This window comes from Salvelinus namaycush, chromosome 25 (assembly GCF_016432855.1).
Source record: "Salvelinus namaycush isolate Seneca chromosome 25, SaNama_1.0, whole genome shotgun sequence".
Classification (NCBI taxonomy): domain Eukaryota; kingdom Metazoa; phylum Chordata; class Actinopteri; order Salmoniformes; family Salmonidae; genus Salvelinus; species Salvelinus namaycush.
Window position 1 is genome coordinate 31,369,267 of NC_052331.1, and position 121,689 is coordinate 31,490,955.

The 121,689-nt window shown below is 43.0% G+C and overlaps 2 protein-coding genes across 2 annotated transcripts; both read right to left on the reverse strand.

Moving 5' to 3' along the window:
* Positions 1-790: 790 nt before the first annotated feature.
* On the reverse strand, positions 791-57,469 carry LOC120020698 (phosphatidylinositol 3-kinase regulatory subunit gamma-like). The gene is made up of 16 exons (XM_038964409.1): positions 57,255-57,469; positions 45,124-45,900; positions 31,733-31,825; positions 20,053-20,127; positions 19,563-19,700; positions 18,906-19,125; positions 18,213-18,298; positions 17,785-17,884; positions 15,568-15,666; positions 14,980-15,160; positions 14,284-14,409; positions 13,659-13,801; positions 13,270-13,446; positions 9,048-9,119; positions 2,127-2,300; positions 791-1,386 (listed from the first exon to the last, which is right to left on the reverse strand). Exons 2-16 carry the CDS (start codon positions 45,440-45,442, stop codon positions 1,203-1,205), a joined length of 2,187 nt encoding a protein of 728 aa, XP_038820337.1. The 5' UTR covers positions 45,443-45,900; positions 57,255-57,469; the 3' UTR covers positions 791-1,202.
* A 3,592-nt stretch (positions 57,470-61,061) lies between these two features.
* On the reverse strand, positions 61,062-111,470 carry LOC120020481 (microtubule-associated serine/threonine-protein kinase 3-like). Its single transcript, XM_038964181.1, has 27 exons — positions 111,060-111,470; positions 108,590-108,678; positions 107,404-107,476; positions 105,024-105,044; positions 104,794-104,872; positions 89,864-90,021; positions 86,858-86,933; positions 83,481-83,690; positions 80,242-80,343; positions 79,819-79,951; positions 78,822-78,889; positions 78,461-78,546; positions 76,684-76,892; positions 76,203-76,341; positions 75,665-75,797; positions 74,965-75,130; positions 73,934-74,035; positions 72,766-72,888; positions 71,809-71,930; positions 70,317-70,498; positions 69,656-69,777; positions 69,230-69,421; positions 68,662-68,888; positions 68,103-68,225; positions 67,476-67,612; positions 66,984-67,171; positions 61,062-63,248 (listed from the first exon to the last, which is right to left on the reverse strand). Exons 1-27 carry the CDS (start codon positions 111,143-111,145, stop codon positions 62,440-62,442), a joined length of 4,155 nt encoding a protein of 1,384 aa, XP_038820109.1. The 5' UTR covers positions 111,146-111,470; the 3' UTR covers positions 61,062-62,439.
* Between the last annotated feature and the right edge of the window lie 10,219 nt (positions 111,471-121,689).

Consider the following 121,689-nt stretch of genomic DNA (forward strand, 5'->3'; position numbering starts at 1 on the left):
ACAACAGTCAAGCTCAAAGAGGAAGTACTGTGAGTAGTAGTAACGCTGTGACAAAAGCAAACGCTTGTGAGAAGAACATTGTACTAGACAGGCTTCCTAGAGACTAAGTACCGAGAGTTAAGATCCAATAGATTGATGCTCTGTATATTCATGTAGAAATAAAAACACCATGAATACTAACAGTAATACCATAGTCAATCATGGCTATAGGCTACAGTATAAAAGAAAGCACTAGAAGCAGAGTTGGGGTCAATTCCATTTGAATTCCACTCAATTCAGAAAGTATATTAAATTCCAATGTAAAATGTTCCTCATTGAAAAGCATTAAAGACCATTGGAATTGGAATTTCCGTGTACTTCCTGAAATGACTGGAATCTAAATGGAATTGAGCCCAATCCTGACTAGAACAGAAATGTAGAAACGAGCTTGGAGGGATTTCTCCACTAGCCATGATTAAACGGAAAAGGGAAACTTGAATCCCTTTAGAAACTGTATTCATCAATACACTATATATTTGATCTATTGTGAATATCATCTATATATTCACAATACACCAAATATATCACATCTCTTTTCATAAAGAATTTATATCTTACAACAAACTGGAGGAGAGCCCACGGCAGTTTCATGGAAATTGGACTTAAAAAACAATATATATATATATATATATATATATATATATATATATATATATATATATATATATATATATATTTCTAAAGCTGTAGTTTGCTCTCCCTCCCTCCCAGCACCAACCCACCCACCCCACAGTCCCCTTCTTTCCCAACACAGGCTTGTGGTCAATCAAGGCTCTCTATGGCACTTAAGCAAGCTTTTTATAGAATCTAACAGTTTGACCCTCCACCCCAGCCCTCCTTTTCAGCACCATGCATCTGAAAGCTGGCATCAACTTCCCTTCCCCCAAAAATCTATTCTACATCCAGTATCTTTACCCTCTAGCTTCCCGACTCTCTCCTTTCCTCTCTCACTCCCTCTCGCTCTTCTAACTATGGTCTGAAAGCTTATATCATAACTGTGTGCTTATGTTGTTTTTCGTCTACGAACACGTCTATGTTTTTTGTCTCATGTTTACTGTGGTTGGTACTGTAGTACGTAGTGTGCTTGATTTGCCATGCTTTAGAAGCTCTGGTCTCCATTGGGGGTCGTCATGCCACGCTGCCCCTCATCTGGGGTGCTGCTGCTAGGTCTGGGTGAGGACCGGGTAGGCCAGGGTTACATTCAACTGGTCGTTGTGTTGGACCAGGGACTCGTGCTTGTAGTGGAGCACCAGGTCCTTCAGGGAGCTGTAAAGGTTGTAGGGCTCGGCAAAGCCATAGCCTTTGTCCGTCTTGTAGATGACGCAGTGCTTGGCGTCGCCGTCCACACTGGGGGAGACAGAGCGATTACAGTTTTATGCAAACAAACAAAAGGTCAAATGTCACAAATGTTTCCTTAGTAATTAAAAACAAAAACAACATTTTAAGTTATACGTTAGGGTTGGTCTGAAGCCAAAAAAAGAAAGGAAATTCACAATCATCACAAGCCCCAACTTCACCCATGCGCTACTAAGGTTTTCCAGGGCACAGCTTTGACCTACTCCACACTGTAAAAAACATCCTGTTGTTTTTACGGTAACTTACTGGCAGCCAGTTACCTGTAAGTTACTGTAAAAAAGGTACAATATATTATGTAGAATTACAAAGCAACTGTAAAGTTTACAATGTACTGTTAAACCAAAGTTTCAATGGAATTTAAGGTAGAATACTGTACTTTTTTATTTATTTATTTTTTTACAATAACTTACGGGTAACTGGCTGACAATAAGTTACCGTAAAAACGACAGGATTGTTTTTACAGTGCAGTAGCTATGTGGGTCTCCCCTTTGTTGTCTACTGGTGTCCCCTTAAATCAATGGCACAGTGTACAATTGTCATTTGAGGGGATGCCAACAACATCTATTTAAAATTAGCAAGTAAGAATAGGGATATAGTATGTTTTAGTTTTAGTTACAACCACATACTATATTCCTACTTGCCAATTTTAAATAGATCAACCCATCAATGAATAATCTTAGCTCTTTCGACTGACACAAAAGGATATGTAACACATTGAAATAAACACTCACACTACAGAGCAGGCATAGGAGCCCTTCTGCGTCTGGCTCTCTCGGATGAGGAAGGTGCCGTCACACTTGTCCCTCAGCAGCTCCTCTGCCTGGGTGCGCTTGATGTCGCCCATGTACCAGGTGCCGTCGTCATGGTGGGGCGAGCCTTCGTCCTCCTCCACCAGCCAGTAGGAGCTGTAGGAGGGAGATAAAAAAGAAAACAGATTTAACCTTTATTTAATTAGGCAAGTTAGTTAAGAGCAAATTCTTATTTACAATTTTAAATTTTATTCCAAGTCTATATACAGTGTGTGCAAATGGCGTGAGGAGGTAGGCAATAAATAGACCATAGTAGCGAAGTAGTTACAATTTAGCAAATTAACACTGGAGTGATAGATGAGCAGATGAGGGTCAATGAGGGTCAATGAGTTCCTCTTGAATTTGCAGACGTGTTGCTGTGCGTTTTGTTGCTGTGCGTTTTGTTGCCAACTTTACTTTGCTAGCTGACAACTTTACGTTTTTTCTTTTTTTTTTTCTTTTTAATTACCGTTTATATTTTTAGTTTTTCCATCGCAACTTTTTTCCCTCATTCAACTTTTTCACTCCGGACGCTTTATCTGGACATGGTTCGTCAGCACCTTCAACAGCCGAAGCTAAGTAGTAACATTAACATGATGTCTTCTAATTGCAGTCGCTGTACTCATAATATACAGGAGAACGATCGCCTTACGGCGAGGATAGCTGCAAGCCCAGCTTCAGACACAATCGTTAGGCAAGGGTAATTTCAGTGTAGGAAAGGAAGAAACAGCGTCTGTGCCACCAGTAAGTACAGATAGTAACGTTAGTATAAACCCCCCCGCACAGTCCCCGCAGCCGGACAACTTTCTCATGGCTTCTGGAGGGAAATGCTGTTGGAATGCTCAACTGGTGTCGCTCATTCAGCCGACAGAAACTTTCAACCGGTTCTCCCCATTATGTAGCGAGTCGGAGTCTGAGGCCGAGTCTTCTCTTGTCTCTACTCCTCCCGTTACGGGGTCTGAGACGCCGAAGGCTCCAACCATTAGCTCTGACAAATTGAAAACCCTAGTCATTGGCGACTCCATTACCCGCAGTATTAGACTTAAAACGAATCACCCAGCGATCATACACTGTTTACCAGGGGGCAGGGCTACCGACGTTAAGGCTAATCTAAAGATGGTGCTGGCTAAAGCTAAATCTGGCGAGTATAGAGATATTGTTATCCACGTCGGCACCAACGATGTTAGGATGAAACAGTCAGAGGTCACCAAGTGCAACATAGCTTCAGCGTGTAAATCAGCTAGAAAGATGTCGGCATCGAGTAATTGTCTCTGGCCCCCTCCCAGTTAGGGGGAGTGACGAGCTCTACAGCAGAGTCTCAGCACTCAATCGCTGGTTGAAAACTGTTTTCTGCCCCTCCCAAAAGATAGAATTTGTAGATAATTGGCCCTCTTTCTGGGACTCACCCACAAACAGGACCAAGCCTGACCTGCTGAGGAGTGACGGACTCCATCCTAGCTGGAGGGGTGCTCTCATCTTATCTACCAACATAGATAGGGCTCTAACTCCTCTAGCTCCACAATGAAATAGGGTGCAGGCCAGGCAGCAGGCTGTTAGCCAACCTGCCAGCTTAGTGGAGTCTGCCAATAGCACAGTCAGTGTAGTCAGCTCAGCCATACCCATTGAGACTGTGTTTGTGCCTCGACCTAGGTTGGGCAAAACTAAACATGGCGGTGTTCGCCTTAGCAATCTTATTAGGATAAAGACCTCCTCCATTCCTGCCATTATTGAAAGAGATCGTGATACCTCACATCTCAAAATAGGGTTACTTAATGTTAGATCCCTCACTTCAAAGGCAGTCATAGTCAATGAACTAATCACTGATCATAATCTTGATGTGATTGGCCTGACTGAAACATGGCTTAAGCCTGATGAATTTACTGTGTTAAATGAGGCCTCACCTCCTGGTTACACTAGTGACCATATCCCCCGTGCATCCCGCAAAGGCGGAGGTGTTGCTAACATTTACGATAGCAAATTTCAATTTACAAAAAAAAAAATGACGTTTTCGTCTTTTGAGCTTCTAGTCATGAAATCTATGCAGCCTACTCAATCACTTTTTATAGCTACTGTTTACAGGCCTCCTGGGCCATATACAGCGTTCCTCTCTGAGTTCCCTGAATTCCTATCAGACCTTGTAGTCATAGCAGATCATATTCTAATTTTTGGTGATTTTAATATTCATATGGAGAAGTCCACAGACCCACTCCAAAAGTCTTTCGGAGCCATCATCGACTCAGTGGGTTTTGTCCAACATGTCTCTGGACCTACTCACTGCCACAGTCATACTCTGGACCTAGTTTTGTCCCATGGAATAAATGTTGTAGATCTTAATGTTTTTCCACATAATCCTGGACTATCGGACCACCATTTTATTACGTTTGCAATCGCAACAAATAATCTGCTCAGACCCCAACCAAGGAGCATCAAAAGTCGTGCTATAAATTCTCAGACAACACAAAAATTCCTTGATGCCCTTCCAGACTCCTTCTGCCTACCCAAGGACGTCAGAGGACAAAAATCAGTTAACCACTTAACTGAGGAACTCAATTTAACCTTGCGCAATACCCTAGATGCAGTTGCACCCCTAAAAACGAAAAACATTTGTCATAAGAAACTAGCTCCCTGGTATACAGAAAATACCCGAGCTTTGAAGCAAGCTTCCAGAAAATTGGAACGGAAATGGCGCCACACCAAACTGGAAGTCTTCCGACTAGCTTGGAAAGACAGTACCGTGCAGTACCGAAGAGCCCTCACTGCTGCTCGATCATCCTACTTTTCCAACTTAATCGAGGAAAATAAGAACAATCCAAAATTTCTTTTTGATACTGTTGCAAAGCTAACTAAAAAGCAGCATTCCCCAAGAGAGGATTGCTTTCACTTCAGCAGTAATAAATTCATGAACTTCTTTGAGGAAAAGATCATGACCATTAGAAAGCAAATTACGGACTCTTCTTTGAATCTGCGTATTCCTCCAGGGCTTAGCTGTCCTGGATCTGCACAGCTCTGCCAGGGCCTGGGATCGGGAGAGACACTTAAGTGTTTTAGTACTATATCTCTTGACACAATGATGAAAATAATCATGGCCTCTAAACCTTCAAGCTGCATACTGGATCCTATTCCTACTAAACTACTGAAAGAGCTGCTTCCTGTGCTTGGCCCTCCTATGTTGAACATAATAAACAGCTCTCTATCCACCGGATGTGTACCAAACTCACTAAAAGTGGCAGTAATAAAGCCTCTCTTGAAAAAGCCAAACCTTGACCCGGAAAATATAAAAAACTATCGGCCTATATCGAATCTTCCATTCCTCTCAAAAAATTTTGAAAAAGCTGTTGCGCAGCAACTCACTGCCTTCCTGAAGACAAACAATGTATACGAAATGCTTCAGTCTGGTTTTAGACCACATCATAGCACTGAGACTGCACTTGTGAAGCTGGTAAATGACCTTTTAATGGCGTCAGACCGAGGCTCTGCATCTGTCCTCGTGCTACTAGACCTTAGTGCTGCCTTTGACACCATCGATCACCACATTCTTTTGGAGAGACTGGAAACCCAAATTGGTCTACACGGACAAGTTCTGGCCTGGTTTAGATCTTATCTGTCGGAAAGATATCAGTTTGTCTCTGTGAATGGTTTGTCCTCTGACAAATCAACTGTACATTTCGGTGTTCCTCAAGGTTCCGTTTTAGGACCACTATTGTTTTCACTATATATTTTACCTCTTGGGGATGCTATTCGAAAACATAATGTTAACGTTCACTGCTATGCGGATGACACACAGCTGTACATTTCAATGAAACATGGTGAAGCCCCAAAATTGCCCTCGCTAGAAGCCTGTGTTTCAGACATAAGGAAGTGGATGGCTGAAAACGTTCTACTTTTAAACTCGGACAAAACAGAGATGCTTGTTCTAGGTCCCAAGAAACAAAGAGATCTTCTGTTAAATCTGACAATTCATCTTGATGGTTGTAAAGTCGTCTCAAATAAAACTGTGAAGGACCTCGGCGTTACTCTTGACCCTGATCTCTCTTTTGACGAACATATCAAGACTGTTTCAAGGACAGCTTTTTTCCATCTACGTAACATTGCAAAAATCAGAAATTTTCTGTCCAAAAATGATGCAGAAAAATTTATCCATGCATTTGTTACTTCTAGGTTAGACTACTGCAATGCTCTACTTTCCGGCTACCCGGATAAAGCACTTATTAAACTTCAGTTAGTGCTAAATACGGCTGCTAGAATCCTGACTAGAACCAAGAAATTTGATCATATTACTCCAGTGCTAGCTTCCCTACACTGGCTTCCTGTTAAGGCAAGGGCTGATTTCAAGGTTTTACTGTTAACCTATAAAGCGTTACATGGGCTTGCTCCTACCTATCTTTCCGAGTTGGTCCTGCCGTACATACCTATACGTACGCTACGGTCACAAGACGCAGGCCTCCTAATTGTCCCTAGAATTTCTAAGCAAACAGCGGGAGGCAGGGCTTTCTCCTATAGATCTCCATTTTTATGGAACAGTCTGCCTACCCATGTGAGAGACGCAGACTCGGTCTCAACCTTTAAGTCTTTACTGAAGACTTATCTCTTCAGTAGGTCATATGATTGAGTGTAGTCTGGCCCAGGAGTGTGAAGGTGAACGGAAAGGCTCTGGAGCAACGAACCGCCCTTGCTGTCTCTGCCTGGCCGGTTCCCCTCTCTCCACTGGGATTCTCTGCCTCTAACCCTATTACAGGGGCTGAGTCACTGGCTTACTGGTGCTCTTTCATGCCGTCCCTAGGAGGGGTGCGTCACTTGAGTGGGTTGAATTACTGACGTGATCTTCCTGTCTGGGTTGGCGCCCCCCCTTGGTTTGTGCTGTGGTGGAGATCTTTGTGGGCTATACTCGGCCTTGTCTCAGGATTGTAAGTTGGTGGTTGAAGATATCCCTCTAGTGGTGCGGGGGCTGTGCTTTGGCAAAGTGGGTGGGGTTATATCCTTCCTGTTTGGCCCTGTCCGGGGGTATCTTCGGATGGGGCCACAGTGTCTCCTGACCGCTCCTGTCTCAGCCTCCAGTATTTATGCTGCAGTAGTTTATGTGTCGGGGGGCTAGGGTCAGTTGGTTATACCTGGAGTACTTCTCCTGTCTTATCCAGTGTCCTGTGTGAATTTAAGTATGCTCTCTCTAATTCTCTCGTTCTCTCTTTCTTTCTCTCTCTGAGAACCTGAGCCCTAGGACCATACGTCAGGACTACCGGGCATGATGACTCCTTGCTGTCCCCAGTCCGCCTGGCCTTGCTGCTATTCCAGTTTCAACTGTTCTGCCTGCGGTTACGGAACACCTACCTGTCCCAGACCTGCTGTTTTCAACTCTTAATGATCGGCTATGAAAAGCCAACTGACATTTATTCCTGATTATTATTTGACCATGCTTGTCATTTATGAACATTTTGAAAATCTTGGCTCTCTCTAATTTTCTCCTTCTCTCTTTCTTTCTCTCGGAGGACCTGAGCCCTAGGACCATACGTCAGGACTACCGGGCATGATGACTCCTTGCTGTCCCCAGTCCGCCTGGCCTTGCTGCTATTCCAGTTTCAACTGTTCTGCCTGCGGTTATGGAACCGCCACCTGTCCCAGACCTGTTGTTTTTCAACTCTTAATGATCGGCTATGAAAAGCCAACTGAAAATTATTCATGATTATTATTTGACCATGCTTGTCACTTATGAACATTTTTGAACATCTTGGCATAGTTCTGTTATAATCTCCACCCGGCACAGCCAGAAGAGGACTGGCCACCCCTCATAGCCTGGTTCCTCTCTAGGTTTCTTCCTAGGTTTTGGCCTTTCTAGGGAGTTTTTCCTAGCCACCGTGCTTCTACACCTGCATTGCTTGCTGTTTGGGGTTTTAGGCTGGGTTTCTGTACAGCACTTCGAGATATTAGCTGATGTACGAAGGGCTATATAAAATAAACTTGATTGATTGATTGATTGATGATGATGTGCAAGTAGAGATACTGGTGTGCAAAACAGCAGAAAAGTAAATAAAAACAATATGGGGTTGAGGTAGGTAGATTGGGTTGGCTATTTACAGATGGACTATGTACAGCTGCAGCGATCGGCTAGCTGCTCAGATAGCTGATGTTTAAAGTTAGTGAGGGAAATATAAGTCTCCAGCTTCAGCGAGTTTTGCAATTCGTTCCAGTCACTGGCAGCAGAGAACTGGAAGGAAAAGCGGCCAAAGGAGGTGTTGGCCCAATGGGACTCCCAATCATGGCCGGATGTAATGCAGCCTGGATTCGAACCAGGGAATGCAGTGACGCCTCTTGCACTGAGATGCAGTGCCTTAGACCGCTGCGCCACTCGGGAGCCCAAAGATGGGGGGGTTAATGACTCATCGTCTTACTGGATGTCTTTCTAAATCCTTTATAACAGTTTTAGGTTTATTATTAGATGTATTTTGGTGCTGCAGACGTTTGGGGAGATGGTGCAGAGTTTAAAAGCCTTGGGCCTTTTAAAGAAAGACAACATGATCATTGTCAGTGGGCAGAATTGGTTGCAATGATGTAACTATGTAATTTTATAAAATGTATTTTTACAACCAGAATATGACATAAATTTGACGTCAATACAGAATACAAGGCAACAGTTTCAAATTCAACATTTACAGATGGTCAGATGTGTAAATGCCAGATGGGCTGGTTAATTTTTAGCCTTTTTAGGCCTGTCCAACAACTTTTTTGAAGCAAAATTATAATGGGGGTAAAATGGGCGGGTGTATTAGAAATGCAAGAGCCGATTTCTGGTTCCAGTCCGCTCCTGCCCATGTATGTAGCTCTTAACAAGCGATCTAATCACTTGCCAAACATTCCTTCTTCATCACTTACTCTTCTGCCTCGTTCTTTATGCCCAGCCATTCATTAATCTTCTTCTGCCTCGTCCCCTTCTGTGTCAACCACCTGCAAGACCAAAGAAAGAGAATTTGACTCCATTCCTCTTCAATTCAGTTCACAAAAATACTAATAGAAAATAATAAGAAGCATAACATAGCATTGTATAGCCTAGCATTGCATAGCCTAGCATTGTATAGCCTAGCATTGTATAGCTCCCCCAACCAACATGTCCAGGTGGGGAGCAATGGCTCTACATGGTTATCTTAGCTGGTACACATTTGGGTTGACCTTTTGGGCAAGATATGGAAAAACCAAGTGAATATAGTCAGGGTCTGTCTGTCTATGGGACCCAGTTGGGCCTACTACCAGGGTCGCACATGGGAAAACCCATGTGGACTATAACATGGGTCCCAAATGGGCCCTGAATAATTTTTCCCATTGGCAATCTGGTGTTAGTTTTTCAGGAATTATGATTGGGACCCAATCGGGTTAACCATTTAAGTCACACACAGGCAAACCCATAGGTCCCAAATGGGCCCTTTACCATTTACAAAGGGGTTAGCTGGTGTGAATATGGCCAGGGATTGTCTCTGGGACCCCGTTGGGCATAGCACCTGAGTCATGCATTAGAAAACCTGTCTATGGGCCTCCCGGGTGGCGCAGTGGTCTAGGGCACTGCATCGCAGTGCTAACTGCGCCACCAGAGTCTCTGGGTTCGCGCCCAGGCTCTGTCGCAGCCGGCCGCGACCGGGAGGTCCGTGGGGCGACGCACAATTGGGCTAGCGTCGTCCGGGTTAGGGTGGGTTTGGCCGGTAGGGATATCCTTGTCTCATCGCACTCCTGTGGCGGGCCGGGCGCAGTGCGCGCTAACCAAGGGGGCCAGGTGCACGGTGTTTCCTCCGACACATTGGTGCAGCTGGCTTCCGGGTTGGAGGCGCGCTGTGTTAAAGAAGCAGTGCGGCTTGGTTGGGTTGTGCTTCGGAGGACGCATGGCTTTCGACCTTCGTCTCTCCCGAGCCCGTACGGGAGTTGTAGCGATGAGACAAGATAGTAATTACTAGCGATTGGATACCACGAAAAATTGGGAATAGGGGATAAAAAAAAGAAGAAAAAAAAAGAAGAAAAAAAGAAAACCTGTCTATGGAGAAAACCCGTGGGTTACAGTGTGGGTCCAAAATGGGCCCTGAATACTTTTTTAATGCGCTGTAAAAATGCCAACTAATGAAATGCAGAGAAGCTAAAATAACAAAGTTGTGTCAACATTTTCATGTTCGTGCGGGTTTAATTGTGACGTATTATATCATGCTGGTGAAATTCCTCTCAACATAATGTTTGCCTGAAAAGCCATTAGCTAGTGCGTGCTGTCACATTTTCTTTAAAGACTCATGCACATTCAATATTTTGAGGAGCAAGGGCATATGACGGAATTTCAAATTCAGGCGCTAAACCAAAGACTGTACAGTAAACGTTGGGGTTCTAACTCCATGTCAAGGCAAGACAACGGGAGCTGGGAATCTACAAAGTGATTTGACCGGTAAGTGGAATGGACTATATGTGATGTTTTTTGTGTGGTTAGCTAGCTAATCAGTTTTGGTATTTTCTGATGTTGCCTGGCTGCAGACTTGTTATAACTAACGATAGCTAGCTAATGTTTGGCATTGTTTCTAGTAAGCTAGCTAACGCTATGTTTCTAACTCAAGACGAGCTGAAACAATGTGGCTAGCTAGCTCAAAAATCCTCCTTGTTGTCGAGGTAGCTATCTAGCCGCGTCATGAACATACTAGGCCTTGGTTTATTGTTGAGCTAGTTCCTGTCAGTGTTGCCAACTCCTCAGTAAGGAAAGTAGCTATTGGCTGTCCTAAAAGTCGCTAGAAGTCGCTAAATGACGTCATCACCTAATTTGCATAATTGGCCATGTGCATGTAATTGTGATGGACGCTGTAGGAGAGAGGAATAACGTCGTGGGAGAGACAAAAAGTGAGTAAAAAAACACCCTAAATATGTTTAGAGCTACAAATGAGCAAGCTGCAGAGAGCGGCACACAGTGAATAAGAACCAGATAGTTGAGGCCATACTCCTCCTTCAGGACTTTATGGACCCCATTGTTATTCCCCGTCATAACAGAGGCATTGTCAGTCCCTATCCCCAGGAGTTTCTCTTTTTTAAGACAACACCTCTCGAGGAAAGCCACAACAGCACGGTCTATAGATTTGGCATCTCCTCCCTCCAACTCAACAAGCCCCAGAAAAGTTGATACAATTGTCTGCTTGGTGTCACTAAAGTACCTTATCACAACCCCCAGGTACTTAGAAACACATCCATGGACTCATCGAGAAGGAGGCTGAAACGCTGGTCACCCACATCTGCGACCAACTTTTTCAGAAAGTATGGTGCTAGAACACCATTAATCATTTCTGTACACTTTGAAGTGGGTAGCAGCAGTGGAGTCTGAGAAAGCAGCTCTACATGCTTCTCCAATGTGATCACATGCCAGCATGGAACAGTGTTCAGTGATAGCTAATGTCATGGTGGCCTCAGACTATATTGCAGAGTCAATTTTTTAAACCATAAATTGCAACTTGTTTTGGGTGGAACTGTTATAAGGCTTTGCATTTTGAGTTTGATTTTGAGTTGTCATGTGTTTTTTTACATCACCAAGTTTGGCGTAGAAATCAGCCTTACAATACAGGCAGCATGCCCGTGTATCATCTCCAATAAACAGCTTCAACCAGCCTTTGAATTCAGGGTTTGATTCCCATTCCTTTCTGTATTTTTGAGTGTACAGTTTAAACTGAGACATGATGAGCTAGCCAGCTAGATGTTTAGCTTATGTCACAGAGGCACACACACAGTGGATAAGGTGAGTAAGTGACTGAGGCTGTGTGAGTCAAATGCAGTGATATATTTATGTGTAGTGATTTATTTTAGATAAAGAACATTTTACATTTACATCCCGCCCTGAATGTAAGCCAGGGCGGGATCAGCCAGCGGCGGCTTCCCGCATGCGCGATTCATTTGCAGTCTGGACGCGGAGGGGTGAACATCTCCTGCTCTGACTGCAGCTGGGAGGGACTGCTGCGCGAGGACTGGGCCGCCTGTGACTTCTTTGGAACGGGGATGGGGCCCACAGCAGCACCCGCTGCTCGTTGAGAAGAGCAAAAACGATACGTGCTTTCACGTCAGTCTCCAAAAGTCTCCAATAACACCAGAAAAAGTCGCTAGTCGATTTTTTGGGAAATGCGTTGCTAGAAGGGTCTGAATAGTTGCTAAATATAGTGACAAAGTCACTAAGTTGGCAACACTGGTTACTGTTAGCTAGCTCATTTTGCATGGGAGCCAACAAAAATGGCTTGCTTGCTGAACAAGCTTGCGTTAGTAGTAAAGAAACACTCATGACATGTTTGAACCACTGAGTTGACTATGTCGTTCTTTGTGAATGTACATTTCTCAGTAGCTAATTATACGGCCCTCGCTGTATTTATCGGCTGTTGGCTTACTCGGTACAAGTTTCAAGCCATGTTAATTGCTACCCAGACAAGTACAATCTGAATCAGAATGACGGCTGCCATTTGTCAGAATGCTGATGAATTGTTCAGGAATTGCTTGGCAAATGATTTGCGATTCACATGCTGCAATATGCTGGGAATGGATTATTTTGAAGGAATCAAGTATTTTTTTGAGTGGAATCAATTTAAGGACTCAAGTTTTGTTTGTGGAATTTGTAGTAAAATGAAACTGAAATTAGAAAGTTGGCCTCCTACACTAACTGAACTAAAATGAATACCATGTTAAATTATTGAGCTAGCTAAAATCGGCTTGTTAGAACAGACTGTCCAGAAAACTGATTCTGAATGGTCCAAAATATTAAAGAGTCTTTCAAATGAAAAACAAATAAGGTTACTGTAGCCCTATAAAAATTGTAAGGGGTCCACTTGGCTGCGTTTACACAAGCAGCCCGATTCTGATCTTGCCCAATTATTGGCAAAAGAGCTGATCTGATTGGTCAAAAGACAAATTAGTGGAAAAAAGAAACAGAATTGGACTGCCTGTGTAAATGTAGCCATAAGGACCCATGTTGTAGCCCATGTGGGTTTTTTCCATGTCTGTCCCAAAAGGTTAACCCAACTAGGTTCTAGCTAAGAGTCCTTGGATAAAGACCGAATATAAATGTAAGGGCTGGGATAGTATAGCATCGTACAGCATAGTGTTTTCTTACACCAGGTACTGGTCCCTGATCTTCCTTAGCTGCATGAGGTCTGGTTTCAGGCTGTTCATCCTCTTGTCGATCTCTCTGTTGTCGGTTGCCTGCTGTTTCAGGTCCTGCTCCAGCTTCCTCTTGCTGTCGTGGATCTCTGTCACCCGAGACTTCAGACGCTCCGAGTTGCTTTGGATCCTGAAGTGAGTGGGAAGAAAGCTCCATAACAGTTTTTGCTCTGGGGTTCATTTGTAGTGGTTTTGGTTTGGTTTGACTGTTCTTTACAATACATTGACTGAATGTTGTTTTAAAATTGGCTTAAAATACATGCTACATACATACATAGGTACTAGTTTGATACGGGCTGTGGTATAAATACCCATGTCACTATGAATAGGCAAAATGGTTACTTCTGGATCTCTTTGTCGTTGCCTTCACGTCGGAACTTCTCGATGGTCTCTTTGCTGTAGCGCTCCTGAGTCTCACACTGCTCTTCGAAGATCTTGATGGTCTCGTTGAAGGCCTCGATGGCTGTGCGCTTCATCTGGAGCTCCTGACAGAGACACAAACGGGATCAGCTCATAACAGGAGGCATGTGATTTTCCATCATGCCGTTTTCACCAGTTCCTTCACATCATTGGTTACAGAGGAAGGATACAAAAAAGACAAATACAAGACAAATCGTTTTGTGACAGAGCTTGAGACGGGTGGTCCAGAAGTCAGTAGTGTGGACTAATAGTCTCTATACAGTATAGTATGCCTACAGTATAGTAAAGCAATAAGGCCCGAGGGGGTGTGGTATATGGCCAATATATCACAGCTAAGGGCTGTTCTTAAGCACGATGCAATGCAGAGTGCCAGGATATAGCCCTTAGCTGTGGTATATTGCCAATATGCCACGAACCCCCGAGGTGCCTTATTGCTATTATAAACTGGTTACCAATGTAATTAGAGCACTAAAATAAATGTTTTGTCATATCCGCCAATCAGCATTCAGGGCTCGAACCACCCAGTTTATAATAAGCAATATAGGACCTGTGAGGTGCGTGTGTACTCCTCGTAGAGCACGTCGTACTCCCAGCTCTTCTCCTGGTACTGCTCGTGGTACACCTTCAACTGCTCGCCCACCGCCTCAGTGCTGTCCTCCTTCACCAGCTGCTCCTGAGGAGAAATGTTAGCCAGGGCCATATATTTAGAGAGTTGGAGCAACTTTTAAAACAGGACGTCATGTTAGCGCCTTTGAGCATTCCATTTATTAATTCATGACGAGGATCTTGAGCATAGCATTGTTAAAAATTCAGAAAATTCAGTGAACTGCTATTGGTCACCATTGCCCATGGGGATGTAGTGTCATGTAAATTGATCATAATGCAGAAACCTCAATATCCTAACTCTCTAAATATATGGTTCTCACGTCAGCCAACAGTCAGTGAGAATACTCACCAAGCAGCCACTCAGGATGGAGGACAGCAATACAAATTCAGCAGGAACTGTTTTCTCCATTTTGGCATCAAAAGTTCATGCATTCCAACTTGCATTCTAACTTAAATGCATTATGCTGGAACTTCAGGTGCCTAAATGGCAACCCCTCAGATATTTCACAAATATGACCATAGTATCAATTACAGGAGGGTTTTGTGTAGCCTCAAGAGAGGTGGGCCAGCAAAAATACTTTTTCATTTTCATGGACAATTGTATGTTGTTCAGTTGTTGTTCATGTAGTGTATGTACCTGCTGGAATTTGGATACAGGGTAGAGGAGCCGGGTGTCCAGCTTGGCGTTGTACTGGGCCAGGGACTCATGGCGGTAGTGGTTGATGAGCTCCACCACCGTGATAAAGGTGAGAGGCTCTGAGAAGCCATAGCGACCTTCCCGGTGGCAGACCTTGATCAGCTTGTTGTTTCCGCCTTTCCTGTGGAACGGTTGAGAAATCAGTCTTAAGTCCTTTAGAAAGTAGTTCTAGTTCTTTCCTTAACATTTTTTTTACTCTGCTCTTTTTCAAATGTGAACCCAAGACATTTGACATTTTTGGTAATTTAACAGATGCTCTTATCCAGAGCGAATTACAGTAATGAGTGCATACATTTTAATACTGGTCCCCCCGTGGGAATCAAACCCACAACCCTGGTGTTGCAAGCGCAATGCTCTACCAACTGAGCTACAAGGGTCCCAAGTATCGCAATAGCAAACATTCCACATTCAAAAAGGAGATAGAAAATGATACACAGAATCAAGTATTCACAGAGGTTCAGGAATGGTAATGTTAATGGTCCTGTTGACATAACATCTATATATAATCTACTGGGGGCAGCCTCTCACCTGAGGGTCAGTGTGTACTCTCCCTCCAGTTTGCTGGAGGCGTCGCGGACCATGAACGTCCCATCAGGAGTGTCTCTCATCTTCTCATTCACTTCCTCCCTGGGAACACAACAGCACAGTTAGAGGCAATTGGGAATTCATGACAGCACCACATCCTTCACAATACAACTTAAATCACTTGCACGCAATTATAATAGGCTGTTCAATGTGTGCAGAGTATCCTATACTACAATCCACAATAATGTTTACTATAATCCTGTTTTAATCCACCCAAAAATGTAGTACACTGTCACGGCCGTCAACAGAAGTAGACCAAAGTGCAGCGTAGTGAGCGTACATATTCCTTTATTTATATGACGCCGACAAAAACAATAAACAATCCAAAACAACCGTGAAGCTAAAGGGCTATGTGCCAAAAACAAAGTTAACCTCCCACCAAGACAGGTGGAAAAAGGGATACCTAAGTATGGTTCTCAATCAGAGACAACGATAGACAGCTGTCCCTGATTGAGAACCCTACCCGGCCAAAACATAGAAATACAAATTATAGAAGTAAAGAACATAGAATACCCACCCCAAATCACACCCTGACCAACCCAAATAGAGACATAAAAAGGATCTCTAAGGTCAGGGCGTGACAGTACCCCCCCCAAAGGTGCGGACTCCGGCCGCAAAACCTGAACCTATAGGGGAGGGTCTGGGTGGGCATCTATCCACGGTGGCGGCTCAGGTGCAGGACGCAGACCCCGCTCCACCACTGGCTCACCCCACTTTGGTGGCACCTCTGGTGCGGGGACCCTCGTCGCCGACCCCGGACTGGGGACCCTCGATGCGGGCTCTGGACTGGGGTGGATTCCTCGTAGCGGGCCCCGGACCGGGCACCGTCGCTGGTGGCTCCGGACCGGAGGCCGTTGCTGGGGGCTCCGGACCGTCGCTGGAGGCTCCGGACCGGAGGCCGTTGCTGGGGGCTCCGGACTGGAGGACGTCGCTGGAGGCTCCTGACTGGAGAACGTCGCTGGAGGCTCCGGACTGGAGGCCGTCGCTGGAGGCTCCGGACTGGAGGCCGTCGCTGGAGGCTCCGGACTGGAGAACGTCGCTGGAGGCTCCGGACTGGAGGCCTTCGTTGGAGGCTTCGTGCCATGACTCCTCACTGGAGGCTTCGTGCCATGACTCCTCACTGGAGGCTTCTTGCCATGACTCCTCACTGGAGGCTTCGTGCCATGGATCATCACTGGAGGCTTCGTGCCATGGATCATCACTAGAGGCTTCGTGCCATGGATCATCACTGGAGGCTTCGTGCCATGGATCATCACTGGAGGCTTCTTGCCATGGATCATCACTGGAGGCTTCGTGCCATGGATCATCACTGGAGTGAGGAGACGTATGGGCAGTCTGGTACGTGGATCTGCCACAGGGCTCACCAGGCTGGGGAGACATACAGGAGGCCTTGTCCTTGGCCGAGGCACCGGATACACTGGGCCGTGGAGGCGCACTGGAAGTCTCGAGCGCAGAGCTGGCACATCCCGTTCTGGCTGGATGCCCACTTTCACCCGGCAAATGCGGGACGCTGGCACAGAGCACACCGGCCTGTGAATGCTCACTCGAGACACTGTGCGCATCACCCCATAACACAGTGCCTGACCAGTCACATGCTCCCCACGGTAAGCACAGGGAGTTGGCTCAGGTCTAAACTCCGACTCCGCCAATCTCCCCGTGTGCCACCCCCCCAAAAGAATTGGGGAGCTGCCTCTCGGGCTTCCGTGACCGGGTCTTGTCCTCTGCCATTCTCTCCTCCCCGGTCCAACTCGTCCTCCAGGTTGGCGCACGCTGCTTGGTCTTCTTGTGGTGGGTAATTCTGTCACGCTCGCTATCCTCAAACTCCCTGTCATAAAACAACCAAGGCGCAGCGTGCATGTCGTTCCACATCTTTTAAATCGGAGTGAAAAACGTATCCAACAAACAGGTAAACAGCAAAGAACGTGACGCAACCGAGGTGCACACAAACACACACGGAAAAATAATAGAACTAAAGAACATAGAATACCCACCCCAAATCACACCCTAACCAACCCAAATAGACATAAAAAGGATCTGTAAGGTCATGGCGTGACATACACTGGATAAATAAGTACTATAACTATAGGCCTACTATTTTGTTGATGTATTAAATAATTTCATTGATTTAGAAATGCTATTGTTACATGAATGGCTCTTTACCTGGAGATTTCACCCCAGTACCACTCCGAATCACTCAGTATGCTGCTCTCAGTCATGGCTGGAGTTGTAGCTTTGACCTTTACTGGCATGGCTGGTAGAGCTACACATAAACAGAGACGCCCATTAGTTAGGAAAGGTTTTGACAAGCATCACAGTTGATTAATAGAATACATTTAATTCAAACATACAGATCCTGACACACGAAACATACAACTTTTTGCCGGGAACATTTCATCAGTCTGTACTAATCAGCACTAACTCATTCAATTACCAAACAAATGCAAACTACCAATGCAAAACAATTGCAAACAAGTTGAGCAAACAGTAAATACATTCTATTCTAAAAACAGTATTTCCATCCATTCTAGCTTCTATATTGATTTCTATGGAGCCCTCCATTTTGAAGCACTGCATCTATCCATCAATACCTGGGTGCGTGACTTCCTGTCCCATGGCCATCTCCATCAGAAGCCTCTCCAGTGCCAGTGCAGGGAACTCCTCCCCCACCTCCCACCTGTCAATCAACAACGGCAGGGAGTCAGACACATGGTCATAAGATGTTCAGTCAACGGCAGGTCATTCAAACACATGGTGCTGTGTAGGGAGAGGAAAAGCACTCGACTGCAATCTGTAGTAACAGCATTTGGCCTTATGGATTTCCTCTGGAGTCGCACGAGCTAGCGAGATCTAACGGTCACGTCCTTTCACTCACCCAGTGACGTTGGAGCTCTCTTGTCTGTCTCAAGAGGATATCGCTGGCTATGTGTTAACTCAGCAATCTGACACAAAATGGCTGCTGTTACAGTAGTTACCCAATACAATGTAAAGTGCTTTGAGACCTAGTGAAAAGCAACTAAAAATAAGCAATCTATTAAACTGCTTGCACACTGCACACAGCACCAAACGCTGATTGAAAATGCTGAATTGGACAACACCAACCAACACAGACGAGCGGCGTACACTGACCCAACCCTGTTTGTTGGTGTTTGTCTGGGTGATGTGAAAGTGACTTTATAACATTGTAAAAACAACCAACGTAAGAATGTTGAAGTGTGTTGGGCCTTGTTTACAGTATGCAACCTCCTTTATTCTTATGTTAGATATGGGATTCTCCTACTCACCCAGTGGCGGAGCTGGGCCGGATCAGCAGCGGCCCAAAAACCAGACCCAGGGTGTGAAGGTCCAGGCCATTAAGATGGGAGGTCTGGACCACCTTACCCAGGTGTGTGAGCAGGTAGTGCAGGGTGAGGTGGTGTTGCAGGGGCATGCTGGTGGCCCTCTCCAGGACCAGGCTCAGCTCCCTGCCTCCACTGCTGCTCGCCGCCACAGCCTTGGACCAGTCTGTGGGAGGACGGACACCACATGTGTTACGGCAGCCCGTTACGCACACACACCCGCAAGTGCACACACAAACAGGAACTCTCTCAACACACACACACACACACACACACACACCCTTCTCTTTCTCTCATATGCAGACAGGCATGCTGGCACGCACACCGTCCCGGACATCACCAGGGACCAGGGTAGCAATATAAGTTACAACATTTCTGGGATGCCTGTGACTAGCTCATCCCCAGCACTCCACACTGGGCCTATTCCCTCAGGCAGGAGGGGGGCACGTGATTGACTCGCCATACAATTTATCTGTTTGCTCGTTCGGCTTCATGCGATTCTGTTACTTGCTATTGCCTGGGTCTGTTTCGCCGGGGCTGGGGATGGGTTGGTGGGGGGCACTGGTTGCGCACAAGCAGGGGTGAGTGAAATGTGGCATGTACCCGCGGCGCCCTGCTGCAGCACAGCCTGCAGGTCTGGGTAAACACCGGGGGGGATGACGGGGGACGGCAGCTCCCGCAGGTAGCGGAGTAAACACTCCGACACGGCGCCCACGTCACTACCAGGCCCCGACTCCACCTCTGGGGAAAGAGGTGAGAGAGAGAAACAGTCAGCGGGTCTGACCAAATGGATTTAATTCAATCAGATTTGTCACATGGAAATTCCCAAGAAAGCATTGGGAGCATTTTGAATGCATTGCATGATATTCATACATTTATAGAGGATACTAGCAAGTTGTATCCAGTCAATACACTGGGTGAGAAAAGTATGAACATGCATTATTTATACAAGTAGTACAAAGAAAATGTTGTCACTGGAAATACCTCCACAAATGTAACAGTCAGTCAAAGCTCTTCATTTCAAGGATTAATGACACATCACTACTAATTCTAACAGAACAAATACAACTGAAGAGTGATAATAATAACTCGCCCTCTCTCTGGCTCTGTGTTGGGCCATCTGAGGCGGATGCGAGACGTGTCCTGTACAGTGTCTTGCAGTCCAGACCTGCAGACGAATCAAGATGATTTGAGACGTTAGCTCATCGTCCTTCCAAAAGAAACCCTCTACAGTATACATGACAGACAGGTCACATTAAATGTAAAGACCCTAGGGATGTGATTATGAATACACTCCAGGGAGCTAAGATGGAGGAAAGCGGAAGAGACACACCTGTGTGGAAGAAACGGTCGTTTCAGTTTGAGGAACTGTTTTAGTCTACATCCCAAATGGCACCCTACACTACTAAGTAATGCACTATGTAGGGAATAGGGTGTTGTTTGGTACACAGCTAGGTGATTATTGCTAACTTGGTATTACTCTTGGTCAAGACAAAAATAATTTATTTTGTAATGGATAAAATCTCAAATGATTGACTGTTAAATTAATCATCAGATACATTTTTTTATTTTTTATTTTACCCCCCTTTTCTCCCCAATTTTCGTGGTATCCAATCGCTAGTAATTACTATCTTGTCTCATCACTACAACTCCCGTACGGGCTCGGGAGAGACGAAGGTCGAAAGCCATGCGTCCTCCGAAGCACAACCCAACCAAGCCGCACTGCTTCTTAACACAGCGCGCCTCCAACCCGGAAGCCAGCCGCACCAATGTGTCATTAACCATTTTAACCATCTGAAGAATTAACAAATTAATAATTAACCCAACACCACATCCCACATACCACCCCCCTCCCAGTACTTCATGTTTTTTGTGTTCTTTAGGAGTTAAGTCTGCCAGAGACTTAAGTCAATTTCTATTTAGTTTTTTTGGTACATGTGAAATATGGAAATTAAATCAAATTCAATTTCATGAGTCACTTACATACAGTCCCTCCCTATTTATCTTGTCTAATTACATAAAACAGCTAAACACCATTAGTATGCAATTTCAATGCAATAGCATGATTACTGTGTTACTAGTGTAGGCCAACTACAGTGTTACAACCAGTGCCTAAAATAATGCTAATCACTATTGCTAATCGCTAACTAAATGCCACTTAGCTAAATAGCTACTAGCTAGGGCAAAGCAAATGTTAGCTCGAATACAGGTTGCTACTCATGATGTAGATCAGCATGTTTGTGCAACTGCATGTTCTGAATCAGATGGTCAATTCTAAAAATGTTGTCTAAATGTTATTCAAATATGATTAGGGTCCCCTGGGAAACACTTTCATAACTCCTACCTGGCTTTGTTGTCATGCTAAACACCAACCATAGGATTAGAATAATCATTCTATCTCTATGATTACAACAGTTCACTCAAATGTTTTGATATATATCGCAAGTCAAATCGAGATCATTGATTAAAAAATTGCCCATATCATGCAGCCCAACTAATAACCTGGTAACTTTACCAGTTTGTGCAAACATTTTGTGGCACAGAAAGGAAATTGTATATCTTCTTCAGGAGATAACACTTTAAAAGTAAGTAGGTAGGCTATATATCTTTAAAATAAATGTTTCTGCTGCTTGTAAATTGTATGTGGTGCTTCTAACTTTTCTACCAATGAAAAACAGTGATTTTTTTTTACTTAGAGCCCAGGTTACAACACAGGTATAAAACCAATGTCATGTGCATTGTTACCAAACCTTTCTGTAAGGGCACAGGAGCCATCAATAACAATCACCCAACACACAGCTGGGTGATTCTTGCTAACTTGGTATTACTCTTGGTAAAATTTGAAAAGACCCCAAATTTTTGGGGGGTAATGTATAAAATACCATCTCAAAATCAGATAATGGTTTTTTTTAAGACCACGCGCAAAATAAAATCTCATTACCATAATGCTTGTAAAGTTAGAAGAAAAAAAACATTGCACGGTGAAAATGTTAAATTGTTTTAATTGCCTAAAGATACAGGAGTTAATACAAAACATTTATTAAAATATGACATTTTGATTAAGTATATTGTCATTTTAGCCAGTTCTCATTACCGTAACACAATGAGAACTGTACTCAAGCAGCTCTGGATTTCTGTAGTTGCTCTTTATGCTTCTCCACTGTAGCTTTTGATGCAGTCCTCTTTCTTTCCTTATCTGCCAATCTTAATCACAAGACGTCTAGATTAAATCAGATGATGTTTATTAGACTACATTATTAAAACAACCCCTAAAATGAGCATTACACAAAAAAATGTAATTGGTTAGATGTTTTCATACCCAAATTACATTGGCACATTGGTTTCCTTACCCTGTAAGCAGTTGATGGACAAGATAGCAATCCATGCTTTGGTTTTGTTTAGCATTTATAGCACAAAACCAATGCAAGTGGATATCCCTTATAAGCAATTGTCACGCCCTGACCTTAGTTACGTTTTCTTTATTATTTAGGTTAGGTCAGGGTGTGACGAGGGTGGGTATGCTTGTTTTTGTATTGTCTAGGGGTTTTGGTATGTCTAGGTATATGTAGGTCTATGGTGGCCTGAATTGGTTCCCAATCAGAGGCAGCTGTTTATCGTTGTCTCTGATTGGGGATCATACACTGCTCAAAAAAATAAAGGGAACACTTAAACAACACAATGTAACTCCAAGTCAATCACACTTCTGTGAAATCAAACTGTCCACTTAGGAAGCAACACTGATTGACAATAAATGTCACATGCTGTTGTGCAAATGGAATAGACAACAGGTGGAAATTATAGGCAATTAGCAAGACACCCCCAATAAAGGAGTGGTTCTGCAGGTGGTGACCACAGACCACTTCTCAGTTCCTATGCTTCCTGGCTGATGTTTTGGTCACTTTTGAATGCTGGCGGTGCTTTCACTCTAGTGGTAGCATGAGACGGAGTCTACAACCCACACAAGTGGCTCAGGTAGTGCAGCTCATCCAGGATGGCACATCAATGCGAGCTGTGGCAAGAAGGTTTGCTGTGTCTGTCAGCGTAGTGTCCAGAGCATGGAGGCGATACCAGGAGACAGGCCAGTACATCAGGAGACGTGGAGGAGGCCGTAGGAGGGCAACAACCCAGCAGCAGGACCGCTACCTCCGACTTTGTGCAAGGAGAAGCACTGCCAGAGCCCTGCAAAATGACCTCCAGCAGGCCACAAATGTGCATGTGTCTGCTCAAACGGTCAGAAACAGACTCTCCATGAGGGTGGTATGAGGGCCCGACGTCCACAGGTGGGGGTTGTGCTTACAGCCCAACACCGTGCAGGACGTTTGGCATTTGCCAGAGAACACCAAGATTGGCAAATTCGCCACTGGCGCCCTGTGCTCTTCACAGATGAAAGCAGGTTCACACTGAGCACATGAGCACATGTGACAGACGTGACAGAGTCTGGAGACGCCGTGGAGAACGTTCTGCTGCCTGCAACATCCTCCAGCATGACCGGTTTGGCGGTGGGTCAGTCATGGTGTGGGGTGGCATTTCTTTGGGGGGCCGCACAGCCCTCCATGTGCTCGCCAGAGGTAGCCTGACTGCCGAGATGAGATCATCAGACCCCTTGTGAGACCATATGCTGGTGCGGTTGGCCCTGGGTTCCTCCTAATGCAAGACAATGCTAGACCTCATGTGGCTGGAGTGTGTCAGCAGTTCCTGCAAGAGGAAGGCATTGATGCTATGGACTGGCCCGCCCGTTCCCCAGACCTGAATCCAATTGAGCACATCTGGGACATCATGTCTCGCTCCATCCACCAACGCCACGTTGCACCACAGACTGTCCAGGAGTTGGCGGATGCTTTAGTCCAGGTCTGGGAGGAGATCCCTCAGGAGACCATCCGCCACCTCATCAGGAGCATGCCCAGGCGTTGTAGGGAGGTCATACAGGCACGTGGAGGCCACACACACTACTGAGCCTCATTTTGACTTGTTTTAAGGACATTACATCAAAGTTGGATCAGCCTGTAGTGTGGTTTTCCACTTTCATTTTGAGTGTGACTCCAAATCCAGACCTCCATGGGTTGATACATTTGATTTCCATTGATAGTTTTTGTGTGATTTTGTTGTCAGCACATTCAACTATGTAAAGAAAAAAGTATTTAATAAGAATATTTCATTCATTCAGATCTAGGATGTGTTATTTTAGTGTTCCCTTTATTTTTTTGAGTAGTGTATTTCGGTTGCCATTTTCCCTTTTGGTTTTGTGGGTTCTTGTCTATGTGTAGTTGCCTGTTCAGCACTCTTTGTATAGCTTCACAGTTCGTTTTGTTAGTTTTGTTCAGTGTTCATTCTTAGAATAAAGAGAATGTACGCATACCACGCTGCGCCTTGGTCTCCTCCCTACAACGGCTGTGACAGCAATTTCACGTTCCATGTCCAAATCGTCCAAAGCATCCCAAAGTGTAAAATGGATTGTACAGCTCAATAAAGTTACTTCAAGATGATTTGGAAACTAAATGCGAAAAATGCTAATATCAAGGATATTCACTTACATTAGTTTTGTGCTATAAATGCAAAAAAGTTGGAGACAGTGACCAGGTAAACAAAACCCAAGCATGGATTGCAGTCTTATCTCGTTCATAGACTGCTTACAGGGTAAGAAAACCAATATGTCAGTTGTGTGAACTACCCCTTTAAGTCCACATGCCAGGCCAGTGTAGCTACATCTATATGCATGGTGTTGAGGCATACAGCTGGCTCTACACAAATCACTGGCATGGGGTGTGTATTTATCTTGTGAAAAGCATGAGCTGGCATACACCCAAAACAGTTAGAGATGCTGACTAACGGTGAGTAAACTGTAGGTTATACAAATAAATAGTCTCACACTTTATATAAGCTCCCAGTAATGTATTGGGTAAACCACCAACATTTAGGCATCAATGTTCCCTCTAAGCTAGCCCGCCACGCAGATCCCCGGGAGAGAACTTCACTCAACTTTCTTGTACTGCATTCCTAGTCAATCGTCAAACATTTCTGTAAAAAAAACAATGATAAAGCCGTGTGTTCCAATTTAAAAAATAAAATAATATAGTCTCGGGCTGTTGCCAGTAGGTGCACCCAATTCAGCTGCCCTGCACGCCGGGTAGTCAAACTGACATTTTGAACCATTTCATTTGTCTGAAGGCATCAACTCTGCCTTTCTGGCATGCCCAGAGAGCAAATCATGTATACTATAGGCTTACCACTGGCCAATCGGATGGCTCATATGACCGTGTCTGCAGTAACGTAGCAGGCATAAAAGAAAGCTACAACAAAGTTTATACTGTAAGATGTCAAAACGTTTAAAACCAAAGCTAGTGAGAGACTGTCAACAAAAACAGCAAAAAGATGCTGTTTTTATAAGTGAGTTCATGTTTAAAAGTTCTTACTCAGCACTGTCAACAAGCCATAAAATACACATTCTTCCTATTTCCACTCAGCGCTACAACAAGCACTGCAGCAGTAATGAATGAGTAGGAAAGTGTCTATAGGCTTGCGTTGATGTTATTATCAGCGGCTTGGGTCTCTTTTAATATCAAGGAATATTTCACTTTCTCTGTTCATAGGAGTAACAACATGAATTTGATCATGAGGCAGAAATAATACGGTGCGACTCGAGTTTTGCCATCAGCTGGAAGACGGTGTCACCTTTTGTCCGCAGAGGAAAGGGAGAGCGGAGGGATCTTAAGAAGCGAACCCTCAGTCTGCTGCTCTCTCCGTCCGCTGAGAGTGACCATCAGATGCAGGCACCGCCAGTAAAATAAAAAGTAAATGATTTAAATGTACAGTACCAGTCAATAGTTTGGACACACCTACTCATTCAAGGGTTTTTCTTTATTTGTACTATTTTCTACATTGTAGAATAATAGTGAAGACATAAAATCTATGAAATAACACATAAGGAATCAAGTATTCACCAAAAAAGTGTGCAAAGCTGTCAAATCAAAGCGTGGCTACTTTGAAGAATCTCAAATATAAAATATATATATATATTTTTGGTTACTGCATGATTCCGTGTGTCATTTCATAGTTTTGATTATTCTACAATGTAGAAAACAGTACAAATAAAGAAAAACCCTTGAATGAGTAGGTGTGTCCAAACTTTTGACTGGTACTGTATGTAAATAAGGTATTTCGGGTTTTAAGTTTTAATACATTTGTAGAATGTGAAATGTCAGAATAATAGTAGAGAGAAAGATTTATTTCAGCTTTCATTTCTTTCATCACATTCCCAGTGGGTCAGAAGTTTACATACACTCAATTAGTATTTGGTAGCATTGCCTTTAAATTGTTTAACTTGGGTCAAACGTTTTGGGTAGCCTTCCACAAGCTTCCCACAATAAGTTGGGTGAATTTTGGCCCATTCCTCCTGACAGAGTTGGTGTAACTGAGTCAGGTTTGTAGGCCTCCTTGCTCGCACACGCTTTTTCAGTTCTGCCCACAAATCTTCTATAGGATTGAGGTCAGGGCTTTGTGATGGCCACTCCAATACCTTCACTTTGTTGTCCTTAAGCCATTTTGCCACAATTTTGGAAGTATGCTTGGGGTCATTGTCCATTTGGAAGACCCATTTGCGACCAAGCTTTAACTTCCTGACTGATGTCTTGAGATGTTGCTTCAATATATCCACATAATTTTCCACCCTCATGATGCCATCTATTTTGTGAAGTGCACCAGTCCCTCCTGCAGCAAAGCACCCCCACAATATGATGCTGCCACCCCTGTGCTTCACGGTTGGGATGGGGTTCTTCGGCTTGCAAGCCTCCCCTTTTTCCTCCAAACATAGCAATGGTCATTATGGCCAAACAGTTCTATTTTTGTTTCATCAGACCAGAGGACATTTCTCCAAAAAGTACAATCTTTGTTCCCATGTGCAGTTGCAAACCGTAGTCTGGCTTTTTTATGGCAGTTTTGGAGCAGTGGCTTCTTCCTTGCTGAGCGGCCTTTCAAGTTATGTCGATATATAGGACTCCACTTACTGTGGATATAGATACTTTTGTACCCGTTTCCTCCAGCATCTTCACAAGGTCCTTTGCTGTTGTTCTGGGAATGATTTGCACTTTTCGCACCAAAGTGCATTCATGTCTAGGAGACAGAACGTGTCTCCTTCCTGAGCGGTATGACGGCTGCGTGGTCCCATGGTGTTTATACTTGTGTACTATTGTTTGTACAGATAAACGTGGTACCTTCAGGCATTTGGAAATTGCTCCCAAGGATGAACCAGACTTGTGGAGGTCTACAATTGTTTTTCTGAGGTCTTGGCTGACTTCTTTTGATTATCCCATGATGTCAAGCAAAGAGGCACTGAGTTTGAAGGTAGGCCTTGAAATACATCCACAGGTACACCTCCAATTGACTCAAATGATGTCAATTAGCTTATCAGAAGCTTCTAAAGCCATGACATCATTTTCGGGAATTTTCCAAGCTGTTTAAAAGGCACAGTCAACTTAGTGTAAGATTTTTTAAAAGTTTAATGTGCCTTTAAAAAGCCTTTAGAATTATATAATGGTAAGGACCATTTTTTTTTTGCAGTGGTGGGATGTCAAAGGATTATGGAAGGGGGAGGGGTGGTGGTTCAGATTCTTTTCTTCAGGTTTTCAAAAAATATATAAAAAAATAATAGAAAACCACAATTGGATGTGCGAATATTGCATAAACCACATCAGACAATTTTTTAGGTCCCAAAATATTTTATAAAATAAATATTTTTTTGTGAAGTTATCCTTTAATTCAAGTGTGCATGCACCTAGCACTGTTGTTTGGTTAGCAGTGTATCTGTTGCTCACATAGTGTGATGGAGTTACATTTTACATGCATCAGAAACAGTTATCATTACCAAACTTGTAATTACCGTAAGACAACCATATGGCATGGTAATGAGTATTGGTCATTATGGTCATGAGAAGCCCTAAGCAAATTTAGCTGTGGCAGAAGCTACTATGACTCAATTCATGCTCTTTCTAATCTATTATACTGTAAATAGTTTATTCAATGTTTTTGCTCAAACATCAAGTATTATACAGTTGGGCCTCCCGAGTGGCGCAGTGGTCTAAAGAGAGATCCTGGTTCGAGTCCAGGCTCTGTCACATAAGACGGTGCACAATTGGCCCAGCGTCGTCCGGGTTAGGGGAGGGTTTGGCCGGAAGGGATGTCCCTGTCCGATCGCGCTCTATTGACTCCTGTGGCGGCCCAGGCGCATGCATGCTGACACGGTTGCCAGGTGTACGGTGTTTCCTCCGACACATTGGTGTGGCTGGCTTCCGGGTTAAGCGTGCATTGTGTCAAAAAGCAGTGCGGCTTGGTTGGGTCGTGCTTCGGAGGACGCATGGCTCTCCGAAAGACAAGGCTGATGAGACAAGACTGTAACTACCAATTGGATACCATGAAACTGTGGAGAAAAAGAGGTAAAAAAAATAAAAAAATATTTTTAAGTATTACACAGTTACAGTAATGATAATTTAAAAAAAAATGGGTCAATGGGGTGTACGAGGACTATTATCAAATTTAAACATAATAACAGAGAAAAGACTAGCTTACCTTGTAGCCATCTTTGATCTTCTCTTCTTAGTAATGCATTATGGGCCGATTGTTATTAATGAAAAACTGTACTTCGTAAAGGAACTTGAATGTCTAAAATATGACTAATTATTAATGTGAATACCCAGAAATGATAACGGTCTTTGAATATGTATATTAAACAATATTTCATTGATTTTAATTAAATATGCTAGTTATTTTATAAAATGAAATGCATGTAAAGTCCTACAAAATGTACATTACAGTAATGAGATTGAGTAATTTCTTTAATTAAAAAAACAAAAATAAGATTTTAGCCTAACACAAGTTAAAGAGACAGAAACCAAGCATAGTGAGCATTCATTTGTGAAACTGACACGTCTGTCCAACACGTGTAAATTGTACTTCATACAATTTTGTGCTATTGGGTAGAGTGGGACGAAAGGTGTGTGTGCCCCACCTTTGTGCCTGTGCATGGCTGTGTGCGCACAGTTATTTGTGTGTGTGCATGGTTATTTGTTTGTGTGCACGTCTCTGTGTGTGTCCGTGTATGTATGTAGGGGAAAACTGGGACAAAAGGAACACGTTTTTCCCCCTAATTACTCAGATCTATGCAGTTAGCGATACCATATCTTATGACAAACAAGTTATATGTCCTCTACCATTAGCAACTGTAAATTAGAGGTAGTTTCGCGAGCCAATGCTAACTAGCATTAGCACAATGAAGAAGTCGAGTAGATACGCGAAACTCTAACTTCCTTCAAACTGAGCATAGACAAATAAAAATGGTATCCACAAGTTCATCTGACTCTGGGGAAGTACTGTAGATAAAGGGCCTCATTGCCAAAATCCCGAAGTATCCCTTTAAATGGGAAGGTAGTGTGTTTTTCACCATTTTCAATGATTATTCAGGTGCGCTCCAGCTGTCCTTGGCGCACTCCTCGTGTCACGATAGAATAAAAAAAAATATTCTCTTCACAAACGGCAAACTCATCATGCTTATCACATTTCCATGGCAATTAACCCCCAGAATCATAAATATATATATTTTTTTACCACTAACCTCTCGACAAAAGCTTATGCGAGAAGCTGATCGATCAAGTCAATTAATTAAGGCATCATTCTAATGATGTCATATAATTTTCAAACATTCAGTCAATTGTTGATATTGTGCTAACATTTTAAAAGCAATATGAACTAGAGGAGACAATGGCCTGTGCTGAAATGTTTATTATATTTCATTCCAGGTCCCTCAGTTAACATTGTGTTACTTTCGTCCCACCCGTCTCTCCTGTAACTTCTACCAGGCTAAGACCCAAGACTAGCTGGCATGATACTTGAAACCTATGATGGGTTAACCTCTCTTGGGTAGGGGGCAGTATTTTCACGTCCGGATGAAAAGCGTGCCCAAAGTAAACTGCCTGTTACTCAGGCCCAGAAGCTAGGATATGCATATAATTTGGATAGAAAACACTCTACAGTTTCTAAAACTGTTATAATTATGTCTGTGAGTATAACAGAACTGATATGGCAGGCGAAACCCCAAAGACAAACCACCCCCCCCCCCAAAAAAAAATATTCAACCTACCACTGTTTTCAATGGCTGTCACTTTTATTATAAAATGAAATCCTCCCAGATTGCATTTCCTAGGGCTTCCACTAGATGTCAACAGTCTTTAGAAAGAGTTTCAGGCTGGTTTTTGAAAAATGAGCCAGAAATTTTTGTTTTTCTAGGTGGCTCCCATTTTGGCTGTAGTGTTTCCAAGCGTGTGGAAGAGAGCACGTTCTTTGGTATTTTTCTCCGGTAAAGACAATAACGATTCTCCGTCTTAAATTGTATCGTTTATTTACGTATTAGGGTACCTAAGGTTTGAAAATAAACATTGTTTGGAAAAGTTTATTAGTAACATTTGGGATTCATTTTGTATGCATTTTGAAGGGGGGAAACTGGGTGGATTATTGACTGAAGCGCGCCAGCTAAACTGAGTTTTTATGGATATAAAGAAGGACATTATCGAACAAAAGGACCATTTGTGATGTATCTGGGACCTTTTGGAGTACCAACAGAAGAAGATCAAAGGTAAGGCATTTATTATATCGCTATTTCTGACTTTTGTGGCGCACCTACCTGGTTGAAATATGTTTTTCATGCTTTTGTATGCGGGGCGCTGTCCTCAGATAATCGCATGGTGTGCTTTCACCGTAAAGCCTTTTTGAAATCTGATACAGCGGCTGGATTAACAAGAAGTTAAGCTTTATTTTGATGTATTACACTTGTGATTTTATGAAAGTTAAATATTTATAATTCTGTAGTTTGAATTTCGAGCTCTGCAATTTCACAGGATGTTGGGCAGGTGGGATGGTAGCGTCCCACCTGCCCATAAGAAGTTAAGAAAATGACATTGTTGCAACCTTAAACTAAACACCTCTACAACCTAAAAACCTTTCCAGGTCCGTTTTTTTACTTACAGAAACATCTTTTGTAGATAACTCTGCAAAACATTGTCGGCATTGGGCTGTTTTTTTTGCAGGGAGCTTGTCCTCCGCATTAGGAACGTGCTGACTTCACTATATCATTTTAGCTTCAGTGTCATCTGAGAAAATGGCGTATTATTTCGCCATGTGTTACTTTAGTCCCGGCTCTCCCCTATGCGCACTGAAACTGTGAAAGAAGATGAAACTGTGAAAGAAGACCTCCTCCTGAGTGGTATTAATTGGTAATACAGTGTGAATGAAGACCTCCTCCTGAGTGGTATTAATTGGTAATACAGTGTGAATGAAGACCTCCTCCTGAGTGGTATTAATTGGTAATACAGTGTGAATGAAGACATTCCTCCTGAGTGGTATTAGTTGGTAATACAGTGTGAATGAAGACCTCCTCCTGAGTGGTATTAATTGGTAATACAGTGTGAATGAAGACATTCCTCCTGAGTGGTATTAATTGGTAATACAGTGTGAATGAAGACCACTGTCCTGCATGACACCATGAGCACAGAGGTGAGAATAAATATCAGGGACAAATAAACACTACAGTGTAGGCTGTATAGTGTAGTCTGAGGAGATATGAGACAGGTTTTGGACTAACGGAATACTATCTGAGTAATATCATGTATTCCCATTGTGCCTCTCCTCTGAATGGCGACTACTAGGATACCGCTGTACATTTCTATTTACTGTGTATTTATGTTAATGTTTGCGTTGTGTTTCATTGCCTTGTGTTGTGTGTGAGTGCGTACCTTTCTTCTCAATGGCCTCCACTAGGTTCACCAGGGTAGGGGGAGCAGTTTCTGGCGGTGTGAACTGCTCAGTCAAATCCAGAAGAGAAACAGCTGAAACAACAACACAAACCATGGTTACATTTTCTGGAAAAACCTTAACTGGATTCCAGAAGGCCTCCATTGACAGAGAGCTGTACGACCGGACTATCGCTTGTCCTTTAAAATGTGAATGCATGTGCTTTTCATTTCATATTTGCTCAAGGAAGACCACATATCCCATAAACAGCAGTTGGAGGCAGCCAAAAACACTATTGTCTAGACTCCAGAGACTGAGTCCCTTATACATTACATTTACATTGTCCAAAAATAGAAATAATCCCAGACAAGCAATGTACCATTGAGAAAGGAAAGGGGCTTAGTGAACAGAAAGACGATACACAACCAGAGCCAGCCGGTCTGTTGAGGGACAAAAACTTTTCACCTCACCACAACTACCCCATACAGTAAATCAAACATCTTTTCAGTCACAGAGGGAAAGCGAGGTAGAGAGTGAGGGAGGGGTAACAGAGAGAAAAAGAGATCCCATTTCCCTTCTCTCTCCTCGCTCTCCTTTTCCACCCCTCCAGTCATTTCTCTGCGCTTGTTTCGCCTTGGCCCTTTGCGTGAGTGGAGCACAATAAAGGATTTAATCAAAAATCCTGAACAAGCAAAAGCCCTGTGTCCGGCTGCCAGGGCCTCCTTTTCGGGCCCACCGCACCCGAGGCCAGAGCTTGGCAGCCTCCTGCTCCTGGCAGTGCACGGCTGAACCGCGGTTGATTATTCATTTGGGGAGTTCAGACGAAAGCGCAGCGTCAGCACATTCTGCCCCTCTCTCGCTCTCTCCCTCTATCCGTTGCACGTTAAACATGGGAACTGCTTTTCCGGAGTGATGAGCGGTAATAGCCTGTGCTAGCATGCAGCAGCAGTGTCCATTTTTGGTGGGTTGATTTTCACAGGGGCAGACTTTCGGCATTTCAAAATGCCGTTGAGGGCACCCTCCACCGCACAAATGAAAATGTTTTTCATTTCAGTAAATATAAAAAATATATAGGCCATGTAAACAACTTTACATGGGGGGAGGGCAGCTGGGCCTCAATTTCAATTGACTCCTTTCAAAAGTCCACCCATGCATGGTTGGTCTCTAGCAGCAGTTGCTCAGTTGTCATAATGTTCTTTCCACCAATAGGTATTCTCGTATCTGGTAAAGAAATAGTTAAATAAAAACCTGTCAGCTGTTTAATAAATGAAAATAAAGGAAATAAATGACCTATCGATAAATACAGACTATGCAAGTCATACTAAAATCAAGTAGTTATTCTTTTTAACAGCATAGTACAGTGAATATTCAATTCAACAGGACTGAAGGCAATCCACAGACATGCATGGAACTAATATGCACTTGGGGTTGGGGTGGGACGCAGCCAATAAAATAGGGAAATCAAATCCAATAGGCAAATAAGCAAAAATATAGACTATAAAAACCACAAAACAAATGTATTCCAATACTTGGAGGTGGGTGGCAGGAGAATCAAATGCCATATACTTCTCCAGAAGAATAACTACCATCCCTCGCTCTGTCACACACACGCTCAGAGTAGCTTGGGTTTTTGTGCAAATGAGAGGGCAGGTGGGGTGGGGGGGGACAGCTGTGGCCCTGGAGTCATCTTTGGGTTTTTGGAGAGAGCACCAACTCATCATTACTCAATTAGAACCACCTCGGCGGTCTGTGTGCTGGCAGGCAGGCCTGCGACTCAACATGTCCTGGAGAGAGAGGCAAATGGAGAGAGAGCAGAGAGAACACAGACAGACAGAGACAGAGAGAGAACAGATGGAGGGAGGAGAGAGGGAGAGAGCAGTATAATCATGTGATAACCGTAACCAGCTTTATTCACGCTGGGATGGGCCGTCTGTGTGGAAGTTTAATGGTCTGCTTTGGTTAGGGCTGTTGCGGTCATGAAATTTTGTCAACCGGTGATTGTCAAGCAAATAACTACCGGCCTCACAGTAATTGACCGTTAATTAACATAAAAACATTTAGCATCTCCTGGCTTCAACGCATAGTTTACAAGCCACTGATTCAGACATTTGGAACATCTACATCTGAAAATGTCTAATAAATCCATGTAATATAGCCTACACCATCACAATGAATCCATGATTAATTTTAGACAGGTCTAAAGAAACATGATATGAAGAACAGAAGAACAGAATAGCATAGCATAGCATACTCTGAGTTGTCCTTATGTTAGGCCCTGATCTGGCTACTCTAGTTCATTTAGATAAGATATTCTTAGAATTACGTGGCATTATTTTATATTATTTTATAGTATGAAGAACACAATTGAACATAGCTGAATAAAATAGAAAGGATACTTTCTCCAAACGATTTGAGGGAGTGGGCACATCGGCTATTCTGTGTTCAGCAGTTACCAAAGAAACAGGTCCTCCTATATGCTTAATTTAGAGATATTTATGTAACATTAGTTGTGATACAAATGTTGGGCTATATGGTGCTGCATGATGTCACTCTAATGATGATTTGAAAAAAAAAGTTGGATGAAAGGCATGAACTCTGGTTTGCTTTTTGCGCAGGCTGTACACACTTCATCAGTCTCTCATTCACAATTTGACAAGAACTTGATAATGTCTTGAACTTCCCGGCTGCATCCACTTTGTGTGGCCGTAATGCCCTTGGGCTGAATACTCAATCATCAAGTTTGCAGACGACAACAGTAGTAGGCCTGATTACCAACAATGATGAGAAAGCCTACAGGGAGGAGGTAAGGGCCCTGGCAGAGTCGTGCCAGGAAAATAATCTCTCCCTCAACGTCAACAAAACGAAGGAGCTGATCGTGGACTTCAGGAAACAGCAGAGGGAGCACGCCCCTATCCACATCGACGGGACTGCAGTGGAGAAGGTAGAAAGCTTCAAGTTCCTTGGCGTACACATCAATGACAATCTGAAATGGTCCACCCACACAGACAGTGTGGTGAAGAAGGCTCAACAGCGCCTCTTCAACCTCAGGAGGCTGAATAAATTTGGCTTGGCCCCTAAGACCCTCACAAACTTTTACATATGCACAATTGAGAGCATCCTGTCATGCTGTATCACTGTCTGGTACTGCAACTGCACCGCCCACAACCGCAGGGCTCTCCAGAGGGTGGTGCGGTGTGCCCAACACATCACCGGGGGCAGACTGCCTGCCCTACAGGACACCTGCGGCACCTAATATCACAGGAAGGCCAAAAAGATCAAAGACATCAACCACCCGAGCCACAGCCTGTTCACCCCGCTATCATCCAGAAGGCAAGGTCAGTACAGGTGAATCAAAGCTGGGACGAGAGACTGAAAAACAGCTTCTATCTCAAGGCCATCAGACTGTTAAAATAGCCATCACTAGCCGGCTACCACCCAGTTACTAAACCCTGCTGCCCTATATACTGTGGGGAGAACAAGTATTTGATACACTGCCGATTTTGCAGGTTTTCCTACTTACAAAGCATGTAGAGGTCTGTAATTTTTATCATAGGTACACTTCAACTGTGAGTGACAGAATCTAAAACAAAAATCAAATTGTATGATTTTTAAGTAATTAATTAGCATTTTATTGCATGACAAGTATTTGATACATCAGAAAAGCAGAACTTAATCCATGCTTCACAGTTGGGATGGTGTTCTTGGGGTTGTACTCATCCTTCTTCTTCCTCCAAACACGGTGAGTGGAGTTTAGACCAAAAAGCTCTATTTTTTGACTCATCAGACCACATGACCTTCTCCCATTCCTCCTCTGGATCATCCAGATTGTCATTGGCAAACTTCAGATGGGCCTGGACATGCGCTGGCTTGAGCAGGGGGACCTTGCGTGCGCTGCAGGATTTTAATCCATGGCGACGTAGTGTGTTACTAATGGTTTTCTTTGAGACTGTGGTCCCAGCTCTCTTCAGGTCATTGACCAGGTCCTGCCGTGTAGTTCTGGGCTGATCCCTCACCTTCCTCATGATCATTGATGCCCCACGAGGTGAGATCTTGCATGGAGCCCCAGACCGAGGGTGATTGACCGTCATCTTGAACTTCTTCCATTTTCTAATAATTGCACCAACAGTTGTTGCCTTCTCACCAAGGTGCTTGCCTATTGTCCTGTAGCCCATCCCAGCCTTGTGCAGGTCTACAATTTTAGCCCTGATGTCCTTACACAGCTCTCTGGTCTTGGCCATTGTGGAGACGTTGGAGTCTGTTTGATTGAGTGTGTGGACAGGTGTCTTTTATACAGGTAACGAGTTCAAACAGGTGCAGTTAATACAGGTAATGAGTGGAGAATAGGAGGGCTTCTTAAAGAAAAACTAACAGGTCTGTGAGAGCCGGAATTCTTACTGGTTGGTAGGTGATCAAATACTTATGTCATGCAATAAAATGCTAATTAATTACTTAAAAATCATACAATGTGATTTTATGGATTTTTGTTTTAGATTCCGTCTCTCACAGTTGAAGTCTATGATAAAAATTACAGACCTCTACATGCTTTGTAAGTAGGAAAACCTGCAAAACCGGCAGTGTATCAAATACTTGTTCTCCCCACTGTACATAGACATGGAATCACTAGTCACTTTAAAAATGTTTACATACTGCTTTACTCATCTCATATGTACAGTTGAAGTCGGAAGTTTACATACACTTAGGTTAGAGTCATTAAAACTTGTTTTTCAACCACGCCACAAATTTCTTGTTAACAAACTAGAGTTTTGGCAAGTCGGTTAGGACATCTACTTTGTGCATGACAAGTAATTTTTCCAACAATTGTTTACAGACAGATTATTTCACTTATAAATCACAATTCCAGTGGGTCAGAAGTTTAAATACACTAAGTTGACTGTGCCTTTAAACAGCATGGAAAATTCCAGAAAATGATGTCATGGCTTTAGAAGCTTCTAATAGGCTAATTGGCATCATTTGAGTCAATTGGAGGTGTACCTGTGGATGTATTTCAAGGCCTACCTTCAAACTCAGTGCCTCTTTGCTTGACATCATGACCCCAGAAAAAAAATTGTAGACCTCCACAAGTCTGGTTCATCCTTGGGAGCAATTTCTAAACGCCTGAAGGTACCACGTTCATCTGTACAAACAATAGTACACAAGTATAAACACCATGGGATCACGCAGTCGTCATACCGCTCAGGAAGAAGACGCCTTCTGTCTCCTACAGATGAACGTACTTTGGTGCAAAAAGTGCAAATCAATCCCAGAAGAACAGCAAAGGCCCTTGTGAAGATGCTGGAGGAAACAGGTACAAAAGTATCTATATCCATAGTAAGTGGAGTCCTATATCGACATAACCTGAAAGGCCGCTCAGCAAGGAAGAAGCAACTGCTCCAAAACCGCCATAAAAAAGCCAGACTACGGTTTGCAACTGCACATATGGGGACAAAGATTGTACTTTTTGGAGAAATGTTCTCTGTTCTGATGAAACAAAAATAGAACTGTTTGGCCATAATGACCATCGTTATGTTTGTAAGTGAAAGGGGGAGGCTTGCAAGCCGAAGAACACCATCCCAACCGTGAAGCATGGGAGTGGCTGCTTTGCTGCAGGAGGGACAGGTGCACTTCACAAAATAGATGGCATCATGAGGTAAGAAGATTATGTGGATATATTGAAGCAACATCTCAAGACATCAGTCAGGAAGTTAAAGCTTGGTTGCAAATGAGTCTTCCAAATGGACAATGACCCCAAGCATACTTCCAAAGTTGTGGCAAAATGGCTTAAGGACAACAAAGTCAAGGTATTGGAGTGGCCATCACAAAGCCCTGACCTCAATCCTATAGAAAATTTGTGGGCAGAACTGAAAAAGCGTGTGCGAGCAAGGAGGCCTACAAACCTGACTCAGTTACACCAGCTCTGTCAGGAGGAATGGGCCAAAATTCACCCAACTTATTGAGGGAAGCTTGTGGAAGGCTACCCAAAACGTTTGATCCAAGTTAAACAATTGAAAGGCAATGCTACCAAATACTAATTGAGTGTATGTAAACTTCTGACCCACTGGGAATGTGATGAAAGAAATAAAAGCTGAAATAAATCATTCTCGCTACTATTATTCTGACATTTCACATTCTTAAAATAAAGTGGTGATCCTAACTGACCTAAGACAGGGAATTTTTACTAGGTTTAAATGTCAGGAATTGTGGAAAACTGAGTTTAAATGTATTTGGCTAAGGTGTATGTAAACTTCCGACTTCAACTGTATATACTGTATTCTATTCTACTGTATTTTAGTCAATGCTACTCTGACATTGCTTGTCCTAATATTTATACATTTCTTAATTCCATGATTTTAGATGTGTATTGTTGTGAATTGTTAGATACTACTATGTGTGTGACCAATAAAATTTGATTTGAATATAATAATTATAAACAATCTACCGGCTGCGTGCTGAAGAACCTCTCACTCACATGGCTCTCTGTCACGTGATAAGGTCTTTCTCACAGGCTACAAGTGAAGACAGACACATCGGGGACGCAACTGCACAAGTCCTTTTCCAATTCCGAGGCGCATATTTTAAAAATTGGAAGAACTGTCCACATTTGCTTCTCGTCAGCCAACAAGATGAGTAGGCCTAACAAACAGCAAAAGCACTAGCCTGTAAATCTACTATCCCCCACAGTACAAATGTTGACCTATTCTATTCTGTGCGAGATATAGATATTCCAAACATGGTCTGGGACAGTTGTGGGATGCAATAGATCCCAAATTAATACAACCAAAAACCTGTTTTAATCAATGAGCCTGATGCAACAGATGAGAACATTTAGCTTAAAATGTTGATAAACTATTACGCTATTTCTTCACATTAAAAGTGCTGCAATGCAAACGGCAGTAGGCTATAAGTACAAATGTTCCATTAGCAGGAAAACACCCTTCTCAAAAGTGACCATAAATGTGATTATGCATGTAATGTTTTTATAATAAAATGTGCACTTGTATGGTGAAAATTATCTTCCACAAACTTGAACCTCATGTGCTGCATATGTGTGCCAGTTAGGCTCTACACCCGTTTGTAAAGAAAATGAATGTGCTTCATTTTAAGAAAGTTATTTGGCCACTTTAGTTGTGATACAAACCTTATCAAAACATATAGGCCTATGGGCTAGCCTACACGAGGTGTGTGACTATGATTTGAAAATGTCGGCAAAAAAAGCATGCACTGTTTCTTGCTAGGCTAATATTGTTACCCATCACACTATTCTTGATTTAATTGTGTCTTTACATATACTAAATAATATATATATATATATATATATATATATATATATATGTGTGAAATTTGTTTGATTTAGAAAGGTGCAGGATAATGGTCCAGTCTCAAACAGGGGCAATGGTAAAAAATACATGTCATCTATGCACTTAAATAGCGAATCAAGGACACTTTTCCCATGGTTCATTTTCATGTCAACCAGGTAGGCTATACTCCTGTTGTAAAGATAAGCAATGTGCTTAATGTTCAGAAAGTTGAGAAATAAATATAATAGGCCTAGCCTATAGAAAGCTGATGGGACCCTCCTCTTTTAATAGAGGCCATCACTCTGTTTTCTCACACAATTGCATAGCCTATAGAAATGTTGCGCAACATGAGCTCATGAAGTGTTTGATTACATTTCTGATCACATTTGCATTGACGACAGCATGATTAGAGGGACAATAGAGTGCTGAGTACCAGGTAGTTAGCAAGTTAATAAGCTACTAATGACCATCAGCAGCATCAGAGCTTGGAGAAGCCTAATTACCGTGACTAAACGGTCACGTGGAATTTGGCTGCCATCATGACTCGTGACCGCGGGCGTGGCGGTAATATGGTCACCGAAACATTCCCTAGCTCTGGTTAATGCCTGTTTCCAGACTTCTACAGTGAGAGAAGCTCTGACATTTAGCCATGTTCACCTAATTGTGAGATTATTGAGCAACAATTCTAACATTTGCTTACTATCTTCTCAGTGGTTTGTGAAAAGCGGATGGTAGCACAGGCGAAGCAGATTGGATAAGGCCTTGCTATTTGAACCTAAAATATTTGCACTGCCTCGCCATCAGTCGGTGGAAGACAAGGCTAGTTCTCCCACATTCTGTTCTCCTCCCTACCTCTCTTTATGTCTCCCTCTCAACGTCTCAACTCATTAGGGCTTTCAAGCCAGTCAGCAGAGGATATTTCATGCAGTGAAATGGAGATTCATTCATAAGATAGCATTGATCGGATTTAACCTTTGAGAATTTCTTCACATCATGACTGATGGAGATGCAGTGCAAATATTTTAGCTTCAAATAGCAAGGCCTTATCCAATCTGCTTCGGCTGTGCTACCACACAAAAGGACTGATTATTTGGTTCAAACATTTCTTGCTAACCTAAGGCTATGAGTTCGCTAATGCCTTCAAAACATTGTGCAATGTAATATGTAAAGACACAAATGTGAGAGTCTGGTAATCATGTCAATTATTTAGAAAAGTTTAGAGTTTGTATTTATTTTGTTCCGTCGCCAAACTGTTGTAAAGCCTGTCGCATGCTTCACAGTCAAAACAGTTTTTGCATATATTATGACGAAATGTTGACTCCTGTTAGTTTGGGTCTTTGGCAGTTAAATTGTTTTGGGGGGCTGTTCCCACACCATTTTTGTGTTGTTGAGGCAAGTCGAAGTTTGGTACACGAAGTCTACACCCCTTTGTTGGTGATTGGTCAACAATTGGGGGGGGGGGGGGGCAGGCCCTACTGTCTGCAGTGCACCACTAGTTTTCATGCACATTGTTACACTTGAGAAGTACTGCACCAAATGTCTTAGCTAGATGTTAAATTGCGCGACTAGACTGATGCAAAAACTTTTATATTCATGACAGATTTCTTGATTTATCTTCAATTAATTCTGACTTTTTAGGCACAGTCTGTGCACTTCTTTGTATTTGGTCTCCGTTAAGGGGTGTTTCATTGTTTATCGAAAACGTGCATTTCTATGCTAATTAAGTTAATAACAATTTTAGCATTGGCCATTGTAATATGAATTGTGCAACCAAATCACCATTCAAGTTATACATTTCTGACAGCTATTTTTCCTCACTTGTATATTTTGTATATACAACGTCTGGATTCAGTCTTCTCATCACCTGCACTGTAAAATAAGTTCCACCTATTTTTGCACCCGAAACCTCAGACTCAACTGTTGCTGCTCCACACCAACTAAATAGGCTGCTGGGTCCCCTCTCTTAACACCTAGCTACTGCAGGCTAATGTTAGCATTGTACTATACACCAAAACATGGGGTTCAAGGTTGCCCATTGTCTGAATTTCTTGGCAAACTCAACTCAAAGTAACTTCACATCAATTCCTATAGAGAAATCTACATGTGTTTATCGAACATAATTTTCTCTGGATCCTCCTTATAAAACTTTTCATAGTTGATAAAATAATGTGCCACGTGTATAAAACATATGGATTGTCTTTTAAAAGTCACGTCGGAATTATGCACCTAAAAACGTATCCTATTCCTCATTCCACCCATCAAAGAATGCATCTGTTATCTGCACAATACATTATGCAATGTAGAACAAGGCAGGAGATTCTGCTAATGATGCGTCAACAGCTCTGTGATGTTATGCAGTAGTGCTGCTCTTATTGCATGGGCTACAGTACATCTGTAGTTCTGAACAGTGCATCCCAGCAATGTAGACAGGCCGTGTATTAAGTACCATATCACCCCTTGAGTCAAAATGTGCTTCAGACCCAGATTACATTGATGCGGCCCAGTCTGAGGGGGCCAGGCCACTACGAAGTTATAAAGCTCAGTATTTGCATTGCATTGGTTTGCTTGACCACTCTGTGTTTCGATATGTTTTATTTTACCAGCCAAAATCTGTGCTTTTTACTGGGGCATGTAAAAACGAGCCCAAGCAGAAACAAATCCACAAGTGGCTGCCCACAGTTCTCCAGTCACAAAGAAATGTATGGCCCCAACAAAACATATATATATATATATATATATATATGTCTTAAAAGCAAGCGCAGTCCCAGCTGGTTCCTACATATCTGCTGCCTGAGACTGGGAAGGCCTCACTCCCCTTCCCTTCATTGGATTCTTTGAAAACTGGTTCCTGTTAAGGGGCAGGGAGCAGAGAGAAAAGGCCTATCCTTTCTGAGAACTGGGGCGGGTGGATAGTTTATAGCTGCCTGGAGACAGTATCAGAAGAGTATGTGAACCAGGGGGATGAGGAGGAGGCGGAGGAGGAGTTTGCAAAAATGCCAAGCCATGGTTCACTTCAGCAGGCAGTAAAAGTGAGGCCAGGGAGAGGAAGGAGAAAAAAGCCTCCCTCCTCACGAGCAATGCTTAGTTTTAATGTCAAAGGAGAACTGTGGGACTTGAGCCTGATTTTGATTTAAAGTCTGGTGTAATTCCACAAAGTTCCTGTGTTTCTCTGGCAAACAACACAGATTGATGGGAATGGAAGCATCTGTAAAAGCGATCTGAAAAGATTATACCTACTTGTCTCTTTTCAAACTGGCAGGACCAAAGTTTAGAGGGAATCTGAGCGAAAACATGTACTTATGGGATTCTTCCAATAAGCCATTTTATTCTAAGTTAGGTTTCCCTGTGAAAATGTAAGGAAGAAACTAGTGTACTCATTACATTATGCCTACACTGAGCATTCTAGAATACTTATACAAAATCAAGACAAAGCCATGTTCAAATGCATGAACAAATCAGCCCATTGGATAAAGTTAGGTTTGCCGTTTTAACAAACAATACATGTCAATTCAACCAAATATTAAGGCCAAATGCTAAATAGTAGGCTACACTCACACACAGCAACTAGGGCCTCAATATCTTGAGGGAGATAGAAAGATGATATCTGTACAAATCCGGGCCTACCCATTCCTAATCTACAATGCACTATTGGTGCTAGGCCAAATCAACCCCCTGCTCCCTCCCTCCCCTCTCCACTGTCTCTCTTGGCAAAGCATTTGGCACGTCTCCCCTGCTGTATCCAAATCAGAGAGACCTCTGCTGCCCAACTGGTTTCTCTCGCCAAACATCAACTCTGAGGAGCCCCCCCACCCACACCCCCTAGTCTGGCCTAGGCCTATACGTTCACTTCAGCTTACCATTAAACTCTACCACTGGTTCTTTCCAGGTAAAATATTCATCATGTTCCATCCAGGTAGCACAATCAAGACTTGCAGAACTCCAGTTAGTTGTAATGAGTTTGGAGCAGGCCTGTGCTTGGGCTTAATAGGCCTGCACTGGAGTGCTTACCAAACGAGTCAACATGAATTACAATGAGCCACTGTATAAGTGATGAACTAGAGGTAATTCAAAGTTCATAGCTTACCTGTCACTAAAGGGCAGAATGGAGCTTTGGGGAACATTACCTTTGACAGAGGAGGAATGTGCATTTTCAACCCAATACAAATCACATAAGTAACTAGATAAATCATTTTTTTATCCATTTTGGCCCAATGAACCACTCGCCTTCCAAAAAAAGAGACATAAATGAGATCTTAGGGCTGAATGCGAGGGAGTGAGAGTGAGGAAGAGAGAGAGAGAGAACTAGGAGTACAGAAGAAGGCAAAAGCCAAGGGTATATTTGAGTTGGAGAGCACCACAGTAAAAATACTTCATGAATTAATCATCCATATATTTATGCAGTTATATAGTAGTTCAGAGATTAAAAGATTGGACAGGTTATCACTTGGTGAAACAATGTGATAGTGTTTCCTGACAATCTGACTTATTCATAATAAATAAACTGGAACATTTCTCTACTCAGGGGTAACCAGTTAGAAATGCAGTAAAGGAGATCCACAATTTACCTCTCACAGGTTCAGTTCCTAAGTTCCTTAATAACCTCTCATATGTGTACAGGGAGTTTAGCAATACATGTGTAATAGGTATGTAAAAAGATTGCAGCACATCTAATGTGTAGCACTCACTAATGAACTCTTGGACACAACCTTGTACAACACGATTGAATGCAACTCACCCCTGTCCTTTGCAGGAGAGTTGAATGGAGGGTCAAGGCAATAATATACAAGAAATTGAAGAAAACCTGACCAAGAGTCAGGTCAGTAACTGGATTAGGTTGAAATTAGAAATTGCTTAGTTGCGTTTGGAATGAGAGAGGTTTATGACAGCTCTTTAGTCTTTACGGAAGATTAGAAGGGTCAGTTTGCGGTCGGAGCAAACCGTGAAAGCCTTGGACAAAACAATAAGCCAAGAGCAGCTCAATTAAGACACATTATTAGTAGTCAATATACTAAAACTTTCTTGCAAATATGGACTTCACATTCAAGGATTTATGTTCTCTTCATACCCAACACCGCTGGAGTTTGTTTTTCATAAAAAAAATTACAATGTCATCACTATTTTGAGAGGAATGCACAACTCTCCTCAACGTTGAAGAGCAACTTCATTGGAGTATTAATAAACATCTCAAAAATCATATAAAAAAAAAAGGAAGTAGTAAAACAAAGTATAATGCTGGTGACATATCTCTGCAGATCAATCAACAGAATATAAATATCTAAAGTGAAATACACTGAGTATACCAAACATTAAGAACACCTGCTCTTTCCATGACAGACTGACCAGGTGATTCCAGTCCATGACAGACTGACCAGGTGATTCCAGTCCATGACAGACTGACCAGGTGATTCCAGTCCATGACAGACTGACCAGGTGATTCCAGTCCATGACAGACTGACCAGGTGATTCCAGTCCATGACAGACTGACCAGGTGATTCCAGTCCATGACAGACTGACCAGGTGATTCCAGTCCATGACAGACTGACCAGGTGATTCTAGTCCATGACAGACTGACCAGGTGATTCCAGTCCATGACAGACTGACCAGGTGATTCCAGTCCATGACAGACTGACCAGGTGATTCCAGTCCATGACAGACTGACCAGGTGATTCCAGGTGAAAGCTACATTATGATCCCTTATTGATGTCACTTATTAAATCCACTTCAATCAGTGTAGATGAAGGAGAGGAGACAGGTTAAAGAAGGATTGAGACATGGATTGTGTATGTGTGCCATTCAGAGGGTAAACAGGCAAAATAAAATATGTAAGTGCCTTTGAATGGGGTATTTTAGTAAGTGCCAGGTGCACCGGTTTCTGTCAAGAACTGCAACGCTCTTGGGTTTTTCACGCTCAACTGTTTCCCTTTTGTATCAAGAATGGTCCACCACCCAGAGGACATCCAGCCAACTTGACACAACTGTGGGAAGCATTGGAGTCAACATGGGCCAGCATCCCTGTGGAATGCTTTCGGGGGGGGGGGGGGGGGGGGCAACTCAATATTAGGAAGGTGATCCTAATGTTGGATATACTCAGGTCTTACCTTGCTGTGACAGCTCAGGCCCTGGGGCTGCTGGGAGGATTCTTTGGGAGCGAGGCTGACTGGATGGCGGTGACATCCTCACGTGGCCCACAAACTGAACGTATGTCCCCGGGAAGTCCCCCCTCTGCTTGGTCCGCTCGTTGAAGCCCAGCAGCCAGCCTAGGAGCTCGGGACGCTCCTCATCCCCCTCCTTGAAGTTCAGGGAGAGCAGGGAGGCCTTGCTGACGGTCAGAATGTCCCCGGGGTGCAGATCAACATCTTCCTCCAAGTCCTTGGTGTACACGTAGAGGGCACGGTACTGGAAACCCTCGACCGCCATTTTGGGAAACCGAGAAAAGCTGCCGAAGACGCTGAGAGGATGCGAATGTCGGCCCGATGCTACGGCAACCCAGAAATGTACAGGCAGTAGTGGGTGATGAGTAGTGGCCGTTTAGAACTATCAACCGAAGCTAAGAAGCATTGCTAAAATGGCAGAGTCTATGGAGGAAGGTAGGTAGGGTGCTGCTGCCTCAGAGCAGGCCAGTGTTGGCGCTGTGGAGCACTTTCCTCAGCTTGATACCCCGGTTTAACCAAATGATGGAACAGAGGGACAGGGTTGGCAACATACTCCTTCAAGTGACAAAAACTAGCTGGACAGGCTCTAAACCTAACTAACCGAGGCGTTGGTCTCTTCAGTCTACCTGTGTTGTCTGTGGGGGTGGATGGGGGGGGGGCAGAGTAGGACACTATAATAGTCCTTGATTCTTTCAGGCTTCTCACGATCTGGACGGTGACAACCTACAGAACACAGAGGGAAAAAAGGAGAAAAACAAGTGAGTTTAAGGGAAAAATACATAGACAATGTAAAAATAATAATTTAGAATATACACTACCTGCAAAAGTTTGGGGTCACTTAGAAATGTCCTTGTTTTTCAAAGAAAATCACATTTTTTGTCCATTAAAATAACATCAAATTGATCAGAAATATAGTGTAGACATTGTTAATGTTGTAAATGACTATTGTATCTGGAAATGGCAGATTTATGGAATATCTACATAGGCGTACAGAGGCCCATTATCAAAACCATCACTCCTGTGTTCCAATGACACGTTGTGAGCTAATCCAAGTTTATCATTTGAAAAGGCTAATTGAGCATTAGAAAACACTTTTGCAATTATGTTAGCACATCTGAAAACTATGCTGATTAAAAAATGTAAAAAATAAAACTGGCCTTCTTTGGACTAATTGAGTATCTGGAGCATCAGCATTTGTGGGTTCGATTACAGGCTCAAAATGGCCAGAAACAAAGAACTTTCTTCTGAAACTCATCAGTCTATTCTTGTTCTGAGAAATGCAATTATGTTAGCACAGCTGAAAACTGTTGTGCTGATTAAAAGAGGCCAGCATCATGGAGTCGCCTCTTCACTGTTGACTTTGAGACTGGTGTTTTTCTGGAACTATTTAATGACCCTGCCAGTTGAGGACTTTTGAGGCGTCCGTTTCTCAAACTAGACACATTAATGTACTTGTTCTTTTGCTCAGATGTGCACCGGGGCCTCCCACTCTTTCTATTCTGGTTAGACAGTTTGCACTGTTCTGTGAAGGGAGTAGTACACAGCTTTGTACTCAATCTTCAGTTTCTCGCATGGAATAGCCTTCATTTCTCAGGACAAGAATAGACTGACGAGTTTCAGAAGAAAGTTCTTTGTTTCTGGCTATTTTGAGCCTGGAATCGAACCCACAAATGCTGATGCGCCAGATACTCAACTAGTCTAAAGAAGGCCAGTTTTATTGATTCTTTAAATCAGCACAAATGTTTTCAGCTGTGCTAACATAATTGCAAAAGGGTTTTCTAATGATCAATTAGCCTTTTAAAATGATAAACACAACATGCCATTGATGGTTGCTGATAAATGGGCCTCTGTACGCCTATGTAGATATTCCATTAAAAATGGATCTGCCGTTTCCAGCTACAAGAGTCATTTACAACATTAACAATGTCTACACTGTATTTCTGATCCATTTCATATTATTTTAATGGACAAAAAAATGTACCTTTTCTTTCAAAACAAGGACATTTCTAAGTGACCCCAAACTTGTGCACGGTAGTGTATATACAGTACCAGTCAAAAGTTGACACACCTACTCATTCAAGGGTTTTTTCTCTATTTTTACTATTTTCTACATTGTAGAATAATACATCCGAATTATGAAATAACACATGTGGAATCATGTAGTAACCAAAAAAAAAGTGTTATATATATTTTATATTTGACATTCTTCAAAGTAGCCACCCTTTGCCTTGATGACAGCTTTGCACACTCTTGACATTCTCTCAACCAGCTTCATAAGGTAGTCACCTGGAATGAATTTCAATTAACTGCTGTGCCTTGTTAAAAGTTCATTTGTGGACATTTCTTTCCTTCTTAATGCGTTTGAGCCAATCAGTTGTGTTGTGACAAGGTAAGGGTGGTATACAGAAGATAGCCCTATTTGGTAAAAGATCAAGTCCATATTATGGCAAGAACAGCTCAAATAAGCAAAGAGAAACAACAGTCCATCATTAGTTTAAGACATGAAGGTCAGACAATCTGGAAAATGTCAAGAACTTTTAAAGTTTCTTCAAGAGCAGTCGCAAAAACCATCAAGCTCTATGAAGAAACTGGCTCTCATGAGGACCGCCAGGAAAGTCCCAGAGTTACCTCTGCAGTAGAGGATAAGTTAGAGTTAACTGCACCTCAGATTGCAGCCCAAATAAATGCTTCAGAGTAACAGACACATCTCAACATCAACTGTTCAGAGGAGACTGTGTTAACCTGTCTGGCACCGGGGTTCCGCTAGCGGGACTCCTCCCACATTCCACTGAAAAGGCAGAGCGCGAAATTCAAAAAATATTTTTGAGAAATATTTAACTTTCACACATTAACAAGTCCAATACAGCAAATGAAAGATACACATCTTGTGAATCCAGTCAACATGTCCGATTTTTAAAATGTTTTACAGCGAAAACACCACATATATTTATGTTAGCTCACCACCAAATACAAAAAAGGACAGACATTTTTCACAGCACAGGTAGCATGCACAAAGCCAACCTAACTAACCAAGAACCAACCAAACTAACCAAGAAACAACTTCATCAGATGACAGTCTTATAACATGTTATACAATAAATCTATGTTTTGTTCAAAAAATGTGCATATTTGAGGTATAAATCAGTTTTACATTGCAGCTACCATCACAGCTACCGTCACAAATAGGACCGAAGCAGCCAGAGTAATTACAGACACCAACGTCAAATACCTAAATACTCATCATAAAACATTTCTGAAAAATCGATGGTGTACAGCAAATTAAAGACAAACATCTTGTGAATCCAGCCAATATTTCCGATTTTTTAAGTGTTTTACAGCAAAAACACAATATAGCATTATATTAGCTTACTACAATAGCCTACCACACTACCGCATTCATTCATCAAGGCACGTTAGCGATAGCAATAGGCACGTTAGCGATAGGGAATAAACCAGCAAAAGATATTAATTTTCACTAACCTTCATAAACCTTCATCAGATGACATTCCTATAACATCAGGTTATACATACACTTATGTTTTGTTCGAAAATGTGCATATTTAGAGCTGAAATCAGTGGTTATACATTGTGCTAACGTAGCATCTTTTTCCCAGAATGTGCGGATATTTTTATGACACTCAACTATTCTGACCAAATAACTATTCATAAACGTTACTAGAAAATACATGTTGTATAGGAAATGATAGATACACTAGTTCTTAATGCAATCGCCGTGTTAGAATTCTAAAAATAACTTCATTACGACATCCAGCTTAGTTATAGCGAGAGCGTGCCCAAAATCTGGGCGCAAACTACTAGTACAACATGTTCGACAGATATATGAAATAGCATCATAAAATGGGTCCTACTTTTGATGATCTTCCATCAGAATGTTGTACAAGGGGTCCTTTGTCCAGAACAATCTTTGTTTGGTTTTAGAATGTCCTCTTTTCCAGTCAATTAGCACGGAAAGCTAGCAAAGTAGCGCGAAGCTCTCCTTCCTGAACAAAGGCACACAACGCAACACGCCTAACGTCCCGAATAAATTTCAATAATCTAATAAAACTATATTGAAAAAACATACTTTACGATGATATTGTCACATTTATCAAATAAAATCAAAGCCGGAGATATTAGTCGTCTATAACGACAGCTTTTCAGAAGGCAATACCAGGTCCCTTCGCGCGCGCTCCAGAAAACAGGAAACTGGTGACACGTCATACAAAGAGCTTTTATTCGACCCCAGATCAAGTTATACACTCCATTTCTCCTCTCACTGCCTGTCGACATCTAGTGGAAGACGTATGAAGTGCATGTATACTAATAAATATCAAGCACATTTATAGGCAGGCCCTAGAACAGAGCATCGATTTCAGATTTTCCACTTCCTGTCAGGAAGTTTGCTGCAAAATGAGTTCTGTTTTACTCACAGATATAATTCAAACGGTTTTAGAAACTAGAGAGTGTTTTCTATCCAATAGTAATAATAATATGCATATTGTACGAGCAAGAATTGAGTACGAGGCCGTTTAAATTGGGCACGATTTTCCCCCAAAGTGAAAACAGCGCCCTCTGTCCTCAACAGGTTAATCAGGCCTTCGTGGTCAAATTTCTGCAAAGAAACCACTACTAAAGGACACCAATAAGAAAAAAAAAAGATTTGCTTGGGCCAAGAATTACAAGCAATGGACATTAGACAAGTGGAAATCTGTCCTTTGGTCTTATGAGTACAAATGAGAGATTTTTGGTTCCAACCGCCATTTCTTTGTGAGACGCAGAGTAGGTGAACGGATGATCTACGCATGTGTGGTTCCTGTGAAGCATAGAGGAGGTGGTGTGATGGTGCTTTGCTGGTGACACTGTCAGTGATTTATTTAGAAGTCAAGGTACACTTAACCAGCAAGCTACCACAGCATTCTGCAGCGATTCGTCCTCCTACCTGGTTTGAGCTTAGTGAGACTATCATTTGTTCTTCAACAGGACAATGACCCAAAGCACACCTCCAGATTGTGAAAGGGCTATTTGACCAAGGAGAGTGATGGAGTGCTGCATCAGATGACCTGGCCTCCACAATCACCCAACCTCAACACAATTGAGATGGTTTGGGATGAGTTGGACTGCAGAGTGAAGGAAAAGCAGCTAACAAGTGCTCAGAATATGTGGGAACTCCTTCAAGACTGTTGGAAAAGCATTCCTTATGAAGTTGTCATCAATGAAAAGGGTGGCTACTTTGAAGAATCTAAAATCTATTTTGATTTGTTTAACACTTTTTTGGTTACTACATGATTCCATATGTGTTATTTCATAGTTTTGATGTCTTCACTATTATTCTACAATGTAGAAAATAGTAAAAATTAAGAAAAACCCTTGAATGAGTAGGTGTGTCCAAACTTTTGACTGGTACTGTGTGTGTGAGATTATATATATATATATAAGTAGTCGCCTACAATAATCGAAGCATCCCTGTGTCACGGCCACAAAGCATGAAAATGGCGAACTGTGGCAGTGCTATGCGTTTGTGCAATCTTGGTTGGGATGATGCTACTGCGTCATAACGTACCACAGACTCCCCAAGTCATTCTGCATCACATTTTCAAATCTCGATTTTGATTAAAAGTCACATTCTACAGTTCTCAACCATTCCCTGATGCTCTGAATGGGATAATACAGATCAATACGTGCAATAGCAATGTTTGAAACACAGACAAACATGACCAGCCTTACAGTTCTAAAGCATCCAAATTAAAAAGAACGCTGTTTCATTTAAGACCATTTTCTATAAAGGGAAATTAGGGTATTATGTCCCACGTAAGACTGTTCTGTTGCTCCAGAAATATTTCGTCAGGCTTCTCGAAAAGTAGCCTAATCATGCCAAAACCCTTCAATACAACAATATTGAAAGAAAGTCCTTTCGATGCAAAACGCTCCTTGCTCTTATAATCGAACATGAGTCATTGCAGAAAAACATCTCTCCCATAAAATCATTCACATTCATACAAGCTTGCTTTATCAATGTTAGTCAAAAAGGTCCTCAATGGCTATGTAGACCCATTACATCCTTGTTTTTGAGATGTCACCTAGGCCTAATAAACTATTCAAGACCAGTTCAGTGACTAAATCGGACAGTTTTGAAAGGTTACTTTTCATTAATAGGACTGTCTCTTCTCAATCGATTTTGTCGATTAAGTCAGAGCCACAGTAGGAAAATTGGAAAACACGAAGACTACTGTATGCACGGTCAAAGACATTACCTTTGTTTTTACTGTAGCTTCAGCAAGAGGAGTGAAGCGACCAAATAAAAAAGACACCAAGTTGACCATCAAAATGGCAACAGCACCTCAGAGAGAGATTAGGCTTTCAAACTAGAGTTTGGTCCCACAAAGTAAGGAGAGATGAAGTCTCCTTTTCCCCCTCTGTGGGTGAAGTGATGACCAAAAGAAAATCAGAGATAGAGATGAAATGGAGGGGTTGGGCTTGTGACTCAGGACATAAGAGCTTAGAAGCCCCCAGAGTTTTTTGGAGCATCTCTCGAAACGTCCAAATCACTACTCTTTGTGATATCGCTTACAACATGCTCGTCCATTAGGTTTGTTTTTGACTGGATATGATAAGTTGCTGCTAAAATCTAAATAAGCCAAAATTCGAACTGTACACTTCTTTCTCAGTGGCGCATCTTCAAATCTGGGTGTACGTGCACTCGAACCTCACACAACCCCCCCATTCAAAAAGCAAGCAAACATTCTCGTGATCATCTCTGAGTTCTAATATCACCGCTATAAAACGCTAAATAGTTATCATGATTACAGGCCGTACCATTGGGCAACACTACTCACCCCACTTCTGAGGAGAGAGGAACTGCACAGACTCACCAAGGCTCTCTGTCCGACATCCTCCGTGTCGAGAAAAGAGGTGCCAGGGTAGACACGTGGCACTGGCATACCCAACCACAGCCCGCAATCCTCACACCACCAAACACCCCCCACCCCTCTCTCCGCCTCCCCCCGCCCTCACCCGCCAAAAAAAGTCCATTCCACTTTGCCATTTTTTGTTTGTTTATATTCACAACCTTGCAGAAAAAAGCTGCAATCGTCCCGCACTCTTTGGTAGTCCCAATTCAGCATTTCCCCCCACAGCAATATAAATGCTGCAACTAATACGAGTTGAAAGAGAATCATCTCTGTTACAGTCCTGCACATTGAAAAAAAGCCTCCATTTCAAGGCAGCAGCTTGCAGGCTCGTCGTCACTGGAGCCATCCTTTTTTCCTCACTTTTATTCAGTCAAGAAACAGCACACTTATCAGGAGAGCCCAAACGGCTGAGGGAGACCACAAAAAAAGTATTAATGAATAAAAGGCAAGAAACTCACTGTTGCTAGAGAGAGGGAAACTAAGCCTGGCCTCCCATTGGCTGCTGTTTGGCCATGTGCTCCGGAGTCACCAGAGAAGCTTGGGCAAATCAAGGAAATGTTCTAATATTAGAAAATGTATCTAGGCAGTGATCAAGCTCCTGACCCAAACAACTCCACCTTTTTTACATTGCACTTTGCATCCTCAAAGACTGACTCGGTTTTTTGAGGAGGACACTGAAATGTATGCAGTATGATAATAAAACAAATATATTTATGAAAAAACGGATTATACAGATACAATTAATGTCTGGTGCTGCAATATTAGGTAAGATATATTTTACAATTACTAGGAATGGACCATTCAAATTAACAGATAACTGATTTATCAAAATCTGGATGACAAATGTATTAAATTCAAAACAGAAGGTTCCTTTACAGCATCAGAGGCACCAGCCACTCAAACAGCAAGATCTTGATTTCTTGTCTTTTATTATAATTTTTTTTGACATTTTTGCCACACTGTTAGTAGCTAGTGACAAGCATTTTGCCACACGGTTAGGAGCTAGTGACAAGCATTTTGCCACACTGTTAGTAGCTAGTGACAAGCATTTTGCCACACGGTTAGGAGCTAGTGACAAGCATTTTGCCACACTGTTAGGAGCTAGTGACAAGCATTTTGCCACACTGTTAGTAGCTAGTGACAAGCATTTTGCCACACGGTTAGGAGCTAGTGACAAGCATTTTGCCACACGGTTAGGAGCTAGTGACAAGCATTTTGCCACACGGTTAGGAGCTAGTGACAAGCATTTTGCCACACTGTTAGGAGCTAGTGACAAGCATTTTGCCACACTGTTAGGAGCTAGTGACAAGCATTTTGCCGCACGGTTAGGAGCTAGTGACAAGCATTTTGCCGCACTGTTAGTAGCTAGTGACAAGCATTTTGCCACACTGTTAGGAGCTAGTGACAAGCATTTTGCCACACTGTTAGGAGCTAGTGACAAGCATTTTGCCACACTGTTAGTAGCTAGTGACAAGCATTTTGCCACACTGTTAGGAGCTAGTGACAAGCATTTTGCCACACTGTTAGGAGCTAGTGACAAGCATTTTGCCACACGGTTAGGAGCTAGTGACAAGCATTTTGCCACACGGTTAGGAGCTAGTGACAAGCATTTTGACACACTGTTAGGAGCGAGTGACAAGCATTTTGCCACACGGTTAGGAGCTAGTGACAAGCATTTTGCCACACTGTTAGGAGCTAGTGACAAGCATTTTGCCACACTGTTAGGAGCGAGTAACAAGCATTTTGCCACACGGTTAGGAGCTAGTGACAAGCATTTTGACACACTGTTAGGAGCGAGTGACAAGCATTTTGCCACACGGTTAGGAGCTAGTGACAAGCATTTTGCCACACTGTTAGGAGCTAGTGACAAGCATTTTGCCACACGGTTAGGAGCGAGTAACAAGCATTTTGCCACACGGTTAGGAGCTAGTGACAAGCATTTTGCCACACTGTTAGGAGCTAGTGACAAGCATTTTGCCACACTGTTAGGAGCGAGTGACAAGCATTTTGCCACACTGTTAGGAGCGAGTGACAAGCATTTTGCCACACTGTTAGGAGCGAGTGACAAGCATTTTGCCACACTGTTAGGAGCTAGTGACAAGCATTTTGCCACACGGTTAGGAGCTAGTGACAAGCATTTTGCCACACTGTTAGGAGCTAGTGACAAGCATTTTGCCACACTGTTAGGAGCTAGTGACAAGCATTTTGCCACACTGTTAGAAGCTAGTGACAAGCATTTTGCCACACTGTTAGTAGCTAGTGACAAGCATTTTGCCACACTGTTAGGAGCTAGTGACAAGCATTTTGCCACACTGTTAGAAGCTAGTGACAAGCATTTTGCCACACTGTTAGAAGCTAGTGACAAGCATTTTGCCACACGGTTAGGAGCTAGTGACAAGCATTTTGCCACACTGTTAGTAGCTAGTGACAAGCATTTTGCCACACTGTTAGTAGCTAGTGACAAGCATTTTGCCACACTGTTAGTAGCTAGTGACAAGCATTTTGCTGCACTGTTAGTAGCTAGTGACAAGCATTTTGCCACACTGTTAGAAGCTAGTGACAAGCATTTTGCCACACTGTTAGTAGCTAGTGACAAGCATTTTGCCACACTGTTAGGAGCTAGTGACAAGCATTTTGCCACACAGTTAGAAGCTAGTGACAAGCATTTTTCGGCACGGTTAGGAGCTAGTGACAAGCATTTTGCCACACAGTTAGAAGCTAGTGACAAGCATTTTTCTGCACGGTTAGGAGCTAGTGACAAGCATTTTGCTGCACTGTTAGGAGCTAGTGACAAGCATTTTGCCGCACGGTTAGGAGCTAGTGACAAGCATTTTGCCACACGGTTAGGAGCTAGTGACAAGCATTTTGCCGCACTGTTAGGAGCTAGTGACAAGCATTTTGCTGCACGGTTAGGAGCTAGTGACAAGCATTTTGCTGCACTGTTAGTAGCTAGTGACAAGCATTTTGCCACACTGTTAGAAGCTAGTGACAAGCATTTTGCCACACTGTTAGTAGCTAGTGACAAGCATTTTGCCACACTGTTAGGAGCTAGTGACAAGCATTTTGCCACACAGTTAGAAGCTAGTGACAAGCATTTTTCTGCACGGTTAGGAGCTAGTGACAAGCATTTTGCTGCACTGTTAGGAGCTAGTGACAAGCATTTTGCTGCACTGTTAGGAGCTAGTGACAAGCATTTTGCTGCACGGTTAGGAGCTAGTGACAAGCATTTTGCCACACGGTTAGGAGCTAGTGACAAGCATTTTGCCACACTGTTAGGAGCTAGTGACAAGCATTTTGCTGCACGGTTAGGAGCTAGTGACAAGCATTTTGCCACACTGTTAGGAGCTAGTGACAAGCATTTTGCCACACTGTTAGGAGCTAGTGACAAGCATTTTGCCACACAGTTAGAAGCTAGTGACAAGCATTTTTCTGCACGGTTAGGAGCTAGTGACAAGCATTTTTCTGCACGCACTATAACATCTGCTTAACTGTGTACGCAACCAATAAACTTAGATTTTTCTTCATTTTAAATCAAGATTAATATAACTAGAAACTCAAATAGACCATTTGTATTCTTTGCGGGGTCACCAGTCATACAAATACTGTTAATTTGTATGAGGTTGTATCAACAGGAATAAGCTGTAGGGTTGTTAAGAGTATCTGCAAGCCAATATATTTTGGTATATAATCATTGCAACTTTCGAACAATTTTGCAATATCTTTTTGTCCTAAGTAAGTAAAGTAGTGAAACATTACTCCACCATAAAGTGGTCCTGAACTTCTCAAATATGGGTTGCTTTGTTTGGCTGAAGCTGGAGCTGGCTAGTTTAGCGTCAATACAGCAAAATCTCTGTAAAACGCTTGCTACAGATATTGTAAATTTGACACATTGTGTTAATACGCCTAACGTGTTTTTACTGTAACCACGATATAGCCTAGCGGAAATTACACATAGGCCCACTTAACATTTTTACAAATACTTCATATTTTATGAAATAAAGAAATATAAATATACATGAGCAATTCCACAGTAATGGAGTGACACTGAGACTCAAATGTTTCACATTAAAAAGTATGTCAAACAAAAAACAATACATTTTCAGCGAAATTGTTAAAAGCTAATGATGAAAAGTTAAACTGAATAAATATTGGCATGCCGTACCACCTCAACACACCTCAAGGTGTTCCTATGTTTTGCAAAAGAGATACAATAGACATTCGAAGATGTTCTAACTAGAAGTCTATTCAACATAAGTGTTCATATGTAGGCTAGTTGTTTCTCTTTTATTTCTAAGTTGGGGGATAAAAAGTAATAGGGTGTAATAGTTATTCATTGCTACCCTTTACATAAGCAACCCTACAAACCATACATTACCCGAAGTACAATGCACAAAGAAGCTAACGAGTTAATACAACAACAAACAAAACTTACATTACACTGAATTTACATAAAGTATTACACGGCAATAGCGACTGAACAGACAAGTGAAGAGGCATTGTTACCACAGGCATTGTTACCACAGACATTGGTGATCCTGCAAGTTTTGGAATCAATCCAAGACAAATCTGGAAATATAACTTTGGCAGTGTCCTAAACCAATGCACATGTGCGGAATACGCTTAACTTTTAAACAACAAAGCGCACTAACTGTGTAATAACAATATTAGAACGGTCCAAAATGTAGGGGTGCTGTCAACTACAGCTAAGTTGCCCATGTCGCAACAATGTAGCAAGTAAAACTCGCACATGAACTTGCAGATGACGTGTTCGAGAAATTCGCAACCTTTGCCATTATTTTGTCTGTGTTAAGCGCAATGTTGCTACATTGAGTAAAAACGTAGCCAACAAAATAGTGTAACATTCATGTGCCATATGGGAAGTATGGAAAATATGGTTACAGTAGCTCGTTAGCTCGACTTGGTAGATTTTTAGATGTCAATAGAGAGGCGCACGTTAGTACTGCAAGTGGCAGACATTATGCAACTAACTAGGTATTATTTTAACATTTAGCGTACTTTAAAGAAAACGACTTGTTGCGGTGCCCTCGACAAGTTTATAGACCTGTGCAAGTTCGTACTGCCTTGTGTGCGTAGGGCACCTAGTTGAAGATCTTCCACCATTTTCCCGTTCAGTGGCTGGAAATGTGCACCAATTTAGGAAAAACTCACCCGCACACGCAGATACTTCTTCCAAATATCTCGCTGTGGCGGCACTTTAACACGTCGAAATGCAGACAGCAAGTTTCCTTATCTTTCACCTGTTCTTTCCCTCAATGCTTTAAAGTCGTCCACCTCCTTTGATTACTTCTAGTCCGGTTTCTTTCTTTCTCCCTTTCTTTCTTTTGCTGCACATGACTCTCAGCTCCCTACACAGCCATTTTCCAGCACAGTACGGCGCAGAAAAGGAGAGTGCGTGGGAACTAATATGAACAGCACGGGAAAAAACGAACCCAGTCGGGAAAGCACGAATCATTGCAGGACAGGAAGCATATGGCCATTTCCATGTAAAAGGACCCACGAGCACCAACCTGTGAAGTTTATAGGATCATGTCAAATTGGGTGTCAAATGAAAGCTAAGAGTCTATATATTTTTTTAATGAAAGCATATATCAATTTATCAACTATTTTTCATCCCAAAAAATTAAGAATAAGAGAAGGCTTATATTTTTGGTCAGTTGGAAAAGGGTTCTTAGAAAACATATATTTCTAATTTCCATCCCTCATGAGGAGGGAGGATAATGAAAGATAACATAAGTAACAAGTAGTTCGTGTTTTTACTCATATCAATTTTGTTTATTAATTAATAAGTGATTGAACAGAATTTCAGTAAAATCTGTAACAGAATTTATGCTATTGATTTGGCTATAATGGGAAATCATAGTAGGCACAGACCACAAGTTTGGACAGTACAGTAAAGCAAAGTAGAGTATAGTTCACTACAGTAGAGTACACTAGAGTTAAGTACAGTATAATGTATTGTACTGTAATGTATTGAAATATACTATACTCTACTGTAGTCTACTGTACTGCACTGTACTCTACTGAGCTCTACTGTGCTGTACTTTGATGTCCAAACTTGTGAAATATAGATGTCTATGATTGGTTCAGATTTGGTCCGGACCAACCAAATGTTGTCTTGTTTGAGGGCAGAGCTCATTAAAATAATAGCCCCTGTTTAGAATAATACCCAAATATGCAAATTAGGATATTGCATATCTATACCTTTGTGTACCTATTTAAGATACATCACCATGTAGAGAATGGCATTCATATCCATGCATTTCTGTGCAATACAGATCAGGGACCCATGATGAAATTCCATTACCGCAATTCCGTTACCGGGTATAAATCCACTTCACTTACTGTTGTTCAATAACCAAAATAGATTTCTTCAAAGTCAATGTGTCATGTCATAGCTGACACCGCATTCTTTCTGTAATCGTTAAATCTTAATTCAGAGCATATATTTAACAATTTTGGTAAAACGTGGACACAAAAAACAGTGGGAGATTTTACCTAAATTATGTTACCAAACTTTGCATCTGCACAGTTCTTCCAGTAAATGTTTTTGTAAAATGTTTTGTGTAAATTGTTAAAAGTAGTCCTTGTGCATAGTTGTATGGTTTGTTAAACTTTTAAACCAATTTTTTTTTGTTTGGCATACATTTCAAAGTGAAAAATCGGAGACTCGGCGCAATTCCATTATCGTGCAATTGCCCATATGACCATGATAAATATTTCCTCTCCTGAATTGAAGCATTTCAATGATCCTAAAAAAAAGTACTTTGACAATACAACCATTTCATACCTTTTCATAACAGCATTTTATTAAAAAAGTATTGATTATACCATAACCTTGTTCAGAATGCTGATGAAGGATAGTCTGTGCTGTATCAGGAAAGCTAATAATTAGGCTACTCCATCTTTTTTGTTGTTGTTGCCAATTAGCTACCAGGTTGAACAAAGAATATTCAAATGTAGGATTTTTTGGGGCTCCCGAGTGGCACAGCGGTCTAAGGCACTGCATCTCAGTGCTAGAGGAATCACTACAGACCCTGGTTCGATTCTGGGCTGTATCACACCTGGCCATGGTCAGGAGTCCCATAGGGGCTGCGCACAATTGTCCCAGCGTCGTCCGGTTTAGGGGAGGGTTTGGCCAGGGTAGGCCATTATTGTAAATAATAATTTGTTCTTAACTGACTTGCCTAATTAAATAAAGGATAAATAAAATAATGTACCTGGCCTTCAGATGTGAAGACTTATTGTTACAGACTATATATGTTTTGAATAGAGAAATACACATTTGATCACAATAAGCCTCTATAGTTGTTAGTGTTGTGAATGTGCTTCTCCAAAATGTAAGATGTAAGTCCCAAAAAGAACTGTACACTTCATATTATTCTTCTGCCATTCATTTATTTCAAACACTGTTAGACAATTGAGAGAAAATGAATTTCACACCAACTTTCACCAGAAACCAGTTTGGGAAATATACAATGAAGTTTGAGGGCCACCAAGGTAAGACAAAACAAACATTAATTATGTTTATGGATTACAATTGACCATTACAGATATCCCATTTATCATACATCAGGAAAAATATGAGAAGGTAGTTGTAATCAGTTGGTTATATTCTGCGTGCACCTCAGGCTTTCACCCCGTTTTATTATTGAAGTTGAATCAAAGACCACTAAATGAATACATTTCAGTTATGTAAAACTACACACTAATTTGGGTGCATTCAGAACCAGTGTCTTTTTTTCTTGTGTTACATTAAACAGTGTAAAAGTGCAGAATGGGTCATATATTTGCAATCAAAGAATCAGATAAATTCTCTAGCAAGCAAGACCATGAAAACAACATCTGACTAATATAACAACTAGTTATTCAGTTCAGTCAAAAATGTCTAGCATGAGGACACAGTATTATTTCCAATAAAGGGACCACACTTTGACAACATCAAGATCTGGGAAATCCATTTTGAATTGAATGACCTATTTTATTATACTCTCACAAAAATCACACTTATTTGTTTCAAGTACTAATAAAGTATATCAATTTTAAAAAGTAGATACGTTTTAGATTTCTGACCTTCTGTTATCCTGTCTTGTTCCAGTTCAAGTATTAGTTGGTGACAAATTATTTGTATTTTAACTTGGTCAATATTCCCATATCCCCAGCCAACTGTGAAACACGTGTTCCTAACATCATCTGACATACAGTAAGACAGTTCATCCTAATATAACAGTTTATCTGAAATAACCACGAGTGGAAGAATTCTGGTTGTTCATTCAATAGTTGCAGAAGAAAACAATGACAGTATACAATGTTGACAGCCAAACCATTGCCTACATCTTCAAATCTCTCACCCTTCTATCAAGTCTGTTGTTCTTGAATGCCAACTTCCGTTTAGGTTAGTTATGGTGTTCGTAAACAGCATAGGCGTATCAACAATGCAACAAGACTGCTTCCATATCAAACTATACAAAACACAGTTTAATTTCTTTGTCCTTCAGGGCTTCTGTTGGAATCCAGCTGATCCCTGTCATTCGTTGTTCAGAATAATTTAAAGGGGGTCTCCCGAGTGGCGCAGCAGTCTAAGGCACTGTATCACAGTGCTTGAGGTGTCACTATAGACACGGGTTTGATCCCAGGTTGTGTCACAACCGGCCGTGAGACAAGATCGAAATTGGGGAGGAAAAAAGGGGTACATTTAAAAAAAAAAATTTAAAGGGCCAAACAGCAGTTGAAACAATAACAAAGCGTACTCTTTTCCCCACCACTGTTTTAGTAAAAAGCTGAGGAATGGGCTGGAGAAATGCAACTACTAAAATTCATGATATCAAAAAAATATATCGTTTTAACCATGTTTTGAGGCTTTACAGGGTTTGTTAACATTTACTTTGTTTACAACCTCTGGAGAAAAACAAGTTTATATTTTGGGTTCTGATGGGGAACTACAGTTGAACTAAGCTCATGAGGCTTTTATAAATTATAATCTTCAAGAATCAATGGGTACATATAATTAATTTAAAAGTCCAAAAATGGATGGAGCAACTGCAGATTGCCCCCTTTAACAGTGAAGATGAAAAAAGTTCACATACAGTACACATCTGACCCGAAAATGTAAACATTCATTCATATAACATTGTTTTAAAAAAACAGCACAGCGAGCCAGTTCCTACATACACCGCACAATTCTTAAAATGCAAACGGAAAACAAGAGTTCTGAAAAAGAATGAGAACAGTGTTCAGGGAAAACGCCTAACCTGTGCAAATACACTCTTCCGCTAGATTACATTGTAGGGTAGCTTGCTTCAACAAGCAGGTTAGTATGGTATTGCAGGATCACCAACAATCTAGTATCAAAAAGGTAGCACTGGCAGAACGAAGCGTTCTTTATTTTGTGTCCCGTCAATCATTTTGTGATTTAAACCAATGGAAGAAATCGGTGGAGTTTATCCATTTGATGACATCACTGGAATGATTGACAGGGCTTGGCAGCAGGGCTCAATCATGAAGCTTCCTATGTACAGTACCTCTTATTTAGAAGGGTTCTTATGAGAAATCCATGCTTTGGCACGGGGGCACTATTTCACTATCCCTGTGACCATGAATCATTACTACCACATTATTGTTCTAGTGTGTTAAAGACGGCACTGAATTAAAGGGCTTGGACACACTAAGTACATAAACATTCAACGTATGTTTGAAAGGCCTATTTTGATCAGACAATCAGCAGCCATATTTCATGTCATGAAACACTTTTGGAATACTAATAGAATGTTAAACAATTTAACAGATATGGGAGAAAACATGTTATTCATCGGCTGTCTGCATCTATAAGCAACATCCAAATCTTTGTTCTTAATTTAGTTCATTAACTTGGAGTTTCCTCATGTCTCTATCCATTCACACAACAGAATGGGCGCATCAAATTTGTGACATTGTCACAAATAAGGGCCAATAAATGAAGTCATAATCAGCCTGAAACAAATAAAATGAACATAAAAAGTAATAAATAGGTTATTTCATAAAAAAAGGTATTTACAAAGTACAAAAATGTTACAGGTGCTACAGTGAACCTAAAACCAAAGGTAGGAGGGATTAAACCAATTTTGGCTCAACAGTTTCGAGTGTGGTACGATGCATACTGTAACTCAACCGTGTGAAGTCTTTTTGTTGTTGTTGTACTCTCCCTCCAGTTGCCTCAATTGGCTCAGGCTTGAGTATATTCTCGCGGATAAACATGCAAGCCCTTCATATACGGTACAGTAGCCGGTCAGAGAGTATGTAACCTTAGTCTAGGGTGTGACTCTACCTAGACCTTTCACCTTATTGGAGCAACGCTAGGCTAATACCCCTCCTTCTCCTTTGGCTTGGATTTCTGCGCTGCTGTACCCTGTGCTCCTCGCCCTGCCACCTCCAGGCTCCAGTCGGACTGAGCCGAGTTGATCCACGACGCCTTGAAGCGCGGCTGCCTGATGGGGAGCGCAGGGCTTTGGGCCTCCTTTTCCTCCGGGTCGTCAAAGCTCACCTCCTGCACCGCCTCCTGCTTTTTAAAGGAGTCCCTCCTCTCAGACAGGGCCAGTTTCCTCATCACCACCACCTCATTGGAGCGGTGGTCGCTGCTGGCCGACTCCCTGTGGCTTCTCTGACCACCCAGATAAAGGCCCTGGCGGCCATGTTGTTCTCCCACACAGACAAACCCTGTGGCGGTATCCTCCAGGTCCTCTAGCCCCTCCCCCTCCGACAGGGGCATCTCCATGGTGTGTCGGCGGGTGGCGTAGGCCTTTTTGTCGCCATGGTACACCCCTGAGAGCTTCTCAGCCGACTGCACCCTCTTGAGGAGGGGCGAGCGGGGCGGCTCGGCGCTGCGGGGGCGCACAGAATGGCGTGCGATGGTGGGAGGGGACAGGGTCTTGCCGTGGAAGCCGTGGAGGCCCTTTGAAAGGCTGGGGAGGGAGGAAGGAGAGCACTGGGGGGAGAGGGGCTGCGGAGGGGGGATACAGGCCAGGGGGGAGGGGGGGATGCTGCTGGTAGACTTGCAGCGACCTGCCTTGGTATAGCGCCCCAGGACGTGGAGGGAGCTGGGACGGGCCTGGGGGACGGGGGAGTTGGGAGAGCTGGAGCAGGGAGAGGAGCTCTGGGGGGAGTTGGAGTCTAAGAGAGAACAGAAGAACATGTAGATAAGCCTTTGCTTTGTAATTGTAGAAATCAAACAAACATTCTCACTTTAGTGCTGATAACCTTTTGATAATAGCTACAATAAACGTTATCCTAAACTTTTTCTGTATGACATACAGTACAGAAATGTTATTTTAAATGGACAAAAAAAATACTTTTATTTCAAAACAAGGACATTTCTAAGTGACCCCAAACTTTTGCACGGTAGTGTATATACAGTACCAGTCAAAAGTTTGGACACGCCTACTCATTCAAGGTTTTTCTTTATTTTTACTATTTTCTACATTGTAGAATAATAGTGAAGACATTAAACTATGAAATAACATATATGGAATCATATAGTAACCAAAAAGTTTAATCCAAATATATTTTATATTTGAGATTTTTCAAAGTAGCAACCCTATGCCTTTGACAGCTTTGCACAATCTTGGCATTCTCTCAACCAGCGTCACCTGGAATGCTTTTCCAACAGTCTTGAAGGAGTTCCCACATATGCTGAGCACTTGTTGGTAGGGCTGGGCGATATGGCCAAAATATCATAGCATGGTATTTTTCAAATTTTTGACTGTATTTTATGTTCTTGATTAATTAAAGTTCTACATTTGCTTTATGAGTAGTGCGTGACCCTATGGTGGCAACACATACACTACCGTTCAAAAGTTTGGGGTCACTTAGAAATGTCCTTGTTTTTGAAAGAAAAGCAATTTCTTTGGTCCATTAACATCAAATTGATCAGAAATACAGTGTAGACATTGTTAATGTTGTAAATGACTGTTGTAGCTGGAAATGGCAGATTTTTTATGGAATGACTACATAGGCGTACAGAGGCCCATTATCAGCAACCATCACTCCTGTGTTCCAATGGCACGTTGTGTTAGCTAATCCAAGTTTATCATTTTTTAAAGGCTAATTGATCATTAGAAAATGTTAGCACAGCTGAAAACTGTTCTTCTGATTAAAGAAGCAATACAACTGGCCTTCTTTAGACTAGTTAAGTATCTGGAGCATCAGAATTTGTGGGTTTGATTACAGGCTGAAAATGGCCAGAAACAAAGACCTTTCTTCTGAAACTCGTCAGTCTATTCTTGTTCTGAGAAATGAAGGCTATTCCATGTGAGAAATTGCCAAGAAACTGAAGATCTCGTACAACGCTGTGTACTGCTCCCTTCACAGAACAGCGCAAACTGGCCCTAACCCGAATAGAAAGAGGAGTGGAAGGCCCCGGTGCACAACTGAGGAAGAGGACAAGTACATTAATGTGTCTAGTTTGAGAAACAGACGCCTCACAAGACCTCAACTGGCAGCTTCCTTAAATAGTACCCGCAAAATACCAGTCTCAACGTCAACAGTGAAGAGGCAACTCCGGGATGCTGGCTTCTAGGCAGAGTTCCTCTGTCCAGTGTCTGTGTTCTTTTGCCCATCTTAAGCTTTTCTTTTTATTGGCCAGTTTGAGATATGGCTTTTTCTTTGCAACTCTGCCTTGCTTTTCTTTCAAAAACAAGGACATTTCTAAGTGACCCCAAACTTTTGAACGGTAGTGTATATTCTAAATTATTTCAATGGGTCTTTCTCCAGTTGGATTGTTTTATACTAGTCAATTCAACTTCAACCTAAAATAATTTCCTGCATTTCCATAAATCTGCACTCATTTGAGATAATTTCCACACTGCTACGATATGGGGAAAAAAATACTAGGCCTTATTTTAAACCAAATGTTGCAATTGTGATTTAGATCAAAACACGTGGGTGAACTTTTGGAATCATGGAAATATATTGTTTATTATAATTCTATAGTTAGAATATAAATAATAGTGGGCACTTTGAATAGTGTTGTCTGGCATGACAACGAATGAAAATGCCATGGACGAGTTATTGTAACAGGGTAGGAACCAAAGCGATGTTCAGTGTTTCCTAGGGGACCCTATAATCTTTGGCTTTATTCATATAGCCAACATATTCATGCTTCGCCTATTCCTCTTTGATTTAGAAGATACTGTTGCCTCCACCCGTATTGGTATCAGGCTAGCTACGTTTGCTCTGACTCAGTACTTTTATTAGCTAGTCAGCTAGCTAGCTAAACAGTGATTAGCATTAGTGGCTAACACAATTTAGCTTAACTTGCTAAGAAAATACAAACTAGCTGTTCGCAGATGTAAGAAACACAAACTAATATTGTAATTATAGAACACTTGTGGATTTATATTAATTTCAAAGTGAAAACAACATCGTTGTCATCAACATTGTTGCATGTGCTGCACTGACCATGCAGACTGAATGAAAGTGTCTTGCGGTCAAACAACAACAAATGTGCTCCTTGAGTGACAGGGGGTGGGACTAGGTCTGTGTGGAAAGCGAGAGAGAGTAGAGAGGGATGACTCAAGTAGCGCAGTAAACAATAAAAAGGGACATTATACACGGCGTATCACATTTAACAAACCAAACATTCAAATACCGTTATAGAAGGTCAAGTAAAATCCCAAACTGGTCCGTGCATAAATACCGGTATATAGTCAAATACAGTATTCCGCCCAGCCCTACTTGTTGGCTGCTTTTCCGTCACGCTGCAGTCCAACTCATCACAAACCATCTCAATTGGGTTGAGGTCTGGTGATTGTGTTGGGTCATTGTCCTGTTGAAAAACAAATGATAGTCCCACTAAGCGCAAACCAGACACCACCTCCATGCTTCACAGTGGGAACCACACATGTGGAGATCATCCGTTCACCTACTCTGCATCTCACAAAGACATGGCGGTTGGACTCATCAGACCAAAGGACAGATTGCCATCGGTCTAATATCCATTGCTCGTGTTTCTTGGCCCAAGCAAGTCTCTTCTTATTATTGGTGTCCTTTATTAGTGGTTTCTTTGCAGCAGTTCGACCATGAAGGCCTGATTCACGCAGTCTCCTTTGAACAGTTGATGTTGAGATGTGTCTGTTACTGTGAAGCATTTATTTGGGCTGCAGTCTGAGGTGCAGTTATTCTAATGAACTTTTCCTCTGCAGCAGAGGGAACTCTGGGTCTTCCTTTCCTGTGGCGGTCCTCATGAGAGCCAGTTTCTTCATAGCGCTTTATTGTTTTTACGACTGCACTTGACAAAACTTTCAAAGTTCTTGAAATGTTCCAGATCGACTGATCTTCATGTCTTAAAGTAATGATGGACGGTCGTGTCTCTTTGCTTATTTGAGCTGTTTTTGCCATAAAATGGATTTGGTCTTTTACCAAATAAGCCCATCTTCTGTATACCACCACTAACTGATTGGCTCAAGCCCACAAATGAACTTTTAACAAGGCACAATCTGTTAATTTAAATGCATTCCAGGTGACTACCTCATGAAGCTGGTTGAGAGAATGCCAAGAGTGTGCAAACCTGTCATCCAGGCAAAGGGTGGCTGCCTTGAAGAATCGCAAATATAAAATCTATTTTGATTTGTTATAGTTTTGATGTCTTCACTATTATTCTACAATGTAGAAAATAGTAAAAATAAAGAAAAACCCTTGAATGAGTAGTTGTGTCCAAACTTTTGACTGGTACTGTATGCCATTAAATCCAAAGCTTTGGCATAACACACGTTTCCTCAAATACAAATTTACTTGGTCTACCACAAGGGTTGAAACATTGTCAAACGCTCACTTACCAACACAAAATTATGCACGGCACAAAATGGTGGCCCAGTTTCGATCCAATAAAGAGGCTAGCTAGCAACTCACCTCCAGACTGGTCCGGGGCGGGGGAGCGGCAGGGTGTGGAGGGCCCAGGCGAGAGGCTCTGGGTGGGGGAGCCAGACAGGCTGTCACTGGAGGAGACTGAATGTTGGAAGCCGGAGGAGAAACTGCGACTGCTCTGCATGGGAGGAGGGGTGTGCTTGGACAGCTTCTTCCAGATGCTACGTCGTCTACTACAGGAGAGAAATGGGATTCAATATAAAGGCTGTGGGTATACAGGGTTTCAGCAATCGGTTATTAGACCGATTGGGTATTAGATGATTTTTATAATACTCTGATATATGATTATGTGAACGCAAAACATGGCAATGTTTGTATTCTGTGGCACAGAATTAATATTTCTTACAAATGGCACCCAATAGAGGAGAGCTTTTTGTCTTATCTGCCATGACACCCAGATAGCAGGTGCTACAGTAGCGGTGACTGGAGTAACTGTTCCTCATATAAATGGAGAGCCCTGTAATGTTCTGCTCTTACCCGTCCTGGCCGTCCTTCCTCTTGCTCTTCTTGCTGCGTCGGGCCATCTTGCTCTTGTAGCTGGTCTTCCTGGCTGGGCCCACCTTGATGGAGGTGTTCTCCAGGGCCGTGGTCTGCAGGGTCACCTTGCTGCCACTCTGGGAATAGAACGGCGATTGGTTTACTGGGCACCAAATGTTCTATGTAGGATAGATATTGCATATGGAATATATATTTCCTGCTTATAGAACGGTGATCACTGATTTGTAACAGGATTGCACAGGTGAAAGTAACAGGGTCTAACATGGCCACCTGTCACAGGGGTTGGACGACAGGGACAGGGACGACTGCAGTGGGGTTAATATGAACAGGGACAATATAAGGACTGAGGAATTTCTTGGGGTTTCTTTTTAGAGAGACTGGTCTTGAGAAAGGCCTTGTGCTGAAACGTTAACCGGCTATATCCTCCCGTCTTGTTTCCTTTGTCATTTTTGGGGACAAAATGTAGTCATACTGTTTATATCAGAAGGTAGCAAAGAATGAAGGAAGGTAGGTAAATAGGAAGGACAGAGAGAGACAGAGAGAGACCAAACAAAGAGAGGAAGGAGTATCAGGAAAGCGTGATGGTTCTCTTCCAGTGGGTCTCACCTTGAGAAGCAGCTCCACCACCTCAGTGTGCACCAGCCCCTGGACCGACTCCCCGTTCACGTGGGTGATGAGGTCACCAGCCCTCAGGCCCGCCTCGTGGGCCGGAGTGCCCTCCTCCACACACTACAGGAACACATGAAGAATAACCAACCAGAATGTAACCCTGACTGCTTTGGCATGTATCAATGCTTTCAGAAACAAAATGTAAAACAAGACTAAATAATATATTGGCTAAAGAAGAAACCGTAACAGACTGGCACGCGAGCTAACAATAATACCATTGGATTAAAACCAGCCAGACATGTGGTATTTGAAAGAACAAGTGTTGTTATAAACAAATATTACACATTATGAAATAACTAAACAACACAAACCAATACCAGACCACACAGATAGTTCAACCAGACAGTAAAACCAAGTCCCAATACTGCAGCAGTACTAGGAACCATAGAGATACATACTTGAGTGGCCTGTTCCATAAAAATGTCCCTGACCAAGATGGCCATCCTGTAGTCATGTTGTCTGGTGATCTATTTAATTATGTGGCAAGAACACTTACCCAGACCATGTGGTGCACGGTGTAGACGTCCAAGTCCCCCATGTAGACGCGGATGGCACGTAGGGCGAAGCCGAACCTCTTCCCAGAGCTGTGGATGACCACGGGGGGGCGCAGGCTGGTGATGCTGAGGGACAGGTCTCCCCGGTTGGGGGACGAGTCTCGGGACGAGGGATTGGAGGATAGGGACAGCGACGACTTGGGGCTGCTGGGGAGACCGTCCGTGGTATCTGGGGGTATGGAGAGAGAACACGTTAGGATTGAGGAATTTCTTGGGGAATTTAACAAAGTCAGTACAAGCATATCAATCATATAGGTTACAGGGCATTGTAGGCTACATACACAATACAGTGGTGTTGTTGTTGTTAGCATTATGCTAACCTCTGAATAGAGTCAGTGGCTGCATCTCAAATGCTTGGCCCATATAAACGGCAACTTTTAGCCATAGCTCTGGCCAAAAGCAATCCACAGAAATATATGTTACCAGGAATACGGTACCGTTTGAGACTTGACCTCTCTTAACATCTGAGTATACTGGTACAAGCTAGCTAGCTCTGGTGGTTTAATTTACCTGGGGTGATGATGAGGGACAGGCCTGAGATGGAAGCTGACTTGGGGAGCTTGCAGGCCGCTGGGGGCCTGGGCTTCTCGGGGGTGTCCAGCTGGTGCCCGATGCGGCGGGACGCCCCACGTCTGTAGGAGGGCCGCGTGCCTGTGCTGTTACTACGGAGACGGATACGCCGCAAGTTGGACACTACCCCGTCTGAGAGAGGAGGGAGATAGAAAGAGAGAGAGGGGTGGGGGGGTAAGTGAATGTCTAACAGTGCACGCTAGAGTGTAGGCATTCTTCTCTTTTAGTAATGTAAGCCCAGTACAAATAGCCTGTGTGTATATATACACAAAATCTGTGTGGGTGTTTACTTTACGCATATGACAGTGTGTCTGTGGGTATAGTCCTAAACACATGTGTGTGTGAACCAGTGCAATCTAAACTCACCCTCTTCCTCAGCTGCGATGGCGAAGCGTGGCATGGTGTCCAGGCTCTGGGTGCTGTTCATCACCAGCGGACTGGCACTTCTCTCTGACTGGGACGAACTGGAGGAGGCCCTGGGACGCAGGCTAGAGGACAGGAGGGAAAGAGAACAGAATGAAGTTAACAAGGACAGGACAGGGCACACTTACAGAGAAAGGGTAGTTGTGATCTGGTTATGTTACAAGGGATTCAAGAACGACACTTTCTACCCACTAACTCATATTTAACTGAAATGTGTGCATGTATTCAATAGATGGACTTCAGTGTGATTTCTCCCTTATAACCACACACTGTTAGAAAAAAAGGTGCTTATCTAGAAGCTAAAAGGGTTCTTCGGCTGTCCCCATAGGAGAACCCTTTTGGTTCCATGTAGAACCCTTTCCACAGACGGTTCTATATGGAACCCAAAAGGGTTCTTTCTACCTGGAACAAAAAAGGATTCTGCCTGGAACCAAAAAAAGATTATCCTATGGGGACAGCCAAAGAACCCTTTTGGAACCCTTTTTTCTAGGTATATAAAAGGCAAATGTAGCAGAATTCTGTCGATGTTTTAGCTAGAGCTAAACTTGTCTCACAAGTACACACCAAACATAGTGTAGTCTGAGGCCCTTTCTCTGTCTCTCACCTTCCTCTGTGGCCCTCCGTCCTCCGGTCCCCGCTGGCCACGTGTTTGTGTCCCTCTCCTGGGTAGAGGACACCCTTCCCCTCCCACCTCTCCTCCTTCTCCTCACTGTGGCTGCGGTCCGACGACGACATGCTCTGATTGGATGGCGTTGACGTGGACAGGTGCTCCGTGCTGCTGTACACCTGGGGGGCACAAAGAGGTCAGGGGTCCGAGAAAAGGTCACAAAAAAGCTCAGTGAAATGACAAGCATGCTTTTTAATATGCAGAAATCCCTCCGGCATATCCTGGTTGCTAAAATTATTATAGTTAGCCTAATTTCACTTTATTTGACAAAACAACCAATGTATAGTGTAGAGCATGGCTCTCAAACCCTGTTTCTGGAGAGCTACCATCCTGTAGGTATTCACTCCAACCCTGTTCCTGGAGAGCTACCGTCCTGTAGGTTCACACTCCAACCCTGTTCCTGGAGAGCTACCATCCTGTAGGTATTCACTCCAACCCTGTTCCTGGAGAGCTACCATCCTGTAGGTATTCACTCCAACCCTGTTCCTGGAGAGCTACCGTCCTGTAGGTTCACACTCCAACCCTGTTCCTGGAGAGCTACCGTCCTGTAGGTTCACACTCCAACCCTGTTCCTGGAGAGCTACCATCCTGTAGGTATTCACTCCAACCCTGTTCCTGGAGAGCTACCATCCTGTAGGTATTCACTCCAACCCTGTTCCTGGAGAGCTACCGTCCTGTAGGTTCACACTCCAACCCTGTTCCTGGAGAGCTACCATCCTGTAGGTTCACACTCCAGATGTTTACCTTGTCAGCTCGGGGCTTCGATCTTGCAACCTTTCGGTTACTAGTCCAACGCTCTAACCACTAGGCTACCTGCCGCCCCACAAATATCCTTTCAATGACCAAAAATATTATATTTTCAGTTGTTAGAAGCTGTGTACAAAACCGAAAGTAAAAAGACGCAAAATTGAAACTTAAGAACGGAAAATATAGAAATAGCGCACATAGAACAGGACTTTTGCAGAAAAAATATTTTGCAGAACGGCATCTCGGAATGCACAACTCGTTGATCCTTGTCACGGATGGGCTATTGCAGCTGACCGAGTTCCACTCCTATCAGCTAAAAACAAGAAGAAGCGGCTCCAGTAGGCACGCGATCACCAACACTGGACAATTAAGGAGTGTAAAAAAATTGCTGGTTCCTGTTGCGTCATGCTTACGGCAGAGTCAGGATTTGGCGTAAGCAGCATGAGTCCATCCTGCCTGGTGTCAACAGTACAGGCTGGTGGTGGTGGTGGTGGTGTGGGGAATGTTATCCTGGCACATGTTAAGTCCGTTGATACCAATTGAGCAACGATTGAACACCATGCCCCGAAAAATGTAGGCTGTTCTGGAGGCAACAGGTACGACCCAGTACTAGATGGGTGTACCTAATAAACTGAAGAGAATACATCTGAGCGATATGAATACATGTTGCGTCATTTCCCACCTTGCTAAAGCGATGTGCCACGGAGGAGAACTGTTTGAGCTCCAGGGACGTATCTTCGTCACATGTCTCATCATCATCATCATCATCTTCCGAATCCAGGTGGCTGTACCGCTCAGACCGGGCTGAAGAGCAACAGAGACACACATTAGTACATTAGTAAGTAGGGTTGCAAAACTACCAGTAATTTACAAAAGTTACCAGAATATTTTGTAACTTTGGTAATTAACAGGTACTCTATGGCAATCTATGGTAACTTTGGTCATTGATACTTTAAAAATGTATTCATATAAAATAAAAATCTTAATCTGTGTCCATATCGTCCATGAGTTTCAAGATGATACACCCTATGGTTCAAGAGAAAATAGCCTAAAATAAAAAATGACATTCTCAATTAACTCCGCAACTCTTCCAACAATTGACTTTTTTCACGTCTGCCACCAGTTTGGCGCCAAAACATTTACAACAAAGACATATTGACATGGTAAAATAAATAAAAGCATGTAAAAAATATAAAGGATATTTAATGCTGAAACTCTCATATTAAACACAAACGATATTCACTAAATGTATGGGTTATATTTAGGGTACTGTTTTACAGCTTAGTCATTCTATTTTAAAATCATCATCATTTGTTTAAAATCTTAATTTACATATTTTATAATGTTATGAAAATTCCATACCATTTGTAAATATTCCAGTAGTTTAAACTATGAAAAGGTACCAGTAATATACCCTAAATACAAGTCAAGAAAGGAGCAGCAGCATACTACACAGATTAGGTTAAATTGGCCTTAACTCCTGACCCTGGGTCAGATATTTTATCACCCCATATGATAAAGATTAGGCTGGCGGGTAAGGAATTCTGACCCTAGATCTGAGGTTAGGACCAACTTATAACTTCAGTACACAACCACATTTAAAATACTCCAAATGAGAGTGGTAAAGCTCGCCACCTACTGTCAAAGTAACTGGTGTCGTCCTCAGTCTCCAGTTGGGGGATAAACTCAGCTTTCTGTCGTAGCAGTCCGTTCCAGTCCAGACCCACAAAGAACATGTGCATCTTGACCTCTGGTGTTCCCCCTGGGAGTAACATGGGGATGCATGATTGTATCATTGATTTGATCAAACTATTCATCAATATGATCAACTGAATATACTAAACAGTAGGAACATCTTCCTAATATTGAGTTGCACCCCCCCCCCCCCCCTTTTGTCCTCAGAACAGCCTCAATTCGTCGGGGCACAGACTCCACAAGGTGTCGAAAGCGTTCCACAGGGATGCTGGTCCATGTTGACTCTAATGCCTCCCACAGTTGTGTCAAGTTGGCTGGATGTCCTTTGGGTGGTGGACCATTCTTAATACACATGGGAAACTGTTGAGCATGAAAAACCCAGCAACATTGGGTTTTTCTTGACACACTCAAACCGGTGCGCCTGGCACCTACTACTATACCCCGTTTAAAGGCACTTCACTGAAGTGGATTTAACAAGTGACATCAGTAAGGGATCATAGCCTTCACCTGGATTCACCTGGTCAGTCTATGTTATGAATAGAGCAGGTGTTCATAATGTTTTGTACACTCAGTGTAGTCAAATCCACATCACTTTAGGTGGTGCATATTTGGTTAATCTCATCAAACCAACTTGGTGATTAAAACAACTATTATGACATTGAACCGTTTCAGTAATCTGAAGGGGCTCCCGAGTGGCGCAGCGGTCTAAGGCACTACATCGCAGTGTTAGAGGCGACACTACAGTCGCTTGTTTGAATCCAGGCTGAATCACATCCGGCCGTGATTGGGAGTCCCATAGGGGCACAATTGGCCCAGCGTCGTCCGGGTTTGGCCGGGTAGGCAGTCATTGTAAGTAAGTATTTGTTCTTCACTGACTTGCCTAGTTAAAATGTTAAATTGTATTGTGTGTATTTATTGATCTGTGGCAATGATATTGGTCATGTCCCTAAATAGAACTATCTTGTGATAACTTCTTCAAAAGTCTCAAAAACGTATCCAAGAAGTGACTTGTTCAATCAGATACTTCTAAAGTGTCCTAACATAATACTGTACTGACATCATACCAAAATAAATACATGTATTTTTATAAAAGCAATAAAGAAGCCACCCACCAGTCCCGAGGCGGTCTAGGGGGCTTTGTCTCAGCAGCCTGGTGATCAGGTCCTGGGCATCAGCAGGCAGGGTGTCCTCCCCTTCAGGCCAGATAATGTCATCTGTGAAATACACACGTTTTGGAATACAATTTCATCTAAATTACACACAATACAACATGAAACATTTGGCAATAATTCAAACAGACTGGTCGTTGTGAATTGTGACATTGGTGACGAGGCGTTCTTCTTGACATTGGTGACTAGACGTTCTTCTTGACATTGGTGACGAGGCGTTCTTCTTGACATTGGTGACGAGGCGTTCTTCTTGACATTGGTGACGAGGCGTTCTTCTTGACATTGGTGACGAGGCGTTCTTCTTGACATTGGTGACGAGACGTTCTTCTTGACATTGGTGACTAGGCGTTCTTCTTGACATTGGTGACTAGGCGTTCTTCTTGACATTGGTGACTAGGCGTTCTTCTTGACATTGGTGACTAGGCGTTCTTCTTGACATTGGTGACGAGGCGTTCTTCTTGACATTGGTGACGAGGCGTTCTTCTTGACATTGGTGACGAGGCGTTCTTCTTGACATTGGTGACTAGGCGTTCTTCTTGACATTGGTGACTAGGCGTTCTTCTTGACATTGGTGACGAGGCGTTCTTCTTGACATTGGTGACTAGACGTTCTTCTTGACATTGGTGACTAGACGTTCTTCTTGACATTGGTGACTAGGCGTTCTTCTAGACATTGGTGACTAGATGATTGAAAGACACCTGGGACTGTGTGCCTATCACAGAGTCAGACAAGGTAGAGGGGGTGCTTGGGTCAAAAAGACAGAGAGCACCATGCAAAACTGGCAATCAATGGCCAAATACAAGAGGTGCACCCTCTAGCTTTTCTAACTGTAGTGCATATTTACTGGATCTATTTGAAAAGTCAGAGCCACGTTACCCAAGCCTGGATAAACCAAAGTGAATGATTAAAACAATAATAAACATAGCATAGCATTTAATCAGGCTAACATAACCCATTAATGTGATGACTCTCACCATTGACCACTTGTCCGAAGAGCTGTTCGGGCGTGTCCCCGAAGAAAGGCACGCAGCCCACCAGGAACTCATAGAGGATGATGCCCATAGCCCACCAGTCCACCGGCTTCCCATAGCCCTGCCTCAGGATCACCTCTGGGGCGATGTACTCCGGAGTACCACACACCTGGGACAGACAACCAGAAAAAGGGAGGATTTAAGAATGGACATTGGATGATAAAATGAGTATAGGGCAGGTAGGTAAACAGAATGAGAAGGTATAAGAGAGAGAGACAAATAGAGACAGAGAGCAAGAGAACGAGAGATGGAAAAAATCTGATCAAGGAGAGAGAATAAGAAACAACAGTGAGTGAAAAAAAAATGTAAAAGCAAAAATGGAGAGAGAGAGATGGAGAAAAAACACAGAGAGAGAGATGGAGAGAAAGAGAACAGAGAGAGATGGAGAGAACAGAGAGAGAGAGAACAGAGAGAGATGGAGAGAAAGAGAGAGATGTAGAGAAAGAGAACAGAGAGAGATGGAGAGAAAGAGAACAGAGAGAGAGATGGAGAGAGAGGACAGAGAGAGAAATGGAGAGAAAGAGAACAGAGAGAGATGGAGAGAGAGGACAGAGAGAGAGATGGAGAGAGGACAGAGAGAGAGAAGACAGAGGGAGATGGAGAGAGAAGACAGAGAGATAGAACAGAGAGAGATAGAGCTCACCTGTTTGTCTATAAACTCCCTTGTGTCCTTCTCAATGTGCCCCTCATACAGGTTGGTGGTCATGTTCATCAGGCCGATCTTGGACAGGCCAAAGTCAGTCAGCTTGATGTGGCCCATGGACGTGATCAGCAAACTACGCAGGAAGAAAAATACATTCAAAATAATTGACCGTCGAACAAACAGAAAGCTGGATAGTGAACAATGCCGAAAAAGCCTTTGTGCAAAGAACGTCCAGAATGTATGGAATACGCTGTATATAAACCTATAACCAGCCGCTCCTCTTCAAATGGCCACTTTGAAAAAATATATAGGCCTAGTACTGTAAAAGAATCCATCAACTCTATAGCGGTAGGCCAGTGGAGGCTGCTGAGGGGAGGACGGTTCATAATAATGGCTGGAACGGAGTGAATGGAATGGTGTCAAACACCTGGAAACCATGTTTGATATATTTGATACCATTCCACCTATTGCACTCCAGACATTACCACAAGCTCCTCCTCCACAAGCCTCCTGTGCGGTAGTTAAGTTTCACACTGACTTGTCAGGTTTCAGGTCTCTGTGTACGATGCCGTAGTTGTGGAGGTACTCCAGTGCCAAGACCGTCTCCGCAAAGTACATCCTGGTCATGTCCACTGGCAGCGGGCCAATGTTCTTCAACAGGTTGGCACAGTCCCCACCTGAGGAAGATAGCCAATAGACTGGAAAAGGCTGACAGCAACAAGCATGAGAGCCTACTTTGATTTATGTGCTATTGCGACTTGATGCACCTGAGCTCAATATTGAGCCTCATAGCAAAGGGTCTGAATACTTATGTAAATAAGGTATTTCATTTTTATATACATTTGAAAATACTTCTAAAAAGCTGTTTTCGCTTTGTCATTATGGGGTACTGTGTGTAGATTGATGAGGGGAAAAAATTATTTTATACATTTTAGAATAAGGCTGTAACGTAACAAAACATGGAAAACGGGAAGGGGTCTGAATACTTTTCGAACTGTATATCTTAAGTAAGAACCTACCTTCTACATACTCCATGACCATGCAGAGGTGGCGTCTCGTCTCGAAGGAGCAGAACATGGAGACCACAAAGGGGTTCTCAGCAAAGGTCAGGATGTCCCGCTCCACAAACACCTGCTGGATCTGGTTCCTCAGCATCAGATTCTGCCGGTTGATCTTCTTCATGGCAAAACGCTGCCGGGTCTCCCTGTGCCTCACCAGGAACACAGCACTGGGACCATGGAAAAGGGGGGGGGGGGGGGGGGAGAAGAGAGAGAGAGAGAGAGAGAGAGAGCCAGAGAGAGCCAGAGAGAGCCAGAGAGAGCCAGAGAGAGCCAGAGAGAGCCAGAGAGCGAGCCAGAGAGCGAGCCAGAGAGCGAGCCAGAGAGCGAGCCAGAGAGCGAGCCAGAGAGCGAGCCAGAGAGCGAGCCAGAGAGAGAGCCAGAGAGCGAGCCAGAGAGCGAGCCAGAGAGCGAGCCAGAGAGCGAGCCAGAGAGAGCCAGAGAGAGCCAGAGAGAGCCAGAGAGAGCCAGAGAGAGAGCCAGAGAGCGAGCGAGAGAGCGAGCCAGAGAGCGAGCGAGCGCCAGAGAGCGAGAGAGCGCCAGAGAGCGAGAGAGCGCCAGAGAGCGAGAGAGCGCCAGAGAGCGCCAGAGAGCCAGAGAGCGCCAGAGAGCGAGCGAGCCAGAGAGCGCCAGAGAGCGAGCGAGCCAGAGAGCGCCAGAGAGCGAGCGAGCCAGAGAGCGCCAGAGAGCGAGCGAGCCAGAGAGCGCCAGAGAGCGAGCGAGCCAGAGAGCGCCAGAGAGCGAGCGAGCCAGAGAGCGCCAGAGAGCGAGCGAGCCAGAGAGCGCCAGAGAGCGAGCGAGCCAGAGAGCGCCAGAGAGCGAGCGAGCCAGAGAGCGCCAGAGAGCGAGCGAGCCAGAGAGCGCCAGAGAGCGAGCGAGCCAGAGAGCGCCAGAGAGCGAGCGAGCCAGAGAGCGCCAGAGAGCGAGCGAGCCAGAGAGCGCCAGAGAGCGAGCGAGCCAGAGAGCGCCAGAGAGCGAGCGAGCCAGAGAGCGCCAGAGAGCGAGCGAGCCAGAGAGCCAGAGAGCGAGCGAGCCAGATAGCCAGAGAGCGAGCGAGCCAGATAGCCAGAGAGCGAGCGAGCCAGATAGCCAGAGAGCGAGCGAGCGAGAGCCAGAGAGCGAGCGAGCCAGAGCCAGAGAGCGAGCCAGAGAGAGCGAGCCAGAGAGAGCCAGAGAGCGAGCGAGCGAGAGCGAGCCAGAGAGAGAGCCAGAGAGCGAGCGAGCGAGAGACAGAGAGAGCGAGAGACAGAGAGAGCGAGAGACAGAGAGAGCGAGAGACAGAGAGAGACAGGTTGCTTCTTAATAACAGTATTAAGTTAACTCTTCTGCGCTGATGTGAGAGCATGATCAGTAAGCATCTATCATATTGCTTTTGTCATATTTTGTCTCCAGATCAGTGCAAATGAAAGAGAGGAATCAGTCTTCACGAAGACTAGTAAAACACAATCTCTCTCCAGAAACAACCTCTAGTCCCTACCCCCTAGGCACTGTGGAGATCTGAGACGATTTGACCGGTGTACGTAATATGGCGCAATTTGTCCTCACAGCACTAACAATATTTGAGCAGTGTGTCATAAACATTGGCGTGACATTTGTTGAAGAAATGTTAAACTGCCATTTTAGCCAACTGTATGGCACCACACATTCAAGACATTCACTTTCAGTTTCACTTCCGCGTTCAGCACACTCACATTTCCTCAAAGACAGAGACTGCTCTAAAATAAGAGCTCTTCCTCACCCATAGGCCCCGTTGCTGATGAGTTTGATGGTCTCAAAGTCGCTCTCTAGTGGTTTCCTGCGAGAAGGAGTGCAGGCTGCCCGGTTCTGAGACACAAAATGAATGAACAAAGCTATTTGACTCGAACACAAACAAATTTGCCAGGCCGAAACGGCTAAACAAGCTGTGTAACTGTCGCAGTTGTTTACGTTTAAAAGAGCTTTCATGACTTTGCATCTCATCCAAAGCCAAGCCAACTCAATTCTGGAACATGCTAGTTATAGGCCTACACAGTACTTGCTACACTATGCTAATACAATGCTTTCCATCACTATGATCTAACCATCATGGCTGAACTTGTAACTGTTTCTGGTTGCCTTACCTCAGTGTCGTCAGCGTCTCTGCAGGCAGCTCCGTGCCCAGGGCTGGTCTGCTCCAGATGGACCATGTCTACAGTACAACAGCGGGAGAGAGACCATGGTCAGGCACCAAACAGAAGGAAACACACAAACAAACTGCCTGGATAATACGAGACACTCATTTTCATTTTCTGTAGTAAATGTTGCGTGCCTTGATGAACATGACCCTTGCACTGTCACCCCTCTAACTCACTGTGATCCCAAGTTGATCTATTGCATATTAAAGTCAGAGACAATATGGGAGAATCACTAAGTAGCAGCATCTTTTCAACAAGTAGCCGCTTGGCCAGGTTTCCAACTAAACCTATAGCGCTTCAAATTAAGAGATAGTGGTTGGTTTGGAACTGAGCCTGGAAACTTAAGGGGAAGACAACCCTGGTAAGTACCAGGAAGAGCAACAGAAATAGCCCAAAGGCCGGCAGATGGCGATATTGATCTGGTATTGACCGGTTTGTGCCTAAACATTCTCCATTCAGGCTTCACATGCGTTGATTTCCCCCTTAACTAGATTTAAAGGCGAGAAGGTGGGAAAAAAACAGGGAAAATATGCATACTTTCTTAATGAAACATCATTTTCCACCACCGTGCTCGTGGTTAATGCTACTTCCTGTTGTTGTGCCCTACACAACATACGGGACTGGCATTCCTAAGTGGAAAATTGTGTTTCATTAAGAAAGTAGGCATATTTTCCCCGTTTTTTTCCACCTTCTTGCCTTTAAATCTAGTTATGGGTGAAATCGACGCCTTTGAAGCCTGAATGGAGAATGTTTTTGGTACGAACCGGTCCACGGGGTTGCGAGGGTAAGACGGAAACATCTCAGGAAACCCTACAGATACCTTCCAATGGCTCCCACTGCTCATGCTTTAGCCGATGTACAGATGAGATAAATCTGTGAGGCCCATCCTTCTTTTTACCACTGTGGGATTCTAATAGGATGAGGAAGCACTGTGGTACTGTACCTTCCAGAGGGTCTCTGGTGAGGCCCAGCTGGCTGATGATGTAGCGCGGGATGTCTGTCTTGATGACCTGGCCCACCTTGGCGTGGCCCTCGGCTGCCTCCAGACGATGAAGGAACTCCTCCGGGTCAAACTCCTATTGGGGTGAAAAGCCAAGAGGAATATTGGTTATTATTATAATTTACATTAAATAGATAGGTATATATAAACCAGGGTTATTACAGTGTTATAACCGTGTAACAAGCTATCAAGTACATTCAGTGGTGGAGTACTTAACACCACCTCAATGTACTTAACCTATGAAAAATAATTAACAACATCAGAGACTGGGCAAAATGCATCATAGCCGTTCTGTATCATATTAGTTGTGTCGGTTGGCAATTGCTTTAGGGAGCACAACTTCCTGAAAGAGTCTGTGAATCTTACCAGACATTCCAGTAACCTGGCTGGCCTGGAGATGATGATGAGAATCTTCTTCACCAGCTTAATGATGACGGTCACCTCCTCGCTCTCGGACCTCTCGTACGCCTGATGACCAAGACAAAACAATGCAGATAGAGACAGGTTATATGCCTGACATATGCCATAGTTACTCATGACAGGGCAGTGATTGGTATGAAACATTGGCTTCAAAACATTACCTTGTGATACTTTGGCTCTTCCGTAACAAAATAATGAGTGACTGTTCTCACTTATACAAAGATTAGGGTCAAGGAGAGTTCTCTGAACGGCTTCTCATTAGTTATCTGTTAGTACTTGGTTTGTCTATAATAGTGCCTTCTACGGCTGCAATCGTGTAAGCGTAACTTACTCAGTTTCACTTACAATTTTACTGCAGCATTTTTAAGCCTGAGTATCCAGGCGTGAGAATTAACTTTTTGAAAAGTCCAATTTACAATGTTCTACTAACTCGATGCTTTGACAAAGTGATTGTGATAGGGGATCAGGGAGTACTGAGGAACCTGCAACACAGTCTAATGTGAGGGCACAACAAAGTGTACATTCAATGACAAGGTTGCATAACACTGTAATTATGTCCAGGCTGTGGTGCTTTTTTAGGAAAGAGCACATCTTCGGCCTTGGGACAAAAACTGACCCATTATAAGATGACGCAATGTTCTTAAACTCTGAGATGCATCCTATATTTGAAAAAACGAATGACCATACTTTCATAGTTTACATTAGCTACGGGGAAAAACTCAGCCAAAAAGCTCTAACAAAGCAGAACATGAAGGAAAGCCATTGTATGTAGAGCAATGGTCAAGCATTGGAAATTGACTTAATAAGCCCTAGTTACGCAATCACAAGCAAGACTGGAGAGATCCATCTAATGTAAAATGGCAATTGCACCGGCGCCGACTAATAGTCTAGATTAGAATCCTAGCACTGTGAGAACCTATCAAACATCAAAGTCCAATACAATGCAAAAATACAACACTGAGGTCATTGGAGGCTTTCCAAAGTGCGATCAACGCAAAAACATTTATCTAAAAAATTAAGACAAATACTGCAGGAAACAATGCAGAAAACATTTGGTTTTCAGTGCCATTTATTTTGTGTCTCACATGTCATGTGACGTGTGAACCTTGGCTAATAACACATTCACAAATTGGGGGTGGGATACCAGTGACATCAGTAACCTGTCAGTGTAAATACACCAAAAGCAGCAGTGATTTATCTTTGGGGGAAAAACTTCAAGCACTAAATTTGACTCAGTCGGGGTAAACTGACATGCAGCAATAACTTCCTCTCCAAACTTATCATGGAGGAGGGAAAACACCCTGAATCTGACCGCAGGCCAAGTCCCTCCCTGTTGCAATTTTCATTGGACATTCGTACACACTGAATCAGACTTTTAGCTGACTCATTCAGTAGAGAGCCAATAGAAATGGCAGAGCTGCTCAGACCACAGCAATTTGACAGTGCCTAAAAGTTCCATCTGAGTACACTCGAGTAAATCTATGAGAGCCTGCCTTGTGCATACTGTATACAGTTGAAGTCGAAAGTTTACATACACCTTAGCCAAATACATTTAAACTCAGTTTTTCACAATTCCTGACATTCAATCCTAGTAAAAATTCCCTGTCTTCGGTCAGTTAGGATCACCACTTTATTTGGAGAATGTGAAATGTCAGAATAATAGTAAAGAGAATGATTTATTTCAGCTTTCATTTCATTCATCACATTCCCAGTGGGTCAGAAGTTAACACACACTCAATTAGTATTTGGTAGCCTTGCCTTAAAATTGTTTAACTTGGGTCAAACGTTTTGGGTAGCCTTCCACAAGCTTCCCACAATAAGTTGGGTGAATTTTGGCCCATTCCTCCTGACAGAGCTGGTGTAACTGAGTCAGGTTTGTAGGCCTCCTTGCTCGCACACATGTTTTTTCATTTCTGCCCACAAATTTTCTATAGGCTTGAGGTCAGGGCTTTGTGATGGCCACTCCAATACCTTAACTTTGTTGTCCTTAAGCCATTTTGCCACAACTTTGGAAGTATGCTTGGGGGTCATTGTCCATTTGGAAGACGCATTTGCGACCAAGCTTTAACTTCCTGACTGATGTCTTGAGATGTTGCTTCAATATATCCACATAATTTTCTTACCTCATGATGCCATCTATTTTGTGAAGTGCACCAGTCCCTCCTGCAGCAAAGCACCCCCACAACATGATGCTGCCACTCCCCGTGCTTCACGGTTGGGATGGTGTTTTTCGGCTTGCAAGCCTCCCACTTTTTCCTCCAAACATAACGATGGTCATTATGGCCAAACAGTTCTATTTTTGTTTCATCAGACCAGAGGACATTTCTCCAAAAAGTACGATCTTTGTCCCCATGTGCAGTTGCAAACCGTAGTCTGGCTTTTTTATGGCGGTTTTGGAGCAGTGGCTTCTTCCGTGCTGAGCGGCCTTTCAGGTTATGTCGATATATGACTCGTTTTACTGTGGATATAGATACTTTTGTACCTGTTTCCTCCAGCATCTTCACAAGGTCCTTTGCTGCTGTTCTGGGATTGATTTGCACTTTTCGCACCAAAGTACGTTCATCTCTAGGAGACAGAACGCGTCTCCTACCTGAGCGGTATGACGGCTGCGTGGTCCCATGGTGTTTATACTTGCGTACTATTGTTTGTACAGACGAACGTGGTACCTTCAGCGGTTTGGAAATTGCTCCCAAGGATGAACCAGACTTGTGGATGTTTACAATTTTTTTCTGAGGTCTTGGCTGATTTCTATGGATTTTCCCATGGTGTCAAGCAAAGAGGCACTGAGTTAAGGTAGGCCTTGAAATACATCCACAGGTACACCTCCAATTGACTCAAATTATGTCAATTAGCCTATCAGAAGCTTCTAAAGCCATGACATAATTTTATGGAATTTTCCAAGCTGTTTAAAGGCACAGGCAACTTAGTGTATGTAAACTTCTGACCCACTGGAATTGTGATAGATTATTTCACTGTCTGTAAACAATTGCTGGAAAAATGACTTGTGTCATGCACAAAGTAGATGTCCTTACCGCCTTGCCAAAACTATAGTTTGTTAACAAGAAATTTGTGGAGTGGTTGAAAAATTCATTTTAATGACTCCAACAAAAGTTTATGTAAACTTCCGACTTCAACTGTATACTGCATTATACGTTAGCTTAGTCATCCCAAAAAATTCAGCCTACCTCATGCAGTAGCTTCTCCAGGTTCTCCTGTAGCTCTATGAAGTAGCGTGAGGTGACCAGGCCCATCTGGGACTTGTCTAGGCAGTCTCTGGCCAGCTCCACTAGCTGGTGCTGGATGAAGCCCAGCACGCCGTCGGCCAGGGGCAGGTTGCTGTCTGGGGAGCAGTCGGCGAGGATGTCCAGCAGACGCCCCTCCATCTGGGCTGTTGCCTGGAAAATCACATTACATTTTATGATAAACTTTATCTAAAGTGCATTTCACAAATACAGTGCATTCGGAAAGTATTCAGAAACCTTCCCATTTTCCACATTTTGCTACGTTACAGCCTTAGGTGAAATGCAATTTTTCCCTCATCAACCTACACATAATACCTCATAATGTACAAAAAATGTAAAACAGAAATACCTTATTTACATAATTATTTAGACCCTTTGCTATGAGACTCGAAATTGAGCTCAGGTGCATCATGTATCCATTGATCATCCTTGAGATGTTTCTACAACTTGGAGTTCACCAGTGGTCAATTCAATTGATTGGACATCATTTTGAAAGGCACACACCTGTCTATATAAGGTCCCACAGTTGACAGTGCATGTCAGAGCAAAAACCAAGCCATGAGGTTGAAGGAATTGTCCATAGAGCTCCGAGACAGGATTGTGTCAAGGCACAGATCTGGGGAAGGGTACAAAAAATGTCTGCAGCATTGAAGGTCCCCAAGAACACAATGGCCTCCATCATTCTTAAATGGAAGAAGTTTGGAACCACCAAGACTCTTCCTAGAGCTGACTACCCGGCCAAACTGAGCAATCGGGGGAGAAGGACCTTGGTCAGGGAGGTAACCAAGAACCCAATGGTCTCTCTGACAGATCTCCAGAGTTCCTCTGTGGAGATGGAAGAACCTTCCAGAAGAACAACCATCTCTGCAGCACTCCACCAATCAGGCCTTTATGGTAGAGTGGTCAGACTGAAGCCACTGTTTAGTAAAATGCACATGACAGCCTGCTTGGAGTTTTCCAAAGGGAACCTAAAGAACTATCAGACCATGAGAAACAAGATTCTCTGGTCTAATGAAACCAAGATTGAACTCTTCGGCCTGAAAGCCAAGCGACACGTCTGGAGGAAATCTGGCACCATACCCACGGTGAAGCATGGTCAAATCAAATCAAATTGTATTGGTCACATACACATGGTGAACAGATGTTAATGCGAGTGTAGCGAAATGCTTGTGCTTCTAGTTCCGACCGTGCAGTAATATCTAACAAGTAATCTAACAATTTCACAACAACTACCTTATACACACAAGTGTAAAGGAATTCATAAGTATATGTACATGTAAATATATGGATGAGCGATGGCGTGTGGCATTTGCAAGATGCAGTAGATGGTATAGAGTACAGTAAATACATATGAGATGAGTAATGTAGGGTATGTAAGCATTATATAAAGAGGCATTGTTAAAAATGACATTTATTACATCCAATTTTTAATTATTAAAGTGGCTAGAGATTGAGTCAGTATGTTGGCAGCAGCCACTCAATGTTAGGGATGGCTGTTTAACAGTCTGATGGCCTTGAGATAGAAGCTGTTTTTCAGTCTCTCGGTCCCCGCTTTGATGCACCTGTACTGACCTCGCCTTCTGGATGATAGCGGGGTGAACAGGCAGTGGCTCGGGTGGTTGATGTCCTTGATCATCTTTTTGGCCTTCCTGTGACATCGGGTGGTGTAGGTGTCCTGGAGGGCAGGTAGTTTGCCCCCGGTGATGCGTTGTGCAGACCTCACTACCCTCTGGAGAGCCTTATGGTTGCGGGCGGAGCTGTTGCCGTACCATGCGGTGGGTGATATAGTCCGACAGGATGCCCATGATTGTGCATCTGTAAAAGTTTGTGAGTGTTTTCGGTGACAAGCCAAATTTCTTCAGCTTCCTGAGGTTGAAGAGGCGCTGTTGCACCTTCTTCACCACGCTGTCTGTACGGGTGGACCATTTCAGTTTGTCCCTGATGTGTACGCCGAGGAACTTAAAACTCTCCACCCTCTCCACTACTGTCCCGTCGATGTGGATAGGGGGGTGGTCCCTCTGCTGTTTCCTGAAGTCCGCGATCATCTCCTTTGTTTTGTTGACGTTGAGTGTGAGGTTATTTTCCTGACACCACACTCCGAGGACCCTCACCTCCTCCCTGTAGGCCGTCTCGTTGTTGTTGGTAATCAAGCCTACCACTGCAGTGTTGTCTGAAAACTTGATGATTGAGTTGGAGGCGTGCATGGCCACGCAGTCATGGGTGAAAAGGGAGTACAGGAGAGGGCCCACCCTTGTGGGGCCCCTGTGTTGAGGATCAGCGGGTGGAAATGTTGTTTGCTACCCTCACCACCTGTGGTAAGCCAGTCAGAAAGTCAAGGACCCAGTTGCACAGGGAGGGGTCGAGACCCAGGGTTAATGACGAGTTTGGAGGGTACTATGGTGTTAAATGCTGAGCTGTAAATCGATGAACAGCATTCTTACATAGGTATTCCTTTTGTCCAGATGGGTTATGGCAGTGTGCAGTGTGATTGCGATTGCATCGTCTGTGGACCTATTGGGGCGGTAAGCAAATTGGAGTGGGTCTAAGGTGTCAGGTAGGGTGGAGGTGATATGATCCTTGACTAGTCTCTCAAAGCACTTCATGATGACGGTGAGTGCTACGGGGCGATAGTAGTTTAGCTCAGTTACTTTAGCTTTTTTGGTGGTGGCAGCATCATGCTGTGGGGATGTTTATCAGCGGCAGGGACTGGGAGACTAGTCAGGATCAACGTAAAAGATTAACGGAGCAAAGTACAGAGAGATCCTTGATGAAAACATGCTCCAGAGTGCTCAGGACCTCAGACTAGGGCGAAGGTTCACCTTCCAACAGGACAATGACCCTAAGCACACAGCCAAGACAACACAGGAGTGGTTACGGGACAAGTCCCTGAATGTCCTTGAGTGGCGCAGGCAGAGCACAGACTTGAACACGATCAAACATCTCTGGTGAGACCTGCCAAGCTTGTAGCGTCATACCCAAAAAGATTCGATGCTGTAATCACTGCCAAAGGTGCTTCAACAAAGTATTGAGTAAAGGGTCTGAATACTTATGTAAATGGTTTATTTCCTTTTATTACATTTTTCTTTCTTTCAAAACATTTCTAAAAACCTGTTTTTGCTTTGTCATTATGGGGTAGTGTGTGTAGATTGATGAGGGAAAAAAAATTCAGAATAAGGCTGTAACGTAAGAAAATGTGGAGAAGCCGATCAAAGTGAAATATAAAAGTAAACAAGATGAACGTATTTAGATCAGACGTGTACATGATGAATCTATTGATGTGCTAGGAAAAGCAGTGTGGCGAGTCAGGAAATAACACCTACCTTGGGAAAGCGCTCTTTGTAAACGTGATTCATCATTACAATCTCATTATCAAAGGTGCCACATGTCCGACCAGGGCTGGAGGAAGACAAGACAATCACAGTCCAGTTCTTCATTTGAGTACGAATAATCTTAGCGTTATGACTATTAGAACTTTCAAACAGAGTAGAAATTCAAAAGTAAGCACAAAAAAACATCAAATGCCACTTATGGCGAAGTTTAGTTCAACAGTTATGTAGTCATGACCACACTTGTCTTCACTTGGGTTTGATTACATGGGTGCCCAGGAGTGTAGGGCTCCCCCTTAATAAATCAGGACAGTCTCATCAGGATCCCGTTAACCGTTAAAAAGGTGCAATATGCAGAAATCCCTCCGCCATTTCCTGGTTGCTAACATTCTAATAGTTCATGTGACAAAACAAGCAGTCATTGTTTAGAGAATCATTGTACCATCTAAACCGCTGTGAAATATATTTTCCATAACCCAAAATATTGTATTTTCAGCAGTTTGAAGCTGGTGTACAAAACCCAAAGTGAAAGACACAAAAACTAAACTTAACGGGAAGCATAGAAATATCACACATAGAACAGATCTACCGCTTTTTATACTTGCTTTCAATGAGAATGACAGATCTATAACTCACATTTCTATGTGAATTTGGTCAGGCTGCCCAATAAGTTATCTACTGCAGCTTTAAAAAAATATCAACATTTGTCCAGACAGTTATTTCTAGGTCACGCCAAAGAACATCTGTGTAATATAACCCTTTGCCTTGTTTGAAATTAATCTGACCGACATTAAAAAATGTCTTAATTTTGTTAAATAATGTATTAAAATAATAAGGATAAAGATTGACCATCAGAATCTCCCTTTGGCCTCTCTCTGGGCATTTCGGACTTGAAAGAGGAGCCGGAAAACTGCAGCATACACGTTTTGCTTTTTCTTATTTTAAATTAAGTTAGCAAACTTGCCCACCACAATTGCAACCTCAAACAGCTAGCCAAGTCCTGGTATTCAAACTCCAACAAACAGAGTTTAAGAATAACATTTGGTGTCAACAAAATATACAATTGAAGTCGGAAGTTTACATGCACTTAGGTTAGAGTCATTAAAACTCGTTTTTCAACCACTCCACAAATTTCTTGTTAACAAACTATAGTTTTGGCAAGTCGGTTTTCCAACAATTGTTTACAGACAGATTATTTCACTGTATCACAATTCCAGTGGGTCAGAAGTTTACATACACTAAGTTGACTGTGCCTTTAAACAGCTTGGAAAATTCCAGAAAATTATGTCATGGTTTAAAAGCTTCTGATAGGCTAATTGACATCATTTGAGTCAATTGGAGGTGTATCCGTGGATGTATTTCAAGGCCTACCTTAACTCAGTGCCTCTTTGCTTGACATCATGGGAAAAGCAAAATAAATCAGCCAAGACGACAGAAAAAAAAATGGTAAGTCTGGTTCATCCTTGGGAGCAATTTCCAAACCCCTGAAGGTACCACATTCATCTGTACAAACAATAGGACGCAAGTATAAACACAATGGGACCACGCAGCAGTCATACCGCTCAGGAAGGAGACGCGTTCTGTCTCTTAGAGATGAACGTACTTTGGTGCGAAAAGTGCAAATCAATCTCAGAACAACACCAAAGGACCTTGTGAAGATGCTGGAGGAAACATATACAAAAGTATCTATATCCACAGTAAAACGAGTCTTATATCGACATAACCTGAAAGGCCGCTCAGCAAGGAAGAAGCCACTGCTCCAAAACCGCCATAAAAAACCCAGACTACGGTTTGCAACTGCACATGGGAACAAAGATTGTACTTTTTGGAGAAATGTCCTCTGATCTAATGAAACAAAAATAGAACTGTTTGGCCATAATGTCCATCGTTATGTTTGGAGGAAAAAGTGGGAGGCTTGCAAGCCGAAGAACACCATCCCAACCGTGAAGCATGGGAGTGGCAGCATCATGTTGTGGGGGTGCTTTGCTGCAGGAGGGACTGGTGCACTTCACAAAATAGATGGCATCATGAGGTAAGAAAATTATGTGAAATAAATCAATTCTCTCTACTATTATTCTGACATTTCACATTCTTCAAATAAAGTGGTGATCCTAACTGACCGAAAGACAGGGAATTTTTACTACGATTAAATGTCAGGAATTGTGAAAAACTGAGTTTAAATCTATTTGGCTAAGGTGTATGTAAACTTACGACTTTTGTAAACTGTATGTTTACAAATGCAACAGCGGGCTCCTTTGTATGTACATTTGTTGTCATATTATCGTGTTTGTGAGAGACTGGTTGCTCTCATAGCACTGTCTAGTTAAAATGCTACGTATAATGGCCACGAAACTTGTGTCAACATGGAGGCCTGTTGACTAAAATCTGCCCTATATATCTGTGTCACTAGCAAGCACGGTCTTAGCAGCTCGGTGCTGGCTGGCCCACGCAGTACACGTCACAGGAAATCTGACCACATCAAAGCACAGCAGACACTCCTAACGCCTGTACAACAGCCTCTTTCTAACCACCACGAGAACCAGATGGGTCAGAGACATGTCTGTGTTTTAATGAGGGGTGACTAACTGACTAGGAGACACCATGATGTAAGAACATAAACACTATTATGCAAACAGAGCCTGGATGAAGTCAACAATCTTGGTATTCAATAGCTTATGCAAAGTCGATGGAAAAGCCTATGCACAGATAAGAATCCACACAAATGTTTGTCAAAGGAAGTACTGTGATTGAGATAAAGCCAATAAGTAAGAAGTTACTGTACTTCATAAAAAAGTGGTCAAAGCAATTTCAGCAAAGTACATTTTCCCAATGAAAATACGTCTTGTCCGAACATTAGGAAAAATGTGTTGACCTCATTCCAAAATAGGACTGCTTGATATGTGATTACCTTCGAGGTGTGAAAACATCCTATAAATGTTTTATTTTGGGGTGAACTGTCCCTTTAAGGGTGTTGGTGATCTGATTGGTGGGTGTGCCTACCTGAGACTGCGGGAGCGGAGCCTCACGGGGGGTGAGGGCTGCCCCTCCTCGTCCGCTACACTCTCCGTGCTCCGGAAGTGTTTAAACAGGAAATGAAGCTCATCTGCCGTGGGCTGGAAGGGCAGCTGGTGCAAGAGCTCCTGGGAGGAGGAAGAGGACTGGGGGAGGAAAAGAGAGAGAGAGAGAAGAGAGAGGGAGAAAGGAGGGGTAGCGAGAGAGAGTGAGGGGGGATAGGGAGAGAGAGGATAGTGAGAGAGAGAGAGAGAGAGAGAGAGAGAGAGAGAGAGAGAGAGAGAGAGAGAGAGAGAGAGAGAGAGAGCGAGAGAGAGAGAGATCAGTATGTGTTCCAACATATTACATAGTCCCTGAGGCCTTGATACATCAATAAGCCAGAGCTCGGTAAATACACTACCATTCAAAAGTTCGGGGTCACTTAGAAATGTCCTTAAAATTGTCCATTATAATAACATAAAATGTATCAGAAATACAGTGTAGGCATTGTTAATGTTGTAAATGACTGTTGTAGCTGAAAACGGGTGTTTTTTTATGGAATGACTACATAGGCGTACAGAGGCCCATTATCAGCAACCATCACTCCTGTGTTCCAATGGCACGTTGTGTTAGCTAATCCAAGTTTATCACTTTAAAAGGATAATTGATCATTAGAAAACTCTTTTGCAATTATGTTAGCACAGCTGAAAACTGTTGTGCTAATTAAAGAAGCAATAAAACTGGCCTTCTTTAGACTAGTTGAGTATCTGGAGCATCAGCATTTGTGGGTTCGATTACAGACTCAAAATGGCCAGAAACAAAGACCTTTCCTCTGAAACTCGTCAGTCTATTCTTGTTCTGAGAAATGAAGGCTATTCCATGCGAGAAATTGCGAAGAACTGAAGATCTCGTACAATGCTGTGTACTACTCCCTTCACAGAACAGCGCAAACTGGCTCTAACCAGAATAGAAAGAGGAGTGGGAGGCCCTGGTGCACAACTGAGCAAGAGGACAAGTACAATAATGTGCCTAGTTTGAGAAACAGACACCACACAAGTCTTCAACTGGCAGCTTCAATAAATAGTACCCACAAAACACCAGTCTCAACGTCAACAGTGAAGAGGCGACTCCAGGATGCTGACCTTCTAGGCAGAGTTGCAAAGAAAAAGCCATATCTCAGACTGGCCAATAAAAATAAAAGATTAAGATGGGCAAAAGAACACAGACACTGGACAGAGGAACATTGGAAAAAAGTGTTATGGACAGACGAATCTAAGTTTGAGGAGTTCGGATCACAAAGAAGAACATTTGTGAGATGCAGAAAAAATGAAAAGATGCTGGAGCATTGCTTGACGCCATCTGTCAAGCATGGTGGAGGCAATGTGATGGTCTGGGGGTGCTTTGGTGGTGGCAAATTGGGAGATGTGTACAGGGTAAAAGGGATCTTGAAGAAGGAAGGCTATCACTCCATTTTGCAACGCCATGCCATACCCTGTGGACGGCGCTTAATTGGAGCCAATTTCCTCCTACAACAGGACAATGACCCAAAGCACAGTTCCAAACTATGCAATAACTATTTAGGGAAGAAGCAGTCAGCTGGTATTCTGTCTATAATGGAGTGGCCAGCACAGTCACCGGGTCTCAACCCTATTGAGCTGTTGTGGGAGCAGCTTGACCGTATGGTTCGTAAGAAGTGCCCATCAAGCCAATCCAACTTGTGGGAGGTGCTTCAGGAAGCATGGGGTGAAATCTCTTCAGATTACCTCAACAAATTGAAAACTAGAACGCCAAAGGTCTGCAAGGCTGTAATTGCTGCAAATGGAGGATTCTTTGACGAAAGCAAAGTTTGAAGGACACAATTATTATTTCAATTAAAAATCATTATTTATAACCTCATCAACGTCTTGACTATATTTCCTATTCATTTTGCAACTAATTTCATGTATGTTTTCATGGAAAACAAGGTCATTTCTAAGTGACCCCAAACTTTTGAACCGTAGTGTATGTGCATGATGCAATCAAAGACACACCCTTCGTAAACTAATTTTCTATGTTCATTTTAAAAGTGCTGACAAAACAAACAGTGTTGCATAGACTTCAGGTTAGTTCAGGTCTGAAAATAAAGGAGATTATGGCTGAAAAGATTTCCCTTAGGAAATGTAGACCATCACACTGCTTTACTATGTATTATACTGTGAGACAAATGCTAATGCTTAGTAGATAAACTGTCTTTGATGCTTCTACAGAGCGAACTATATTTCTCAATTAAATAGGATTTTGTGGGAATGTGCAATAAGGGCACAACATCCTACATCCAGTTGGGTCTCAGAAAGGATTCTGTGAGCTTTCAGTGTGTCACCAGAACCTGTATTTCTATCCATGACAGACCAAAGCGCTGTTGGCTGTGTGTATTCTTCATTTCAAACCAAATGCACGTCACGCAGACAGAGTGGAAATTATGAGCTCAAAATTATAAGCTCGTGTTTCACAGGAGGCGAGGGTCCGAGGCTCATCTGACCGGAGGAACGCTCCCGAGGAGGAAATCGGAGAGGCACCCGTACCTAGTGCTACATAAAGAGGTTACTGACATTGGGCACTGAATGGGGTATTGTGTGGGAGAGACTGACCTCACTGCCATGCATTTAGCCGTAGAAAATCACAGTCCAGACATAGGACCCTGGTTAGGACGGGACCTGGTTAGGACGGGACCTGGTTAGAACGGGACCTAGTTAGGATGGGCCATGGTTGGATGCCCTGGGTTTGACTTCCTGTATACTGTGCAGTACGAGGAAATGTGCAACATCATCAAGTACTTTTCTCTGGCTGGTGATGTACAGTTTTTCCACAGGTCTAGTGTTAATTATTAACCTGGGTTTCCCTACATTTCCTGGGCTTCCAACACCCAAACTTTCCATTCAAACCAATAGGTGACTAATTATCTTGGGCTGGGGAAAAAAATAATAGCTAGGAAAAGGGGCCCGCAACACTGAAATGGTCCAGAATATCCCAAACGAGCGCCCAAAAAGACAGAATATCCCAAACGAGCGCCCAAAAAGACAGAATAACCCAAACGAGCGCCCAAAAGGACAGAATAACCCAAACGAGCGCCCAAAAAGACAGAATATCCCAGACGAGCACCCAAAAAGACAGAATAACCCAAACGAGCGCCCAAAAAGACAGAATAACCCAAACGAGCGCCCAAAAAGACAGAATATCCCAAACGAGCTCCCAAAAAGACAGAATAACCCAAACGAGCTCCCAAAAAGACAGAATAACCCAAACGAGCGCCCAAAAAGACAGAATAACCCAAACGAGCGCCCAAAAAGACAGAATATCCCAAACGAGCTCCCAAAAAGACAGAATAACCCAAACGAGCGCCCAAAAAGACAGAATATCCCAAACGAGCGCCCAAAAAGACAGAATAACCCAAACGAGCTCCCAAAAAGACAGAATAACCCAAACGAGCTCCCAAAAAGACAGAATATCCCAAACGAGCTCCCAAAAAGACAGAATATCCCAAAGGAGCACCCAAAGGAGGACACATTTTGTGCATGTGCCTCGTCTTCCCTGGTTCCTGTTTAGCAGTCTTCTCGTGTACCATATGTCTTACTAGCGTTGGGCGATATCTAATGAATTTGAATGTATGTTTTAGCACGATATACCAAATGCCTGTTTAACAGGGTTGGTTATGTTTCCACTTGACACTGCAGAAATATGGATTCCATGTTTATGTATTCCTATTGGTTGGTAGAATTTACATATCAATAAGGTGCTATACCATTGGTCATGCTTGCAGATACGGGGAAACAGCAAACAAATTCTTCCCAGTCTGATATTGACATGCAAGCAGTAGGTCACGTTCTAAAATACTGTATTTTATTTTCATATTTACAATGTGCACGAGTTCACTATGTACATGTCCTGATGTTTGGGGTCACTTAGAAATGTCCTTGTTTTTGAAAGAAAAGCTAATTTTTTGTACAATAAAATAACATCAAATGGATCAGAAATACAGTGTAGACATTGGTAATGTTGTAAATGACTATTGTAGCTGGAAACGGCTGATTTTTAAAGGAACATCTACATAGACGTACAGAGGCCCATTATCAGCAACCATCACTCCTGTGTTCCAATGGCACGTTGTGTTAGCTAATCCCAGTTTATCATTTTAAAAGGCTAACACAACGTGCCATTGGAATACAGTAGTGATGGTTGCTGATAATGGGCCTCTGTACGCCTACGTAGATATTCCATTAAAGAAATCGGCTTTTTCCAGCTGCAAGAACAGCTCAAATACTCAAAAAAGAGAGAAGACAGTCCATCATTACCTTAAGAGAGGTATTCCCAAATTGGGGTACGCGCAATGTCATCGGGGGTACGTCAAATACACATTTTCTTCCTTCACATTTTCAGTGAGTTTTTTCCCCCCTCGCCTGAGTAGCCTCATTTCACTGCCAAAAATACAATTAAACCATCCAGTGTTCAGCGAAATAACAACAATGTCAAATACAGGTATCCTAGTCAAATAATTAAACATCCAATCACATTAACCGTTACTCTCTCGCGGGAATTCCACTAACGGTCCGTATGTAGCCAAACGTAGCTGCTGCTCATGTTGGTCTCTGTACTGATGGCACAAAAGCCATGACAGGGAAACATAGTGGAGTGGTAACGCACGTGCAAGCAATTGCTCCCGACGCCACTTGGGTACACTGCAGCAGTCAAGAGGCTCTTGCTGCCAAGGGAATGCCTGACAGCTTGAAAGACATTTTGGACACGACAGTGAAAATGGTTAACTTTGTTAAAGCAAGGCCCCTGAACTCTCGTGTATTTTCTGCACTATGCAATGATATGATGGGTAGCGACCATGTAACACTTTTACAACATACAGAAGTGCGCTGATTATCAAGGGGCAAAGTATTGACACATTCTTTTAAATTTAGAGACCATCATTTCCACTTGTCTGACCGCTTGACTGATGACGAGTTTCTCACACGACTGGCCTATCTGGGTGATGTTTTTTCCTCGCCTGAATGATCTGAATATTAGGATTACAGCGACTCTCCGCAACTATATTCAATGTGCATGACAAAATTGAAGCTATGAATAAGAAGTTGGAGCTCTTCTCTGTTTGCATTAACAAGGACAACACACAGGTCTTTCCATCATTGTATAACTTTGTGTGCAAATGAACTCACGTTTACCAACAATGTCAAATGTGATATAGCAAAGCACCGAAGTTGGGTGCACAATTACGCAGGTGCTTTCGGATGACACAAACAACTGGATTCGTTATCCCTTTCATGCCCTGCCTCCAGTCCACTTACAGATATCTGAACAAGAGAGCCTCTTCAAAATTGCAACATGCGGTTCTGTGAAAATGTAATTTAAATCAGAAGCCACTGCCAAATTTCTGGATTGGGCTGCGCTCAGAGTATCCTGCCTTGGCAAATCGCGCTGTTAAGACACTGATGGCCATTGCAACCACGTACCTATGCGAGAGTGGATTCTCGGCCCTCACTAGCATTAAAACTAAATAGAGGCACTGACTGTGTGTGGAAAATGATTTAAGACTGAAACTCTCTCCAATACAACCCAACATTGCAGAGTTATGTGCATCCTTTCAAGCACACCCTATTCACAATTTTCAATTAACAAATAAGGTTTTATGTGTAAGATGGTTAGATAAATATCAAAATGATTGATTATTATTATAAGAGCTATTTGTCACTTCCCACAAGCCAGGTTACGACTAACATGCTGACCAGACCGGACACATCGCATGCGTGAGCGTCGCAAAATAAATGTAGAAATCCATGTTATTCAATTATTGCACCCACACTGCTCGCACGCGGCAACGAGCGTCTGCGTTACCAAGGGCTAAAATAGAAGTCATTCCTATTTCTGACACAGATCGGCCGTTTTATATGTGGATTTATTGTCGGAGTAGAGGTCCTTGTGCATTTCAGGTAAAATAACAACCCAATGTTTATATCCCAGGACAAACTAGCTAGCAAGTGCAAGCTAACTAGCTAAATTGCCATACATGTTTAATGCTTTTCGACCTGTCCCCAAATTAATGTCATTGGTTCAGAGTTTGTTTTGATATTTTAACCTGCGTGTCGTGATCGCGTTTGGTTTAGGGGGACAAAATAAATGTATGCACGATGGCGCAATCACTAGCCAGCCTCCACCCAGTACCCTCCCCGGAACTTAGTCACGGTCACTAGCCGGCTACCACCCGGTTACTCAACCCTGCATCTTAGATGCTGCCCTATGTACATAGACATGGAACAGCAGAGGCTCCTCAGAGGAGGAAGGGGAGGACCATCCTCCTTATGGAATTTAATAAAAATAGTGAAACATGAAAAAAAGTTATCCTTTTTAGATAAAACTATACTAAATTTATTCACGTCACCAAATAATTACTTAAAACACACTGTTTTGCAATGAAGGTCTAAAGTTACCTCAACAGCACTCTGTAGGGTAGCACCATGGTGTAGCCAGAGAGCTAAACTCAGCAAAAAAAGAAACGTCCTCTCACCGTCGACTGAGTTTATTTTCAGCAAACTTAACGTGTAAATATTTGTATGAACATAAGATTCAACAACTGAGACATAAACTGAACAAGTTCCACAGACATGTGACTAACAGAAATTGAATAATGTGTCCCTGAACAAAGGGGGGGCGATCAAAATCAAAAGTAACAGTCAGTATCTGGTGTGGCCACCAGCTGCATTAAGTACTGCAGCGCATCTCCTCCTCATGGACTGGAACAGATTTGCCAGTTCTTGCTGTGAGATGTTACCCCACTCTTCCACCAAGGCACCTGCAAGTTCCCATTTCTGGGGGGGAAAGGCCCTAGCCCTCACCCTCCGATCCAACAGGTCCCAGACGTGCTCAATGGGATTGAGATCCGGGCTCTTTGCTGGCCATGGCAGAACACTGACATTCCTGTTTTGCAGGAAATCACGCACAGACCGAGCAGTATGGCTGGTGGCATTGTCATGCTGGAGGGTCATGTCAGGATGAGCCTGCAGGAAGGGTACCACATGAGGGAGGAGGATGTCTTCCCTGTAATGCACAGCGTTACAACAAGCTCAGTCCGATGATGCTGTGACACACCGCCCAAGACCATGACGGATCTTCCACCTGCAAATCGATCCCACTCCATAGTACAGGCCTTGGTGTAGTGCTCATTCCTTTGACGATAAACGCGAATCCGACCATCACCCCTGGTGAGACAAAACCGCGACTCGTCAGTGAAGAGCACTTTTTGCCAGTCCTGTCTGGTCCAGCGACGGTGGGTTTGTGCCCATAGGCGACATTTTTGCTAGTGATGTCTGTTGAGGACCTGCCTTACAACAGGCCTACAAGCTCTCAGTCCAGCCTCTCTCAGCCTATTGCGGACAGTCTGAGCACTGATGGAGGGATTGTAAGTTCCTGGTGTAACTCGGGCAGTTGTTGTTGCCATCCTGTACCTGTTCCACACTTGTGATGTTCAGATGTACCGATCCTGTGCAGGTGTTGTTACACGTGGTCTGCCACTGCGAGGATGATCAGCTGTCCATCCTGTCTCCCTGTAGCGCTGTCTTAGGCATCTCACAGTACGGACATTGCAATTTATTGCCCTGGCCACATCTGCAGTCCTCATGCCTGCTTGCAGCATGCCTAAGGCACGTTCACGCAGATGAGCAGGGATCCTGGGCATCTTTCTTTTGATGTTTTTCAGAGTCCGTAGAAAGGCCTCTTTAGTGTCCTAGGATTTCATAACTGTGACCTTAATTGCTTACCATCTGCAAGCGGTTAGTGTCTTAACGACCGTTCCACAGGGGCATGTTCTTTAAATGTTTATGGTTCATTGAACAAGCATGGGAAACAGTGTTTAAACCCTTTACAATGAAGATCTGTGAAGTTATTGGATTTTTACTAATTATCTTTGAAAGTCAGGGTCCTGAAAAGGGGACATTTCCTTTTTTGTTGAGTTTAGATTCCATCCCCCTCTGGGTACATTGACTTCAATACAAAACCTAGGAGACTCATGGTAATTAGGAGAACTTCCAGAGTGCATAAAATGTGGTGAGTAGTTCACTCGAAGACAGAGAAAGACAAGAGTTGAACAGTTAACAAATTAATTTCTTTCAAAATTAAGGACAAGCAAGAGTGAGCTAGCGATATTCTGTTGTATTTTTCGAAACTATCACTTAGCTCGATATTTTTAATTTAACCAGGTAGGCTAGTTGAGAACAACTTCTCATTTACAACTGCGACCTGGCCAAGATAAAGCAAAGCAGTTTGACACATACAACAACACAGAGTTAGACATGGAATAAACAAACATACAGTCAATAATACAGTAGAAAAAAAGTATATATACAGTGTGTGCAAATGAGGTAAAATAAGGTAGGTAAGGCAATAAAATAGGCCATAGTGGCGAGGTAATTACGATATAGCATTTAAACACAGGAGTGATTGATGTGCAGAAGATGAATGTGCAAGTAGAGATACTGGGGTGCAAAGGAACAAAATAAATAAATAAATACAGTATGGGGATGAGGTAGTTGGATGGGCTATTTACAGATGGGCTATGTACATGTGCAATGATCTGTTCTGACAGCTGGTGCTTGAAGTTAGTGAGGGAGATGATTCTCCAGCTTCAGCGATTTTTGCAGTTCGTTCCAGTCATTGGCAGCAGAGAACTGGAAGGAAAGGCAGCCAAAGGATGAATTGGCTTTGGGGGTGACCAGTGAAATATACCTGCTGGAGCATGTGCTGCGGGTGGGTGCTGCTGTGGTGACCAGTGAACATGGATAAGGCGGGGCTTTACGTAGGAAAGACTTGTAAATGACCTGGAGCCAGTGGGTTTGGCAATGAGTATGAAGCGGGGGCCAGCCAACGAGAGCATACAGGTCGCAGTGGTGGGTAGTATATGGGGCTTTGGTGACAAAATGGATGGCACTGTGATAGACTGTATCCAATTTGTTGAGTAGAGTGTTGGAGGCTATTTTGTAAATGATATCGCCGAAGTCAAGGATCGGTAGGATAGTCAGTTTTACGAGGGTATGTTTGGCAGCATGAGTGAAGGATGCTTTGTTGCGAAATAGGAAGCCGATTCTAGATTTAATTTTGGATTGGATGAGCGTGGCTGAGGTGCACCCATGACCAGCTCGGAAGCCAGATTGCATAGCGGAGAAGGTACGGTGGGATTCAAAATGGTCGGTGATTTGTTTGTTAACTTGGCTTTCGAAGACCTTAGAAAGGCAGGGTAGGATAGATATAGGTCTGTAGCAGTTTGGGTCTAGAGTGTCTCCCCCTTTGAAGAGGGGGATGACCGCGGCAGCTTTCCAATCTTTGGGGATCTCAGACGATACGAAAGAGAGGTTGGCTAGTAATAGGGGTTGCAACAATTTCGGCAGATCATTTTATAAAGAGAGGGTCCAGATTGTCTAGCCCGGCTGATTTGTAGGGGTCCAGATTTTGCAGCTCTTTCAGAACATCAGCTATCTGGATTTGGGTGAAGGAGAAATGGGGGGGGCTTGAGCAAGTTGCTGTGGGGGGTGCAGGGCAGTTGACCAGGGTAGGGGTAGCCAGGTGGAAAGCATGGCCAGCCGTAGAAAAATGCTTATTGAAATTCTCAATTATCGTGGATTTATCAATGGTGAGTGTTTCCCAGCCTCAGTGCAGTGGGCAGCTGGGAGGAGGTGCTCTTATTCTCCATGGACTACAGTGTCCCAGAACGTTTTTGAGTTTGTGCTACAGGATGCAAATTTCAGTTTGAAAAAGCTAGCCTTTGCTTTCCTAACTGCTTGTGTATATTGGTTCCTAACTTCCCTGAAAAGTTGCATATCACGGGGGCTATTTGATGCTAATGCAGTACGCCACAGGTTATTTTTGTGCTGGTCAAGGGCAGTCAGGTCTGGAGTGAACCAAGGGCTATAGCTGTTCCTGGTTCAAAATGTTTTGAATGGGGGATGCTTATTTAAGATGGTGAGGAAGGCACTTTTAAAGAATAACCAGGCATCCTCTACTGACGCGATGAGGTCAATATCCTTCCAGGATACCCGGGCCAGTTCGATTAGAAAGGCCTGCTCGCTGAAGCGTTTTAGGGAGCGTTTGACAGTGATGAGGGGTGGTCATTTGACCGCGGACCCAGTACGCACGCAGGCAATGAGGCAGTGAACGCTGAGATCCTGATTGAAGACAGTAGAGGTGTATTTGGAGGGCAAGTTTGTTAGGATGATATCTATGAGGGTGCCCGTGTTTACAGATTTGGGGTTGTACCTGGTAGGTTCATTGATAATTTGTGTGAGATTGAGGGCATCAAGCTTAGATTGTAGGATGGCCGGGGTGTTAAGCATGTCCCAGTTTAGGTCACCTAGCAGCGCGAGCTCTGAAGATAGATGGGGGGCAATTCATTCACATATGGTGTCCAGGGCACAGCTGGGGGCAGAGGGTGGTCTATAGCAAGCGGCAACAGTGAGAGACTTGTTTCTGGAAAGGTGGATTTTTAGAAGTAGAAGCTTGAATTGTTTGGGCACAGACCTGGATAGTATGACACTCTGCAGGCTCTCTCTGCAGTAGATAGCCACTCCGCCCCCTTTGGCAGTTCTATCTTGTCGGGAAATGTTACAGATAGGGATGGAAATTGCAGAGTTTTTGGTGGTCTTCCTAAACCAGGATTCAGACACGGCTAGGACATCCGGGTTGGCGGAGTGTGCTAAAGCAGTGAATAAAACAAACTTAGGGCGGAGGCTTCTAATGTTAACATGCATGAAACCAAGGCTTTTACGGTTACAGAAGTCAACAAATGAGAGCGCCTGGGGAACGGGAGTGGAGTTAGGCACTGCTGGGCCTGGATTAACCTCTACATCACCAGAGGAGGAGTAGGATAAGGGTACGGCTAAAGGCTATGAGAACTGGTCATCTAGTACGTTCGGAACAGAGCGTAAAAGGAGCAGGTTTCTGGGCGCAATAGAATATATTCAAGGCATAATGTCCAGACAAAGGTATGGTAGGATGTGAACACAGTGGAGGTAAACCTAGGCATAGAGTGACGATGAGAGAGATAGTGTCTAGAGACATCATTTAAACCAGGTGATGTCACCGCATGTGTGGGAGGTGGAACTGAAGGGTTAGCTAAGGCATATTGAGCAGAGCTAGAGGCTCTACAGTGAAATAAGACAATAATCACTAACCAAATGCAGCTAGCTAGTTTAGCCTACTCAAACACTCTGCTCAAACAGAGGGATGTTATGTTAGCTAGCTGGCTATGACTATCCAACACAACACTGGAACTCTTCCAAGTCAAGGTAAGCTTTTGATTTGATTAATTTATTGCCATCGGGGCCCACCGGTGTAACTGTTAAACTGCTTTCTTACTACAATCTACTGCATGATCGTAGCGGATTTACTAACATGTTAGTTCTCGTAGTTCTAGTTGACTATGACGTGACAGCGATGTAGGCTGTGTGTAGCGGTTGGTCATGATATGGTTTGGCCTGGTCACAGACAGCTGATGTGTTGTGCACTGAAGTCCACAAGCAAAAAGGGAAAAGGTGAGAGGAGGAGAGCACGTAGACAGTTGCAAAAAGGAATTACATATACAACGAGCAAAGTGATCATGTGGTTTTTATGTGGCTGCTATGAAAGTGAATTGTTTGCGTGTGATCAGGGATGTATTCATTCTGGCGATTCTGTTGAAAAACGTTTCTTAAACGGAACGAAACTGAGATAAACATACCTGAATTTGTCCAATAGAAACTCACATTTGCAACTGTTGGACTAATGATTACACCCTAGATCAGGTAGATGCAGGCAAAAGTGTTTAAGGCAGTATTGAATGTGTCATTGTTGGTCACCTTGATTACTCAATTCTCTCGACCTGTGTACCTACGTTCATAGGCTAGGTTGTAGCAACCTCATGATGGGTATAGGGAAAATTAGAGTATCATGTAGTAGCCTAAACCGATCGATGTTACATTGAACTGGGTGAATGGAATATGAAATAAAGTCATCCAATATGCTGTAATAGAAATAAGGCCATGCACATTAAAATGTAATAATTCTCCCTCATCTTAAACGGCACCAACCGCCACTGACATGTAACACTGGTCACTTTCATAATGTTTACATACTGTTGTTACATTTCATATGTACAGTACCTTTGGAAAGTATTAAGACGCCTTGACTTTTTCCACATTTTAGTACGTTACAGCCTCATTGTAAAATGTATTAAATTATATTTTTCTCATCAATGTACACACAATACCCATACTGACAAAGCAAAAACAGGTTAAGAAATCTTTGCTCATTTAAAAAAAATAAAAAACTGAAATATTACATTTACATAAGTATTCAGACCCTTTACTCAGTACTTTGTTGAAGTACCTTTGGCAGCAATTACAGCATTGAGTCTTCTTGGGTATGATGCTACAAGCTTGGCACACTTGTATATATGGGGAGTTTCTCCCATTCTTCTCTGCACATCCTCTCAAGCTCTGTCAGATTGAATGGGGAGCGTTGCTGCACAGCTATTTTTATATCTCTCTAGAGATGTTAGATCGGGTTCAAGTCCAGGCTCTGGCTGGGCCACTCAAGGACATTCAGAGACTTATCCCGAAGCCACTCCTGCGTTGTCTTGGCAGTGTGCTTAGGGTCGTTGTCCTGTTGGAAGGTGAACCTTCGCCTCAGTCGGAGGTCCTGAGCAGGTTTTTATCAAGGATCTCTCTGTACTTTCTCCGTTTATCTTTGCCTCGATCCTGACTAGTCTCCCAGTCCCTGCTGTTGAAAACCATCCCCACAGCATGATGCTGCCACCACCATTCTTCACCGTAGGAATGGTGCTAGGTTTCCTCCAGACGTGACGCTTGGCATTCAGGCCAAAAAGTTCAAGCTTGGTTTCTTCAGACCAGAGAATCTTGTTTCTCATGGTCTGCAAGTCTTTAGGTGCCTTTTGGCAAACTCCAAGCGGCCTGTCATGTGCCTTTTACGTCAGGAGTGGCTTCCGTCTAGCAACTCTACCATAAAGGCCTGATTGGTGGAGTGCTGCAGAGATGGTTGTCCTTCTGGAAGGTTCTCCCATCTCTGGAGAGGAACTCTAGAGCTCTGTCAGAATGACCATCAGGTTCTTGGTCACTTCTCTGACCAAGCCCTTCTCCCCCGATTGCTCAGTTTGGCCAGGCAGCCAGCTCTAGGAAGAGTCTTGGTGGTTCCAAATTTCTTCCGTTTAAGAATGGTGGAGGCGGCCTCCCGAGTGCCGCACTGATCAGTGCTAGTGACGTCACTACAGATCCGGGTTTGATCCCGGGCTGTGTCGCACCCGGCCGTAACCGGGAGACCCATGAGACAGCTCACAATTTGCCCAGTGTCGTCCTGGAGCAACTCTTTGTGGCCGCCGGGCGCATGCACGCTAGCTTCGGTCGCCAGCTGTGAGGTGTTTCCTCCATGGTGCGACTGGCTTCTGGGTTAAGCGAGCAATGTGTCAAGAAGCAGTGCGTCTTGGCGGGGTCGTGTTTCGAAGGATGCATGGCTCTCGATCTTTGCCTCTCCGAATCCGCACGGGAGTTACAGCGATGGGGCAATTGGATATCATGAAATTGGGGAGAAAGTGGTTAAAAAGTACAAAAAATACAATTAAAAATGAAAATAGATGGAGGTCACTGTGTTCTTGGGAACTTTCAATACTGCAGACAGTTTTTGGTACCCTTCCCCTGATCTGTGCCTTGACACAATCCTGTCTCGGAGCTCTATGGACAATTCCTTCGACCTCATGGCTTGGTTTTTGCTCTGACATACACTGTCAACTGTGGGACCTTATATAGACAGGGGTGTGCCTTTCCAAATCATGTCCAATCAATTGAATTTACCACAGGTGGACTCCAATCAAGTTGTAGAACCAGCTCAAGGATGATCATTGGAAACAGGATGCACCTGACCTCAATTCCGAGTCTCATAGCAAAGGGGCTGAATACTTATGTGAATTAGGTATTTTCGTTTGATATTTTTAATAAATTTGTAAGAATGTCTAAAAACCTGTTTTCGGCTTTGTCATTATAGGGTATTGTGTGTAGATTGCTGAGGATTCTTTTTTAATTTTTTTAATCCATTTTAGAATAAGGCTGTAACGAAAAAGTCAGGGGGTCAATACTTTCCGAAGGCATTGCATATACTGTATTCTAGTCAATGCCATGCTATTCAACTATTGCTGTACTATTTTATCCTACTATTCTTCAGATATACTACATATTCTATCCAGATTTTGTCCTATAATGTCTATACATCCCATCACATTAATACACTATATATATTTACACTCTGGTCAGACATTGCTCGTCCTAATATTTCTATATTTCTTAATTACATTCTTTTACTTATAGATGTGTTAGATTGTACTGCACTGTTGGAGCTAGGGACACACAATAACATCTGCTAAATATGTGTATGCGACCAATAACATTTGATTACATTTGTAACAAAAAGGCCATTTTCATAGAAGGCCTTGAAAGCCAGATCAGTGATTATTACAAAAACACAGGTTAAACTATTTTGATAAAATGTGTGGGTCTTATAATTGTGGAAGGCTTATATTTAGCCTAGGTATAATTTCACAAGCTCTTAACTCATTAGATTATTGCTAACTGTTTGAAATGCAGTATATTTTACCTTTAAATTGTACAACAAAACGTACTGTATATATTGTGAATCGCGCATAAGTTTGAAAAAAATCTAGATATAATGTCTTACCTGGACTTCCTGTTAGCAACCTTAAATACAGAACTTAAACAGCTACATTTCCTATGGGTTTACTGTACAAGATGGTGTTGCTCAAACATTTAATTGTTAGTTATATTGAGTATTGACGACAATGCCAAACCCCTCCCTTGTTGGTCTTTGAGGAAGAAGGGATTACATATTTAATGAGGAAGAGAGGGACGACTTACTGACACTGAAGAGCTGGGGGGGTTGGTTCCATAGCCGGACGAGGGGACGGAGGCAACAGACCATCTTCGCCCATCCGCTCTGGAAGAACCAGGAAACAATGATCTTTTAAATTTCATACATATCCTCAATATTTAATCATGAAGCACTACCAAAGGCTGTTTAATATAATTAAAGGAGGTATAATTTAAAAATCGACAAAACAGGAAAAAATGATCAAATGTTTTCCTACCTTTCAGTGCGGGCCAGGTGGCTGGTTTATCACATTATGAGAAAGAGCCAGAGAGAAAGAAAGAGGGAAAGGAAAAATTAGGACACAAACACATTCATTGACACAGTGACGCTGTCAGAAGCTCACGACCTGGCGTCAATGTGCTGAACACCTGACAAGATGCCATGAACCCAATGGTACCTGCTTAATGAGTCATTTCTCACACACACGTTTCACCACCCTTCAGCTCAACCACTTTTGTAGCAGAAAACAAATAATTCAGTCATTGTCTATATGAATGCAGCTGCCACTGTATTGAAGCCATTGGATGCAGTTTATCATAGCGCAAAAGGTTCAGTACCAATCATTGCATTTTGTATCAAAGTACAAAGTAGGCTGGTCATTCTTGAAGTCTCGTAGATCATGCATTACGCTCTTTTTGTTTATAAAGCCCTCTTGCATAAACTTCCGCCATGCCTTACTTAATTGTTAACCTTCAGACATATAAATGACCAGACCCAGACAATCTCCGCTGAGTTAGGTAAATCTTCCAAGAGTGTGCAAAGCTGTCATCAAGGCAAAAGAATCTAAAATCTAAATATATTTTGATTTGTTTAACACTTTTTTGGTTACTACATGATTCCATATGTGTTATTTCATAGTTTTGATGTCTTCACTATTATTTTACAATGTAGAAAATAGTAAAAATAAAGAAAAACCCTGGAATGAGTAGGTGTCCAAACTTTTGACTGGTACTGTATATGTATAATTTTATTGTTGTTTATTGACGTGTTCATGAAGGACTCGTCTGCGAAAGAGACCGTGGTCTCAGCATGACGCCCTGCTTAGATAAAGGCTGAATACATTTTTTGGGGGGCCACAATATTCCTCATGTGTCAGGTTAGAGCCCTGAAAAACCAGCTTATGGCTGACAAATCAGGTCTGACTTAATAAGAATGGGATTTCTGCACGTATCAGAGCAAGGATTAGTCAAGTGATATAGGATGTCTCTTTGGCTTCATATCCCAGATATATTATGAATAATAGTAATATTATTTCATATCCAAGTTCTTATACAGCTGAAGAGGAAGAGAAAGGGAGGCTGTTTTCATAGGCTCATACTCATTCAACACCGATGTGCAGCAGGTTCCGGATGAGCCAGAACAATTATTTGAGAAGTAGTGTGCAGTTAAGTCTCTTTTTATTTCACACAGGAACACATTGCTTAAGTACATTTATCAAAAAAAACTTTCTTGCAGCATCTGAAAAATATTTAGACCCCTGGAATATCCCATACAAAGAAAATTCTTATAACAGCTTTGATTGTGTGTCAGTATTTCAAGCACGTCGCCACATGGGATTGTTTACATGTCCAAATAATTGCACACAGAGGACTGCAGTCTGAGTACCAACAACTATCTAAGCACAACACCTTACACACTGCAGCCATAACATCTACAGTGCATTCGGAAAGTATTCAGACCCCTTGACTTTTTCCACATATTGTTACGTTACAGCCTTATTCTAAAATTGATTAAATTGTTTTTTTCCTCCCTCATCCATCTACACACAATTCCCATAATGACAAAGCAAAAACAGGTTCTTAGAAATGTAAGCAAATGTATTAAAAATTTAAAAAACAATACTTTATTTACATATATATTCAGACCCATAGCATCTATGTCCACTTTGGTATCCCCGAACCCTCAGTAAATGTAGCTGTGTCATGTAAGCTGATGCAACCGTGTGCATGGCCAGAATGTTTCATGTGATTTCCCCCACTTATCTCTATAGCGTATGGTGTGGTACACTTACTCCTGTACCATAAAAGGCATTGCCTCACTGTCCTCAAGCCTGACTGGGTTGCAACTGTTTAACACTGATGCTTGTAGCTCACTAGTGGGCTGGCTCACAGTATATGTGACGTGTGATAGGCTCAGGATAAGGCTGTCTGTATCGCATCATCCCGGCAGCCCAGAGTAATGAGTGTGCGTACTGCACACCGACTCTCCCTTTAATTGCGCTGACAAATGCCAAGTCCTATGTCCCATGAGTGGCCCTAGAGCCATTCGGCTGGTTTCACTCTAAAGCACCGTCCTCATTTCTAATAGAGGTATTTGATGCATTGCCGTTGTCATGGAAGAGCGAAGAAGTACCATCCCTTTTCTATGCATTTCTGGGGGGGTTATCCTTTTTGTGAACTAGATCTTTTGGCTACCTATTGTGTGCTAAAGTGAAGGTGCCTTTTGACAGTTCTGAGATGAATTCTGAGATGAATTCTGAGATGAATTGCATACCTGCTTTTTATTAGTAGGACTCCTTCAATAATACAACCAAATTAAAACGTGAATTCCTTCTACTAAACTGAAATAATTGAAAGGAGGATTGGACTTTTCCTTACCTGCGTGCAAACTGGAAGTTGGCGGAGGCACTAGCGGAGACATTTCGGGGGCTTTCTTGGGGACTACTTCCAGCTGAAACACAACAATTAGGCTCTGTTGGTGTTTTATCACTGGAACATGTTTTATTAATGAAGAAATAGGCCATGTTGTTATAACTGCAGTCTGCTGTCATTCTTGGGAGCTGATGACGCACAACTAAAGGACAAGCTGCCCTAAATCCAAAGCTACCCTAACCCTAACCCTAAATCCAAAGCCACCCTAACCCTAACCCTAAATCCAAAGCTACCCTAACCCTAACCCTAAATCCAAAGCTACCCTAACCCTAAATCCAAAGCTACCCTAACCCTAACCCTAAATCCAAAGCTACCCTAACCCTAACCCTAAATCCAAAGCTACCCTAACCCTAACCCTAAATCCAAAGCTACCCTAACCCTAACCCTAAATCCAAAGCTACCCTAACCCTAACCCTAAATCCAAAGCTACCCTAACCCTAAATCCAAAGCTACCCTAACCCTAAATCCAAATCAGTCAGTCTCTGGTGGAACTGAATTCAATAAACTCAACGCGTATTTACAACCAAGGGGTCTGGAAAGGACAGGGTTTTGTGATAGGCCGAACGCACGCTCACTTGATAACTCTCAATTCTGTCCGTAGCATTAAACATGTATAAACTGTCTGGACAACCTGATTTGTTATGATGAAGTTAAGCGTGTCGGTCTGCTTTTTACTATGGCTGAGGATAGCAAGTATCACATTTCCTAAGTCCTTCACTGGGCTCACAATCAATAACCATGAATGAAAACTGTATTTCTTTCATGTGAAATGTATTTCATCAGTTCTTCCCCTGAAGTGATACAAAAGCTAAAGCAATATGTACATAAGCTTCTTTGGAAACTTTAGCTTCAAAACAGAAGCCAAAGAGCGATTTGAGCTTGGCCAGCTCAGCTGCTTCATTTTAATTTGCCTGAGAACTCTGAACACACAGTTTAGCATCATGTGGTTAGCTGGTATACTGCACTGGAAATGTCTGATTGGTCTGCTGTCTCTTTAATGCCACATGCTGATTGGCCTGCTATACATTTAATCACATACTGATTGGTCTGCTATGTTTTTACAACATACTGATTGGTCTGCACTCTATCGCATGCTGAGTGCAGTGCAGAGACGGCTGACAACAACATCTACCTGTGGCGAGGGGGAGAGGTGAGAGTGGTCGCGAGAGCGTGGGCGAGGGGGTCCCGACTGCCAGACTCCTTCTCTTGTTGTTACGGCAACTGTGTGGAAAAGGCAGAGAATTGTTTTGTGTGATACATTAGAGTAGTGGAATGTAAGCCGAGTTGTGATATTGGGGCTTGGTTGTAACATGCAGGTGTTCTGATTATTTAGCCTGTATGATACACTATGTACATTTCACCACCAAGTACTGAAAAAAGTAATTCATTTCTAATTAAAATGTATTGGAAAACGATTTGGACCTCTTGTTTTTGGCTTGTAGCCCTACCTCACACAGTAGGCAGTAGAAATTTAATTACCATCTAATTTGGTTAAATTGGACAACTTTGTTAAACACAAATTAGTCAGCTTAGCAGTCCATTGATAAGAACACCGTCTGTTATTGGAGGGCTGCGGTGCTTGCAGGGCGTGTCCCCACCTGGCTCCATGTCTCCATGGCCACGGGTAGATTTACAGAATGGAAGGAACTCATTTTCAGTTTGTTTGTTTCGTAGATGACTGATCCCCAGCCCCATTGTTGACGTTGCGCTGCCACAGGGCCACTGTAATATCAATGCCATCTCGTTGGCAGTGACCTAAAGTAATTGAGAAGCTCAGATGACAACTGAGCCTGACATTTCTGGGTCGGCATGGAGATGAGATTCATGCGCCTCAAACCAAAGGCATTAACTGGGAGAGATGTTTGTTTAATAGCAAAACTCAACTGAGAATACAAAAGATCCCCTTGTAATAAAATGAATTTAATTCATATATACATTTATCAAACTTTGATCTGTCCATGTCAATTGTTTCACAACCAATTTTAATTTGCAAAAACAACCTTCCAAGATTAAATCAAAATCATAAGCAAAACACTGAGGCAATAGAAAGTATTTCTATCTCGATCTCGGTCAAACAACAAGCTGTATTGCTTGTAGGGACTTTGCAGGGACTTGCACAGTACCATGCTTTAGGAAGCTAAGTGCAAATAGTAGACCGACAGAGATTGTGGTGAATGCTTGGCGGTTGACACAGCCGGTGTTAGCTGTCAGATGCACCATGAGATCTTCCACATCCACCAGGATTCTAAAAAAAACTGTAGTAGGCTATGGGCAGACTTGTACGCCACATATATGGAGTACACAAAACATTCAGAACTGCTTCCCAAAAACTCGGTTCTCGGGACCCCAAGGGGGGAACGTTTTGGTTTTTGCCCTAGCACTACACAGCTGATTCAAATAAACAACTAACTATCAATCTTTAATGATGTGAATGAGCTGCGTTGGACTTTGGGGTCCAGAGGACCGAGTTTGGGAAACACTGATCACATAGTGACCAGGTGAATCCAGGTGAAAGCTATGATTCTTTATTGCTGTCACCTGTTAAATCCACTTCATTCAGTGTAGATGAAGGAGAGGAGACAGGTTAAAATAAGGATTTTTACACCTTGAGACATGGATTGTGTATGTGTGCCATTCAGAGGGTGAATGTGTAAAACAAATGATTAAAGTGCCTTTGAACAGGAGTATCATAGTACTGGTTTGAGAGTGTCAAGAACTTCAACGTGTGTATCAAGAGTAGTCCACCACCCAAAGGACATACAGCTAACTTGACAACTGTGGGAGGCATTGGAGTCAACATGGGCCAGCATCCCTGTGGAACGCTTTCGACACCTTGTGGAGTCCGTGCCCCGACAAATTGAGGCTGTTTTGAGGGCAAATGGTGCAACTCAATACGAGAAAGATGTTCCTAATGTTTTGTGTACTCAGTGTATATTGACTGGCTTGCCAATGTATGCTACTGTAGTGAAATAGATTTTCTTTGTGATTTCACAAGGATGAAAAATGTTTAGGGGAATTTAGAGACCCAAGAAATATTCAACGTTTACACAGATTTTTCTATAAAGTTAATTTAACTAATAGTCATGTGAATAAATTCGTTTTACTTATATACTTTTGCTAGACTATAGCCTATACTGTAACGAACAAGTTGTGAGCCTTCGGCAGGAACAACACTGTCCCTCCCTATATTCTGTAAGTCAAAACATTATAGGCAACAATAACGGCATAGCCTACAATGGCCACGTTTCTCTATCGGAAACAAAACTAGGGCGGATGTAATCCGACACATTGTAGTAGAGTGGAGAAATCACAACACAAAACCAGACTGAACATCAACATGAAAACAAAGGCCAATTTGTGCCATTGTTGTGAATGAAAAGGTACGCTGTTACTGAAGAAAATCTTAAACAAAAAAAGCATAGCCTTATAGCCATTAAATGTGACGTCATTTTCCTGAATAGTTGTCGCTGTGGTCTTGGGCTTTGACTCAGACAACCAAAATGCTAAATGCAATAGGCTGCAAGGGCTAATCCATAAGAGACTTGCATGATCACTGATTAAAATAGTTCGACAAGTCGGCTGATAGAAGAAAATCAGGTTACCTTTTTGATCTTTTCATCATGGCCCCAGTCACAAAACTTGTTTTGTAGCTGGGCAAAACGGTCCAATAGTAATTCTGATCAGACATGATGAATTACAGCGATGCAAAGGGGTACTTTGAATCGAGTTTGGTAAATGTCCACTATCTCTTGAATAACACAATTGTTATTTCCTCGAAATGTTTCGGAGAGTACTCGGTGTCCGAAACCAGAAACTCCGACAAGGGTTGGTACGATCTGACTCCATACCCGTGGCAGTTCAGGCAAGTAGGCGCTAAGCAACTGTTGATGCCATCATCTCTTTATTTCTTCCATGTGAATTTTCGGAAAGGCATCTTTCGCGCACTACACTCTGGAATCTTTATCAATCACCAAAACATGTTAACTCCAGCAACAGTTAACACCGCGCAGATACATGTGTCAGTCCATCAATTGGAGGAGGAGGGATTGCCGCCGAAGGAAGGAAGTTGTCATTTAGACTGGGGGATGTAGAATAATGGCGCGTTTATGTAAAATAATGATAATGGATTTCACCGTCACTGTATGTTGTTCGCATGACTATTTAAAAAGCCTCGGGCAAATTGATAAAATATTAACAAGTGCAACTATTATGCTGCTATTCGACTGTAACACCAGTGTTACACAGTGCACTAGTATATAATAAACCCTTATGTTATAGGGAATTCTGACATGCCCCAGTATCTATGCATTAGAGATGTCGACGATGAGTAGGCCTCTGACGTTTCTCCTCTACAACGCCCAGGATGCTTCGATTCAAACTCCCATTAGACAGCTCTGCAAGCTTGTCTGTCTGAGTTTTACTATGGCTGAGGATAACAAGTATCACATTTCCTATGTCCTCCACCGGGCTCACAATCAATAACAGACAAACTAAACACCTTCTTTGCCCGCTTTGAGGATAATACAGTGCCAATGACGCAGCCCGCTACCAAGGTCTGCGGCCTCACCTTCTCGGGTGGCCGAAGTTTAAACGTGTTAACCCTCGCAAGGCTGCGGGCCCAGAAGGCATCCCTAGCCGGTCCTCAGAGCTTGCGCAGACCAGCTGGCTGGTGTGTTTACTGACATATTCAAGATGGCCAACATTGTTATTGTACCCAAGAAGGCAAAGATAACTGAACTAAATGACTAATCACCAGTAGCACTCACTTCTGTCAACATGAAGTGCTTTGCGTGACTAGTCAAGGATCATATCACCTCCACCTTACCTGCCACCCTAGGGTCACTTCAATTTGCATACCGCCCAAATAGGTCCACAGATGATGCAATCGCCATCACACTGCCTTGCCCTTGGGGCTCTCGAGTGGCGCAGTGGTCTAAGACACTGCATCCCAGTGCAAGAGGCATCACTGCAGTACCTGGTTTGAATCCAGGCTGCATCACATCCAGCCGTTATTGGTAGTCCCATACGGTGGCAAACAATTGGTCCAGCGTCATCCGGGTATGGCCGGGGTAGGCTGTCATTGTAAATAAAAATTTGTTCTCAACTGACTTGCCTAGTTGAATAAAAATAAAATAAAAATCCCATCTGGACAAGAGGAATACCTATGTAAGAATGATGTTCATTGACTACAGCTCAGCATTCAACACCATAGTACCAACCAAGCTCATCATTAAGCTTGAGGCCCTGGGTCTCAACCCGCACCCTGTGCAGTTGGGTCCTGGTGTTTCTGACGGGCCGCCCACAGGTGGTGAAGGTAGGAAACAACATCTCCACTTTGCTGATCCTCAACACTGGGGCCCCACAAGGGTGCATGCTCAGCCCCTTCCCGTACTCCCTGTTCACCCATGACTGTGTGGCCATGCACGCCTCCAACTCAATCATCAAGTTTGCAGACGGCACAACAGTAGTGGGCTTGATTACCAACAACGACGAGACAGCCTACAGGGAGGAGGTGAGGGCACTCGGAGTGTGGTTTCAGGAAAACAACCTCTCACTCAACATCAACAAAACAAAGGAGATGATCGTGGACTTCAGGAAACAGCAGAGGGAGCACCCCCCTATCCACATGGACGGGACAGCGGTTGACAGTTTTAAGTTCCTCAGCGTACACGTCACAAACAAACTGAAATGGTCCACCCACACAGACAGTGTGGTGAAGAAGGCGCAATAGCGCCTCTTCAACCTCAGGAGGCTATAGAAATGTGTCTTGTCACCTAAAACCCTCCAAACATTTACAGATGCACAATTGAGAGCATCCTGTCAGGCTGTATCACCGCCTGGTACGACAACTGCACCGCCCACAGCCGCAAGCCTCTCCAGATGTCATGTATACTCCCTCTCCGGCCTCTAGGTCATCAGGCTGCTGATTATCCTGCCCACCTGTCACCATCGTCTCGCGCACCTGCACCTCATGACACTCACCTGGACTCCATCACCTCCTTGATTATCTTCCCTATATCTGTCACTTCCCTTGGTTCTTTCCTCAGGTGTTATTGACTCTGTTTTCATGTCGGTGTGTTGTTTGTGTTACGTGTTTATTGTCTCATTTATTAAAACACTCACTCCCTGAATTTGCTTCCCGACTCTCAGCGCACTCGTTACACCAGAGGGTGGTGCGGTCTGCACAACGCATCACCGGGGACAAACTACCTGCCCTCCAGGTAACCTACCACACCCGATGTCACAGGAAGGCCAAAAAGATCATCAAGGACAACAACCACCCGAGCCACTGCCTGTTCACCCCGTTATCATCCAGAAGGCGAGGTCAGTACAGGTGCATAAAGCTGGGACCGAGAGACTGACAAACAGCTTCTATCTCAAGGCCATCAGACTGTTAAACAGCCATCACTGACACAGAGAGGCTGCTGCCTACATAGACTCCAAATCATTGGCCACTTTAACAAATGGATCACTAGTCACTTTAATAATGTTTACATATCTTGCATTACTCATCTCAAATGTATATACTGTATTCTATACCATCTATTGCATCTTGCCTATGCTGCTCGGTCCATATATTTATATGTATATTTTCTTATTCCTTTACTGAAATTTGTGTGTATTCGGTAGTTGTTGTGGAATTGTTAGTTATTACTGTAATGTCGGAACTAGAAGCACAAATTTTGCTACACACACATTAACATCTGCTAACCATGCGTATGTGACCAATAACATTTGATTTTAATTAAACCTTTTTCTTTCATGTGAAGTGTATTTCATCAGTTATTCCCCTAAAGTGACACAAAACCCTCTATTTTCGGCAGTAGGGCACTAAAGCAACATGTAAATAAGCTTCTTCGGAAAACTTGAGCTTCAAAAGAGAAGCCAACGAGTCATTTGAGATTTGGCAGCTCAGCTGCTTCATTTTAATTTGTCTGACAAAACTCTGAACATGGGGTAAGATGCCCCCCCTCCTCCAAGATCAATGTCTAATTGCTGACGCCACAAAGCAAAGTTTTGAAAAAATATTGTAGGTCAATGATGGCCATACTGTAATGGATTTCCTCTTCGTCTGAGGAGGAGTAGCAAGGATCGGACCAATGTGCAGCGTGCTAAGTGTCCATAATGAGATATTTAATAAAATCAACAGAACAAAATAACAAAAGTACAAACAAACAACCGAAACAGTACCGTATGGTACTAACACAGGAAACAACCACCCACAAAACACAATAGAAAACAGGCTACCTAAATATGGCTCCCAATCAGAGACAACGACTGACACCTGCCTCTGATTGAGAACCATACTAGGCCAAACACATAGAAATATAATAGAACAAAACATAGAAAAACAACATAGAATGCCCACCCCAACTCACACCCTGACCAACTAAAATAAAGACATAAAAAAGGAACTAAGGTCAGAACGTGACACATACTTTGTTACCCTAACTAACTATAAAGGAAAATAAATGGATAGATGTAGTTATTTAATAAAATGTATTTTTTAGAAAAGGGGATTTTGCCCAGCTACCGGGGTAAGATTCAAGAGCAAACGGTTTTCAATAGGTTGTAATATACAGTTGAAGTCGGAAGTTTACATACACCTCAGCCAAATACATTTAAACTCAGTTTTTCACAATTCCTGACATTTAATCAGTAAAAATTCCCTGTCTTAGGTCAGTTAGGATCACCACTTTATTTGAAGAATGTGAAATGTCAGAATAATTGTAGAGATAAATATTTATTTCAGCTTTAATTTATTTCATCACATTCCCAGTGGGTCAGAAGTTTACATACACTCAATTCGTATTTGGTAGTATTGCCTTTAAATTGTTTAACTTGGGTCAAACGTTTCGGGTAGCCTTCCACAAGCTTCCCACAATAAGTTGGGTGAATTTTGGCCCATTCCTCCTGACAGAGCTGGTTTAACTGAGTCAGGTTTGTAGGCCTCCCTGCTCACACACAATTTTTTGTTCTGCCCAGAAATTTTCTATAGGATTGAGGTCAGGGCTTTGTGATGGCCACTCCAATACCTTGACTTTGTTGTCCTTAAGCCATTTTGCCACAACTTTGGAAGTATGCTTGGGGTCATTGTCCATTTGGAAGACCCATTTGCGACCAAGCTTTAACTTCCTGGCTGATGTCTTGAGATGTTGCTTCAATATATCCACATAATTTTACTTCCTCATGATGCCTACTATTTTGTGAAGTGCACCAGTCCCTCCTGCAGCAAAGCACCCCCACAACATGATGCTGCCACTCCCATGCTTCACGGTTGGGATGGTGTTCTTCGGCTTGCAAGCCTCCCCCTTTCACTTACAAACATAACGATGGTCATTATGGCCAAACAGTTCTATTTTTGTTTCATCAGAACAGAGGACATTTCTCAAAAGTACAATCTTTGTCCCCATGCGCAATTGCAAACCGTAGTCTGGCTTTTTTATGGCTGTTTTGGAGCAGTGGCTTCTTCCTTGCTGAGCGGCCTTTCAGGTTATGTCGATATATGACTCGTTTTACTGTGGATATAGATACTTTTGTACCTGTTTCCTCCAGCGTCTTCACAAGGTCCTTTGCTGTTCTGGGATCGATTTGCACTTTTCGCACCAAAGTACATTCATCTCTAGGAGACAGAGCGCATCTCTTTCCTGACTGGTATGACGGCTGCGTGGTCCCATGGTGTTTATACTTGCGTACTATTGTTTGTACAGATGAACATGGTACCATTCAGGCATTTGGAAATTGCTCCCAAGGATGAACTCGACTTGTGGAGGTCTACAATTTTTTTTCTGAGGTCTTGGCTGATTTCTTTTGATTTTCCCATGATGTCAAGCAAAGAGGCACTGAGTTTGAAGGTAGGCCTTGAAATACATCCACAGGTACACCTCCAATTGACTCAAGTGATGTCAATTAGCCTATGAGAAGCTTCTAAAGCCATGACATAATTTTCTGGAATTTTCCAAGCTGTTTAAAGGCACAGTCAACTTAGTAAATGTAAACTTCTGACACACTGGAATTGTGATACAGTGAAATAATCTGTCTGTAAACAATTGTTGGAAAAATGACTTGTGTCATGCACAAAGTAGATGTCCTAACCGACTTGCCAAAACTATAGTTAACAAGAAATTTGTGGAGTGGTTGAAAAACGATTTAATTACTCCAACCTAAGTGTATGTAAACTTCCGACTTCAAATGTATGCATAAAACAAAAGAATGACTCTAACTTCATTGGATTATATCTGTCACACTCTGGCCTTTGTTATATTGATTTTCTTTATTAGTTTAGTTAGGTCAGGGTGTGACATGGGATGTTTGTGTGTTTTGTCTAGTTTAGGGTGTGTGTATTGTTTAGGGGGTTTTGTATAGTGTATGGGGTTGGGTTAAGTAGAGAGGTTTAGGAAAGTCTATGGTTGCCTGGTTTGGTTCTCAATCAGAGACAGCTGTTTATGGTTGTCTCTGATTGGGAGCCATATTTAAGGCAGCCATAGGCTTTAGGTGATTGTGGGTAATTGTCTATGTTGAACGTTAGTAGCTTGTGTGTGCACTTTCGTTTATAGCTTCACGGTCGTTTATTGTTTTGTTAGTTTTGTAAGAGTGTTTCGTGTTACGTCTTCGTCTAATAAAAGGAAGATGTATGTCTCTCACGCTGCGCCTTGGTCCGCTTATTATGACGATCGTGACAATATCTTTAACTTTTTCTAAATGACAAAACATTTGATCAACTAACCTTAAAATCATTTTGATGGAATGACTTCAAAAATGTTGATGAAACAGAGCATTTGTAGTTGATCAAGACTACTAGCGGCCAGAGGAACTGTTAAAAAGAATGTCACAACTTGAGTCTTACCCCAGGTGGCGTCTCACCCCATAGTACCCTATAATGTGAAAATACTCACCAAATATGGAGTTTCGCTGACAACTATCTTCATTTACTCCCGTTAGGACCGGTATGTACTTTCAGATAAGGTCAAAAAAGCAACCGAAAAGAAAAAGGCTTTTTGGCACCTTCAATGTATTGAGCTGTTGTAAACTTTCGACCTGTGCGTGGTAGTAATGAGTGATTGGAAGTGCCAAATAGGATTCATCATACATTTTAATTTGACCTTTTTTGGAAGTACATAAGATTAAATCTATAGTTGCTCAGCAAAACTCTGTATTTTGACATTATAGCCTAATGCTTGCAGAGCTGTCTAATGGGAGTTTGAATCTTGGACCTTTCTGGGCGTTAGAGAGGAGACACATACTCATTGTCAACATCTCTAACGCACAGATACCAGGGCAGGGCTGACAGTGAGGACTTGTGAAGAGCAGAATAAACAACCTCTGCATAATCAAAACAATTGCTTTGTGAGGTGTTAAATTCACAGTTAGCCTTTATGGAAATGCGAGCTGAAAAGTAGGCCACCAGTGGCCTGGCTTTGGCCCCAAGTGAGAGCAGGTGTGCCGGAGCCATGGCCCAGTGAGACGTGTTCCGGCCAGCGTAGATGGAAAAATAAAACACTGGGTTAAATCCTGTATGGAAATGCGCCATTAAAGTATATTTTATCATTACATAATAAATAATGATTTATCTTCTAATAAAAACATAGCAGAGAAATGTACAGCATGTTCAATACCAACTAGGCCTTTATAAGCCTATCCAAAAAGAGACTTACATTTTACTTTTCAGCTTCATTCAATAGAAAAAATTGCTACTTTATAGAGAAAGAAAGTTCCCCGGTCAATAAACAATCAAAATACATTTTACAGGACTTTATTTTACAATACTTCGCATTATAAGCCATTGTGTACAAAACATTAAGAACACCTTCCTAATATTTAGTTGTTATTAGGAAGAACGTCTACCATACCATAAAATAATGATTATGATCACACTTCATTAATTTAAATATTATGGGGAGACCTATACATTTGGCAGCCAAGCCCTAGTTATCAGTGTAGCCTATTATCTTCTAGACATGACGTTGAAATATCTTCAAGCCTACATTAAAAACCTCCAGGCTTTCGTCATAAGGGGGCGGCAGGTAGCCTAGTGGTTAGAGTGTTGAGCCAGTAACCGAAAAGTTGCTGGACCGAATCCCCCGAGCTGACAAGGTAAAAATCTGTAATTCTGGCCCTGAACAAGGCAGTTAACCTACTGTTCCCCGGTAGGCTGTCATTGTAAATAAGAATTTGTTCTTAACTGACTTGCCTGCTTACATAAAAATAAGAATCAATTCAATTTGAAAAAAATAAGAATTACCGGCTGTAGTATGGAAAAAATGGATCCTGTGTGAATCGTCCTCTGGAATAGCACACGCTAGTAATACCTGTCCAAATAGGGCTATAACATGGCAAAGAATAGGCTTATCAGCGTAGAGTGAGCCACATCATCCCATGGGATGATTCAAGGCTGCAGAAATACAGTGCATTCGGAAAGTATTCAGACGAATAGGCTTATCAGGCAATTTATTAAATTACATTTTTTCCTCATCAATCTACACACAATACCCCATAATGACAAAGCGTGAACTGTTTTTTTTAAAAATGTTTTCAATTTATTTAAAATGGAGTATAGAAATCTAATTTACATAAGTATTCACACCTCCGAGTCAGTACTTTGTAGAAGCACCATTGGCAGCGATTACAGCTGTGAGTCTTTCTGGGTAAGTCTCTAAGAGCTTTCCACACCTGGATTGTACAACATTTGCCCATTATTCTTTTCAAAATTCTTCAAATTTGCCTGTGCTTAGCTGCATTCTGTTTCTTTTTTATCCTGAAAAAGTCCCCAGTCCTTAACGATTACAAGCATAACCATAACATGATGCAGCCACCACTATGCTTAAAAATATGGAGAGTGGTACTCAGTAATGTCTTGTATTGGATTTTCCCTGAACACAACACTTTGTATTCAGGACAAAAAGTTAATGACTTTGCCACATTTTTCAGTATTACTTTAGCTGCATGTTTTGGAATATTTTTTATTCTCAAAATGGTACAGTAAAAATGCTTACAGTCCATAACATACATAGTGGAGTATTTGTACTACATTCATCCATTGAGTTTGCTGACAAAGTATTTGAAACATTTCTTTAATGTGTAATGAATGCCATTAATGCCAGTATGTCATGTAAGTAGTTTGGAGGTGTGCATTTTCTAAATGGGGCATTATTTTTGTATGACTACCCCATCTCTGTACACCACACATACAGATAATTGTAATTCAGTCGAGTAGTGAATTTCAAACACAGATTCAACTACAAAAAAGGGAGGTAAGGGTAAATCCATAACTTTTACTTAGAGTCTAAACAGAAACAAGACAACCACACAAGCGCACACTAAATAAAACCTAAGCAAGGATACAGGCCAAATGAGGAACCTAAATAACAAGGCAACCAGGTGAACAGAGAAAGTAATTGAACACAGGTGAATCCAATAAGAAATAATCAGGGTAATCTGGAAACTAGAAAACAGGGTAAGGGTGCCCTCCAGCGGTAACCTAAGGGAGCAGCAATCAAAAAACAAACTGACAGGACCCCCCCCCCCCCCAAGAATGTCCTGAGCCAGAACCAACCCAGGACCGCTCCTCGGGACTGTAACCTTCAGTCCATGAGATACCGAGTCCCATGCCAGGGAGGATGGACTGGAGAGGATGCGTCTCACAGTGTAGGCTGGCTGTCCCATCATGCAAGGTGGCGGTGGAGGCCGAGTGGCCAGAACCAGAGGACTGAACACCACAGGCTTGAGTCTGGAGATGTGGATGGTGGGATGAACCCTCATGGACTGGGGAAGATGATAGGCCACTGGATTAATGCGCCGTAGAACCTTGAATGGCCAAACATACCGGGGTGCCAACTTCCTTGATTCCACGCGCAGATGCAGAACCCTAGTAGGTAACCAGACCATCTGGCCAGGACGCAGAAGAGGACTCAAAACGGCGATGACGGTTGGTCTGTCGTTGAACCCGAGCTGAAGACCTCAGGAGCACTGACCAAGCCCTCTTCCAGGTCCGGCAGCAACGAGAGATGAGACCTTGAGCAGATGGAACCGCCACTTCAATCTCCTGATCTGGAAACAGAGGAGGCTGGTATCTATACAAAACCTGGAATGGTGACAGGCCGGTGGAGGAACACTGGAGAGTGTTGTGTGCATACTCCACCCAGGGAAGATGAAGATTCCAAGTGGCGGGGTTGGCGGACACAGCACCGTAAAGCGGTTTCCAGATCCTGGTTCACCTGCTCTGTTTGACCGTTGGACAAACTGGCTATCACCCTCAGTCCTCGGGTTGATGAACCCAGAAGAGTACAGAATGCCCTCCAGAATCTGGTGGCAAACTGGGGGCCCCAGTCGAAGGCGGAAAACATGCTGGATCTAGCTGAGCAGTCTCACGGGCAGATGGAAGCTTAGGCAGCGGAATGAAATGTGTCGCCTTGGAAAAGCAGTCAACAATGACAATGTGGCCCTCTGAGGATGGAAGACCCGTGATGAAATTCATAGAGAGATGAGACCAGGGTCGAGAAGGTGTTGGCAGCAGATGAAGAAGCCCAAGAGGCTGCTGACGAGGAGTCTTGTTCCCGGGCGCATGTCGGACAGGCAGCCACAAGGGTGCGAGTGTCCGCCCCACCCGAGGGCCACCAAAACCACCTCCTCAGAAACTCTAGCGTTCGCTGCCTTCCCGAATGAGAGGTAAGACGCGATGAGTGAGCCCACTGAAGTACCTTGGACCGTTCATCAAGAGGAACAAAAAGTCTGTTAGATGGACAGCTGTCAGGAACTGCCTCCCTACCTTGCGCCTCCCTCACTACAGTCTCTATACCCCAGGACACCAGTGCGAGGATAAGCGACCTGGGGATGATGGATCCAAGCGGCCGATCCTCACTGGAGCTGGGGAACTGGCGAGAAAGGGCATCCGGCCTCACGTTCTTAGACCCTGGACTGTAAGATAACGTGAATCTGAACCGAGTGAAGAAAAGAGCCCAACAAGCCTGTCGAGGACTGAGGCATTTAGCCTCCTGGATGCAGGCCAGGATCTTGTGATCAGTCCAAACCGTAAAGGGATGTTCCAAACTCTCCAAACAGTGCCGCCACTCCTCCAAAGCCAGTTTGACCACAAGAAGCTCCCGATTGCCGACATCATAGTTCCTCTCTGCTGGAGTGAGAGGCCTGGAGAAGAAGGCACAGGGATGAAGCTTTTGGTCTTTAGCTGAGCGCTGAGACAGAACCGCACCCACGCCAACGTCAGAGGCATCCACC

What these genes read in the sequence shown, in the direction of transcription:
- LOC120020698 (XM_038964409.1), bottom strand. Translation starts at nt 45,442, where the DNA reads ATGGCGGTCGAGGGTTTCCAGTACCGTGCCCTCTACGTGTACACCAAG. An exon ending in AACACAGAGCCAGAGAGAGG is followed by an intron (nt 19,701 to 20,052) that starts GCGAGTTATTAT and finishes CTCTTTCCCCAG; the next exon opens with AGGTGGAGTCGGGGCCTGGT. An exon ending in ACAGGAAGTCACGCACCCAG is followed by an intron (nt 17,885 to 18,212) that starts GTATTGATGGAT and finishes GTTTATGTGTAG; the next exon opens with CTCTACCAGCCATGCCAGTA.
- LOC120020481 (XM_038964181.1), bottom strand. Translation starts at nt 111,145, where the DNA reads ATGTCTGATCAGAATTACTATTGGACCGTTTTGCCCAGCTACAAAACA. An exon ending in CACCTGGCCCGCACTGAAAG is followed by an intron (nt 104,873 to 105,023) that starts GTAGGAAAACAT and finishes TGGTTCTTCCAG; the next exon opens with AGCGGATGGGCGAAGATGGT. An exon ending in CCTAGACCGCCTCGGGACTG is followed by an intron (nt 72,889 to 73,933) that starts GTGGGTGGCTTC and finishes TGTTACTCCCAG; the next exon opens with GGGGAACACCAGAGGTCAAG.